Raw genomic sequence first — 144,179 nt, forward strand, 5'->3', positions numbered from 1 at the left:
TGAGACTCCGCTCTCTCTCTGCCTTTTTGTCTGTCACCGAGTTGTATCTCATAAACAGTGATAGTTTTACAGCTAACGTTTTTACAGATTATTCATTTCTGTTGCCACTACAATAAACATGCTTCTGTTAACAAATACTAAGTAATAGAATTAAATTAATATTTAAGTGGGCTCCCATACAACAAACGTGTTTTTTAGCCGCTTAAATATAACATAGAATCTTTGGTGCGCGAGGCAAACTCGCACTTGGCCAGTTTTTATTTAAATTCACACATTCACAGTTATAAGTAAAATATACCTAAAAATAAAATATAATTAAAAACGTCAATCACAGTTATACCTAGGCGTAAAGAAGACTGCAATTTTTAGGCAATTTAAAAATCTCTGTAGCCTTTTATCTATTATAACTTTTAAACTCTCGCGTTGCATGTTTAATGTATAATTAAATACGGGAATTAACGCGAACACGCATTTTACCTTAAAATGCCTAACGTTTCGGCGCAGGTTGCACTCGCCGTGGTCCCAGGCAGACTAATATAATTTTATCTATTGCTACCACTACCCACCTACAAGAAAACTTTTGACTTTTTTCATGAATCAATATTTTTAATAAATTTCTTCTTACTACTACTAATCGCACATAATATTCGGTTATTTATACGCAAAAAGAAGTGTTTTTTTTTGCTTTTATTTTTATCATTCTTCAAGCTCAACATTCGTTTACCTTTTTACAAAAATTGCCAAACTGCATAACAGTTTAAAACACAATTAAAAGAAAGATATTTTTATTTCTCTGTTTTATAAATCGGCCTTCGAAAAACAAGGTATAGGGCTTTTTGTAGTAAGCGCCATCTGTTAGATATTACCTAAAGCGCTTCGCCTTGTTTCACTGTAACTAAATATTCGGACTCCGTAGCGAGCTCTACGAGCCACATTTCTCTCGATCGTAGCATGGCATCTGATCTATCTACGGTACGGTAGCGTCCTCTACGTATTACAAATAAAACGAGTAAGCACCCGCGTTTCTTAAAATCGAGTAGGAGCCTGCTCGTTTTTGTAGACGTTAGATGGCAGTTACGTTCAGATGGCATGTCATGGAATAGAGGGCACCTTTATTGCACTTGTGTATTGAGTATATTACTAGATGGAGCAGCAAAAAACGCAATAAAATGGATTTCTAATTGCTAGTGATATGTCGTGAAAGAAAATAATTTTTATTTTACACAGAATCATTTTTGCATTTTTTAAATTATCTCTTCATATCCTCGAAATCGAATAGTATTTAGAGAAACTATGTAAAAAAGCTCTGAAGTGTTATTTTTACTTGCTAAAACAAATAAAGAAATTACTTCCAAGATTCATGTAATAATTCTATACAAGCTCTGCAAGTTTCACAATGTGCACGAATTTCTGTGCGTCATGATGTAAAGTAAATATTAATGTACCTGTACCATATTTGTTTATTTTACCAGTATTTAAATATATTATTATGTTAAAAATACCCGGTATGTACCCTGTATTTAAATGTTTCGAAGAAAAATAAAGTGTTCCTGCTTTGTATCATGGTTCTACTGTAGAGTACTTTTTGACCACACTGGGTTCATCGGCATTATTTTGGAACATTTCTGATATATGTAGATAATTTTGAATCAGTCTCATGCCCATGTTTTAATTTGTAACACAAGTTTTAGTTCGTTAAGACTACTACACGAATAAAAATAGCTTACTAATGTAATAACATCATCATCTACTCATATCCTTTGAGAAAGAGTCGAGATATTATGTATGTAAAAATATACTTCGATAGTAATGGAATCTCTGCAAAAAAAAGAAACATCCGTATTACAACTCCAGTTCCTAGGAAGTTATTGTAATAATTGAATTATTCAAATGTGTAAGTAATGCGGAGAAATGAGATGGTAATAAAATAAAGAAGCTCAGTGGACGAGTCGATAAGGTCCTAACAAGTAGAGTTCAAGATAAAGGAAAGTATTAAAATTCTCGATGCATTCGACCAAATGAACCAAGTTTTTACAGATGTTTGAGAACAGGCGAACTCAAAACTGTAGAGTCGAGGTTAAAAAACAATATAGATCATATCGGAACTATTAAAATTAAGACAGAAGGTCCTTTAAGTAGGGACTAAATTGATTAATCGACTTGGTATTATACAGATCTCACAACTTTTTACGGCAGAGATACTGAGTAGTGAGACTTGGGATTTTTACAGGATGTTTTTGATGGCATAGATCATATCGGACCAATTAAAATCTTTGTTATATGGAGTCATTGAAGATAGTTTTCGTAGATCTTAAAAATGAAAAGATACGATGATATCAAAAGTGTCTTAGCTATTGGTAAATTAAAAATAAATATCTATACATCTCAATAAATGCGTTCTTAAAATGTAAGGTGACCTATGTTTTTTTTAATTTTAGCTATACATTTTTATTTCAGAATAGTTTGATATTCAATGAGTTGTGGCATTGGAGATATCTTACTACAACAAAAACATATATATAATAGCAACTCCATTCATTCACTGTTAAATCTCACAGTTGAAAACAAGAGCACCTATTGAACTTACTTGTGATTAGATTTCTGTTTTATTATTATTAAACGGCTTCTTAGCAAAAAGGCGATAAAGATTAACTATAATTTTGATTAACATTTTGACACTTGTGGTACCTTAATAAGTATAACATAGTAAAAGAAAAATAGGATTCAAATCCGTCGCTTTGCGCTGTCAACGTGAACTTACGAGTACATCTAATATGAAAGAATGAGTTTATTAGAAAGGATTACCAGCGGGCTTATCACGTATCTCAGTTGACAGCTAGTGTACGTCAAATTTATGGTCACTATTCAGTACATTGCTGCTTTGACGTAACGTGTTAATCACAATATTCTAAGAGAGAAAACAATGTACAGCATAATGGCTTTCAAATGTTTGACAACTCAGATACGTGATAGCCCCCCGTAACTCGATTCTCACTACTATCGACTACCGACAACCGGCCCGTCATCGAGAAATTTTATATGAAAATCTGATCAGCGCCTCTGACGGGTTTCGTAGGTACTATTTTGGCAGTACATTCTAAGTGTCAAAATTTTAATACTCAACAGTACCGATTCTACAGAATCGCGCTACAGAAGTACCAAAATTATCCATGGCTAATTTGATGGCGGCTTCTTATCATCGTCGATTTTTTAGATCGGAGTACCGTCAGCACACTTTTTAAAGTAATTCTCGAGCTTCTAAGTGCCGAAAGCAGGAAATCGCGGTCCAAAAACAAAATATACCAAAAAAAATGGTTACCTCAAAAAAATCTGACACAGCTTCAAATTAATTAGGTTAATAATATTTCGTTTAGTGGAATTCTTTTTGTTGAGAGGGTTGAGGCGTGCCGTAGTGCTGCATAGTCGTTGTAATGTTCAACTTAATAACGTGGCTATAGCACGATGTCGCTGCAATTATTGCTACATCCTAAACGTCTTTAGTGTTGTGCGTATTCTAAATATCGATTGTTTTTTTAAGGTCTTTTTACAAACAAAATGATTTTGTCGACCTACAGGGCAAATGCACTAACAAGTTTGTCGTTAAATGAATTAAAATTCTGTATGTGAATGCTATACCGATGATTAACAAAAATATTTAATTTTTAAGACTTTCAAGCTTCTCACAGCTGTTAACGACCGTCAAAGATCTTTGAAAAGGACAGTCGAGTCCCATTATTTGCCGTACCTTCCAAAACACGGACGTTTTTGTTCTTGAAAATAGTAAGCAATCTAAACATCATCAAACTCATAACTAATTGAGTTTTCAATTATATCACTTTATGCATAAATATAACATAAGACTATAATAATGATGACTGCATGTACATATATACTACGGAAAACATTTCCATACATCTTTGATATTGCAGGCAGATTTAATATTTTTCTCCTCGTAGCATTCACTCACATACAAAGTCGAACTACTTTCTCAATTCAGATTGAAGTAAAATGTACCACAGCTAAGATATCGATAGCACCCCGAGGCGATGTCCCAACACTGCCCGCCTCTGACTTATGTTCTTCTAGTGTTAATTTCACGACGTCGTCTGACAAATTCGCTGGAGGCGGCGTTCGCACTCTCACACCTTTTTAATGGCCCTCCAAACCCACCCCTGTGCCCGCCAAAGGCTTTCTTTCACGAGAATTAGTTCATAATAGCTGCAGCTGGTAGTTAAGTTTGCTTCGCAGTTGTTAAGACCCTCTATTATCTCGTTATTGTAATCTGCTTTTTATTTTAGTTTTCCTAGCTAGAGTATCGAGTAGAGAGTAGTACCTTTGTACATAATTTTCACGATATTGTCTTACCAAGTTGTTTATAGATTCTGTTAGCTCTAAAACTAAAATTCAGCGTTTTACTAAATAAAAGAGCTCTTACAATATTTAAATACTTTTAATTAGGATACGATGCTTTTGTAAATTGATTTTAAGGAATTCGTATAGCAGAAAATTCAGCGCAGCTCAGTGAGTCATTTGGCTCGCACATATTACAGACAGGCCAAAACATCCTATGAAATGCATTCACAGTTCGTTGTCTTTAAACATATGTATGTAGGTACATACGAATAACTAAAGAACATTTCTAAACACAAGAGGGGTTTAAAACATAATGGCTCAATCTAGGTCTCTAGTACAAACACTATCATTAACATATCCTCCCAGGTCTATAATTTTAACTCAACTCACTGAATCTAAATCAGAGGCTTTATTTTTTAAAATATTTACTGTAACACGGTCGCATGTTTAAAGATGTTCTGCAACGTGAGACAGTTAGTCTGAAACTTTGAGTCTTAAATATTTCTAACTTTGAACAATAGATGTCTTAAATTATATAGTCATAAGGTCGAATATCGTACGGCTTGTTGTTGAAGTTAGAACAAGATTTTTTAAAGTGAAGTTGCGTGTTCCCTGGGCGTAGTAACCGTAGCACTGAATAAGTAAACGCCTGGAATAAATCAAGTTAATTGCGCCGGAGCACCTCCTCGTATGAGCCACCAGCCCTCAAGTGCAGTTTTCGATAGATAGTTATATTGCTTGCATCCGGAACTTCTCTATTTTAGAGGGCTTACTATAAATTTATGGTCCGTTAGAAATAAATGAAGAAAATTTTTAAGGTTACCGATATAGAACATTTTTAAGTGAACATTTACAGAAGACTAGATTTACTACCTTGTGATTGCGAATGACACTATGAATGATCATATTATAATTTATAGAGTATAAGAAACATAGTTAAGAAGGACAAGATACATAATTAAAATTAAATGATAACCTAACTATGATATTTACACATAGACTTATATGTATACACTCTTGCCCACTTTTCAAGAGTTTTCTAAATTGTGATTTCTTAGCCAATTACGTGTAGATTTGTTTTTATACAAGTTGTACATAGGCTTTACTTGGTGATAATAATTTTAACCAAATATTAGCTTAAATTAATTTGACATAAAAGTTGTTTGTAACAGTTAATTCTCATTCTCAAATAAATAACGCTTAAGTTTTTGACATTGATAAGGATTATTAAATAATATTTAGACTTAAATTTAATTATCATCTAGGTCGGTATGGGTAACTGAATAGAATAAAATAAGCTCTAAATGAATTATGAGTAGCAACTACTTAATTATTTTTCCATTTTATGTATTATGCGATTAGTAGAACTTGCGCGATCTTCTACAGTCGTGCATCAAAGTGAACTGCAAATATAGTTGCTACGGCTCCCGCTAGAGGCACTGTTCAGATTTTCGTGCAAAATTTCTTGATAGCCATCCATAGACGATAACGGTAGATAATGGTGCTACTGAAAAATGCGTATATTACACTATTACAGCATGCACTTTACAATGATATTCTTTCTTCTAACTACACTCATACTAAAAATATTCCTTTGAAGGTATTATTTAATTCAGTATAAACTTTTTGACACGAATAGGCATTAGACTTATCTTTATTGGAAGATTACAGTGATCGAACAAACATCGGAAACGAGTTGAAATTAATTAAATAAGTACTTAACGTAGCCATTGAACAAGAAAGGATTGCTTACTTCAGAGCCGTGATTAAAAGTTTAGATTAGCCTCAACCTCAAGTTCAAATAAAAACTCGAACCTTAGGCCTGAAATACACTTTTCACTTTCTATTATACGCTTTTTTCGCTCGGCTTAATACGAAAGTAAAAGAAAGGCAATATTATTACTTTTTTAGTCGTTGCCACGTGTATGTACCATCATATAGAAGGGTAATAGAAACCCTACTGCTATTTTATAATTGATATTAGTTAATTTTAAGTTACTTATAGTTTTTTTTACTTCTATTTAACAAACATGTTCGTTCATGAATCATGTTCAATATCATTATTGTTCTTACTATTCTTTATACACATGAAAAGATATGATTACATACTTGTAATAACAACATTGATAAATCCATATACATTTCATCAGCGGAAACGTTGTAATAAATGTACGAGTACATGCCGGGTATGAATGCCTTAATTTAACCCCAGTATTCCACAGCATGTGTATTACAAACCTTATCGTACTATACATTTAATTTGAGGGAGCTAAACTCAGCCGAAAATGTTAAACTTGTGAAGTTGAAAACTAATAATGCAAGTTGCGTAACAACTAAAGAGTGGAAGGAGGTTTGAACAAAAACTAAAGCTTGCTTCAACTGCTCAACTGCTCGAACTACGCCAGGCATTCTTTTGTGCAAATATTAAATACATTGTTTGGACGTTACGGCTATTGGAATATCGGAAGTTGATTAAAAGGGTTACTTCCACGCTCTTTAAATAATAGACAGCTGGCTTTTATATTAAAGAGTAAACCATGTCTTAACGGATAATATCAGAGTGGAGCAGTCTTTTGAGCAAAAGTTTTAGTGGTTTATTTAATGGTCTATTTCGTGGACTCCATAAATTTTGAATAGAGATATAATAACGAATACGGTGATTTTTCCTCTATAAACTAGACATTTGCTGTCTGACTTACGTCTTTTTATTTCTCTCACACCTAGTTGCTGTCAGCGACTTTTTTGGTGTACAACTAGAAAGTTGTGGAGATTACTTATGCACCCGCCGGTGCATCCAGTTACAGCATTTGAGCTATTCGATTTTTTGTATTGTACACGGCAAATTAATTTGATATTTTTACACTAAACTTTAACTGTACAGGCATAAAAGAAGTAAGGATAACAGTCTAGTATTTTCAAGTCTGTATAATATCTAAACAAAAGCAAAATATTATGTTTAGCAAATAAGAATTCCAACCAAGCGCATTTTGCTACCAGCAAATAAAATTATGAGACGAATGAGAGCAAAACGCAAGTTGATTTTAATATATGTACGTATTCGCGAGGATCGCAATTCTGCCGTTTAAAAATGCTGGCATGCTCCCCCAAGCTTGAAATTACATTCAAAAGGAAAGCAATACATTTTTTATTCTATTAAATGGGTTTTATTTGCACTATGGGGGAGTAGGTACTGATGAAAATGTATGATGAACTACTTTTTTCAGATGAATGGTCTCAAAATTAGATGGGTAAAGGACTTTTCACTTAATTAAGCTTGCATTCATTCGTTATTAACGTAATATATTTCTTTTCGATTTCAAATGACGTCATGACAAAACCTTAGAAGTCAAAATAAAAATATATTTATTAATAGATTTTTTATCGATGAACATTGTTCCGGTTTCCCGTTTATGCTTTCTTTTAGCTATGAATTTAAGGCACTATACTTAGTCTTCTATTCTGTTGTTATCATTAGTGGTTACAACAGGGTTGACATATCCATGACACAGTAGAAACCCCCAAATAGTAATTAAATTAAAAAATCTTATTATAAGTAAATTTTTATCAATGTACCATAGTCAATTATGTAGTTTTTTATGGCACACATTCTGACAGATTCGTATTCAGTACTCTCAATAACAAGTCATGTAATACACCCCGTGAAAAATCGACGCCGAACGTTATTAAAAGGCAAACATGGCCACAAAATGTTGAAACCTGGCAACAAATTCGTATGATTTATGACAACAATGTGATGACAAAGTGTGATCTATTAGACCGATTCATTTAAAATTCTCGCAACTTTTCAATTTTATACCTTGGTAACACGATAGATGTATCGAAACGAGATTTTAATTACTGTTTTTAAATATTTTACTAATTGACAAAGTTTGTACAAAAAAACAAACTGTTTAGAGTTTAGACCTTGAAAAAACTTACTGAAGGTTATTAAAAAAATGTAAGTGCATTTCAAGAAATAATATCGAGCTTGTTTGTATAAGTAAAAAATAACGAAAAATAATAATTAGTCTAGATCAAATAATTTGACAGTTCACCGGTTTATTTACGATCTATACGATATTTTTCTCCAGCATGCGATAAGTGTAAAAATAACTTAAAACATCAAAATAATTACTTCCGTGTTAAAAACAAACTGCAGGTAAACTTAATAATGAAAATAATAAATAAAAAATTACATGTAACATTTCTATAAGTCAACAGAACTGCGCATACGCCAACCAATTGTATGATTAAATTAACCATTGTAAAACGGTGGCCAAATGAATTAATAATTTAATGCGTGAAAGATAATTAGCTCAAATCAAACACACCAACATCAATTATCGCAAAATGGCAAACAATCGTTTAATTACCCACTGGCATGGAAACCGCTAAATTAAGCGACAACCGAACCCCGTGTCGTAAATATGGTGCAGACAATAATTAACTTTACATGCACACGGCTGCAACCAAGTAATAATATTGCAAATATGTTGTGTGTAAAAGGCTTTTGTTGAGCACTTCGTTTTCGTTTCCACATGATGAATTTATTACTACTGCGAAACTTGCGTTAAATGACTACTATTACATTTTTTCCAAAGATAGCTGTCGAATTTTTAAGTAAACCGCGGTTTATAATGATTTAAGATTGCATTAATTCCTGCGTAAATTAGCTAATGAAGATATATTTCCGTTCACCGTTTGTTACAAGTATCTCATTCTCCAAATTAATGATAGAATAGGTACCTACGAATTCAGATCTGTACTAATCTATCTATACTAATATTATAAAGCTGAAGAGTTTGTTTGTTTGTTTGTTTGTTTGTTTGTTTGAACGCGCTAATCTCAGGAACTACTGGTCCGATTTGAAAAATTCTTTCAGTGTTAGATAGCCCATTTATCGAGGAAGGCTATAAGCTATATAACATCACGCTACGGTCATTAGGAGCGGAGTAGCAACGAAAATGTTACAAAGACGGGGAAAATTTTGACCCATTCTCTTAGGTGACGCAAGCGAAGTTGCGCGGGTCAGCTAGTGTTAGATAAGACAGTTAAATGGAAAAAAACACTTGAGTAAAACTACGCATAACTAACAAGTTTGGTATCAGTAATTTGAATTGAAGTTACAGTAAAACTTTTGACTTTCCAAAGTACACCGAGCAACTAATTTGGATACTTTCCCCAAAGTCTTTCTTGTTCCGTACTATTTGTTCACAATTGACGCAATGACGTCATAATAGGAGCAAGTAAAGCCTACTGAAGCGGCGAGATAGAGGGGTAACTGGTGATAATAGGAACATGTAACACGTATTATTATTTTAATTTCTTCCCAAAACGGGAGAGGTCGGACGCATAGATAACAACAATACTGAACTGAGACCGCATATTCCTCGAACAATAAGATCTGTAGACGTTAAAGCGACCCTACCCGCTATTGTTTAAGAAACTCGCTTAAACACGATGGCGCGACAATGGAGGGACATTTAAAATTCATACAGTTCGAAATTTTTTAAATTACATTTGTAGATTAATACAGGGTAAAGTTTTTTGGAACTATTGTTGTGTTAGCAGATAAGTAAAACAATATAAAGGTTTTGATGGTTACGGAGATAATAATAGAACTTTGTAAATAATACCTATGGTATTCATTTGGTAAGTCATGAATATGTGCTCATATCGAATCCCAAAATTGTTTCAGTAAATGGCCCAAGGCTCTATTACTAGGTTTCAATTCTCGAACTATAAACCTCAATTACACTCAACCCAAAACACATGTAAGGATCACATCGTAACAGTTCAAACCAACCCTCTATCTTTACGGCAACGAGCTGACCCAATTTTACCCATTCTTTGCCATCTAAATTCCAAATCGACGTCGAAACTTTAAGTAACTAATTCAAAGAGTAGTCTCTCTAAAAACCATTTTGTTTATCTTTCAACGAGACAATCTTAAGACCGCAAAGTTGGGGCAAACGAATCATTTTCACAGTTCGCACCGAACAAGCCAATTCAACGTATGTTCCCGACCGAGCATTGCTAAACCACATGAACCTCTAACTCAGAACTCAGTTCGGTACAACTTCTATACTAAAACTTTTCCTCTATAATAAATTATTAAACCAAATGGTAAATTAATTAAAGCGTGCGTTAAAACAAACTGTGAAAATTACAGTGACATGAAAACCAATTATCCCGCTCCCCTTGGGAATCATCGGGCAAACAAAAAATATGACCTGTTTAAATTTCACTTCGAACATTTTGACAAATAAAATCATTCGTAAACCAAAGAATTTACTGTCGTAAGAGAACAGGTGAAGTTTTCTTTTTACCTAAATGTAAATAAAGAAAATTTGCCTAATATAAAACAACTTTCCGTTCAAATGGAAGGCTCCTTCCCCTTTATCGTATTTTCCTGTTTCTCTCTATAATAAAGTTTATTTATGTTCATTTCATTATCTAGATATTCCGTAATAAAATCTTCACTCGCTAGTCAATTTATAAAAAGTGGAAGTTTGAAAGAAAATGAGCTAGAAAAGTGAAAATACAGAGGAAGTTCTAAGTAGGTTCAAAGTAGTTGAAAAAATGAGCTAGTCGAACGTTTCTATTAGCATAATAGTGTAGGTGTAATGTAGCGCATGGATGGATTTACTTTAACTACTTCCTTTAGTATTTGAAGATATTATCTTTGAGTTAATTTATTCTACTTGTATCGCTTTTAATGAAATACGTAACACAGTATAAAATGGATTTAACGTCAACACTAGATAATATCAATCAATGGTTCAAAGAACTGAAACCAAGGAATGGAGAAAAAAAGGAATAACTCCAATAAAATCGCGGCGTCAACTCAAAACTGCATAAAAATCAATAAACAAGTTTGACGTATATATCGTGTAGTTGAATTATCGAGACAGTAGTGAGTCTCGATTCCGAATCCCACCAGAGTTGACTTAATCATAAGACCGAGCCGAGAAATCGCTTCGAATCAAACGAGCCCCCGGGGAGGAGCCGAGTATCGGCCTCCTTTTGCTTCCTTTACCCGAGACGATCTAGCAAACTTGCCAGGATTACATCGGACTTACCCCCTCTTACGGCTGTATGAAAAACTTGAGCCGTTAAAGTGTTGTTGCGTTTTTTGTCGAGCTTTAAACGTTAGCTCGATTTTAAAACTAGTTCAGTTTATAAAACTACGCTTTCAGGTTGGATTTTGTTTCTTTTATGATTCATCCGCTTCATAAATAGTTGAGTACCTGTTTGGCTTGTTTATTTTTATTGATGCTGTGGATTGAAGAACTGGGGATCGGTAAATAAATGTTAAATTTACTTCTCAGAAACAGTATATTAAACGAAAAAGATAATATTTTATATTATTATTTTTCAGTACCTAATTAATAACGTCTTCAAGTATCAAATGAAACAAGTTTTGCTTTATTAACGTCAAAACTACTACAATAATGTGTAGTTTGTTTTCATTGTACCATGATTCTACGTATTTTCGTAGCTACCGTCTACGGTGCTACGACATCGTAACATGGCGTTTAAATACTAGTAGCAGAAATCAAAAAAAGACAATTCAGAAAATAAGACAAAGGAGATTTTTTTAACTTTTTACTATTGTATTATAACCCAACAACTTAGTACAGAGCCTTGTAAGCGGGATTAGCAGGTCTTGGAGGTATCCAGGATTAAAAAAATAAGAATTTCAGTGATCCGTAGGCTTATGCAGCTGACAGTAGTCCGCTTGATATAGCTACTTTATTTTGGAAATATATGGAATTGTTAATTATTATATAAACTAACCCAGCATGCCAAGGCTACTAACCTGTCGGGTTATACGGGTTTTAATTTATCCATTATTGGTAATGCAGTGAAAATTTGCTTTATTTTATTCATTACGCTTTACTGAACGTGATTTTTTGTCGTACTGTGACCAAATGATAATAAAATTGCCTCATATTCTGTAAAATAAATTCTATCGGTTTCTATTTTTCACATTTGATTGGTTCAACTATATCACGTAATAACTATTGAATGATGTCGGATTTTCACAGCTGGACACCTTTATGTGTCATGATTATTTTTTGTTTAAAATATTATTTTTTATTGAAACTGCTCACGCCTGAATAATATAAGCAGATGTAACGTTGAAAAAAACTCTTGATACAAAATTTTGTTTCTTCAATATAATAATGCAGACTTATGTTTTTAGAATTAAATCTATCTTTTTGTTTTAAATACGGAATCAAATATTCATTGCCAAAGAACCCCGTATTTATTTTCACAATTTAAATAATCAATGTATATTTTTGCTACATTTGTTAATCTTCCTCTTCTTTGATTAATTCTTCATTTTCAAAAACATTGACCATTTATAGATTAAGAAATTGTAACATATTTTTTTGGAAAATTTAAACCTCTTTTAAAACCGAGTGTTCACTTCGTAAAAATAGCAGTAACAATTTCTTCGCCTACAAACTTTCTTCAAGTGACTTACTGCCAAGACAGGTGCTATCATATAACGTAATTTAATTTATAGATGTCAGTCGTCATTAGTATCTCGTTACATACGACACTAAACAAATAGGTGTACACTTAATAATGATTGAAGCTGCACATAAGAGCTTATGTACATTACCACACATCACGGAATTTTCAACTTTAATTTGTAAAGGAAAGAGTTGAAATTCCTGTGTGGTGAGTCTTTCAAATTTGATACGGTAAATAGAAGCTTGAGGACGCGCGGTATTAGAGCTGGCTTATGGTTCTGTATTAATTTTGAACCGTAGTAAGTTAGGTGGCGACAGAACTAAGACACCAACACATAATTCACTTTGTAACGCAAATGAAACTAGCGCTTAATTTACTGTTATAATTTAGTGAATTCCTTTACAGTCCAAAACGCGGCCGCAGTTACTCGTGACTCTTGTAATGTGTTGCAATTAATACACTGGTATTACTGTTTATTATAATAATCTTACATTTCAAATAGTAATATTTGTATCTCTTTACAGTATTTTTTTTTGTTCTTATTGAAATATATGGATCGAACAGTGTGATAGATAATACATTAGGTGTAATGCCCTGCTTAAAATGAATTAACAATAAAGTTGCCGCATCAAAGTGCCTATTGAAAAATAGATCTTTAACAGACTGATTTTTATTTACAAAACATTACAGTTTTAAAAAGTACATACTAAATAATATAATGAAGTCACTTAAAATGAATTAAAGTCATGTCTCTAATAAAGCTGCAAAATTGAAAAGTTGTTGAGAAAGTCTGCTTCGTATTGAAAAAAAAATTTGAAGTAATTTAAAAGACAAATTAATCAAAAATGTTATATGGAATAACAGTTTGTATTTTAAATACACTCTTTCTCATTATAAGGAAATAGTAGAAAGCTTAAGGAAAATTCAATAAAAATAATTCTGTACTAAATATTTGTTCATATTTTTTATAGGTCAATACTAATATTATTTTGGTTTTTATGTATGATAACAGTACTATTAAGATTTTTTATGATGTTTTCACAGATATCATCTATTAGGTAAAAAGTGGTCACTATTTGCCCCATAAATATATCTGACGGTGGGTATGAATAAATTTAATACTGTTATTATATTTAAGCTCGGTAAGTATATGAATAACATAATAGCTTATCTAACAGTATCCTGAAGCTGGAACGAGTACCCATCTATGCACTGACCGTTCAGAGATATACTTGACGGGAGTCATCATTTTATAACCAGTATGTGCTATTGATTATTACTGCTATTTCTATGTGCATTTTGTAAAAAAAAAAAGATAATCAAAAAAGTCTTCTAAAAAGTTTTAAACAGGGTGAAGTGTACTTTCATACTACTCAATATAAAACAAGGTTCAAGAAAAGACTTTATGGAGTTCACCGAGAGTAAGGCTCATCAAAGCACTTGTTCTTTATCTTAAAAAAGTTGCGCAATTTTTATTATTATTCCCTTACATATGAACAAGCAACAGCACGTGAAATTGGCAACAAAAAAGAAAAGGGAAAATCTCACAGAGCGTAGCATCACGGGCCGACTCGGTTCGCGAACTACATTACAGTTTACATAAAAACATCGTGTTCAACGACAACGGGGCATCAACTTTCCCAGCGAAGACATAAGCGAAATTGAATTACACATATTGAAAAAGAAATGTGTAGCTCCTTGGTAGGCGTGGTTTTGTGCGAAGACTCCTCCTACCCAGTGATCCGCGCATGAATCGCAACGGCATCGCTCTCAAGTCGGCCGGTCGCTCCGTGTGTCGCACCGAACTAAGTCAGTGCGAACCGGGCCGCGCGCTAGGACTGTGTCGCGCCACCGCACAACTTGCCACTCCACTCGACGAGCTTACTTCTCGTTTGTGTTTTGTTCCGACAAACGCGAATAACCACTAAACTTTTGTGTTTAACTTCACCCAAATTTAATATAACTTTACCGAATCAACAGAAGTGAGACGGAGGAAAGTAATGACCGTAAACAAATATTTTGTTAATTAAACCGACGAGCTTTTGAGTGGTATTCATGTTCAGTGACTGTGGCGAGGATGACGAGCGCACACCTGTTTGTTACAGATATGATCCAAGACCTATGACCTGTCTCACTAGTTTTGTTTTGACATTTTAAATTTATTTAGGTGAGTGTTTGTCTACTTAAATATTCAAAATAATTTTTTTATTAAATTTTAGCATAACTTAGCTTAGAGATATTTTATTTTATACTTTTCCTTGAAAGTAGATTATATTACGACAGCGTATAGTTGAAACATATTGTTTATTTTCCTCGAATTAACTATTAACAGTTGAGGAATTCCTAGACAAAGTTGTATAAGAGTTACAAGTAATACCAAAGTGTTTTATGTTATTAAAGCCCAAGTCTTATGTAGACATAACCCACGCCACTTTCAACTTATTCGCAGAATAACCTCACTAAAATATTAAATGAGGTAATAACAGAGTGAAACGGTATAATTACAAAGAAAAGATAAAATTACATAGCGATAAGTAAAACCAACATTAGGTCTAAAAGATGTAAAACGAAGCCGGTGGCGAGCGAAATTGTTGTATCCTGTCGGTGACGTACCCACCCACTTAGGGATTTTTCCAAATTTGACCCTTTAAGCGAGGTAAAAGGGATAAAGTATGTTTTCACGGGCAGAGCCGCAGGCGTCCGTCTAGTAATAAATAAAGTTGCCAATTGCTCTCCCCAATGAAACTCGAATTTCACAACCAAAAATGGCCGAATTAAAGGTTTCATTTTGAACGAATAAATGTATGGAACATTTCACTACGATAATTTCTGCGAAGTTGTTTTTGGTGAGTCCCGAGCTCAGCCAATAAGAACAATTAATTATTCACCATAAAATATATTATATGTTGCGATACATTACAATTTTAATGCCGCGTCAAGGTGAAAATTATTGTACCGGTATTACAGAGTTCGCAATAAACTCCGTAATACTCGACTTCCAATTATTTTATTGTTCATTTTTGTCATTGAACAATTCCTGGTAAAACGTATTGACCTTATTTTATTTAAAAAATATATAAAAAAGGACATTTTAAAGTATAAAAGAGCAGTATAATGTGGTTATTAAATAATAATTAGCTCCACCAAAAGGCACACAATGACTAGTTACCCGCTTTTAATAACATTGGTTTTACTTCGTTAATTATAATAGAGTCTATATTATTTTAGGTTCAAAAGCCTTATTTAGATAAGCCTCTTTGAAATACTCATTAAATCAATTTTAATAACATTTTATAGTATTAGGTAAAAGTGTGTCAATGTAGTAATAATAGCTACACTTTTATAAATAAACCTTACCATAATTTGTTTGAAACACCAGTATAAAGAGTCAATAGATTTTTTTAATAAGTTGTTCATTAACTTAAAAGCTTCTTGAAAGCTTAACAAGAAGCTTCGTCAGTTTTACAAAATGCGGACCAACATAATTTAATATTCTATTCATTTTCTGTATGAATTCCTGTGTACGGAATTTTTAGGAGCTTTGATAAAAAGCTGTATTTTTATATAAATTTACATTCTGTTGGGAAATTATTTTCATTACTCATTACAGGAAATTGTTGTACTGAAACGATCACGAATATACCCTTTTGTGTTTTTCATTCACTCTTATATTTTGGGTGGCACTTGACAATATAGATGATGTTAAATCATACGTGACTTCTTATAAGTAAAATAACATCACTTTACTTGCTCTATTCATAAATGAAGTCGAATCATCAAAAATCAAATTATTTTTTTTATAAAGGTTCGCAGGATATAATTAAAATCAATTACACGTGAGGGGTGATTTTTATTAGTGCGGCTTATCTAAATAGTGTGAGAAGTGCCCTTAAGTGGATTTGTAGTCACGACTGAGGCTTGCTTCCTGAACAGTGAGTAATTTAAAGACGGCCACGGCTGATATCTGCGGGCGCATCCATTACCCACCAACAACGGGGTAGAAGTGTGCCATAAATTATAAGGAGGAATACTTATTCGCTGATTTATATTGAGCTGTAAATTTTCTATGCTATATAGTATTTAGACACGTTTACTGCCAGTGGTCTTTATAATGGCTCAGGCATATGGCTAGCCTGAATAGTGGCTCGTTTGGTCTACATGAAACTGGGGTAACGCTTTCAAAGCCGTTAAATAAGAATTTATTATAATGAACTGACGGTATAAAGATAAAGTTTGTTTTAAAATTATTATCTTCGTTATCAGGTGGCCAGTAATATTGTTGAAAGTTACTTTATTATATTTATATTCTTCAAAGTGCCTTGGGCAAAGCGAAGGAAGAGAAATAATATAATACACAACATAGCGCCTCCAATTACTTGGGTGTTTTACAAGGAATTACACCCACACTTCGTTTGTTATTTTAGGTCCCATGCAGGGTGAACGAATTGCCTTTTACTGGGAATGGTAGCCAAGTTTAGGATCTTACTAAAAGTATCCAATTATCAAAACTACATTAATTGTAATTTTCTAAGGAACTAAGAATATTTTAAATGTGATGTGAAGATATATAATGTGCAAGATTTAAGATATTTTAACTAATATTAATTATTACATAATAAAATATAACTTGACTTAAAAAATATTTGAAAACTTTGATGTCACAGTTACATCACTACCACAAGCTATTTGAGTGCATATTATAAAGTTCATAGGTACTTGTCATCAATCTGACTATAACTTCAAAAGTGCAAAGGCATTAAGATCAACTATAAGTAAGCATAATTTCTCCTAACGATGGGCCTGAATCGTATTTGACATTTAATGACAGGAGTTCGATACTATCGCATCGAAATTTCTATCGCACTACTGCCACAGATTATTAACATTGATTTATTTATTTCAACAATTCTCCAGAAATATAGTTTTCTGAATAATTCAAAAAGCCAGACAGCAACTTGCCAGGGTCATTGAAATGGAAGGTGACATCAAGCCTGGAGGGCATTTGTATTTATCTCCAGACTACCGTTCCAAAAATATTTTTTTCAGTACAAAAATATTTAACGGAACAAAGTGAGCACGCTTTTTTGACTAAGAGCATACAGTTTTAGGTTGAACGAAGTGAATGGAGTGGAGTTTTAACAACCAATTAGGTTTTCACATCCTGTTTTAGCAGTTGGCTGTAAAAAACGGCGTTTTTTGCTTGTCTGCACGTTAGTAGTCCTTGATATCCTATATTTAGAAGGAAAATGCTGTACTGCAAATCAATACTAACATCTAAAACTACATGAAAACCATGTGAATATTGTTGACTCGCGGGGATAGTTTGAAACAAGATTAATTCTGAATCTAAATTTAAGAAAAAACCTTACGCCAGTCAAGCGTAGCAATTGGGCAGTGTCAGAAGGGTAATTAATAAACTATAAATTATAAAATGAAACTAATATGGAAGTTAAACTCCAATCATACACTTTAACATAAGTGACGTAACTGCTGTCTTAAAGTTTCACTCCACTTCATACCTTTTACCTTATCAAAACTATAACAACTAAAGAAAGCAAATGAAAAACGGACAATTTCCCACTTCTCTTAAAAAATGAACAATTAATATAAAAAAGTAAAATGAATCGCTACAAAGACTTGCGTGAAGTTGGTACGACGCCAACTCGGGTCGAGATTTCTTTCTCAATATTTTCACTGTAATAAATATTCATGGGTAATGATTTAAACATTGTCTAATCTGAGAGATAATTTCCCCTAAGTTGTAACAGATTAAGAATACCGTTGAATTGATAGCTCTTGTTTGTATAACATTGCGTTGTTTTTGTTTGAAAGAATGTTAAAAGAGGATACAAAAAATTATTAAAGACCATTTTTAATATAAGCGCGGTAAAGCGGTAAAACGAGGTTGACTGACGTGGACATCACATTTCTTTACAAAGCAATGAGAAAGGTGGATGCTAAATATTTTTTTTGTCATAAATATAGACAAAACAAATTTTTGTACCTTTCCTGGAGCAGGACAGTCTACTACCACTATCGACTACCTGGGAAAAATCAAGAAAAATTCTAGAAATTTAAAAGTAAAATCTGTTTTAAGGGCTTTTTCACAGTCTACCCGTGGTAAAGGGTACAGAAAAACGCGCTTTTGATCTTCCCTAATTGTCAAGAGGCATTTCGTCACTCATTTCACCACATACTATGGTCACCTAATCTATTTTAATACTTAATTTTCTTAACTTTATCTTCAACTAGAGGCCGCGACTACGACCGCGTGGAAACTCCTCCCGTATAAATCCTGATTCCTCGGAAACTTCGGGATAAAAAGTAGCCTATGTGTTATTCTGGGTCTTCAGCCACCTGCATATCAAATTTCATCTTAATCGGATTAGTGGTATTTGCGTGAAAGAGTAACAAACATCCATACATACACACAAATTTTCGCATTTATAAGATTAGTAGGATTGCAATACCTTATAATATACCGATCGAAATAAACCGGAATAAGCATCTGAATTCCTAAATCCGTTGACAGGTCGTTTCAATGCGATTCCTCAAACCACCGCAGAAATGGAAGATATTTACATCCGTGGAGCCGTTCATATCAATAAGCTATTGCTCCGTAATGCAATCTCTGAAATCAATACCGTTGTCTAGTGGCTTAAGCGAACCTGATACACCTCGTCGAGACACCACTTAACTTAGTACTCTCCATCCAAAATTGGGAACTGTTACTGTATTAATAATAACAGGTACTACCGTAATGTACAGACAAAATCAAAAAGACATGTACGTTATCATCATTCCGTCCATTATAATGCAAAAAATCACTACTTTTTATTGACTTAAAGATATTTTACAATCATATTGCATGAACAGATTAGTAATATCAGTAACTGTATTAATATTTTTTTTCGTAAAAGTACGTTAGAACATGAGACAATGAGTACATATTTTTGTTGTTCACTGTACGTTTAATATTAGCACTACTAATAACAGGTACAAACTAATATTAGTTACCAGTGTAATATAATTTTCAGATCATTGTTTTAAACAGCACAATAACAAAATTATAATACAGGAGCTACCTGAATATGGCGCGATACAAAGGTCAGCTTATTTGAAATAATCGGACCTGTGTTTAGATAAAGGAAAGCAAACAAAAACGTACGATTCGTGAAACTAAGGCTTTTTTAACTGAGGATAGAATTTAGAAAGTCAAGGACTAACCAAATCGTTTATAGGATTTCATCCAAGAATAAAAAATCTGAATACTATTTAATAAATAGGTCGCAACGACACAAAAAATACTTGTCAGAAAATTAATTTTAATAACCACTTCCTTACTGAGCAAACACTTATCGCCGTATTTTTAACAGATATTTAGCGCAATATATTTTAATTAAAACGAACCAATATTGTTTTAAAGTAAATCCTATAATAGTCAGCCAGACTTATTATTTCAAAAACTTCCGTTGTTTGACTGCGGATCCGCATAAAATATTCAGTAACCTATTCACATACAAAACTTACTTCACAATAATAGTTGTATCGTATACAGAACAATTGGAACATTTTTCACGGCCATTTAATACGCGATCCTGGGTTAATAAAAATTAAAGGCCCCACCGAGACATTTAGTGGCACTACTGTTTTTACCCTTCGTTGTAAAAGGCCAGTATTTGCTTTAACGGTGCGGCTACCTGAGACTTGCGGCTTTACAACTAACTTCCTGAAGTGAATAATGGTGAACGGGTTGCTTGTCATTACTTAGAAATTACATTTGGAAGTAATTATCTAGATTGGTTTAAGTCTAGTAATACATAACTTTAACTATGTCCCTGAAATGCACATATAATAAAGCTAACTTAAAGATAAAATAACCTTAGATTGGAATATTTTTTCCTACCTAATGAATTATTGCCATAAGCTGTTATACTTTGATGCAGTCAAAAATCCAAAATTCGAAACTTAACACACACAACACGTACTAATTGAAAATCAACAGCTTGCAATAAATGATACAGGTATTCACAGCTCATTTTTCTCATAAAATAATATTCAACAATGTCTTTTAAAATATTAATGTTTCACGGTACTGCGTTTTTTGAACGACGCATAATGTTGTTTCTGCTCAGATAAATTTGCAGTGTTCGTTCGCTGTCCGTCGAAAATCAATAACCGGCCAATATGTGCCTATCATTTTGACATCTAGAATTTCATACGCAGCTTACGGCTACAGTCAAGTCACGTCCTTAGTGAGAGCGTGCAGCGATAATCGTAAGATCGGGAGATTAAAATTGATTCTTCAGAAAAACTTGGGGAAGTTACTTTCAATAACACGATGTTTATGTGAGCTACCGGCTCTAACTTTTTGTTTTAGGGTTTTTAGGCTTGCTGTTTTTAGCGTGTCAAAGGTGTTGTTTTAAAGCCAATCTCTACCTTACACCCATTCGGTTATGTTATGTTTTATTTTAAATTTATTAATTATTAATCAGAACACAATACATAACAATTGATTTGACCTAAAAACTGTTCCCTCTTTATTTGCGTATAGCAATTATAGCTACATGAAATAATAATAAATATCATAATTTTAGCTGCACAAACCAGACAAAATAATGACTCGCTACACTACGCATTATATAACGCAGCAAAACCTCCTCAATTACCTCAAATCCATCGCTAATCTCCTGAATTTATTACCGAAATGTTTTTTCATCTCGCTCATTTTGGGGGCCGTGTTTAGATAGGGGTGTCCACAAACCGCGTATCGCCGGCTTGCACGGCTTGCCTTATCGGCCGATATTCGCCGCGTGTAGTATGACGGGCGAGTTTTTGTACGACACGTTACACCCGCTATTCATTAGGCCGCCGCTGTCCATGTCCTCGTTAATTACAGGACAGCCCTGACGAATGACACGCAAATACTCCACGGATAAGGCAATAACACTGTTGGGTATACTCGCACGCGTGAGTAGATGTTGCCAAATTGTTCGCTCATGGAATAAACTTTTGTTGATTGTCAGTAAAAAATCAAAATTTATAGTATTTTAGAACTATTACAATATTTACGTATAATTCAAATACCAAATTGTTTGTTTTACTAAACCATAGATTGTTTTATTCCTATGAAAATAATAGTATTCATCTATAACATATAATGTATGTCATCAGAAGAAAAATGAATAAATTGGTTGCCGTGCGCAAATATCAAATATTGAAAGACTATACTAATACAACTTGTTCAATAAAGTATCTTATCATTGTGCATCTTTATTATCTTGCATAAATTAGAATTATGAAACGCCAATATAAAGAACTAACTACATTCGCAGACGATACTCAGAATCAATAACAATCTCAGTTCACTTCAATCGTTATTCGCGTAAAATATATCAGGGATCATTAACCAGTGTTCCGGGTGGCGGAACTTTTTACCTGATTTTAAATCTGTGAGGAACTTTTCATGATTTATTTTGAAGTATATTTAAGTTTATATTGCACGTTGCTTAAGGTTATACTTGGAAACTTTTATTAAATTATAATGTTACACATATATACATATAACACAATATCACGACTGTTGTACCCCAAGGTGTAGGCAGCGGTGTATGTCCTACATGCACGTTTTGTCATTAACAATGAACATCAGCCCTACATAATAGTAGGCAAGTCTATTGCTATTTACCGGGCTTGTTAACCAACTCTTTCTATGTCAAAAAATAGAATAGACCCGTACCTAGTACCCGTACTTTGCCTGACCGAAAATTGAACCCGAGAACATCATGATGAGCAGTCAGATACACAACCGACTGCGCCTGCGTTTGTTAAAATTGATTTTCACGTAAAAAAGTATCGGGATACAAAATAATATTCAAAAGTTTCTATTCTAAAACTCAGTCATACATATTTCATGTGCATAAAATGTTATGAAGCTGTACACAATAGTGAATTTATTGCATGTACATTTTTGCCACCCCTGGCGACACCCAACTATCCCTGTATCTAGTTGAGGAGCATCTCCATATTGTCATAGTTCAACATTGTTTATAGGAAACCCATGACTGTGCTAATATTATAAATATCAATGTAGAATTTGTGGGTGAATGTTTATCATTTAAACGATGGGTTATGGTTGAATGGATCATACAAAGGCAATGTAATAACTGTAATAAGTGTGCATAATTACAAAATTTTAGAAAATAGCAGTTTTGTTTGACATAAGAAAAAATGTGATTGAAATAATGAAATGCATTTCTTTTCGTCGCGTCAATATAAATAATTTTTCATATTCTTATCATACAAACGTTGAACGACAAAGTCAAAAGACGACATAGTCCTTGCAATAGACCAAAAAATGTTATAATAAAATTTACCAAAATAAAAACCGCAAATCAAAAACGATCACAATTAGTCATTACGAATAGAATTGACCCATGAAATCAAACATGGACAACTAGTGCCGAGTCAGAGATTGCGGTAACGCTCGACCATGCACTGATTACGCCACTTTATAATTGGTGCTCTTACAAACGAACAGGCAACTCGTCGAAAGCAAAATGTGTTTTCAGCTCGTTCATTAATTTGAGTATATTGTGTCATTCTCATACACAAGCATGAATTATACGAAACTGCAATCGTTTCGATTTTCGTTGTTAACGTAACTAAGTGGAACGTTGATTAATTTTTGATAAGTTTACTGTTTCATGTTAATGAGAGTATCTTGTAAATACACGAGTATTCCAATTTTATTGCGAGTGTGAATAACTTATTATCTTTCACATCTTAATTATAATTCCTGTTTCTGTATATGGATATGTTTACGTTATTACGCGAGCTGTTTTGTAGCATAGATTTTCATATAAGATGATTTATTTTTTTTCAGTAGAGTTTCATATTTGCCTCCGAACATAAAGTTCGGAGGTTTCTCAGGATCTCCTTCTCAAATAGAAATAGCATCGGTATCAAGACGATTTGTAAGCAGGACTACTAACAAAATACACTTTAGGAATAAGTTATGTACCAGAGCTTCGATTTGTTACATACATTATTGATATAACATATACGAAAAAAATCGTATCTTTCATTTGACTGGAATTAGGTTGTACGATACACGCGTATCATGCGTTTAGGAAAACGCACGTACGAACTGCGAAATGTTCAACGTTGATAACTTGTTCAAGAAATCCTCTATAAACAATTAACATTATTTTCTTTATACAAAAACTAATCAAGTGAAACAATCTGGAAAGTTTGCTACTTACAAACAATTTGAGTCGGTTGCGAGAGGAAATAATTCAGCGCGGCCCGGAAAGTAACTTTAAAGCCTTTAAAGCTTAACCCACGAATGTAGTGGCGGATAATGGGTGTACTAAACACACTCATTTTATACCATCCACAGACAGAAACAATGTACTTGATTGTCATGTAACTAAATCAAAGGCTAGAGAATTCTTGTCCATTTCCTGAACAAGAAAAGGTTCCTTGCGCATAGTTTTGTGAATAAGAAACTCATTTTCGTAACACTAGACATAATAAAAATGATGTCTTTTACCCAACTGCGGCAAAGAAACAAGAATAATATTTTGTGTCCTCCAAAATATTTGAGTATAAAAATCTCGATATCGTCACATAGCACAATGGCTTGTTAAAAAGATTTACTTTTTTAAGTACTTGTTACGCATGCGATTCTTATTACTACAAAGCTGAAATTGGTTAAACGTTTGTTATAAATTCGAATAAACATTTATTGTTAAAGAAAAGTCAGCATTATCTCGTACTATTAAAAAGAATAACTACATTCTATCTCAGATCCTTAACACAAAGATACTACAATAATTATGACTGTAAACATCAATTGTCGTATAAAGGGTGGAAAGGAAACGCATAGCGCGAGCATTAATTACAAGTTGCGCGTCGATCGCGCGTTATCGCGACTCAAACGTACCATGTTGCGTTACCGCGATTTGTCATTGCCAACCTGCTTTATCGCCGCGATTATAGCTTGCTGTACCCTAGCTTGTACTTTGACTGAACCTAATTTCACTGTTTTGGTCGCATTTTTTGTGACTGTAGCAAAATTTTAGGAAGCTTTTTTGTATTATAGACTGGTATATCGGTAATAATGCAAATGCTACACATACAGGTTGGAATACTGGATCGGGTCAAAATAATAATTATTACTGAGATTTTCTTTCTTAAAATTCATATTATTTGCCCGCTCTATAGAAACAAAGGTCACAGTCTTGCCTTTAAAATGAAGTTATGTATCGGTCCAAGTTTATGAGTAACTGATTACCAAAAATATCTCGCAAATAGACGTCCTAGAAAAAATAAATGTAGATTTATTTTTCAATATACTGACCTCCTAGCATTTTAAAATGTCATCTATATATTTTCTTCCGCTGATACTAAGTGCAAGCAACAAACTAGCTGACATTTTCCAGTTGACGACCATCAGTGGTTCTGAGAAAACTGTGAAGGCGAGCGGAAACCAAGTTGCACTTCAACTTATTCCATTTTGTACCTTTAGACATTTAATATTATAAGTAGATGCATTTCCTACAACTTTTTTAAAGCTTAAGAAGATTCTAGTAGAATGAAGCACAAGCTTTCTAACACTTACATATTTTTATACTCAGCACTACACTATATTTAATTAACGTATTTTCCGCACTTGACTTACAAGACGAGAGATATTAAACAAAACACAAAGCACAACCAGACCAATAAATTTACAAAAAAATAAAGTTCTGATAAACATTCAAAAATCGTTTTTCATTCAAGCAATATTTCGTAGCACATTACCTTACTAGGTAACTAAACCAAGCTAAACGAATTGAGGACGTGCCAAAATCATAAATATGCAGCTACAAGGAAAATAAGCGTCCAAAACGGCTTATAAAAATATTCCATTAGCCAAATGTATGAAGTAATGCACATTCTATTTCATAACAGAATCAGAGGCCAAAAGACACCACCGTATCCATTTTGTGATTATGTTATGTGGAGTGTGACTACCTATATTATAGAGTAGCCTGGAAGAGGCCATCGAATCAACAATATTCGTAGAAATATTTTTGAGCGCGTTTATTTTATTAGCTCAATTTTAATGACAATTTTCTAGAAGCAGATAAACTTATAGGTCTTTGACGTGGAAAATAAAATAAATACAGAAAATATTATGAAATAATGTGTAGGTACATTTATATTGAAGTTCATCAAGACACATGCGCTCAGTCGTAATTGTATCGAAGTAAAATATCTTAACCTGGAATTGCAATATATTAATTTAGGTATAAATTCAGGAAAGCTTATTTTTTTTTTATTTTATTAATGAAACATAACACAGAAATAGCAGCACATATCGAAGTCGGGTTAAATCGATTAACGTGAGCCAGCTCGCATGCTGTCAGTTTAGACTGTGTGACATTTTAACACGAACAACGCTCACTGGGATTAGGGTAACACACATACAGGTGGCAGGGGACCCTTGAACTGGTCAGAGCACAAACTACATATGCTGGCTTAACAATAACTGTATAGCCGAAGACAGTAGACAGAATTTTAAGTAATTTGCTGTTATTTAAAATTTTCTCAATCCCGGCACATAAGACTCGGCTCTTCCATAAGTGAGGTTTAATTTTGCGTTGTGGCCAAACACGAGGTCCGTGTTTATGCTGCCTCGAGCGAATCTTTGATATCAAATTCTTTTAGAACCTACCGCACGTACTGCCCCCACATTCACTCATATTTTAGATAACGTTCGACTGTTTCTCTGGTGCTCCGGCGAATGTGAATAAAAATACGAATATTTTACCATTCCGTACTCCGTGCATAGATACTGAAATTTATTGTTAGGTTAGGCGGCATTTTTATTTTGTTTTGATGGAAACAATAGTGCAATAGGATAGAAATGTTCACAGATCGATGGAAGCCAATGAGCAAACAGTCCCAAAACACGTTTCAAACTATGTCCATTGTCCATATGTATACAAAATGCAGGGTTTAAATAAAAAATCTAAAACATTTGGACAGCTTGTAGAGAGAGTTTTAAATCACGTATGTACATACATTACTTCTGTTAGTATTTTAAATTGTATTGTTAGATTTTTGTATCTCGTGTGAATCAGACCATTGTAAATGGTGTTGTATTTTGTTCACAATATATTAATTTTAACATAACATATTTATTTTGTGGTTCAGTAGATACAGATGTTCTTTAACGGATATACAACAGACAAAAGGCCAGTTTCACAAATTTGTTGATTAAGTAACGGATAACTTAACCGATAATAAATGTATAAGAAAGTATAAAGTATTTGTAAAGCTTTTCGATACCTATTCAGCGGTGATAAAACTGAAAATAAACTGACTTAACTATACATAGGACATCAATAATAATAGTTGAACAGAGACTTAAAACTCCCAGTACATAGTTCATAGTTATAGACTTCATAGTTGAATATATTCTCATGTAAATTTATGGAATAGGTAACCCAGACTGCTCCAACAAAGCTATAGGTCTTTGTAACGTGTCTAATCTCAATGTAAACCTAGCCTTTGTTATAAATCCTTTGGATTTACTAAGCTTGGGTTCAACTAGTGTTTAACAATTATATTATAGTGCTTAAGCTACTTTATCAAGATACTCTAAAGTTAGACTATAATTAAGTATGTATTGTTAAGCCTGAAAGCAGGCTACATTCAATATGTATCGTATTTGTAGAACTACTCGCTTTTGCCTGCCGTTCCGCTTGTACGTAATTAAAAAAGTGCTTTATATTCCTCTTCAGGATATAATTGCACTTGCATGAGAAATTTCTGCTAACCAATTATGTTAAACTATACATAAATACATAATAAAATGAAGCCTTTTTCCGATAGAGATAGTCAAAGACCAAAGAATGCAACGATCCCTAGAAACTTCTCTCGCTTAATTCACACCGATACATCTTGTCATCCTGTTAGACTGTAGGAGATGTGAAAGCATTTTTAGCAGTCACATAGAGTTACCTTTGCTTTGATTATACATTGGTATATATCGTTAATGAACACTTTTTTAGTCCGGGTCTATTCAGAATACTAATATACATCGCTTGATCAAATAAAACTTATAAACACCTCTCCGTAAAAAATGTGTTTCATACATGACACTAGTAAACAAATGTGCCGTAACTGCACAGAATCGACAAAACATTTGTTAATCACTTATTACCGATGAAAATAAAATAAATGCTCCGTGTGTTTTCAAAATGAAATTGAAGATTATCCTGTTACTAATAAATTAAAAAATATTATTATACCTATGGCAATAGTTTTAAGTCGAGTTCGATGTATTTTGAGTTTTAACACTATTGTATTATTAGCGTGACATAGTATTCTTTCAACTTTAATAAAACAGAAACAAAGTTAAATATAAATCTGTAGTACCTACAACATGTAAAGTCGAAATCAGTTCAACTCCAAACATTGTGATTACAATATCAGTTACAATTGTTTCGATACGTTGCATTGTCTTTTATGTGCAACATGCAGTGATAAAAGAATTTGTTTACGATTTATTGAAAGCACTGACACTATACAATGTTTATTTTTAACATAGTCGACACTAGACAACAGTAGCTACACTTGTCTGACTTTCTGTGGCTGCCTTATAAATATAAGGTCTGTAAAAAGATCGACAATTTATTTTAATTACACGTAGGTTGAAAATCATAATCAGGTTCATCAATCTGGTTCTCTTAGAGGATTAGCATCTTCAATCATTATTTGGCCCTTGATGTGCTAGTTATTAACGGTGCATAACTTACTTATATCCATATATTTCTATCTGTTTTCAACGACGAGAGATGAATGTTTAAATATTCTTCATTCCGTAAATTTTTAGATTGGGGAAGATAATTAACTTTATGACTATGTATGTACTATCGAACAAACTGAATCATGACCCACCATGTGCTCATTTTCTAAAACACGTCTATATACGCGTAGGTCGAAATTGGCTTGCACCTACGTTTCCTTGGTGATGAATTTGTTATCTGTCATTATTGCGACAAATCTTTGTGCGCCAATACAATAATGCTTTCCTACCGTTTTTAACAGGCTCCGTGGCGTAGTGGGTTGATGTTACGACTGCGACGCGTCAGGAGTGGGTTCGATACCCACTCGGGACATGGTTTATTCGGCCCTTATAGGAAATAATGTTACTATAAAAATTAAAATAATATAGGGTAACCAGCATAGTTATTACCCGGTTAAGGCACTTGTCCCACCGCCGACGAGAAAACGACAAACTATCGGCTATTTTCTCGTTCAAGAAACGTATAGTAGATATGTATTCCATGTAAACAAAAGAGACACATATACAAATAGTTGATCGCTGACTGTTCACGCTGACGGCGATCACTCGCCTCACTAGTCTGCTGCTAAGCGACCAGAACCATGAAAGATAACAATCGCTCAGCGATACCCGCGCGATTAGAACACACGTCGAGAGAGCAACCAGCTGTCATTTCTCTACGATGATGACAGTGATGCGAGTAATCGCTCGCCTCACTCGCACACTCGTTTGTAGCAGAGCTACACAACTACCGCAACTACGCACTCGCTCCCCGCGGCTCGCCAACTCGTTTCCAATTCCAGCTCTACTCGTTACTCGTTCATCGTTGGCGGTGGGACAAGTGCCTAAGGAATTGATACACAATTTTGTTCAATAGTATCTTTATTTAGTAAAACATTGACTTAAACTCTATTTTATTATATCGCACTTAAATATTCTTTCTAAAAGAACATCAGTCGTTTATTTCAATAACTTTATACTAATTCAATATAAAACATTTAAAAACAAGCAATACTAGCGAATACTGTTAATTCAAATGTGTTATAACAACAATTGCAACAAACTTACCTACTTTTTCTTTTCGAACTACACACCTGTCGCACAAACGTCGGACATGAGTTCTATAAATTAAAATGTTACCAATATTCTGAAAGTGACATATATCGCAATTAACTTAAACTGGTAACTTTAGAAATTAAAATAAACGTATTATTCCTTAACATTGGCAATCACTGTATGATGGGCAATGACTATAGTGGTTACCCTAATCGTTTCACAGATTTCTAAATGACGTGCTATTTGATATTTGACACAAATAGGTTTTTTTCACAGTGAAAAGAGTTTAGACTATTTACATTCTAGATTCAAATTAAGAGTGATTTATCGAAAACGTATCTACGTACTGTAATAACAAAGGTCAAAGTTGTCTGTAGTCGTAATACATCATAACACAGTCGTATGCATGTTTAAAATGTCCTAAGTGCAACTTTGACGATAGAGACGAAATTCTTACTGTTTTGACGGTGTCAAGCGAATTATCGGCAAAATGGGTCATGATTCAGTTGGTTCGATAGTACCTACTTATCTTCAAAAAACACAAATTTATATTTATAAAAATTAGGTGTAGACATAGCATTTTAAAGTGCATTGCAGTCTGATATTGATTCTTGGACTTTATGCATACAAAAAATACAGAGAGCGATTTAGTTTATTGCAATTTATCAGACAAATTGGCCACTTTGTTGAAGTGTTGCCAATTGACTGCACTAGAATGAATTGTTTAACTACTTAACTTCCGTTTAAACTCCTAACCCGTCTTAACTTCATCAAGACGTGCAGTGTAACGTACATGACTTCTGATAGCAAAATTAGTATTGTTAAACAGATAGCACAGTGAATTGTGGGTGTGTTCATTTATTTCATTATTGAAATCTTTCTATAACAAATATTTTAATACTTTCACATTTTACATTTATTATATTGATTAGATACTAATAAAGTACCTTGGTCTGCCTGACGTTATATTAAAGCCTAGTTTGGAGTAACTACCGTTGCACATAAATCCAGAATCTGATCCTAATTAAGATGTTCTCAGGAGCATGTCTTGTCATTATTGACCTATTAGAGCTCAGTTTACTACATTTACCTTAACAGAAAAAGTAAATACATATTATTTGTCCACAGGTGGAACTGAGGTCCACGGCTAAATGTGTTGATAAGTGTACAAAATGCGAAGACTAAAGTGTGCGTGGGAGAGCAGCGGCGGTGGTCGTGCGCACCGGACTGTGACGCGCTGAGGGAAGATGGCGGCGCACGCGCACGGAGGCGGACCCCTCGCGCGCCTGCTCGTGCTCGCTGTGCTACATGTCAATTTTATTGGTAAGAAAAGCTTATATCTTCAATTTACACACTTTTGAACAAGTATCTATACAAGGAAGGAATGAGATGGGTTTAGCAATTGCCGTATCAAATGCATATAGATGTACTTAATGATCAAATTATCGAATGCACCAGTTCAGTGCAGCTTTCTGAATTCGGTCTCATTTTGTCGTAATATTTTGTTATTTTTCAGATATAAAAACATCTCTTGACCTTGGTACATTAAACGCTATAAAAATTGACCCTTTCTACATCCAAAAGGTATCAATATATTTGACCTTTTACTTCATTTTCAGACTTTATATAAACAAATTATATAGGCCTGCTCGTTAGAAAAAATGCAGATAATTTAAAGGCATCGAAAAATATGTACCTATCTGGCCGGTCTAGTCCACTTCGCTAAAAAAAAGTCAAAGTAAAATGTCGAATAACATTGTAGAGTACTTGTACAATGCTGTAATCGTGCGCTCAACGTCACCGCAAAAGGTTATTTCCCCCACTTGACTCTTGAAACTACCGTGAGACTATAAACAGCCGGTTTGCCTTTACTTCTGGTCTCGAAATAGCGTGGACAGTTGTAAAAAATTCACACTAATGTATTACTAGGTCTTAAAATAAAGACTGATGTGTTAGAGATGTTGAAGTTGAAAGCTTGTGATCGTATTTAAACCGAATCGGCATTTTCAAATAGGAGAAGAATGTTTGATGCTGTTTTGTTATATCGGTAAATTCCTACAAGGATTTGTCCTGATTCCAATGCTCTTTCTGCTTTCTTCACTTTGCAAAACAAATAGATATTAACTTATTATTATTCAATTTTAATTAAGTAAAAAAAAAATATTTAATTCGTTGTTTTTAACCAAAAAGCTATCCAGCTTATACATTAGTAACCATTTCAATGAATAGCACTGAATAATAATTAACATTTTAAGCCAAAAACATTAATTTCGGAATATTATTTGAGCAAAAAAGTATTGTAAACTTTTTATAGTAATTAAATGCACACATACCTCACAACTTGTTACAAAGCCACACGTAAAAACTTTTTATTTTTTACGTTCGGTCGACCGATAAATTAATTTAACGGCTTTTGATGTGACCAGTGATTTAGAACAAATAATAAAGGGTTTTATGACTATGAAAATTTTACGAATAAATGCACTTTTTGTAATTTAAGGTTACACTGAAAATTTAAATTGTTGAACTGTATGAATATTTCAGAATACTATTCAGCTTTTAGAGATAATTTAAGTACCTAATCTGATTTCAAACCGACGAGGTACGGTCAGCGTCAAAATATGTATGCACTGTCATATTTCCAATAGCATTTTTTACTAAATATAGGGTTTTTTTAACACTGTGTATTGTTTCTTTGCCCTACAGAAATAATTACATTGATATTTTCGTACAAAAAATATGATTTAAAATGTGTCAGTTTATACATAATATATTTCTGATCCTTGTGCGACTCTAAATTCGAATATCTTTGCTTTAGAGTCGCACTTTCTTATCGTAATTTTTCCCCTCTATATCCTATATTTAGTATACCAAAAGATAAAAAAACAAATTAAGTTAAAAACTTAACACATACAAGCATGTATGTTATTGCAACGTGTATGTTATTGTTCTAAACGTAAGAATTCCCTTCACATTTTTACTGTCGCGTTATCTCATAATATTAAGTAAATCGAGGTAAAGGCATCTGTTTGTCTAGGACATTGTGTGGCTCGCATCAAAGCCTAAACTCGGCATAACCGGCGCGACATTTACAACATTTGGGCCGGGCCCTGCTTTGTTTAGCGCTCGCTCTCATTTCACAAAGTGCAAGCTTTCGCTACGTTTGCGTGGAACATTTCATAACACTAAACTATTGTACTTTAAAGCGGGAACGCAATCGTAATCTGAAACGTATTCAGTTATGAATCAAGTGGTTTCTGCTGTTTTAAGTGGAGTGTTTCGTTAATGTTAATGTTTTAATACAATTTTGTAATGCTGTTAGAAGATTAATTCTCTAATGTGTGGCATTCTCATTCGGAGTATTCATTTTGTTTATTATAATCTGATGAAGATTGAAATATACAATTAAGCACAGCATATAACGTCACAGTCAATGTAGTACGATAAAATGAGGTGCCTACTCCTAAGAAAGTATTTGTTGCTAACATAATTTTATTCTCATCAAATCATTCAAGCAAATAGTAATTATACAAAACTAAAATTATAAATTCCCGCACAAACTTCAAAGCCTTCAAGTTAAAACACTTATATTTTTCTTTCATCTCCCGGGTATTAAATACGAACCACTATATTTTAGAATACTTTCTAACATCCCAAAATTATGTGGGTTTCTCGTAAAACCCCCGAACTAGAGAAATATTCAAAGAATTTCTCGACGCAAAAGGCAATATTAATTAGCTACATCATCAAGCGGTCCCTTTATACCTTTAAAGTGCTTACATAAAAAGAGTATTTAATGTTTGCGTAAAATGAATCCATCGAGACATTTTGCAAATGGGTTTTTTGTAGTCACATTCGAAGCAATTCATTCGACGTTGATAAAAATATAAAAGCACCGTAGAGTAACGTGGATAACCCTTTCAGGACTCAAAGCGACGCTTGTAATCCTCATTGAAAAACAGTTGAGAGATCAAAATATAGCGACAACACGTGTACTGTCACAGTATGTTGTGTCAAACATCATTCTTTTTTATGTTTCATTTTATTTCAATCCAAGTCACATTGAATAATATTTATTCTAGCACGGTCACATTTTGCAATAGGGTATATTTTCTTTTTCTTTGTGTTTTAATAGGAGGTCTTTATTATATATATTCCGCAGGAAATCACTTAGTGCAGCCATGGATTACGTTTGTTGTTAATTAACTCTATTACACTCAAAACCTTATTACATTGAAAATAATTGGCTTAAACTAAATACATTTAGATCGAGATACTCGTCTCGACAATCCGCATCTAGAATCCACAACGTCGGAATTGAATTAATCTCGTTCTAAAATTTTCACTTGCCACCTTATCTCCTGTCGTATTGTCGTTTTATTGTGCCTACCCTGGAACCATTAGCGAAAATGTCACAGCGAGGGCATTGTAATCGTGCGCCCGCGGCCTGCCCGCACAATGATGCGGCCGTTCGACCCCGCCCGCCGTCTACACGCGCCTTTTACCTTTACGCTATCATACAAATTTGAGTTTCTATAATAAATGAGCATGACCCCACCACTGGCATTATTTACGGAATAGACGCCGCTTACCTTTCCACAATCACGAACCGAATTCCAGAGATAGCCGCCGATCGCGTCGACCGAAAGCTTAGCTCCGAAACGGATGAATGAGTAAACACTTTTACGAATTGTGTCGTCTACATTTCACCTCTCGGATTCCTCGCATAGAGTTAGCAAATCTCGTGTGGTGATTCACGTCACGTTGCGAGCGAGTGGCCGACAAAGGAAAGAGGGCTTGCATACCTTATTACCACCTTTTTGCCAAATCCCTACTTATGTGAAACACGACGCACTCGCGTAGGCAACCCAGAATGACAACTACGTGCTAACGTGAATGTACTCGCTAGGTGTAATAATATTTTTATTTCGTCTAGAAAGCTCTTTTAACACTATTCAAAATTCCCACCTGACAGTACTCCTAGGGATGTACTTTATTCAAAACGTGTTATCCATTACTGAATACAGTCTACATTACGCAGAAATATATTTTTCATGTTGATGTAATAACGAAAATGTTATTTTCTTTTTATACATCGGTAAGAATTAAGTGGATTTATGTAGTCACAGTGTGCGACAAAGGAAGCTTTCACTACACTACAGCCATTTGTGTTTCTTATATTATGGCGGTACATAATGCCAACATGCCATGAAAACAATTAAACAAACTCCGTGATTTATCGCTAAGGAGCACGTGAGATGTAAAACGTTTCCATCATTCGTCCGAGCAGGTTCTAAGCGAAAACAAAAGCGATGATGAACGTTTCCAAGTCATTAAATTATTAGGTCGTATTTATTTGTTTGCATATTTTCCTACATCGGAATGTCACCGCGACTCTCTTTGCAATTAATCAGAAAGTCAATGAGCCGTTTTGTTTGGACATCGCCGATGAGTAATCCTTCCCTTGTGATTTAGTGACGGACCCAAAATATCCCTGAAACAACGTTTATTGTGTCACCTCAAAATTTTCCTATAACAAAGAGCCTCCGAGATTGACACGCGCTTAATTTTTCTTGAGTATCTTTTAGTAAAAAACGTAAGACGAGACTACTTTCAGTGTTCATGGTTTTTATTCTTGAACAAGACATTAAGATATAAAAAAGAAAGTGGTAAAACAAACAAAAAGTGTTGTAAATAATACATTACATTTATGTATTGTAGAGGTAATAAATAAAATAAATATTAGTCAGTCTAATGTATCTAATTGTGCTGACTATGTATCCGCTTTGTAATTCTATTCCCGTATAAATAAGTTATTCGCTCCAAATATAAACCGCGTTATTTTTATAAATTTACCTCAGATTTATACCTTCTTTGTAGCCTTTTGTAACGACTAGTGCGTGACCTAACAGACTTAAACTTTATTGTTTTTCGAGCTAATCAATTTAGCCGACCTAAGGCGCTTAACGAGATAAAACATGAAATTGATTACTTAGAAATTTTAACACAGATACGAGTAAATTCGTTTTTGAGAACGCTGAATTATAAGGAAAACTTATCAAAATACAAGATCCTAGAAATATTAATTTGGATTAAGAAGATTGATATCGTAATTTAAAAGAGACATGCAAAATGACTCAGACAAACGCAAACGCGTAAATGCAAAGAGCAAGGCCCATATTTATTGCTGTTATCTTATTTGCATTCAATTCAGTATATTGCTGTCCCCACCATACACCATAAGCTGTACTAGCTCCCGACTTGTTTATAGAATATACTCTCATAAACATGCAGATTGCGGATGAGACGCGTTTTTATGTAAAATTGGGGAAAGGGGAGCTGTTTTATTTATTGCCCTCTTGACATCGCGGCGTGTCACAAGTGACAGTACTCCCTGCTGAGAAATTGCTTGTAGCTCATATCGAGATTGAGCACATACCCAACATGAACTTGTCGTAAATCTTATTGCGTTGCATCAAGTTGTTATGTGCATCTGTAATTCTTATATAATGTATGTATGCATATATTTTGTTCTTGTATTTAAAACTAAAAAATAATACAAGAAAGATATTCTATTCACTCAAAGAAAGACTCAAAAAGATTCAGATAAGCTTCATTGATAAACCTTTCCAGTTGCCGCAAATGACTGTTCATAACGCAAAGGACTCGTTGGCTAACCTGCACTTTTTATAGAAAAAATGCGTTTAAAGAACCACAAAGTACAGTCTCGGTCAACTGTCGTATATTCAAGCTACTATTTTGACCATAAATATACAATTTTTTTTAAATACTTGAAAGTATACGCGTCATTTAAGTTGCTAGATATTTTGGCACACATTACCTTCGCAGGCTTAAGTAGTTAATAAAAGTCTTTAAATCCGTCTTTATTCTAGAAGAACGTACATTTCCAGGTTCTATAACATTATAACAATATACAACGTGGGCACAGTTTCAAGTCCAAAGCTCATTTGGTCCAACGATTATCGGTTCTGCAACAGATGAGGCCCGTTGTGTCGACACCACGTTATGTTATTATGTTTTGCTATTGCCCAGCTTGCTGGCTAAGCTGCATCGGATTTTACAATAAGTTACTGTTTAGTATTTTCTATAGGTAGAGTTGTTTTAAAGATTTGTATAAAATCCTTTCTTGCGATTAAGAAAATCGCAGGAAAGGAAGGAGAAATATTGGAGATTTTTGACAGCAAAATAATGTTATACATATTTGTGACTCACGAATAAACGCTTCTGTGGGGTAAACAAAACCTACAACATTATCGAAAAATATAAAGTTCTATTTTTCGTTTTTTTTTTTATGAAACTATAAGAAATTATAGCAAAGAAATTAAATCTATATCAATCACTGAAACCTCTATTATTTGGAAATATTTGCCACAAATCTGAGATACAATTAGGTGAGATATGGAAACCTAAACAAAACTATTCTTTGAACTAAATCATTCACAAACATTCCAATAACATAAAATCTTATTTAAAACGAATATAGGTTAACGCAAGGTATAAAAGAGCACTCTTCATTTTCATAAATACAGATAAACATAAAATAAACCTCGTACGAGTATAATAATTTGAACGAAAGTGCTAACCTGCGTTTTAAACGACAAACATGACATTTTTTATTCGCACGCGTGCCTCGGGTGCAAAACGTGAACTTATACATTCGTATGAGCTTGCATCTTTGTTATTATTTGTGTTGACGACGCGAACTGATTTAGAGATAATACTTATTATCTTTATGAGGTCTTTCAGTTCAATGAACTTTATTGCGCACAATCCTGTTATGAAATCAAATTTTAATGGAATAAGATATTTTGTATATTTTTACAGTCTTGACACTTTGCTATTGTATCTTCTTCCTATGACACTAAAGTGGTGGTAACCTTTGTAGATAGTTGGGTAATGCTTGCTCACCGTTTCCGGAATATCAAAAAGTTAAGAGAAAATTCTTATTATTTTCCTCGCTTTGATTCCTGACTCCTGGCAATTCACTTCCGTGATCCTGTTGTTATTGTTATGTACTATATATATTTTATCCACAAACATTATGACTTCTTCGAAAACCTAATTCAGTTCCCGGAATCAGATAAACCGAAACATTATTAGAATCGTTTATATAAAAAATAAGAGGGAAAACAAATAGTTTTTCTATTCCGCAGATCGTGATATCTGTCCAAAACGAAGGATACACGTAAGCGGCAAACACCTACACAAAAGAACACAATACGACGAACTATAAAAATAGAATGTACTTTACTATTTTTACTAGAAAAGTGTTCTAGGAAATAGGCTTTATTTTCTCACATAAATTGAAAGTGAATAATGTGACTATACGTTTAAATTGATAACAATAAATTGGGAGTTATAGAAACGTAAATACTAGTCTTGTATTGAATACTACGCTACGCATAATTACACTACTGTAGCTTATAATAATTAAGGCAGTAATTATAAAATTAATTTTAATAAATAATTATGTTACTTTTATAAAGGTCGTCAAACCAAAGTTTAAAGTGTTGGAAATTCTAGGAAAAAATTCAAAATTAATAGACTTCATAATTTTCAAACGTTCTAACTCCTTTTTAACAAGTCTAGCGAAAACAAATCGCAGAAGTTAGCTAGGTTTCATAATTTTGCGACAAAACTGTTGAAACGTACTCTGGAAGTAGGTTTCCAGTTACTCGTACTTTATAATAAATTACTAAGTTACTTTTAAAACGGAAAAATCTGTAAATTTTACGGGATCATGCTAAAGAGCTGACGATAACCAAACGAAAAAATGCTTATGTAGTTAGTTGTTAAAGATTTTTAGTAATGTTGGCATGGATCGTAAAAATTCGTTTCATTCACAGAATTTTTGAAATTATTTCAATACCAATTGGGAAAATCACACAACATCAATAACAAAATCAGTTGTAGGACCGACAAACCAACCAGAATTTTACCAACAATAAACAACACTGGCCAAATAAATAAATTAATCAATCAAGCTAGTTTTTTCTCCAAACGAGCACCGCCTTCAAAACAAACAATCGGAAGCGATACCAACGTTGAACATGCTACAGGTTGTTTCACACACAACTTGAACAATTATCGCAGAAAACATTCGGACAGACGCTGTTGTTAAATAATACATCGGAACTCAAACCCCTGGATATAAAAATATCTGTTCACTGCTAATTTAGTAAGCTACATACATAGGTATACACTATCGCGCCTTGGTTGCAAGATTTTCCGCACGACATGGTCGCCTCTTGCCTTAATCTTTACAAGCTTCATTCGTTTTATTGCCATTCAAACTTGCGGTAGGGTCACCGCAGACTAGCTACTTCTATCGTTAGCGATTGGCGATTTAACATCGATACTTTATACACCCTCTTAAAACTGCGTATTAGCTGATTATCACAAGAAAGCGATTAATAAATATAATTTTGGTTATCTAATAACTGGAACGGGTTTTTGCATGATTGCCTTTCTATCATCTGGACAAGCTTTGACTATAATTACATTTTAAGAATACGATTAAACATTGGCCCTCTTATTCATAAAAATATATGAAGTTATGAAAGGCTTATAAAGAGTCTTGTTTCTTTCACTCCTTAGCGAAATGAAAAAGAGAAAACATATTTTAGTAGCTTTTTAACTAAATTAGGTTTTTAGTGTGTTTATGAATAAGAGGGCAGGTATACATGTACAAATTAAGAAGAATATAAATCATCTCCAATAACCATCAACGTAAGACAAATCTCTCAATGGAACTCATAAAAGGAAAAGTATAAAACTGTAAGTATACATTCGCGCCAAAGTCCATGAGTTGGTGACACGTTACGGATGCGAGTGGGGTGATTAAAAACGTGACCGTCGTCACTTGTCCACCGCCTATAAGGGTTTTATCTACTCCGAACCACCCTCGATGCCTTGTTTATTTATTATGGGAAACTTTACTGTTTACCCGCACGTAATCAGTATGTGATTATAGGTAAAATTAGCTTTGATTTAATGAGTTTAATGATGGAACTTGACTTTATGTATGTTTTAAAATGATTGTTTTATTGTTTTTACTTCATTTGCAGTTGGCTTTCGAAATTAAAGGTAAACTTTACGCAACGTAGTTCTCCGATTTTGTTTTAACCGTACATGTTTTTTTACTCTGAAATGGTCGATCTGAAAGACTGCACATTGAAATAAATCGTGAAATTATTTTTAGGTAAATATCAACATTTTAAGAAAAACTCTCAAACTAAGTACACATAGAAAGAGTGGAAATGGTTGTAAAGTGATATAGTATGGCATCTGCAGCAAAATGTTGTTAGAATCGATATCCCGAATTACTCCTCGTTACAGTTTAGGTATAACTAGTAAACAGTTTCTTGCTACCTTCCAGACAATTTTTTCACAGAAACTAATATTAGAACTCAACTTGAAGTATCTACGCGAAAGTACCTATTTTATTTTCGAATACAGGAATTCAATTCACATTTCCCTGTATGCTCGGACAGACTAATATGGTTGATTCATAAATAAATGTCACATGGTGAGATCATTACTATCACTAATTGCTTGTAAAAGAGATTTTCAACGAATGTAGTAAAACTAAAAATGTTAAACCAAACCACTAAAAAGCAAAGCTATTTAATAGTTATATAGCATAATAACAGTGTATAACTTAACACAGTGATCAAATATCAACCTCATAAAAATTACCTTCACTGCGCCTTAGTGGGTCACCAGCAGCCATAACGTAAATCATTTTCGGGAACACTTAGTACATTTTTGATGTATGGGAAGACAAATTGAGCTATAAAACTATATCTAAACGCTGCCAAGAATGAAATCGGCTATATCTTGTAAAATTCAAAGGGGAGCAACTAAAAAGCATGTAGGCAAGGTGACTGAGAGGTTCGCGGGTCTATTCCCGAATAAGGTAAAGTATTTTTTTTTGTAAGAAATTATCAGTAGCAACCAGTCTAACTGGCGGTTTAGATTATAGCAATCGCTTAGATTATGTGGGACTATAAATACAACAGACAATATGTGGGTGTTTTTATTTATCTCCCCTTCTCCTTTGAGACTACTTGTAGCAAAAAAACTATAACATATGTAACTCAAAATTTTATTTATTTATAGTATCTTCACTAATTAAGTGTAGAACTAAATTGAAAACAAAATGACTTGAAACTCAAAGATTTATATACTTATAGAAAATATCTATTTAAAAAACATAAGTCTGTATTAAAATTACAGATACCGTATGAGTAATTAAGGAGCTTCTGATGAAAGGAAAAAAGGATGCCTAAGCATGGAGAAGTCGGTAACCAATACTAATATGAGTAAAAAGCATCAACATTTTTCCTAAACACAGAAGCAAGCAAAACTGAGAGCTACAGCATAATATTTTACTGCATTCTCCTTTTATAATGTTACTTAACTGGGAAATATGAGTTGGAAATTTATGCGATGTAAAAATGTTATGTGGAAGGGCGATTGGGTCACGCACGGAGGGGCTATCCGACCGTCTACAATTTTTATTAACTGTTTGTATATGTCGTGTCCTCGTAAAACTAAGGCCCTTAAACCTATTGAACAAATTGACAATTTCATCGAACACATCTTTTTCTTTCAATTTTTATCGGTCTTGATTTTTTCTCGTTGACATTTTATCGTAGAATATCAATGTCGAACTGCTTGTTACGATCGCTGATCTTAAAGGGTCCGCTTTGATTTTCAAGTCGGGGATATTATTGGGTTTGCTTTTTAGGAATTCTTGACACTTTATAACTCGAAAATTTTGAGTACTGCGTTTATCTTGTGCGAGATTTGTATTGTAATTCACTTGCTTAACGTACTTCTACATAATTTTTGGCAAGAAAAAAGAGTGATAAATAAACAACAGTCATATTTCCAGCCATAAATCATACATGGATAATATTTTACATTCATACAACGGGACAACGCTTCACGCTTCGAATTTAAAGGAAAATGCGAAATATTCATGGATACCATTTATAAAATACATCGATATCTATGGATAGTGACGATGTTCGTATAAATTATTCGAAATATTTTACTTTAAATAATCGTGAGCTTACATATAATATTAAACAAACTTGCACAGTAATTTGTGAAATAGCTGTAGATAACAGAAAAAAAATTGTTACGCAAAAAAGAATGAAAAACTCAGACTAGGTACCAAAAATTCTCTAACATTTCGTTTCGTAGAAGAAGAGTTCTAAAGGCAAAATGAAATTTTAACAACATAAAGAAAGTTCAAACACCTTGACCATAACGATAACGAAATGTTGGCTTATAAACAAGACTAAACACCTACGTAGTACCTAACTACCTACACCCATTATCCAACCTCCTACTTATAATTAAGTAGATTATGTACGCTTTTTCAGAGCTTTGTCTAAGTTGGCGCAGCTATTTCACGCATCAAACTTTCTGTACGGCAAAATTTATTCATGACGTGATCCCTCGTAAATACATTTGGGAGTTTATTGTCGTAATGAATTTGATATGGCTTATGAAAACAGACTTATCTTGTACTCTATTTTGTTAGTTTATTTTTAAATGTTTGCCTTTTATTACTTTCGGGCTATAAAGTTTCATATTTCTTTCGGGATTTCAGACATTTTTGTCTCGACGTAAGTGTTAATAAATAAAAATTATGTTTACGAATTAATTCAAATTCCTAAAATGCTTTCATATAAAACATCTTAATTTAAAAGCTACTAAAAAAATACGTAATTTACGTAATTTTAATATGCAGTGAATGCAAAAAGATCGTTCAAGACACTCTAAACATATTGAAATGTAATAAATTCACTACAGATTCAATATTAAATCCTTTTATATTGTCTACCGCAGCATTGTAAGGTGAGAAGCTCTCTAGAACATATATCTTTGCGCTTATTTCACCTACTGGCTTTATACAAAATTGATACAATAAATCGGGAACTAACCCAGTCGGCAGGCGTGCGTTCTCTACATGCAGATCTCAGCCTTTCTTCTTTCCGTGTGGCCGCATTCCTTGATCAAATTGAAAATTCCGACGAGATATCTAACAGTACTTTGTGTGATTCTGCAAGATAAACCGAATGAATTGAGCGTGGAACACCTACACATTTAAATACATTTTAATAAATAAGGTTTAATTTTGGGTGTGTTATTATGCTTTCTGAAGATTCTTGCTATAGAACAGTCCCTTTTTTTTCATAAGTGTGCTGATACTATTCCAACGTCAGTGGTAGGGGAGAGGTGCCATGAAAGGGACATTTATGTTGTGGAGCCTCTAATAAGTATATAAAATATTATTTTTATTAGGTTGGAGTTGAATGGGAAGCCTTCATTAATTAACTATTGAAATAAAATACAGTTATTATTAATTCTAGCTGTTGAGTCATTTATTTTTGCATTTTTCAAAAATGTGTGTTTTGTCCCTTTCATAAATGGCCTGTTTTGAAAGGGACATGATCATTTATGAAAGGGACAGTACAAAATATCTAAAATAATCAGATCAAATTAAGTAAAAAACAAACATAATAAAGGAACCACCACTACAATAGATAATTTTAAGAAAGTTTACGATCAGATTTTAAAGTAAAGGAATCTGGGGGCACGGAAGTGCCCCCGCAAGTCGAACAAAAAAAAAGCGGCACGGCCGTAACATCCTTTTCTCGAAGCAATTCGGGCTATTTTTGACACCCCTATAATTTCGTTGTGGATAAAACAAGAAGCCTGAATTTTCAGCAACTAATCAGTCATTGTATATACACGGTATATTTAAAATTTCAGTCAATTTGAACCAGTAGTTTAAGAATGACAACTTGTTAAAATTTTGAATTTTGTCACTCACTGATTCACTGACTCACTGACTCACTGACTCACCGATCATCAAAAGTCTAAGGTACTTCTAGCAGACTTAGGAGCTTAAAATTTAGAATACAAATAGGGTTTAGTGTCTTAATCATGGGAAAAATTTAATATTTTCTAATTTCGGTCCAGTTTTCTAAATACACCAACTGCAACAATAACTTTGTAATCCCATATAAATGTATAAGATTACAAGGTTACATTTGCAGTTAATGTATTATTATTACTGTAGAAAATAAAATAAATAGGTGTAAATAGGTACCTACTATATGAGGCATAACGGGAGGGGGTAAAGGGTGGGTAAGGGTGTTTAGCCCATGAAACTGAACAACATTCCCATAAGAAAATATGTTGAATTATGAAAAAAAAGTCTTTCCATACAAATTGGACTTATGTTCGCTCTACAAAAAGAAGTGAGATGCCATCAAAAACATTCTGTAAAAACCTCAAGTCTCGCCGTAAAAAGTTGTGAGATCTATATAATACCAAGTCGATTAATCTATTTAGTCTCTACTTAAAGGACCTTCTGTCTTAAGTTATTACGTATGTTATTATCATGCCAATTTTATAAAAATACCTTTAAAACAAATAGATCGACTTGGTCATCGCAAGAAAACACAAATTCGCCATTATTAACATTTCAGGAGCATTAACTTCTTGTCGTGCTGTGTAGTGTGATACATACTAATAATCAAATCATGCGATGGCCAGGTCGGTCTATTTGTTTTAAAGGTATTTCTTTAAAATTGGCATGATAATAACATACGTAATAACTTAAGACAGAAGGTCCTTTAAGTAGAGACTAAATAGATTAATCGACTTGGTATTATATAGATCTCACAACTTTTTACGGCGAGACTTGAGGTTTTTACAGAATGTTTTTGATGGCATTGTTATGTCTAGTCTTACTATTTTTATTATTAGAACATAACAAGTTATTATATAACATGTAATTGAAATAGAGATCAATACCTAGGTACATTACATGGTTTCATAAACATCTTAAACACTAATTAACTGTCTTCTTTAACTTTGGTTAGGTATTATCTGAAAAATATTTTTAGTGACAAATTGAAAATGCCTTTAATGCCACAGGTTTCGTGTGCCCATTTGGTGCATATCATTCACTGCCTCTTCAATCTATTTGGCATCAACACCCGGGTTCTCTTTTTTGGTGACATTTTATCTGCAATGATAAATAATAATTGATCACAGTGATATAAGCAGTCATGAAAGGGACGTCCCGTTCATAACCGTTTGTTGTGTCCCTTTCATAAATATCATAGTCAAAATGAAAACATAGCCACAAAATCTACAATTGTAAATAAAAGTGTACTTACCTTTTGTTTTAATATTCGTGTAAGACAAGGAGATACTAATCTTATGAAAAATAATTAATAATCAATTCACTTCACTTGAAAAAACGTTTTACAAAAATAGCTAAAAAAATACTTTTCTACCGTAATACGAACACTCACACGCGGTGGCCACCTTTGAAGTGACAGTAGCATGAAGTTAGGTGCGATCGAATGTCCGTTGGTGCTGCCATACAACAACAATAATGTTGATCTGAATCGGTTTTTATTTTAGCTGTGATTTGAAATGTTCCTTTCAATACGTGTCCCTTTCATGGCACTTCTCCCCTAAATGCTGGCAAAACTTCTTTTAAAGTTCTCGTTGGAAGGCAAAGTAATTTCAGTTTTATAGTGCTTTCAATAAAGTGTTATTTAAAGTGCAGCTTGCCTTTCAATTTATAACATTCAATCTACTCCAATTTACAATATGTGTACCAAATTATTTCTGAACGGCCAGCATTTTTAATTGAAAAACATTGTTGTTGTAAACAAAAATGAATTTTCCCGCCGCTAAGTATTCCTTCAGCGGCCACAAATTGATAATAAATAAAACCGCTTAAAAACTTTTAATATGTGGAAAGAAATTTATTCACGGAGAACATGTCCTATCAAAATATCTCGGGCCACACGTTATGTCGGCACATTCTTCTCCTAAATTGAAATTCTCGAACGCTCTCCCTTCGCAAGTGGGACGGGGTCAGAGCCAAAAGACAAATACTTTGAATGTTCGATTAATGTGATCAAATATCATCTTTTCTTTAACGGTTCATTTTATTATGTATTTTTTTTGCGGTCCGTTTTGTAACATATGAAGGGTTAATAAAAATTCTGGAAAATACCAAACATTTGTAATTCATTGGCCTGTCTTGTAGTATTATCTACAACATGATTACGATTATTTATAGTAGTTCAAAATATTTAGATGCTCTTTTGTAACATATCTAGTGAATGAGTATTTTCAAGGGTTTAATGCCTAAAAACATAGTTTGAAATATTTTTTTAGAATGAAAAATTAAGCTTATTATAAAAGCAAATACTTTATTTGCTTTAATATACTTAAAATTCTGCTAGTAAAATCTCTTTGTGCCACGTCATGACTGCAGCGTAGCAGTGCATAAATTCTTGGATTTACTACGACCTATTTTAATGTAATGACATCACTAGTACGAGACCCATTCCTCTCAATTCCAGATAAACATGAGACACAGCAAAGCTAGACAACATACTGAACATACTGAACATACCATAGTATTTGAACTAAAGTTCCACATCCACACGGAAGCGAACTAGTAAAGTAAAAATCTATTCACTGTTAAAATCGATACCGCTATCAAAATGCAGGCTTGCTTCAAAGGCTCGTCCGCGCGACCGCCTCAAAGGATGTTCTGCGAAACAAGCCGTACGTTCCCACTCAGATCAATGTACAAGGGTATAAGAGCTCCTCTTTCGTACCATCATGAGCACTTGGTGCAAAACACATCCTTTCTTATCCCTCTGTGTGGACGTTTATCGAGTGTTTTTCTAAGGGGTTGTGTGGTGCCAATGTTTTTGTTTTCCCTTTCCGTCGCATTTGTGACGTCAACTGTGATTGCGATTGTCGCTTTTGGTTTTTTTTTTTATTGAATTGAATATATTACTTTTTCATTTCATGTCTTTTGAGGTTTTTAATTTACTGGGGTATCTTTTGTTTAATGCATTCGAAACACAAACAAGTGTCCACGTAGTTTAATACAATCATCACATTCATCATCATATACAAAGAGATTGAGCTGTAAACAATAAACGTTGAATTGAAATGCAAATATAAATGCCAAAGCGAATCGCAGTAATTCTTGTGAGAGCCTTACAACTAGTCAAATCGTATAAAGTCACCCTCAATCACAACTTCCTCCCTACGCAGCGGGGTGATACGGCCCAACATTTCTCATCTTTTCTCTCTATTTTGAATAAAAATTACCAAACACAAGCTAACGGAAAGCAATAAATAATGACATAGTTTCCGCATACATTCGAAACTACCGCTAGACTTAAAAATGTGATTCAAGAATTTGCGTCGAATAAATTTACATACATTGTACATTTTACATGCAGTTGGACTGTGAAATTCGTGAAAGATACGAGTCGTTATGAAGGAAATTCGCGAATAGGAAGATGAAGCAATTATTCAGCTTAGTCATGCATTGTATTTCCGCTCATTAAGTGTATATTTATTTAATTTACAACGGCTGGGGGCCGGCGATAAGCTGTGAAGCGTGCGCGTCTCTGCCTTCGTCAACTGAATAACAATGCAAACGGACGTCTAAAATGCTGCTTTTCTATTATGCAAAGGACCGAGAAAATTGTGTTATCTGACAGTATTGCTGCATTCTAACGGCTCGTGGCTGATCGTTCAACTCGAATTGAACACTAATTGATTTTCTCGTATCGTTGAGAACTGTTTAAATTTATTTTAAGTATGTTTTAAAATGTCTATAAAGTCGTCTTTCAACTGAAAAGTCTTGCGAATTTGTAAATAAAATAAATCTATGCAAACTTTGAAGTTGAACATTTGAAGAAACCTTTCTCAAGCAAACAAACTTCTAAAAATAAGTAAGTTTTGTAGCCCCTGGGGTCCAAAACAGCTCTTAAAGAAACGCACTCATGCCGAAGACAGACAATGGAATAAATATGATAGCCGTAATTCTACCTGAATAATAAGGTCGTAATCATGTGCCGTGGCAAATACAATTAACTCAAATTAAAAGCGCTTTGTTAATAAACAGAAGTGTTGTAACAACGTTAATCTCAGAAACAATGAGATTATGAGAATATTTTTCAAACAATCCAGAGTTATAACTTTTTAGGTGCCGCGCCGACTGCGCATACCAAAATATAGCGTTGTAAAGTACTTTTGTGAAAAAATGGAATGTTCATTTGTTAAATGCTTAATAGTAACATTTTTAATTATAAAGGTGACGGTATGGCTTTACTTTTGTGTTGCTAATCAAAGCAAAAATATTTGCCTAGGGCTAGACACCTTACGGGTCATTCACCTGATCTTCTCAGTTCAAGTCAGAAGTACAGTTTTTCTCTTTTTGGTATGATGAAATATTTGTTTGTGTATTTTACAGTGATTGTTGTAAAATTAATTCTTTTAAAATTACCTTAAGTGTTTTTAGAAATGTTCCGTTAAGCAATAATATGATTTTTCGGTATTTTGCACAGAAACTCGCTACACCAATTACATTAAAGCTTGAAATAAACCTGACCTTTACGCAAATAGAAAGAAAGAATCTATCAAAACAACATCTAAAAATAAACCAAAAGAATATCTCTAAACCCTGTAGAAATTCTTAAATAACAACAAAGTCTGTAGTTACAGGTCAAACACCATCCAAATATAGCTTCAAACTTCCTTACTACAATAGTATTAGAAACTAGAGGCCGCCCACGACTACGTCCGCGTGGAAACCCTTCCGTGTAAATCCCGATCCCTCGAGAACTCCGGGATAAAAAGTAGCCTATGCGTTTTTCTGGATCTTCAGCCTATATACCAGACTTAATCGTAATCAGTTCAGTAGTATTTGCATGAAAGAGTCACAAACATCCATACAAACATTCTCACAAACTTTCGCATTCATAATATTAGTAGAAATAGTAAATTCGATTCGAATTGTGTAAACCCGTGTACGGCGTGTCGGAGTTGACCCACGTCAGGGGAAGCGCAAAGTGTTCCGATAACCGGCGAAACCGCGGCCTATCGCTTTTTGATAGCATCACTTTGCCCAACTTGCCATCTGGCGGCCATTAGGTTCGGGATATTGAAAAAGTGAGCCAGACCGATCGCCATACGGTTATGTATTTGTGACGTCATATATTTCACCACTTATATCGCGATAAGATGTTGCGTTTCCATGTTGATCTATTTTAGATAGGTCGATTTTTTTTTACTATGTTTTATTTATTGAATATTTTATTAAAGGTATTTGTAGTAATAATTGTCACTTGTTTTAAGGAAAACATCGTGATGCAACTTTGTATGCCTGAGAGTTCTTTAACGCGGTTCTTGAATGAATGCAAAGTCCTCAACCCGCACTTGACTAGCATGGTGGACTCAAAGCCCTTTCTCGTAACGAGAGCAGACCTTTGGCCCAGCAGGGGGACAGTAATGTGTTAAATTTATTATTTTTATTGGTATTTTTTAGTTTTTATTGATAATGTTCGTGTTCTTTGAAATGCTGTTTCATTGCTCGACATTACTAATTTAGTCGATTATTTCTGCATTAATATCGTAATTACTGTGTTTCGAAGCTTCTGTATTATTTCTAAATAGTGTATTTATAGATAATTCATTGGTGTTCATAATACAAATATTGTCCACAATAAAATGTTTTTTTAGTAAGCAAGTGTTAACAAAAGCAATTTTAGTAAGTTTCACCTTTAAAATAATTTTACTTTACCAAACATACTTATGGATGGTACTGTAAAAACGGCTCTCTGAAGAACAGTTTCAAACCTTGAAACGTATTTCGGTTCATAGGTACTTTAAATAGAAAGTATTTCGCTTCTTTTTGTTTAAACAACGATAATTGTCCCTAAAAATAGCCATAACAAGACTTTTCAAAGATACTCAATTGATTTCTAATTTATTGAAATAAGTAAAACGGACTCAATAATAGCGGACTTTTTTTTTGTTTGTACGGCCACTGCCTTCTTTGCGTTTTGTTAATGGATCAAGCATACTATGCTGAGCACACTGTATTTTAAAATTGTCCTCTACTATCAAACATGATCAAACCAGTTATCCCCGTATTCATCGTTCTCTTAATGATAATTTACTTAAATATTCTTGCTGAAAAGACCCTTCCATTCACATTCAAAACATAATTGTTCAAACATTAATATACATGTGTAATTTTCACCGTGTGTTCACTAATACGTGTGAGCTGGGCTCATTAAGCCACGGAGCCGGTGCCTCGTTGGCCAATAATTGGATCGTACATTGGCCAAGTGCTAAGTTGTCTCTGCGGACTTTTACAGCGACCTAAACTCTTTACGAATACGTAGCTGTATGCCCAAGAGTGTGAAGTTATCTACAGGTGCTTTGTTCGGCTTTGAATTGGATTCACTATGGTTAGGGACTGTCAGTAAGGATATATTTCTATGGCAGGGTTTAGTTACAACTGTACTTATTTTTTGCAGACCAAAGGTCATTCTTGATTGATCATATGATATGGACATATCATCGATATGGTGCAAAGCATCATATCTATAATCTAAATGTTTTAATAAACTTTCTAAATTATTGTTACCCCAAAGTTAAAATAATGGTAAAAAAACACACAATGTAACTGTGTTCATACGCTCGTGCGAATTAAAATCTAATATTTCAATTATTGTAGAAGTATACCCTGAATCAACAGTAGAACTTTGGTTTACTTTTGAGAATCTTTCAAAGACTAAGAAATTTTACACAAAATCTTTTTAAGACACAGTCATGTCAAAATATTTATTATGCCTTGAGTCTTAATTATTCTGCGTAATTTAGCTAGCTCCATCTCATACTAGATTAATTACATAATTCTAACTAAACACTGAATCTAATTAACACGTAGTAATTGCTATCTGGCTTACCACCCACCGTCTTAGTTGATTCCCTGCAGCTTCAAACTTTCTGTTTGATTGTAAGGACTGACCAAGGTGTCGGAGTCACCGTGAAAACGTTAATGTCAGTTTGTCCCTGAGGTCCTGCGATCTGAGTGACCTTTAAAGCAATGCCATTAGATCCATGTTGTTGATGCCATGATCGTTTTATATAAGCGAAACTCTGTCTGCTTGTTTGCTACGCTATCACTTCTAAACCGTCGAACCGATTTTGAAAACAATGGTGAAGAATGAGAAGTGTTATTTATTCAAAAATGGTGACGTACAGTAATTCTAAATCTCGTAAAAATAAAACCTGTTTGCAGTAATTCAGTGGAACTACACTAAATATTAATATTTGATTCTAAACCACTTTTCATAAAACTAACAAATAAAGCCAATCTAACGCAAACAAATAATTAAACCTAAAAAACAATGCACGCTATTTACGAAACAATAGTTTTTTACAGCATTTTCCCACAACAAATAACAATACGATATGTGTACAAAATGGTCGTAACATTTTGGCAGGCGTGCGCTAGCCGCTAACACAATAATAGAGAGCAAATTGGTTTGTTATCGATAAATATGAAGCGAACACGAATCACGTAGAAGCCGGTCTCACATCATTTTCTTTGTAGGCCAATTTACTAATAATCGGCGAAGATTTATTGTCTTAGATTAGCGGATTATATTCGTATGACTACGTTCTTATAGCCTTCTTAAATATTCACGGCTAGCGCGCCCCGTCTCGCACGTTGGTGCAATATTTTTGTAACCTAGGTCATACTTTGTGACCTGCATGGTAAAAACTTTTTCTTCCGCTTCCCAGTTTCCTTCTTTGTCGGGTGAATTCGGGTTTTTAGCGCGTAGTTTCTTATACTAATGTGATTTCTAGAAAGAAGACTAATGCAGTTTAATGTGAACTGAACATGAACTGATTAAAAAACTACTAAACTACAATACTTGGATAACGTGTACCGATGCTCAAGTATACATAATATTTTTATTTTTCATATTTTTTGTGACTCGTATGATCCTATAGCGTTTAAAAAATATTACAATGTTCATTATCCTCAAAGACGTATTCTAGAGTACCTATATACATTATCTTAATCGCGCGTAATAATCGAGAAACAAAATAGAGCAAAAAAATCTTATCAACAACAAGAGGAGTTAAAATCCAAAATAGTGAGTAGATTTTCCCAACGTTTTGAGTTACTTGGTGTGATTCTTCGCTCGGGGGAAGTCTGCCGCTGTTTTCTCAACTTACTACGTCCATCTCCTTGGGGAGCGGCCTTCGTTTAGTGCGATGGCGAGTCGGTATATTGTAAAATGCTTGCAAATGTATGGTTCGAAAATATAGAGATTATTTGTATATTTAAATTTGGTGTATAGTTTGATTGTAAGGTTAAGTTACGTTAAAATATTTTGTCTATGAAATATGTCAATATAGTCTGGTTTATATAGGTCCTCAGTAAGTAGGTACTTACCAGCATTTATTCTCGTCACTCGGCTGATCATTAGTTAATTTTGTAAAAAGCTCACAAAATATTGTTTGCGTTTACAAAATTTACTTTTACTGACAAAAAGAAACCGTCCCAAAATAGACAATTTCAGCAGAAATTCAAAGTAAGTACATTAAAGATTATGGCTAACAAGAACGTTCATATTGTTTATATTATTTTCCCTACAAACTCGCCCTAAGCAAAGATTTTTGGAAACCCGACCCGGAAGTATAGACGCTATAATGTGTTTCCACGTACAGCATCACCGTTGTTTGTATTTATACAAGTTTTTCCTTCGGTTTCCCTTCACCTCGCAATATCGCATTTGTTCGTGTTCGCCCCAATTTCTTACCACTTTGCTGAATCATTGAAATCCTCAGTATTACGTGAACGTAGAAAAAATATCAATCGCACGAATAGAGGCTTTTACTATTTGAATATGAAAATAAAAGAAACGTTAAAAGGGGACCAATGCTGTAAATAATAAATGACGTCTAATGTAAACAAAGTCGGACTTTACAGTAACTATTTTACATACACTTTTTCTTTTAATTTCCGTTCATTGTACGACCCAGGTTATGTACAATTGGTCACTCTTTTTTTAATACAAGGAAAAAATTGCTTAAATCGTAAAAGGCTTTAAGACTTGCTGGTCCTTCTTCTTTGATAACAATTAAATTAGTTTTACGTTTACTACCAAAAAATATTTCAGCTTTAGATTTAGCATAGAAAATAAAAAATATTTCAATCCCGTTCTCAATTTTGTTACACTTAATTATTATACCAATATTCTATCTATCACATAATATGTAAACAAGTATAACAAATAGAAACATAACTGTCTATAACAATAAAGATTCACATCAACAACAGTCATCAGAAAAAGACATACAAAAATGTGTACAATTCTCACAGATACAGCATCCTTTGTTTATACAGAGCAGGTAATTCGTTTACTCGTGAGAATAGTCTCACCACGTGGTCTAGACGAATTGACTGTAATGGACTTTGTGCCCGCACTACCCATCCGTGTTTACACAAAGAGGGTTATATTTATTGAGAGAGGTTAACGTTGGTATAGGTTTACTTTTTTATTTCATAGTGTTTGGACTGCGTAGGTTTAATTAGTGATTATTGTTCTAGTTTTTCTTTTGGGCGTATGTTTTTGTGTATTGAATATAAAATAAACGCAATGTTTGACTTATTTAACGGAAATATGAGAATAGTACAGATAGTACTAGACAATGATGACTGACACAGCACTGGGTGGATCTAAAATAAATTTGAAAGACCATAAACGTACCAAGTGCGTCTTATATCGAACCATCATTAAATAGGAATTAGAAACAAGTGTAAAATGAACCTGTTCATTATTGTAAACAACCACTTTCCTATCTTTAAAAAGTCACATTAAGTCAGTAACAAAGTTTACGACAAGAACCGTAAACCAGTTATTATTAATAGATTTATAAATGCACGACAAAGAATAAGAGAAATCTGTTCACATCAAAACTTGGTAGACGACCGACCTCAGCAATTAAGTCACTCGAAATATTTAATGAACAGTGCTAGTTCGCGGCGGAAATGACACTTAATCGGCTTAACTTCGCCTCAAAACTTACCCAGAGCGATCTGCTCCCCCCGCACCTCATCTCAGGCCCGCCCCTCGCCCCTCCAACGAAAGATACCTACACTGCATCAAAGAAGTTGGAGAATGTGCAATTATGAGATTGTTTTAATTTAGAAACAATGTTGTTGAAGAATTTCCTTACTCCGAATGAGCTCTCTGAAACCCCAAACCAGAATTCTTGGTTTCGTTCTACATTGTTTCTCCGTTATTGCTTGCTGTCGATCTTTAATTTATTTTTCTCTAGTCAACAATTTCCTTGGGCGATGTCTGTTCACTTTATTGCTTGTAGCGGTCGTTGTTTCGTGGAGGTAGTTCTTAAGAATCTAGGTTAACTTCTGTCTTTAAACCTATCTTGTTTACTTTTAAAACAATTGAGAAGTAATTCAAACCCTTTCATTCGAATTCGGTTCTCTCAAGTAATCGCAAACTATCGCTTGTGGCATTCCAAACGTTTAATTTATTCAATTGCTGGAATCAGATTTTTATTATTGCGTTCACAACTTGCATTTACTTTAGTGTAGGCCCTTCTCCGGCTCAGAATACATTATTCTTATACGCTCAGAACAACGTTGAATTGATATAAACAGTTGAGATTAAAAATTCTTAGTAACAAATCCTTTCGTCGGATTTGCAAATAAAACAACAAACGGCACTTAAAGTTTATTCACAAGTCAGTTATAAGGCTATTTGCGTGTTAGTTGTGCTTCAAACGGGAACTATATACTTGATATACTCGTAGATGAATATTGAATAAGCCAGACGAATGTTTGTTTCGTACTCCGCTACGTCTGAACCTCTCTAAATATACTTGAACAACAATAATAACAAGGGTACAACATCTCAGAGACTTCGACGTCCGAAATAAAGTTTGGTCCAACATTTAACTAGTTGGAGCAAACAAATCCGTAGCGTGAGTCTAGTGGCGCGAACTGCACTCGGGTCGTGGACCGTCCCGCCTAACTTCTTCGTAACGACTTCAAAAACGTCTAGCAAAATATTTGTTTTGCAAACCGAGGTACGAGTATACAAGATCTGATGCCACGTCTGTTTTCAGATGTATTGTTTGTTTGCTGTCCGACAAGCCGCGAAACTTTTATTAGGGTTGATTTTCTTCTGTATTTGAATGTTGTTCGTAATAAGGGTTGATGTCGAATGGCAGACGTCTTTACGATTAATATTACAGTCTAATGATATTTTAAGGAAACACCTACGCAACAGCCTTTGTGTAATTATGTTTTTAATATTAATTAACAGTGTAAATGTTTGTAGAGATTATTTTGTTAACAAACAGAGACATCAAGAGTACTTATTGAAATTGTTTATACTATTGCTTGTTGTTTTTTTGTTTTTTTACAAAACGTCAAAGCTCTAAGAATTCTTGTCGCTACGCTTTTTTTTTCTACCGATACGTGTTCATATCTAATGTTTATTTTCTGTACAGAATAAGAAGATTCTGACATATAACAAAAAAATGTGTAGTAATCATTTTTGAACCTATATTTTATTTATTCATTAACTTAATTAATCATATATGAATGTGAACAACAAATAGACTTGACAAACACAAACAAACTCTTGAAATGGGCAAATTGTGAATAGTTAAATATTCAACCAAAATTGTAAAGTACTTTACAAAACAACGAAGTAAATAAAATAAACCTTTTTTACAGTAACTTCAAAATAAATTTTCTAAATCCCGTAACCGTCGTCGTCTCAAAATTTCCTCACATCAAAGCGATCAAAAATAACCAAAAAAGAAACGGTGTCAAACATAAAACGCTAACAAATTCCGTAAACAGAATATCGGTTTTGCCGTCAGTACTTATCAAGTTGTTAGATAACCCTTGATTGAGGTGCGACGACAGGCGTAAGTGGCGGGAATCGGATTCACCCCACAACAATAGGCGATTTACCCGCTGATCCACTCTCTGATATCATAAGTCGATTTGTCTATACGCTCTCGTATTTTGTAACTTATTGTTCAACGTTTGTTGAGCTTTCATTTGGTTGAAGATGTGTGATTTATTTTCAGTTTATTTTTATAAACGTGTAAAGACTGTGTCCGTGGCACAGTGGTTAAGGTCACTAACATTGCGTCGGAAGGTCGTGGGTTCGAACAATAATTGTTTCGGGTCTGGTTGTATTTTGTGTCCGTTGTTTGTATGTTTGTAAAAGTCCCCGCAACACAAGAGTTATGTAAGAGAGTGCAGTCAAATACATTGCAATATTATTAATGCAGATCCCTATTCCTCAGTTTGCCCTTCATTCTCTTCAAAACGACTGAACTGAATTGGAAACAATTTAACAGAGTGAAAGGATAATTATAGTAATTTGAATAAAGATATGAATATTTTGTATTAAGATCAACATGTGGTCGTAAGCATAATCTAGTATGAAATAAGAGGGAACAAATAATTGTATAAACGACTAAAACTCACACGGTATCTATTCAAACAAGTGTTCTAAATAGACGGTTAAATACTACTCCAGTTAATCACACCCTATGATTGCGACTGCTTTTAAAGCCGTAATGTTCCACCAGCCTCAACTTTTTAATGGCCAGTATGTTCAACAAATATACGGCGACATGACATTGGTCGCTCGGGACCGGTGAACCAAGTTGACTGTACTTGCAAACGGCTGAAACATAGCATCGTAACTCGTTGCAATGTTCCGGGACGTTTCTACATAATTAAAACTGTGACGTCACGCGTTTTATCTCTTCTATCTATAGTATAATTTTTAACGCAATTTGTGGTCGAGAATAAGTGGTTTCGGTCCGTAGGAAAAGCGTATTAAACATAGTACAGCACTCCGGCTCAGCTTTGATATTTTGTCTTCAAGTATAAGTAATACAACGTAAGACCAATATTATACGATCTTAAACTCGACATAAATATTTTATCAGACATCACATAATGTTAAAATGAATACAGCAAGCATATAATATGGCGCGTATGTACGTATTAAACAGCCTCTCATATTGAAATAACCATAAATACCTTGCATTCACTCCGATGGAAAACATTTTTACATCCAACCCAAATTTAATATACCGAATAATGAATACACCGTCGTTCAAAAAGCAATTTCTGTAAAAGGACGTCGAATATTTCCCAACAAGGCACAGTAATGCATCCTTTAGCATTGGAACAACAATAGGCATAATTCACAGGCAGGCCGCTCGCTCAGTACAGAGCTCCAACGAAATCACTGAACCAAATTGCAAATGAAGCGCCAGCCTAACTCTAGTAATGCCGTATATCAGATCTTATACTCGTAGCTGTGTTGCGTTTGCTCACAAAAGTGATTAATATCCAACTTGTATGTGAACGTGAGGGATTGTCTTTGTTACAAATTGCGTTTTGTACAAACCAATGCTTTGTCAAAACGTGTACGTAACGAAACTTGTTTACAATAGATGAAAAATGTTAACCCCCGATCGACCGGTCTAATAGTTTATTTCTCAGAGGCACAATTCGACTTTGTAATGAACGGGCTTTTGAAAGCTACTAAACTAGATAGGTAGAATAGAAAAACTACTCAATCCCTTTTATTTATTTATTCGAACTGAAAACACGATGTAAATGAGTCTTGCAATACCATACTCAAATACTGAACACACACTTACACACGTAGTAACTCACAGAAACAGACTACGTTACAAAGTAAAGTTAAACTACCTGTTTACGCTAACTTTGAGTCGCAGTAAATCAAATCTACATGTAGAAAATCGCCCAATTAAGCCGTAGGACTTTCGGCCAAGAGTTGTTAGGTGTACCAACTCCGAATCTCTACGAAAGTACGAAACCGTGTTAGCAAATTGTTCGCAGTCGCACATACATGTTCGAATATCTACTCTGCCAAAATACATACAGGATTAATTTAACAAATTACAACTATACGTGCGATATTATCCAACTGGTGACGATACCGATGCGTAGATAACACACACGGGCCCTTTGTACCCGAGCCCGGACAACACAACGCCCGAACAACCGCCTATTGTTTTTAGAATTTATTTCCACCATTTTGCATGGAAAGTAGCATTAGGCTCAGAGTCAGATTACCATGGAATTTACAAATATCAGTGGTCGAACCGGTGCTTAGGATTTCGGCTGGTATCGATACCGGTGTGGGTCGGTTATTGGCAGGGCGATCTCTCGACCTATACAAATCCGACTCTATTTACTTTCCGAACGTCTGTACGATTCGGACATTTGATATTCACTGCGGAATCGTACAATCGTTTCCGTTGAGAAATTCTAAGAACTAGGTTCGCATTTCAAAAATATACGAATGCGCCAGACAAATAAACGTTACGAGCAGACATTCTTGTTTAATTGCAGTTTTCAATTTGACTTTGAGTGGTCTAAATTATTTTTCGGCTGACCGTATTAAATTATATTTTAGTGGGAGCTTACTGCCTCCAATTGTACATTATGGCGGACGCAATTCGGTGTTAATTATGTTTTAATTGGCGATGAATATTTGAGACTTCAAAGAGGTATGTTAACATGGGTCTAGCCCCGACATTTTGTTCCCGATATAGAACGAGAAAGGCTTGTGTATACCGTTGACATTTAGCCTGGCGACATTTGCTGTGGTGCTTCAATTGACCCATTCCGTTCCACACATGGACGTAAACAAATAAGGGCTGAAATGAATTCGACTCTGTTATGTATTGAAATTTATTGAATGCGATATTGCTACGAACTGTTAATGAAAGGAAAGCATAAATAAGTACCGATAAGCAGTGCTGTGGAAATTACTGATGAAACTGTATGTGGGTTACAAAAGGATGTTGGAATAACGGTTTATGTAGTGAGATAATAGAACTGTCTCAGTGGCCCAAACGGTAGTACATAATGCGACTGCAGATCACGAATTGTCGGGTCGAATGAAATTCTTAGCAGCAACCCGGAGTCTGAAAACATACCTGGCAATAGCTCTACCATGAAATAAATAAAACCTGCTACTTAATCAAAGTGAACTAAATGAAATAACATTTGCTTAACCACCTAAAATCACGAGTTTGTGTTGATAAAATCAATGCCATGAATTTTTTGCGTTAAAAAGAGTTTAGTGTCTTAAAACCGATGTTGAACATACGTTATTTATGCGTTTCTCATCAAAAAGGCGATTTTGAATGATTTACGACCATTATCGAATGTTATTTACTTATGTCTTTATAATGCTAAGTTGGTTTACAAGTACAAATAACGCTAAATACAAGGTCATGATTATTACACAATTTATTATGTTAAACATCTTTTATCGCTTACAACTTTCCAAATACAGACCTATGTATATTCCCTTGCAGAAATCAAACTGAGATCAATAGAAGTATTAGACTCTTAGCCACAGCACAAATAGTATTGCAAAGCTATAATCTGGGGGCACGGAAGTGCCCCCGCAAGTCGAGCAAAAAAAAGCGGCACGGCCGTACCATCTTTTCTCGAAGGAATTCGGGCTATTTTCGACCCCCCTATAATGTCGTTGTGGATAAAACAAGAAGCCTGAATTTTCAGCAACTAATCAGTCATTGTATAAACACGGTATATTTAAAATTTCAGTCAATTTGATCCAGTAGTTTAAGAATGACAACTTGTTAAAATTTTGAATTTTGTCACTCACTGATTCACTGACTCACTGACTCACCGATCATCAAAAGTCTAAGGTACTTCTAGCAGACTTAGAAGCTTAAAATTTAGAATACAAATAGGGTTTAGTGTCTTAATCTTGGGAAAAATTTAATATTTTCTAATTTCGGTCCAGTTTTCTAAATACACCAACTGCAACAATAACTTTGTAATCCCATATAAATGTATAAGATTACATTTGCAGTTAATGAATCATTATTAATTCATTATTACTGTAGAAAATAATAAATAAATAATAGGTGTAGATAGGTACATACTATATGAGGCATAACGGGAGGGGATATAGGGTGGGTAAGGGTGTTTAGCCCATGAAACTAAACAACATTCCCATAGGGAAATATGTTGAATTGTAAGAAAAAACGTCTTTCCATACAAATTGGACTTATGTTCGTTCTACAAAAAGAAGTGAGATGCCACCAAAAACATTCTGTATAAACCTCAAGTCTCGCAGCTCAGGCTTTCTGGCGTAAAAAGTAGTGAGATCTATATAATACCAAGTCGATTAATCTATTTCGTCTCTACTTAAAGGACCTTCTGTCTTAAGTTATTACATAAGTTATTATCATGCCAATATTCAAAATATTTAACGTTTAAAACAAATAGATCGACTTGGTCATCGCATAAAAACACAAATTCGCCATTAAAATTTCAGGAGCATTAACTACTCGTCGTGCTGTGTAGTGTAATACATACAAATCATGCGATGGCCAGGTCGGTCTATTTGTTTTAAACGTAAAATATTTTGAATATTGGCATGATAATAACTTATGTAATAACTTAAGACAGAAGGTCCTTTAAGTAGAGACGAAATAGATTAATCGACTTGGTATTATATAGATCTCACTACTTTTTACGCCAGAAAGCCTGAGCTGCGAGACTTGAGGTTTATACAGAATGTTTTTGGTGGCATAATACTATTTCAGCAACCATTAACACAATATAGTTGATGTTCAATGAACACGAACAAGTTATAAATAGTTATAACGATCCTCAACAACCAATTAGAGTTTCATTATCTCGTAATAGATATAAAATCAAGCAGTTATAGTTATTTATTAAATTTATTAGACACTTGATAACCAATAACGGTTTAATGTGCTCATTTATTTTTAGATGGTTACGTTGGCTTATAATTAAAACCACTGTGAATTGACTACCTTTCTTGCGCGGTCGGTAATGTATCCGACTGCTGATCATGAGGTCTCGGGTTTGATACCCGGGTTGAGCAAAGCGCTATTAGTCTTTTTTTTATTTTTAGATTATTTCTCAATAGTAGCCCGCAGTTTTGTAATGTACCCAGTAAATGGTAATAGCCTCGCGTCCTATTTCATGGGATTCAACCCCGGTTTCTGAGTACATTTAGCGGTAGTTTACCGTTTTTTTTGTACGAGCTTTGACGCTATTGAATAGATAAATTACCGCTAAATGTACCTCAGAAACCGGGGGTAAGATAGTTAATGACGAAAAGTGGGTGTGTTTCATAAACCTCTGTTTACACCTTCGGGTATAACAGACGTGATATTATGTATGTATCTGTGAACCGAAGCTCTGTATATTCAAAGGGCAATGTTAGCGGTTTTCAGATTGGAACTGCACGTGTGTATTTGAAAAGTAATCGCCTTAGCTTGTACTAGTACGGTATAGCAGGTATCGAGTACGGATATTAGTACTTTGAGTAACTACAAACTGTTTTAAGTCTGTTTGATGTCTTTGTCCGAGATTGTTCACATGTTTTTGAATTTTTCCACTACATAGAGTCTTACGAGAAAGAAAAAATTATGAAATTTAGTAACTTTTCTCCCGCAATTCTCGTTATAAAAGTCGGTCAACATATGGAACAATAATAAAAGGCATGCATGGAATAGGAAAAGATCATTAACATCAATGTTTGACGAAATTTTGTTTTCACGAATTTTAGACCCTTAGCTATGGTTTCCACTTGTTTTCATTTTAAAACTGTTGGTAGGCCTAAAAGTAAGCTTACCAACACCTTTATTACATAAAACATTTCCAATAACAATACCTCAATATTAATAACTTATTACGAAACTCAACTTTCAATTAACCTTTCAAGGCGATACATACAAATTATATCAAATGTTTATATTACTTAATTACAAGCTTAATTTTGTTTCAACTCAATCATAATGCATGTTTGTTAGTTTGTCTGTCGTCATTTCACGTCAAAAAAGCTAGAACAATTTGGACAACATTCTTAATCGGTGGTAAGGTAATATTATATTTTGCTCTCACTATGTACTTCCCTTCGAAAATGGACTCAGGCTACTATTTTCAGTTTTTTTTCCTATACCAGAATCTGCTTTAAAATCCCATCGGTACAGCTACAAATTAACGTCACGATAAACGCCAAAAAAATCGTAATGAATTATCGCAGAGCACCGAATCGAAAACATAAACGGATCGAATGCACCATGTAATCCGGTTCCTGTCCATGTACATACGAATAATTCACCAGTGCGATCGCCATTCTATGGGCAAACAGATAGTCCTCACTTCCGACACATGTTTCCGTGGACGACACAAGTAACTGGTCACGTAGAATATTGACGCCTCCAGCTATCCATTCGCCGGGACAATACCTACGGTGCTAAGGGAGGACATTTTTATACGGAACTTTCGTATATCATTGTAAACATTTGGTCGAGTATAAGGAGTATTTTCCGCGTTTTAAATTCAGTGAAGGACTGTTGTGATTCGGTGTTCGGAAGTTTGTTTATTGAGTGGCTGGACATTGACAGATGTTTGCATGTCTACACCGTTGAGATTTGTTCACTTACTTTTGTGCGATAGACGTTGGTTGTTTTATACTAAATACGATAGAAAATTTTATTCGTAAAGGTATGAATTCACCGTTGTTATAAATATTTAAGTAGATATGTTTATCTCTATTTATTTTTGTTTAGTTAGATAGATATTTTACAGTTATCGGAATTTTCAATTACATACACAGTTAACTTAACAACTTACTAAGTTTTTGTTTATGAAATAAAAATGTTTATTGACACAATTAACTCGCCTGTTTTATGAATGTTGCGAAAATAACTTCAAAACTTAAGAGCTTTGAAAACACTCCAGCTATTTCATATTATACAAAAATTCTAAGAATACTAACATTTTGCAGTAAAACTAGATATACAAAACGTTTCGTTTCTAGCGACTCTCGTAATACAATTACACTAAGATGTAATTTTATCTCGACAGTACTGTACCACTTTGAATAATGTTGATCAGTATTTATTAGTGTCTTACTTCTATTTTATTTAATGTCACTTTCAATAATAAAATATACCTCTGAACAAATGAAGTGGCTAATAAAATTATGTTTAAGAAAATAATTTTGAAATTCTCTCCGACTGAATAGAAACGAAATAAAAATACTATTAATTTACACTTATTCATAAAACTTCAAAGTTTCAGGACTAGTTAATATTATGATTATAAATTAAGCAATCTATTCATTTTGAACACAGATTGTCAAAAAAATGTTTCGCTGAAAATTTTAAATAAAATGATAGTCATTATACCTAATAAACAATATTGCAGATTGAAGTACAAAAGCAGAATCGAGAACTTAATAAACTATAGTATCTCTAGAATGCCTCCGTGGCGCAGTGGTTTAGGTCGCCACGCCAATACTACTGCGTCGGGAGGTCGTGGCCTCGATTCCCACACGGAGCAATTATTTGTGCGATCCACAAATAATTGTTTCGGGTCTGGTTGTACTTTGTGTCTGTTGTTTGTATGTTTGTAAAAGTCCCCGCGACTTAAGAGCAATCCTTAGTGCTGGAGTTGTCTTTTAAAAAAGAAAAATAAAAACAAATCTGTTATCTGAATGTTTAACAAAATAATATAAAGAATATATCTCTATCTATCATCGGTTTATTTTATTCTATTCCTATCCAATAACTTCACCATTCAACATTTCCAAGATCAATATACTTCAAACATAAAAACAAACCATTAACCACCACAATAGCTCGCAACCGCTTACTCATTGCAAAGCAGGTCATGTTCGAACGTTTAGTCTAAGGTACAACATTAGCTTAAGTGTGAGACTCTCATGCAAATTACTACTGAACCCACTGAACACCAAACCGAGATCTCGTTCATTGTGGATGCTCTTTTTACAAGCATTTTGTTTGTATTCTTACTAACAAACGTCGTTCAAGCTCTATTTAGATATAGATTCTAGATTCTAGACGAAGAAAAAAGACAAAGCATTATAGATATACAGTAGTAAAGCAGTAAGACTTATTTTTTATTGAAGGTAAAATTATAATATCATGATACATTTAAATCATAAAACATTTATACGTTATGTTTACTTTCAGCAACCTATAATTACGCTTCTAAGAATTCAAGTAAAAATACGTAATTCAATACGAATCAAGGAAATCACTACTTTATTATGTCTTACATAAAAGTTACAGTCTTAGAAATAATGTAGGAACCGTAGCGCTAGAAAATCAGCGTTGTAAATCTGAGGTTAGCTTAATCTCCAGAGAAACGGTCGGCTGGGAAAGCTTATAACTACTTCGCTATAAAAACGGTATGGTTATTTGCTTCGAACTCGCGAATTTCGTTGGCTTCAATCGTTTTTAATATCTTGAGTTGTACTAAGTCGTTTTAATTTGTTCCTGTTGTTTGCTATTCTGTTGTTTCTCTTGAATTATGATGAAGGGTTTATTTTTATATTAATTTGTTCTCTCATTCAGGTCTTGTTGTACTGTTACTGTTTTTCAATATTACCTTATAACTTCATGGTGTTTATCTATACCTCAGCACGACTAAGTTTTTAGAAAAGTTTTTAATTCTAATTGAAGGAGGTATAACTATCTTCAGCCATTTTGGTCGTATTTATCATCAACGTGTTTGTATTAAAACAATTGAAAAACGCTAATTTTTGGCTTGAATAAATATTGTGATTATATTACTGGAACTCTAAACTTGAAAAATAATATCAATTAATGCCTAATTGTAAATCTTGTAATTCATAAAGGCACAAGTTTTATCGTGTTAATTATAAGTTACATATATTTTATATATTAAGCTTAATCATATTATAGAAGCCACAAAAATGTATATGAAAAGCGATATTGAAATTATTTACGCTCTCTATTAATATTATCAAATAGCTCTCTGAAAACCTAATTTAATTTTATTCAGACCAAATTGTCACACAAAGTCACTCGTACTATTTAAAAATTCTTCGTAATTTCATTTTCTAGATGATGTTGGTACTGTAATAATACATCATAACAACCAAATTAAATATGAATATAATAACTAATACCCAGTGGTTCTAAACAACATTGCAAAATAACAAAATTGGTCCTAAGTTTACTGTGACTACTATAATAGATATCTTTTCTTATTGAACCGAGTAACAAAGGTTTAGTTAAAGTAACTATCACTTTTTGACTTTGATCTTATATATGACAAGATGCGTGGATAGCTCGACTCTCTGCCGCTATCAACTATCGACAACCGGCTAGCTATCAAGAATTTTTTCATGAAACTATTTTGGCAGTAGGTACATTTTAAATGTCAAACTTTCGATACTTGATTGTACCGACTGTAGAGAATCGCTCTACTGGTTTTGGCTTATCCCTACGGAAAAAATACGTAATTTTGTATACGTTTGTATTGTTTTCGTGTCCTAATTTTGTGTTTTTGTTGCAGCGTTAGGTCTGGAGCCGGACTTCTTATACCCTTTGGAGAACGTGACCATCGCACAAGGTCGAGACGCGATGTTCACGTGTGTGGTCAATAACCTGGGTGGTTACAGGGTGAGTGGCGACTCCGCCACGGCCAGGGTGTGTATCAAATTGACTCATTACAGCTAGCCTAGAGGAGCACCGTCAAAGCACTTTTACTATGAGATCTATAATTTATTTTAAAAAAACCTCTTTGATACTTATATTATATTTGTTTTTGTCTTTTTTTATATTCTAAATGTCAATTCAAATTAGAACTCTTTATTAATTGTCAGCATGTAAACTTTTAAAATATATTTTTTATTAATTTAAATTTAATTGTGCAACACAACATTACATAGACTGTTGTTTTATATTTTTTGATGTTTTTAATTCTCAAGATAATAATTAGAATTTAAATTTATTAGTTTGACTAAATAAAAAAACAAAGTAAAATTAATTTTAGCGATAAGACAGACAAAAAAATTATAGATCTCAACAAATAGACTTGCACTACTTCCACACTTCTTAGCACACTACCTTCAATGCACTTTCTTCAGCACTCTTCGAACACCGGCACTACTCTATAGATCCTATCTCTATCCTAGCATAGAGTAACACCACTATTGCACAAATGAACTGTAAGTTTGTCCACGATAGTCGTAGCGTTGGCACACTGTGCACCCACTGCATTAGACACTTACACTTGCACATAGCACTAAGATCCAAGAATGCGATAAAAACATTTACTTAATGAATAAAACCTTACACGTTCTTGGGTTTTAAACACCAATGCACATTACGTTTATTTTAAAACAGAAATTTTGGAGCATGCTTCTTAAATGCACCTTTCTGTGACGTTTTAGTTTCGTTCGAAAATTAATTTAGCGATGCACGTCCATCAGTTAGTCAATCATTGTCGGGACAAAAACCGCGTACGTTGAGACTACTTTAGTCTAAGGAATTTACGTTGCAAAATAGTCACTTTAGGAAATTAAAATAAAGCCGGGACGTACCCCTCGGTCCCCGTTCAATCATTTCGAGAGGCGGTGCTCTCAAACTGTCCCGGGAGTTAATCTAGTACACTATCATTATGATATACGGCAATGTGTCGTATACGATATACGATTGCTTCGATTCTGAAAAAAAAGTGTTGATTGTGTATTTTTTACAAAAATATTGTATGTACGAACTAACTATAACTTATAATCAAGCTTAAATTCGCTACGACCTAAAACCGAAATACATTTTTATATAACTTTTAATGTTCATCTACAGCCTTATACCTAACTAGATCATATAATAATCACCCCAAGTTTGCTAAGCAAACGAATCGGCAATCACATCAAACACATGCTACGAATAACACAAAAGAGATCGAGCAATAAACCCGCAGATAAATACTTATTCGCGAATCTTTCCCTTACGAGAAACAAGATTCGAAAATAGTCTCTCTGGGGCCATTCGCACAGGTCACTAGATTTCCTCGCGATATCGATTTCCTTGTATTCGATACATATTTGCTTTCGTATATCGACCAGCTAAGTAATTACAGAAGACTAATAACATCTTCACAAGTGCGTCTAGTATAATTCCCTCGCGAGTATCGAGATGTGAATCCTATCAACGATATGTTATTTATATACGTGTTGCCGAATCATCCCGAATTGGATTGTGCTTTCAATAACTAGCGTGGTACCTTATCAACCCTCAGGGGGTATTGCATCAACGCGTTTTTCAAAAATACTTTAAACAAAACCTTCTATATTTTCTTACCCGAGAATCATTTAAAATAAGTTAAAATAAATATCGATACATCATTGGTTTCTTCTTCGAAAATCATTTTCCATTGACAATTCATACGTTCTGCCTAGCCGAGAATATATAAACAAATTCACTGTTAAAAATCTTTAAATAAAAAGCAACTTTTGTTAATGTAACTTTTTATGACGCTCTACAAAATAATAACACTAAATCATTCAAGTGAAAATAGTCATATTACACAATAACAGTCATTACATAGCACACAAATAATCATAATGTTTTAAACACAATTTCGATATGCACCGCTGGTATGGATGAGTTTCAAGTTTGGTAAATATATCTTATGTTTATACCTTACCCATTTATTTTATTATGTGTAATAAGCGGCGCAATTTCTCAAACCTTTTGAATCTGAAATTGCATCGCTCAACAGCTTTGCAATGCTTCCTTCGCTCATTTGAATAATGCAGATATAGCATAAGTAATAAGAAGCAGAATACAAGAATTGTGAGGCTGTTCACCGAAACTTTAAAGTGTAAAGCACTACAATATTTTAGTCACAACATAACTGTAGTTTATAGGCACCTAATTAGCGACTTAATAGATGCACAAGCACTATGAATAACGTAGACAACTATTTTCTAAGCCGCACCTCTATTAGTGCACTTCTTCTCGCACTTTCTATACCACTCACTATTACTATTATCTTAATTAATATTTAACAATATGAAATCGATAACTAAAGCCCCGTGATATTCAATAGTGAGAATTGATTAATATCTTATTTCATAGAAATAATCCATAAAACTTTACTCAAAGCATTAAAAGTCCAATTAATGCACTAAGTACAAATTTCCACGTAATCTGGTGGAGAGATGAGAGAAATACGACGAAGAATTATTTTCAATAATAAAGTTATAATACCGAGGCCGAGCGTATCGTATACAAGTATAAACGCCGTATTTCTGTTGGTGTTTTTTTGTTACGCGCTATGCAGGAAATTAGCTTCTATTGCGATGTCGACGCTTTTGGTAAAGCGGGTGAAACGAGGGCGTTTTCAGTGCGCCCGCAGCCCGCCTCATAGCGGCGACCAGACGAAAATGTAATTAAAAATTCCGAGAGCATTTTGCGCGGCGCTCGCAACAAGATAGTGTTGCCGGCTCGAGGATCGTTGTCGTGACTGCCTCTTGGGAAGCATTCGCTTGTAATTAGACTTGTTTGCTGAAAGCTCCATCGTTTTTAACAAAATGTCATACGTGGACGATAATCGCAGCAGGAATACGGCGTTTGTAGTCGATGCATGTTTTACATTTTACTTACAATGTATTTTTCTCCATGCACACTTTGGACGTACTGTTTTCGCTGACGTCGTGGTATGTGGCCGGTGCGGGGATAGGTTGCTTGGATCAAAGCGGACACGAAGGCGATCCTGGCCATACACGAGCACGTGATAACGAACAATCAGCGACTGACCGTCACACACAACGACTACAATACGTGGACGCTGAACATTAGAGGCGTAAAACGAGAGGATAGAGGACAATATATGTGCCAAGTTAACACTGACCCAATGAAAATGCAGGTAATGTGCTAGCAATTTGAACCATTAATGTTCCCGCGTTGGTTCCACAAGATTTATTTTAAAGCGTGGATTTTGTTCGTATATGAGTCAGTCTAACGGGAAATGTGATGGTTTTTCGGAATAGCTGTGTACTAATGCAGGCCTTATCGACTCGCCCGTATAATGGTGTCATTTCTCAGAACGGACTGACGGTATAACTAACGTAACGAGAATAGGGACGCATGCAACGTGAAAACGATTCTTAAAACAAACATATGTGGGAGTAATACCTGATAATTATTATAGCAAGTCGTTTTGAAGATAACATTGTAACAACTGCAAATTTAAAAGTGTAGAGACCCCGATTACTTTTCGTTTGCGTTGTTATTTGAAAAATAAAAAACATTCTTATTAGTACGGAACTTTAACAGTCGATTTTGCCAACTCTGTAGAAATTGAAAAACCAGTAACAAGCCGCTGTTCTTTATTTATTACATTATCATCATCACGCACAAAAATTCATACATAAATTTCTTCCCACATATTGATTTCCTTGATTCTGACAGTAATTTTAATTCACAGACAGCATTTTTGGAAGTAGTAATACCTCCAGACATTATCTATGAGGAGACGTCGGGTGATATGATGGTGCCAGAAGGCGGTTCTGCCAAGCTGGTGTGCAAAGCAAGGGGATACCCTCCGCCGAAGATTGTGTGGCGCAGAGAGGACGGAGGAGACTTAATTTCGAGAGGAGGACCACAGGGAAAGACGAAAGGTGAGATTAACTTTTGTTCTTTATTGTGATAACATCTGTATTACTTCATTGGGACACTTTTTTTGTTATAGCGTGTTTTTCAACGATTCCGTTTTAGATATTAGTTGACTTATTATATGTTGCCATCCAAATCACTCCAAGGATAACTCAAATCAATAGCATCCGTTCAAAGCTTTAATATTTTTTGTTTAACGTTTAAACATTTTAACATTTTGTCACCTATTTATTATACCAGGTATGTTTCTCACCATTCCAACAATATGATTATTGTAAACAGCAGAAAAACAATATTAAATAAACAACAGCGGTAAAAATACATACAATTTGTTAAGTGCAGCATAGTTCAACATAGCTTAAATAAACCGAACTCAACCATTTCAATAATGTTAATAAATCTCATTTTTATTGACGCCCGTTCACTAATTAATGCAATAACCATCAACTGCAACTGTATCAATTAATATTCGTTAACCAGAATCCCTAATTACAAATAAATTAAACTGTCACCTCGTTTGAACGTTTCAGTAGATTATAAAGCTATGATTATTCTATTACTATTCATTACAAACAAACGGTTTATACAAACATTCATTAGTAGAATGATGCAAATTTCGCGTGGTTGTAAGGGTTATCGAGCATTACGCGGCTGTAATGCGGCGGGTGACGGGCTGTGTTTAAGCGATCGGATAAATTGCATGCGATGATTCTGATTGTAAAAACGACGTTACAATAGTTGACCAGGTAAATCAGTAACAGAAAAAAAATATTTAAGGAAATAAATTATACTACAATTAATATAGATCCCAACAAAAACATTTTGAGTAAAATGTTGCCAAGACGACCACATAAGGTTTGCCCTGTGAAAAAGATTTCAGATCTCATGTAGATCCAAGCTTTTGAATCTACCCGGCCTAACTCTACCGACTACTGGTGTGTAAAATAAATATTTTATGTTTCTACGCCGTACACGTAGCTGAATACTGGGCTGGCAGTATATAGCAAGACAGAAAGTGTCACACACTATTCTAAGTTTTAATAATATACTATAATTTGTTTGCCATCGACACGCTAAGAAGAACTCTACCGACCATATAACTTCACAAATTCGAATGTCGTCTTGGCTGGGGCACTACTGTGCCCTCAGATATTACCTGCAAAGGTTACTCTTAAAAAGTTCCAATTATGCATTATTATTTTTGATTAGTTTGACGTTTCGATTGATTTTCGCGCGACGTGTTAACCAGTTAACTTACTAAAGGGTGGAATTATTTATAAATGTAGGTTTTCATGTGAGCAACAGCGGTTGTTACCAGTCTGATAAAAAAATATAAAAAATATGCTATACATATTTTATTTAAAAAGCGCTTCAGTAGCGCTGTAATATGAATCCTATATAATAACTTATCTTACCGAGCCAGTAGTACCAATAGCATCGATATCACCCGCACAGCGCGCGTAGTCCCTAAGGTCAAAGGCGTTTGCGTGCTATGACCAAATCATTTACAGCTATGAGCCACAACTTAAGGCCCCTTAACACGATAACTCCCGACTAATCTATCCTGAAACTAACACTTTAACAATACTGATGTATTTATGTGGAAATTGGCTTTTACGTTGTTTAATTTTAAATAAATAGTGGAAAAGGTTTTGTGGGCGAAGCATAAGGCAGTTACTGACGTTGATTTAAATTACTTTAAATTTATTGAAAAAGGTTATTTTGTCTATAGTGCTGTTTGAACTCAGTAGAGGATTATTCGACATTTTTATAATTTATTTTTAAATTGTCAGTTGATTTATTCCAAAACAATATTTTGTCATTTTGACGCACAATGTCAAGGCGCCATATATTTAAATAAAAAAATGATACGATAAGTCAGAGATTAGATACATAAAAAAAATCCCTTACCACAGTTGTGAAAAGGTCTCCTCCCGAAATAAGGGTGGGTTTAGGCCTTGAGTAGTGAAGATATACTAACACATACTGAAGTACAATGTATTTAAATGTATTCAAAAATACTAAAAAATATCAACAAATGCAATATAAAACTTACAAACAGCAGTATCAAACGAAATGAGTAGCGAACAAAATGAAGTTTAAACATAACCGGCCACACGTAAAAACGAACTATCAAAAAGCGCTCCATACTCCAACACGGAGCACAAAAGCCGGGGCTATTTATATTACGATTAAAACTATAATAATGCATGAAAATGCACGGCCAGTACAAAGGTTCATATAAGTTGTACGAGCCAACCCTCCTCAAACTGTGGAGGGGATAAAACTAGAGCTTAACCTAACCCAGTTTGTGTATTATCCACTACTAAACTATTCCAGCTTAAAATTCTGTGTTGAGGCGTTACTTACAAATATTATGATAAGTTATTATTTGGCTAGCGTCTGGATGTGTACAGCAATTAAGACCATTAAAGATTAATTTTTAATAAAAGACTGCAAAATTAAACAGTGTAACAAATGTCAAAAATATAGTATTTTACCGAATGTAACCAAATTAACGCCTTTAGTGCGAAGCAATAAAGTAACACGACAATTTGTTTAATCTTTGGTGTCCCGAAACATAATTAAAGAAAAAACGTAAGTCGTTAAGTCAAACAGACTTCGAACTTAATCAGAAAGTAATTAAAATTTATTCATTTGGTTACCCAATTTGATCAGTGTCTACTTCAATGTCAAAGAAAACTAAAATCTATTAAAGATTTAGTTAAACACTAAAAGACTTGAACAACTTTAAGAAACGACTAACAAATAAATCAGAGCTTAAAATATTCACTATTGAATCTTAGCAGTAAATCACACCGCAGCACCTCAGGAACTCCTATTACCATTCACACCGCCCTTTCTAATCCCGCCGGATTACAATCTCGAGACGGTCCGGGAATAATTACTTACCTACTCATCTCTGCACTCGGTCAAATAAAACTTGGATAAAGGGTTATCACAGAACTCCCAAATTAACCAATGTTTTAATAATGATTCATTTTGCACGCACCGACGCCTCCCGCTTTTTACACTTTTATTTTTGATATGGCAATAAAATTAATCGACCGTTAGCCAAATTGGAACATCGGTTCCATTTATAAAATTAAAATTGTAACAGATTATTTTTTTCGACTCGTACATTTGAATAAATAGATTGGGTTATGGATAAAGTGAGTACAAAAATTATGGCAGCACAAGGGGAATTCGTGACGAGTGGCAATTGGAAACTGTACTGACAGGGTGATTAATCAGCAGGTCCCACTTAACCCTACCACTGTTCAGACCTCCTCTTGCCATCAGTCAATTCATTAAGCTAACAAAGTACTACCGGTAATGACTTTCACAACGAACCGAGCACTTCAATACTACAGCTTAGATTAGAGAACACTTAGACCTTTTCAATTCTATACATTTCAAATTAGGATCAATTTACTCCCGAATACAGTATTAAATACGAACTGCTGAAATATTAAAATGTGCCGAAGTACAAATCTACTAACTGTAGAAATATGAAAATCAGATCACGTATATACTCTTACATTAACATTTAAATATGCAAGGTAATAGAAAAAAATACATCCATTTTATTTTGTCGTGCAGGATAAAGGCAACAATTTTTAACAACTTTAATTAGCGATAAACTATACTAATAACAACGAGTAATAAATTGGAATACTGACTGTTCAAAATGAGTTCGTCTAATTTACGCATAAGTTTAGTGAAGCCTAACAAACTAATAGCTCTCAAAAACATCAACTTTCCAAATTATCGGTAATTGAAAGTAGCAAGGTGAAACCCGCCTGAACCAATTTTAAATTAACTAACATCAATAACAATCATCAATTTGAGTGAAGAAGTCTAATTAAAGAAGCCGTTACAAGTTACCTCCATAAATCTGAACAGGAAACAATACAGGCTATCCATTACGTAGGCCCGTGTTCACCAATATTCCAATGAGGAAAGTTAGGGGCCGTCCGTCTCTACAAATATAGTTTTTTAATGACTGCACGGGCCACTTACTAATTTGTTATCTCCAACTTAGGGCCAACTTCACTCTTATAAATCAAGTTTAAGTGCAAGAATTTAATATTGCCGTGATATATGATATTGCTGCATCGATGTAGGTAACTAATTGGATCGCCGTGCCCAGGGAAACCCTAATTTATATAATTTAGTTCTCAAACAACTGGGGCGGAAAAATTGTATTACGATTTTATTCGTTTGTTATTCTAATATCCTTTGGATTTTATTTCATTACCTTTCCTCGAATCTCTCTTTGAATTACTCGAGGACTACGATTTTTATTTTTTATGAATCTCATAATCGTTAAACACGTTAGCGATCCGCTTTGTTTTGAAATTAAATCGAATCTCGAGAGGTCTATAATTTACCAAATCCTGGGGGACCGAATACGTATAACGGTATGTAATAATAATTATAGCGGCGACAGAAAACAGCGTCGACGACAATGGGGTATTATTCAAAATTGTCCTTTATTGTTTCGCATAAAACATGTTCGCGGTGACAACGGCGTGTCGCGTGCCTATTTGTTTCATGTTCTACACCAAATTATGCAGATAAGCGAATGAATGGTGGAAACTTAGTCGTAGACTGATGCAAATTAACTCTACCATCCTTCTATTCGACGCTTTTCATCAGCTCCACAAAGTTTGAAACAGATACGACTACGTACTGCGTTATCCGGAATTGTTAATCCCAATTATCGAGTAAGTTGTTGAACGTTGGTATTTGATTTCTAAGCAATTATTGGCGCGGTTCAGACGAAACTTGTACGCGACCACAGCGGTTAATAGAAAGTCCATTAAGTACTACATTTCTGGTTATTAGATTGGGTACTTTCCTTGAAAGGGTGGTACGGAGGTCTTAATAGAAAATAAATAATTACACACAGAACGATCGAATTCATAATTAAAATTATAACTTCAGAACAAGGAGTGATGAGAAAATGTTGACTTTCCATTTTACTTGAGGACACTTTACCGCAGCGCTGGACTTTTGCCGTCCTCCTGTAGAAAATTATTGGTAGCTCGATTAGAGCCAATATTATTAGAAAACTTTCTAGAGTTTGAAATGGATTTGACAATATGACATTTATCGCAATGTAACTTTGAAATCTTAGGAATGCAATAAACTCTATGACTTTCCAATCACTTTTACAATAATTTCTTTATTTTTGTGCGATAATAATGCTGCATTCAAAGTGTAAGAGTAACATACAAGTGTTAATGAACATTAAGTTAGGTAACACGTCATAACTTTTTGACTGAGTCTCTAGAGTAGTTTGAACTAATTACATCTTAAAATGTTTCCTGCAAAAGTTTAAGTTAAACATTAAAACTGAGTTTTACCTTCACATTGACTAAATAAGCGGGATTATTTAACAGTGTTCACTGTTCACGCTTACTTACATTTATTGATTTTAAAGAAGTAAATGTGAAGCATACATAATTTGAATACGACTTTGAACATAAGATGATCTTTTTAAATCTATGCCTTAAAAAGTATAAAATCCATAAGCCTTGCTTTGATACTAAACGATAACAATTGGACTCTTATTTATACAGTTTAAATTAGGGAAAGCGAAATTTCTTTGGACATAAGATATTAAGTTGTAATAACTTTTTTTGAGTAAAACAAGAAAACTTATCATACAATCATTATAAACTCGACCTATAATTTATTTTAAAATTAAATCATAACTATTCGTCGAAAAATGTCCGCCAAGGATATTTCACGAAAGTTATTTAAAATTTCTTAGTAGTGTAGTGGCACGAGGGTCTCGAGCGTCACTTGACTTATGACACATCGACAGGCCAAGTTTATTCAACGGACCGCTTCGAAGACACCGCACAAAATACAAGAGTAGACTACATACTACATTTTTTGTGATTTATTTTTAACAAAATAGTTCTGCTTTTTGTGAACTAAGTTTGATTTGAAGCATTAAATATTGTCGCATTCAAAATTAATTAACTCTACAGATAAACCTAGCATTTATAACTGATTACCGGAGTACCGGAGGATTTACCGGACTGATCAAAAATATAAATATCTTATAAGCTTAACTCTTAACTAACATAAAGTTTTTAGACCCAAAACACATTGACAAGGCGAATAGGACTTCAAACCGATTTTAAAACATGGTACGCTGTCAATAAAACAGGCAAAATAATAAAAATTAAAATAAGAAGTGTATCTAAGAAAAAAAATATCAGTCTTAAATTCGGCTACTCGACTCTTGTCTATGTTCCCGCATTGTTTGCTAACGAAGCGTCGCCGTCGCCGAGAGCCCTACACTTTAAACCATCAACGGTGTACAGCTCCTTCGGAAAATATTGCCCTAGCTTTTTATCCTCTTGTTTGAATAATGGCTGTAAACGTACTTGCCCGCCATTTGAGCAAGGTGTCAGGAAAACAGCCCGAGTTCGAACCACTAACAGTACTCGGTACTTGTTTACACAACCCGTCAACTTTTGGCGGTTCACAAGTGTTTTCCAACAGTTACTGGCGAAATGTAATGTAAGCACTCCGATAGATAGTGCTCAAAATGGTTTGCGTTCGTTGGTTTTGCCAATTTTGAGCGGGTGTAGGCGTTATTGAATAGTGCGATAGAAAACAGCTTACAACTATTATTTTTAACTGTACGGCATAGCAAGGAAAACACATTTGAAGTTCACATACGCTAAAAAACAAAACAACTGGGAAGATGTGGTAAACGTTAAAGGACATCGATGATAATGTTGATGAACCTTTCAAATTAATATATTATAAAAACGAATTAATTAACTAGAAAAAAGTGACTTCAAGTTTTTCTTTTGAAAAGTTTTTGGAACGGTTTAATATATTTTATATTATATCTTATTTACTCATTTTTTGTCCTCAGTGACGTCACTGGAAGGTGACATCGTGAACCTGACGAAGGTGACGAGGTCGGAGATGGGTGCGTACCTCTGCATCGCGGCCAACGGTGTGCCGCCATCCGTCAGCAAAAGAATAATGCTCCATGTACATTGTAAGTAACTATTTATAATATTTAAGTCGTATCTGCTTTCGTAATAAAGACTTCGAACAAAAACTAAAGGTATTATAACCATGCAATATATTTTATTTTAATTTTCGTAGCACAAATTGACAAGACACCTCACTTAACTAACCTACACATTTATTTGATGGTATTCGGGTTTTCCGTACTTCAACTATTTTAACACAAGAATATCAAAAATTATAAAGGATAATATAAATAGTAAAAAATATTTATTTGTGTCCTTAATTGCGTGATTTAAAATGACTCTTTCAACAAAAAAAATCGGTAATTCTGATAATATAGAAAAAGTAAATGCTTAATATCACAATATTTTTCGTCTATTTCTCATTGAAATGTCCTTATTATACTTCAAATATTAATAATTAAAATCAAAAACAATTAAATACTTGTAAAACTCTATTTACTACTATAAAAATAAAGTAAAGCCATCAGATTTTTTATAGAGCGTAAGATCGAAGTAGCGGTAGACAAGAGCTTACTTGTTAAGTGTTAAGTTTCCTGTTTCAAGTATACCATACTTTACCTGTGTTTGTTTTAAACCGAAGCTATATACCTGGTTTAGTAGGTAGTGCAGTTCATTTTACTATTATTGTGGATTATTTTTATTTTATCGGACGCTTAGTGGTCAAACTAGTATTGAAGTTGTTCAAGTTTAACACAATGATCTTAATATGACAGCAGGGAACTGACTTTTAACATGCCCTTATAATGCATTTAATTTAATATTGAACATTGAACAAACCTTTAATTTTCCGTTTGAAAATATTAGAAGCCCTGTAAATAATATCGCTTCACATGTCAAAAATTAGAGTCAGATTCTGCGATAGACTGAGAACAGTTACTAGGCGCACCGAACTATTTATACATATCTACCTAGATATACATAAAAAAATAATGCCGTAAAAAATAACCCACAGCACATTCTCGTCAACCGCAAACAAGAAACCACATCCAAATCACTTAAGTAGTTGTCGAGATTACCGCGACACGCAGACGCAGGGCCTTTTGTACTACACCACCTATGTCTCGTCGCTCCCACACAGTTACGGCTAGACGTTCTAAGAGCACTGGATAATGCGCCTACTAAGTACACCTATTGACAATACACACTAACGTTTGTGGAGTGACATAGTGATCGCATCGTGTGCTGGAGAGAATCGCGTATTAACATAACCTAGTGAATGACAGACATATTCTATGGTATTATAGGTAGATAGAAAAGTCTTTTACTTTCTACCTTTAAATTATTAGTACTATTTCAGAGGTGTTAAAAAAGATCGTTAAAATTGAATTATAAAGACGAAGATTCAATAAATCGAGTTATCATTAATGAAAGTACCTTCAAATATTTCTTATTCAGCCGAATCACCAATATCACAAAAAAGTTTTTAACAAATTTCTCAGCGAACGCAAAAGCCGAATCGGCTCGATTACGAATTCACGACATGTATCAATTCAATCATCGATAAAGTCTACTCACCTGCGTAAAGCACGAGCAAAAAGCGTTACGTTACGAACTCACTTATCAGCCGATCGCGCCTAATTTATAACCGGAGTTATTCAATGCTCGGTTAGTGGGTGAAGTCGAACACGGCGGCCCCCGGCTCGAACACGTAAGCAATTGGGAGATTTTCCTGTTATCACGTATCATCTTTGGTGCGTGTCTTGCATCCGAATTACAACGCCGCGCCGCCGTACAAAGTTACTGCCCCGTTGACTATTGGATTTTAGTTTTAGTGCCGTTTTCAATTATAGATGAAATCGTCTGATAAATTTGAGTTACAATATTTTGCGACGCGTGTACTATTATTACGTTGTAGACTGTGTATAATGTTCATTATTGTTGTATTAGTCGGTGTTGTTGTGAAGTTTAAAGCGCTTTTGTATAAAACAATGAGGAAAATAATTTAGAAGTATCGTAGCAACTGATGCTTCGTAGCTTCTACGGCGTAGCAGACATACTGCGCGACGTTCGCTGGAATTCTACAAATGCTTTATTCATCGCAAAGAACATTTTGTAATCGTAGAGGAACTGACTCTACGGATCTGCATTTCAGTAACAAAATGAATGCCGTAATTTCTGATTTTATATTTCTGTTTTTAAAGAAGATAGCTTACAAATTGAAATCGACTGAGTTTCGAAAATAAAACATTGTAAAGAATATTACGTAGGTATACAAAGCCTCTCACGCGTGCTAACATCAACATTAGACTCCAACAATACAATACAGAAAAAATCTTTATGGCTGCTCGATGCAGCACTCAGACAAATTAATCTCCTATCTGTCGGATCAACCGGTCGCATTCGCACGCAGATCGTGAAATCAGTGCTGAAATTATAGTATATATATAGCTCGCATACGAGCATATCCATTTGCATGGATAGTGTTATGCACAATATGCACCCGGGAATTGCCCCTGATCAGTTCATGAATCTGAAAACCCGATGACAGTGTAACTATTTTGTATGACATACTACGTATGATTTCTTCTATTGACATTTTATTTAGAAAACTTAGAATATTATTTTGTATGTTCTTATTTTCTTCAATGTCTAATGTATGCAATGTTTGATGATTAAATTACTTGTGTTTTATTGTTAACTGCCAATTTGTATCGAACTGTATTATTTAATGCTATCTGATTTCAAAAAAATACTTTTTTTCGAGTGTTTATGAAAATCTAGTATTCATATGAATCAGCAACTATTTGTCTTTAAAGATCCCTCAAGTGAATTAAAAATCTATAGCAAAATGAGCCTTAAAATAAAAAAAATATTCGTGCGCTCGTTGATTGACATATGTATTTGTTTAATTATATTGTTATATTATGAAACCCTTTTGTAAAATGAACGTTGATGGATCGTTGTAGATACGTCAGTTATCTTTGTTCCACGAAAATGGGATGTGTTAAATATTTTATTCGTTTTGGTTTTATTTATTTAATGGAACGCGTAGGTGGGTTGTATTTTTGTGATAGCAAAGTAAGTACTCGGAATACTTTTTATTTGTTGTTAAAATTGAACAGAGTAATCAATTTGGCCAAATACCTAGAGTATTTTCTGGAGATATTATATAGAGTAATTTCTGGAGAAATTAAGCAACAAATTGCTGAAAATAATATTATATTATTAATTTCAGCAATTTGTTGCTTAATTTTATGTTGTATTCTAAACAACACCAGTTGAAAACAGCAAAGAGCGACATCGAACAAATAAGGTATTCTAACCTTTAATTTTCAATCGCGTTTAAGACCCGTTACATTATAATATTATGTTTACAAGTCGCGAGAGTTTAAAATCGTTAAAGAGTGACATGTTCTTTCCATTAAAAAGTGTGCAGACACACGTACACTAGTAAAGTAACTTAGATAGTATTAAATGAAATCTTAAATCTGTCATTATCTTGTCGTGAAACTCATCATGCTCGCACTGAGTACAAAAATGCATGCGAATATAAAATAATAATGGTGCACAGTCTGGCTCCGTCCTGTTTTACTTCAGTGTCGCCAATAAAAGTTTTTCGTCCGGTTAGCGGAGCGTCGGACGCTCGAACGCGTTGTCCACTAGGTATTTGCATTTTGTTATTGGCAGTTCCGATGTAAACACTCCACTGATTGGATACTATATTTATACAAGGCACGCACAAACTAAATAACTTCACGGTTCGTACAAATCATAAAAGAATTTCCAGCTGATATTTCGTATCTTCATTCCGCGCCAGCAATGAAAGCCTCGTATACGGCAGATAAAATATTAAGTAATCCTAAAACAGGGTTCACATATCACCTTATAAATATGCGTTCCAGATACTTGACATTTCATATCTCACATCTATAAAACAAATAAGAGCTAACGTCGCGCTTCACGACAACCGAGGGAAATTCACTTCATAGGAAACGCAATTTGAAGCGAACAAACAAACTACTGCCGTCTGAAACCCTTCCACTCAGTTTAATTACTTCACAAAGAATGCGTCGCGTTCGCTCGATGAGGAGACAAAATTAACGCTCTCAAATATTTAATTTAAATTTCCTCCCCCCGAAAACGAATGATAACAGTGGGTCGGGCGGACTTGCGGCCGCCGCGGTATGTACATAAAAACACTTTTTTAGAGCACCAGAAGTGAAGCAATTCATTCGTAACAGTAAGTGCTACGTAACGCGATGAGTTTCTTTTAGTTGATTCACTGGAGCTGGAAGACGGCAAATTGAGTTTAGAGAAAAAGAAACACGCCAAACGAAGTGAACAAATCGCGATCAATTTGCAAGGAGAATCCAACAGTTAAGGATAATTAATTTTAGGATATATATTTTCTGTAGTGTTCGCTGTGAGAGCTCGCCGAGATTTATGACTCGTCGCTGCGCTAAGATAGTGTAGCAAACGTCGTTTGTTTAAAAGGATTGTTAGGTTAAAACTGCACCTTACGAAATTCCAAAGTCAACTAAAACAGGTAATAGCTACAAAACGCCAAGAAATCCGAAAACGGCGAAAGCGTGTGCGCCGCTCGGTTAATCAAACTGTCACTTCAAGAATTCCGCGCGGAATCCTTCCCGAGAAAACTCCCCTAACTTTTGATTGCTGCGAAAATTCCTATCTACTTATACAGTTAGAGATTGCTTAATCACGTTCTTTAAGTTATATACTGCGCTCTAAGCGAGAACACACGTAATAATTTAACGTCATAAAATATTCCACCCCTTAAGCCTTAACTCTTATAAAATACAAGTGAATAAAACGCAATTGCAATTAGATTAACATCTCGACGGTTCATTATTCCGCTTTATTTAATAAGCAAAAGGCTACCCTCGTTGCCCCTCGGAGTTATTAATTAGAACAAAAATTCTGATCGTTCAGATTTTGTTCGCTAAATTGGCCACTCAAACTCGTAAAAGCCGTCCAAAGGAACTTAACGACGGTCAAAGAGAATAACCGCAAATAAGCTCCGATCTAAGGTCGTGGAAGAAAATTCCGTTTTCCTTAATTCACCCTAAATAGACTTTTGGGGATGCTGGTGCGATTGTTTACATTTGTGAAATAATCCGTTCGCTTTAAGAACAACTTGACGGTTCGTTTCGATGTTTTAGTGTTTCCGTGTCTTAGTGAATCACGACCTTTGTTAATTGTGAAATACCGCCGCATTCTGTAGACGCCTTTTCTTGTACTTACAGCAATCTCTGTTTCGGAACGTTAAAATCTTGAATCAGGTTTTATTAAAACCTTTTATTACAGCAACTGAATAAGATCTGTTGTTTATCCACTTACTAATTATACTACTACGAATGTAAAAATCATATGAACAACACACAATTATGCACAGTGCACATGGAACATAACAAATTACCTTTAAAACAATAAAGCTGTACGCTTAGTTTATTTAATCTCTTGTCGTCGAGCAACACAAATGAAAACAGGATCATATATTTCCACCGCACTTCTTTTCGTAGGCGCAGCTTAGTAGCAAAGCTAAGAATGCTGGCATACCGAAAGTTCCATAACACACGAATGCACCGCACCAAAAACTCACGTTTGCCTTTTCATACATTGTGCAATGTACGAACTCAACCGTCTGCAACACGAGTTTAATTGCGTACAAACATCTAGTCCGTTAAATAGTTAATACAAACAGGAGCATGCAGCGAACTGGGATGATATTCAAGTGTAAACACCTGACAGACGCAGCGGAGTTTTACTAGAGTGAACCAAAGTGGTGGAGCGACGGTGAGCAAATATGTGTGATGCGCGGGAGACTAGCTGTGACGACGCTCGCGTTTCGTTGCGCACTGTCAACACAGCACTGAGCTAATCATTTGGAACACGGTTGTGATAAACTTGCTGGAACTACGCTTTTTAAAGTATCGGTTTTCGGTCTAGTTCGTTTTAAGAATCTGTGACGTCGATACGCTTAGGTCGCTCCGTAGCTCGTAATTATTTTGTACAACTTATTTGGCTACCTGCTGCTATGTATCTTGATTAAAATACGAACTTTTTATATATGTCTTTAAATTAGTTTCCAAAGCTTTGCTTTTAGAATTGCAAAGCAGTTTTTAAAAGAGCATAAAAATAATCTCACATAATTTATTCAAAAACTACCGGCCCTTTACGTTTCTCCATAACTTTGTGCGAACAACAAACAACGATCCATAGTTACAACAATTTACGTTTATGATTGTAGTAGGATGTATCATTGAATCCATGCCAACATTAAACAAATTTAAATGGAAACACAACACATTATGAATGTGAACAATCCAGGGCTCGTTGATCGAACGTAATCAGTAACACTCCAAATACACATTAACAAAATTCATAATTCATGCGAAACAGATTAGCGGGCATCATGTGTTGCACATCCATACTTTCATACCAGTTTATACTATTTATACTAAACTAATGATAATACTTATTTTAAATGTGATGGTCTGTCTGATACGTTTTCAGTGCTAAACAACGTAACCCATTTTCCTGAAACTTAAAATGGACGTAGTTGGAGATCTGAAGAACCACATAATGTTTTTTAATTTTTCAATACTAATTATTAAACCCGCACTTGGCCAGCGCGGTGGCCTCCTCCCACAATATGGGAGGAGACCATTGCCCAGTAGTAAGACAGTGGTGGGTTATTTTTTTTATTATTATTATATTTAGACCAAATTACACGCGAAGCCGTGCAGACTCGTTATACCATACTTTTTGTACTAATATTATGAAAGCGAGACATTTTTTCTCCTAGCCTGTTACGCTGCATAGCCCTTAAACCGATTACCATGTGGGAGTGTGGTTATAGGTTACTTAGCATTCAAAAGTCAATTCAATTTTGGCCTAAATAATATCGGGGCGAAGCCACATGGACCATCATGCTATGACCAATAGGAGCAGAGTACCAGTAAAAAATGTTATAACGGGGAACATTTTGACCCATTCTCTCTTATATGACGCAAGCGAAGTTGCGTGGGTCAGCTAGTTTTAATAAAAGTGCTGCTAACTAATATTGCACAAGTTATCGTGCAATAAATTAGCAGTTGTATTACTAGCGCAGCGGTCACACCGCAAATAATAATGTGACGCTCCGACGCTCTGATGCAGGTGACTAAACGTACGGTGTGTTTTAGGCTTGAACGGTTACTGTTGGTTATTGTTTGGTTATTTGTAATTGTGGGTTTAGGCACCAGTTAACACAATTAGGTTTACTCTTTATTGCAAAACTATTTTAACGTATTCAATGCTGAAACATTTTAATGCATGTCCAATGACAGACTTGCCATATTGCGATACTGCTTTCTTAAACGTTCGTTTTCAATCTGTAATCTGTAATCTGTAATCTGTAATCTGTAATAAAATTATAAAGCTGAAGAGTTTGTTTGTTTGTTTGTTTGTTTGAACGCGCTAATCTCAAGAACTACTGGTCCGATTTGAAAAATTATTTCATTGTTAGATAGTCCATTTATCGAGGAAGGCTTTAGACTATATATCATCACGCTACGACTAATAGGAGCAGAGTACCAGTAAATAATGTTACAAAAACGGGGGAAATTATGACCCATTCTCTCTGATGTGACGCTAGCGAAGTTGCGCGGGTCAGCTAGTCTGTAATAAAATGTTTACTTACAGACGTGGTAAAGCGGATATTACAATTCATAAGTGTGGAATATAGAATGGAATATACACTTTCCAGTAAAAAATCCTTAAAAAGTGCGAATCAGATGATGTCATTATCAACATTGAAAATGTCGTCATTTGCTTCTTTGATTCCACCTATCTGGTACTTTTTTATGTTTTATTTAAGAATAACTCCTGCACTAAGAATCGCAGGGACTTTTACAAATATACAAACAACAGACACATACAACCAGAACCGTAACAACAATTTGTGGATCGCACAAATAATTGTTCCGTGTAGAAATCGAACTGAATCGAAATTAATGGATAATATCTGTTGGCCAAGTACTACTTGGCAAACGTCATGACCTGATAATTATAATGAGGTACTTCAGTGTCGATTTGAACGAGGTTATCACGGCTATATGATAGCATTATTGTCCATCTGTTCATCATACAGCCAAGGCTGCCAGTTTGCCATAGGAACTAATTGTTCAGCACATTTTTAATGACAAATTCTCGATACTTGTTAGTACCGTCTGTAGAGAATCGCGCTACCGTGGTTACTACCTACCTACTAGTGAGTTTAACATTTAAAATTACTTGAAGAAAATATAGTTCTTGTAATTTCCGCTAGGGGGCACTGACCAGTTTTTCTTACAAAGAAGGCAGAGCCCAAAGAACTACCCAAAGAACTGTAGACAACCGACCTGTCATCGAGAAATTTTATATGAAAATCTGATCAGCGCCTCTGACGGGTGTCGTAGAAAATATTTAGGCAGTACATTCTAAACGTCAAAATTTCGATACTCGGACGTACCGACTGTACAGAATCGCCTTACAGTACAGTACAGTTAGTTTTTTCATTCATTACATACAATAGCAGTTAAATATCAGCTCTTGGAACCCGAAACCTCAGCGCAGTAGTCACACTAACTACCAATGCACCACAACAGCTGTCACATGCCAGTATTATACAAAATGTGAATACGAGAAATGTGTTACGTTGCAAGCGATATTGTAACAATTTGTCACAATTAATACGCGATTGTAATTTATGAGCTGACACGCTAATGCTGGAGCTACGTTACAACTGAAACTGTTATGTAGGTTTATTAGTCTGATGACATAAGAGCCGGTGTACATGAGCTCTTTAGCGATTATCATATGGAGCTTGATTTTTGAATAACGGTTACAAACTTTCGATTTTATTCTTCCGACTCCGTACTCCTTTTTTTACGGTCCGACATTCGACTGACATAGTCTGAGTTTGATTCGTGGTCATTCTTAATTAATTATTTGGTAAACAAACCAAGCAGCTTAGTTCGTAACCCTTAATGTTGCTAAGAATTTCCTTTTAATAATCAAAATGCATATTACTTACATTACAACACAAAATACATTCTAACCAGAATAAACGGTTAGACTGCACCGCGTATATGCATTCCACGCCAAATGCAAAGGCTTGTGTGCCTATTTATAAACGCAAAGCGAAAATAGAATGCAATATTAACAAAAATGTTACAAACCGGCCGCTAGGGGGCGTACATGGCACAGGCATTTTAATCTGTACCAAATGAAATACTGCAGTAAGTTATGAAAGTACAAATTAATCAAATAAAACGGTAGTTGGGATTACACACATTAGTTGTTAAAAGTCTCTATGTCTTTCAATAGGACTGATGTATGTATATCTGCGATAAAAAGTGCAGTTGATGAGACATTTATTAGTGGAAGAATATGGATAAAGAAATAGCTGTATTATTTCAGTATTTACTATACATTTATTGTGCAATCTTTATTCTTCTATTATTAAATTCTTATGAAAAAAATTGCGCTAGAAATTGTGCCGTAAGTAATTTATTTTTAAATTTATTTATTTAGTTTTGTGACGAGGGGGTTAAGATTTGTATATTATTTATGACTAGCTGACCCGTGCGGCTCCGCTCGCGTGAATTTCGTACTGTTGCTTATTCGTTTGAGCACGTGAATTGCGAAGCACTCGATACACCTACACATAAAAATGCTAACAACTCTTTTGTCATCTAATGGTTATTTACGAAAGGGACCCGAAGGGCACACAATGTGACACAGGCTCAGGCAGGCCTGATTTCCTGTGGTTACCTTCTTTTCCGCTCTCGTCCGTATCCGTAGCAGTTTACAGTGTAAAATATAATACCTTATTATAGACTGACCATTGCTTACCCGTCTGGATTCAGAATATTATTACAGGTACAGACAGACCTATCTGCGCCGGAGCTCTTCACACGCGTAATAATGTATATTTGCGATGATACGTCCGAAACCGCGTAACCCGTAATTATTTTTTATATATCATCCGTTGTTTATTTTTTAAAACTTACCACATAGTCTGTTTCATAGCTATCCAATTTATTTCCTTAATGCTACCAATTAATTTGGTTACGTGTTACGAACTACAACGTCATCTGTTAGTTGCGGCGAACAACGACAACAAACGAAATTACTCGGTTTGCCATCTAGGATATATATATCCCGACCACACCGGACCCACGTTAACCAACATTTTTGTGTAATATATAATACAACATTTATGTTTGATAATCTTATAAATGTATAGCATGTTTCAAAAGTATTTTTTTTTACAATAAAGCCATCAAAATAAATTAATTAGAAAAAACATGCTTTGTTCCGGACTATAACGCCATCTATTGGTTGGTGCGAACAACAGGTATCGATACGGCAGGCGCCGCGTTAACTATGCGAATGTTGTAAAATGAATTGCAACGCCATCTATGGTCTCTATAGGGAAACGCAGGTTCAAACGATTTCTACGTATTTTTTTCAATTATCTAAAAATCTTTGAAATTTTATGCTATAAAAAGTATCCTAGAAGTTGCTCCACTACTTATTCTATGCATATACCAAATTTCAGTGCATTATATCTAGTAGTTTTTACGTGATAGCGACACATACAGACGGAGGACAGACAGACAGACAGACAGACAGAAAAGAAAATTATAAATTGCAGATTCGGTATCAGTATCCGTTACTAAACATCCCCCATTGGTTTTTTTTTAAATATATTCAATGTACAGAATTGACCTCTCTACAGATTTATTATAAGTATAGATAAGATTGGTATTGTAGGTTCACTAACCAATGCGTTGAAGTATACACAACAATGTTACATCATTCAAACAAGAGTGGCATTAAAACAGTTCGGTGTGACGACCTCTAAGTGCAATGCTACGCTCAAATACTACAAATCTAAAAGCACCTTTACACTTTATATTTACTTTTATTCTCGCTTTGAAACCTTTGCAAACTTGCAAAATTGAATTAGTTTAAAACTTACAAAAATGTAAATTCTACTAACTCAACTTAAAATCATAAAGCAAACCGTTTGTCTAGACTGTGAGAAAAGTTATCATTTTTATTAATGCTCACTATTTACACTGACTTAATATTTTCAAAAGACAATTTTGTTACGATAAATAATAACGTGATAAGACCTTTTACAAATGAGTCTATAATAAATTTCGTGTTTATTTGCTTATTCATATTTTTCTATTTTTACTTGTAAAGTTTGGACTCGTTTGTTTGAATTTATTTTAGTAGATTAACTGACGCCTGAATTGTTTGACTTTTTATAAAAATACACTGTTTATTACACCCAAATGGTGGCAAAATAGATTATGTTTATTGAAATAGAAGCTATTCTCTAGGGTTTTATGTTTAGGTAAAAACAATAAGTTACAACGGGATAAACAAACAGCAAGATACAGGCATGCACTTCAAAAGAAAGTTACTTTTTTATAGAGATATGATGGGTTCGCAGTCTTCTTAGCATAATACCTATCTATAGAAATACTCATAAATACTCTAGTATTATTTTATCCTTTGTTCACAGTTCATCCGTTGGTACAAGTGCCAAACCAGCTGGTGGGCGCGCCGACGGGCACCGACGTCACGCTACAGTGCCACGTCGAGGCTTCGCCCAAAGCCATCAACTACTGGACAAGAGAAAACGGTGAGACCTCTTCATAAGATCTGCCACCCTAGTACTCCAAGCCAGCCGAAATACATGTTTCTTATTACTGGCGGACATGTCTACATTACTTATTGTATTGAACATGACACAATCTCTCGACTTAATCAGTGATTACAAAAAGTGCTCGTAATTGTCATTAATAATATATCTTTTTATTGTACACAAAGAACCGGTATAAAATACAGAGAGAACTTAAGACTAATTACAATTTTCACAATTGGCGGCCTGATCGCACAAGGCATTAAATGACTTTTACTCCAGTTTATTGTGCCTACTCATTCGCAATTTCAGAAAACGCGCAACAATTTCGAAATACTTATTGAAAATACTCTTATTGTTTCTTGGTTGAACTTTTAAAGCACAAAACCAACTTACAAGAGTAGTTGTTTAAATAAATCTGGTGCTACTTAGTTTTATGGTGTCCGAAGTTGGACGGTCACCAAGAGACTTAGCGCAAAGTACTCGCGACAAAGAAGAATCACTACATCTTAAACTAAGTTTTGTTCTAACGTATAAAGTCTAGGGCAGATAACAAAATGTGTGACGAAAACTGTTAACTTTGTTAATAGTTTGAAGGAATAATTGGGACGAATTTTCACAACTTTATATTTTGTAAATTATGTTTGTATCTTGGGTAGGCATGTAAAATCTTCATTTTTATCATTACTAACCATCAGATGAGATGAGAGAAAATGGCTTATCAATTATTAGATTTAGATTAAACCGTTTGACCAAGGTTGATTAAATTTTAACTGTGTACCTACTAACGTGTCAAATCTACTAACGTATTCAAACGTTTCAACCAAAATAACTAAAACAGTTATAAAAACTGAGTAACACGCTCGTTCATTTATCGGTGGCGGTATCAGTTAACAGCCAGTAATTAGTGTAATCTACGATTGTGTTCAAAAGATGTTTATTACCGAACTCATAAACTCTATTAAGTACTGAGCACGAACCTCAAGAACGGAATAAGCAACTAATTTCATTATTCATAAAGCACATTGAAAGCGTTAAAGCAGTCATTAAACAAGCCGTTATTCATGTTCCTACTATCCTCTTTGACAGGCCACAGGGGCTAGTGCTTGCTTACAAGTTATTGCCTTTTTATGGTCGTATTTAAAAGGAAAAAATATGCGCTTATTTCATGCCCGTTTTTCATTTCGCAAAGATTTATTTTTACTTTGATTATATGCCGCCTATGTTACGGCTTATTAACGACCGCATAATTATAGCGACGATGACAACATAAAATATTGCTGTGTCAGATATTAATAAATGAACACTGTTCATTAACTGCGATTAGTATTTTGTTTTTTCGTGTTTACGATGTTTTAATCCGAAACCGAAGAGGAAAGCTATAGACATTGTGGTCGGTTCCCTTTGATGTTTATTCGTAAATAAATGAAGTAGGAATAAGTATTTAATATTGTAGACCAGCATAGAAAATGCTTTAGCAAATGAGTTCCTTTTTCTATTTAAAGTTTTGAAAGAATTAATAAAAGCATGCGACATAACGTACGTTGCGAGTGAAACTACTATCGACTCTTCAATTCCAACCATTTACATTTACCGCAGATCTGAAATATTGGACACTAAATCTATAGAAAAATGTCTTGTAAAATTCGTCGTACTGAACTGAAATGTAACTTCACAGAATAGGAAAAATTAATAACGTAGAATCTCTAAACTAATGTTGTAGTCAAAACAAAGCGAAGCTATTTGTAAAAATAGCTGCTCCAAAAGCATTTAAGCAATATTAACTCCATTGGTCAACGCAAATAGGCGGCTGTCAAAAGGGAAACTAAATTGGACACTGTGAAATATAACCTGCGAAACACCTATATAAAAACACGTGCTAACTAATACAAATACGGCTCTTAGCCTAACAAAACATCAGAGAGGTCGGGAACTTCATTATTTCTCATTAAAATGACGCCCTCAGGATAAAAGTTGCTTATTTAGTGCTCGGGTGACAGATGGACAAAAGCACTCGTAGACCAACAGAGGGCGATGTGCCAGAGATAAGCTCAATATTTACTTTACGTTTGTTTTACGTATGTAGATGAAGGAAATAAAGATCAAATGCGGGAGATTACGCTGTGACTTTAACAAAACTGACCCAACGGTCGCGCACCGCCGTAAATCGAGCTATTCATAAAACTGACAATGCAGTGCCGGCATTTGTATAATTTCGCTATATCTATAAAACAGAATGCAGCCAATTGACGTTGGGGGCCCGGGAAAACAAATCGTATAATATTAAAAAACTGCAGAGTCTGCTTTCTGCGTAATTCTGAGTTTTTATGGCGTAAAGAGCAGGCGAAAGCAATTGCAATCGTACATACCGAAATACGTTTTAGTGGAAAGCGCCAATTTTCAAGTGGATAATGCGTTGCAACAAACGCCGGGCACGGTCAGCCGACAAGGCCGGCCACTAAAGTCGAGTTAGGAATGGATTTACGGGTTACGGGCCGTCCGGTGGCGAGCTGTGCCGTTGGTCGCCGTCCGGCGCCGTCCGCAGCACCGCCCGCCGCGACATGTGTGAGCAGTCCTCCACCGAATCCTGACAAAACGAACAAAACTTTTTCGCAATGCGGTCTTTAAACTTATATTTTTTTGTCGGTTTAATCGAACAGTTTATGCGCTCGAACGCAAGTGCAACCAGAGTTTGCTAAAGTTAGACGCATTTAAATTGAGATTTCGAAACGGTAATTAAGATATTTTGGCGTACAATGGGGATCTTACGAGTAGTTTGAACTTAGTTTATTGTCGGGACGAATTTAAACCGATTGAATACTATACTACAATTAACTTCGAAGTGCTACGAAATACGGACTAACATTTAGATAACAGGTGTCTCGCCGACGTCCATTAATGTTATCATTATTGACTATATTGCTTTAGATTTTGGTTTGAATATATGCATAAACTTAGCAATCAAAATCTAAAGTATTGTTGCCATGAAATCAGTTCCATGCTAAGATATAAAGAGTCAATATTCGTTGAGCGAGTGTTATACACTGTAATTAAAATAAGCCTACTTTTTGAATAAGATATCTTTTTTGTGTTATGTATTTTTTCTGATTAGACTTATCTCGTAGAGACGCTTTATCCGTAAATCCGTCATTGATATCAAATTCGTAGAAATGAATGCTTATATTCGGCTACTGAATAATTGGTTATACCCTAACCAGGCGGATGCATAGTGCAGGCAGATTTAGATGCAGTTACAAAGGCAACCGAGCTCGCTATTACGCGGTCGGAGCGACCGACCGCGCAAAAAGCGGACCAAATTCTATTACCGCCCGATATGCAACAAAGACCGCTGGCCCGCCCGCTTCAAATTGCTTTAGGCTACAGTCACAATATTTACTCTCACGTACGTACCACAATATTCGTACAAATCTAAATTCAATTCCAAATATTACTCTCCAAAACTAAACCGACTGTGCTTTACTGAACAACTGGATTTAGGCACGGCTTTTACTTTTCATTTTAACTTCAAAAGCGTAGATGCATCACATATTAAAATTCATATTTTGAAATATAGAAACTAATTTTTAACTATGCAAAACATTTTCCAAAAGACCGCTTTTCGGGGTTCTCTTTTGATCTCGTGTCGCACCGTCTCCCTTACGCATTTGCACATTTTAATATTCATTATCGCTTATTAATATTCATTATTTTGATAATATTCAATATTTTTTATGCACGACGATAAAGTGAATTTTATTAGATATTTAAAACGCAAATCGGGTGTTTGTTATACGGTGGCCATATTTTTGTTTGGCGAGGCCATTGTCGTTTCAACTTTGCCTTAAACGCAATAACTTTTTAAACAATTAACACTCAAATGGTAGAGTGACGTACGGCCCACATGTCTGGGCCGTTACTAACAAACAGAGGGGGTAGACGGCTCTTCTGCGGCCCATAAATTGCGGGGACTACAAATTAAATTAGGTAATACACGGGCGTGACGAGATGGGACAAGCGGCGTGCCGGCCGCGCCGGACATGGAATGGGAGTGTCCGCTCTCGCATCCAGGCCTTCCAACAACTTTTTGTTGTAATTTCAATCGGGTTTTATTTAAATAAAATTGCTTAATTTATTGTAACGATGCACAGGTTATTTTTCGATGGTGCTTTCAATGGGACGTATTCAGTTGTCTGTTACAATATGGTTTTATTTTTAACGTCGTAATTTACTTTGCCGCCTACACGATACGATAATATATTACTAGTCATTATTTCATTTATTGACCATTTCCTTGCACAGTCGGGTGTAGGATATAATAAAAACAACTCTTGCACAAACTTATATTGTTATGTTAACATTTTGTTTCACAGACAAATGTAAATAGGAACTATTTTCAATTCATAACTCATACACAAACAAAAAGAAACAATGCCATAAATAACACCACAAACAAAACTATCAATTAATCTTGACCTCGTTTTTTTCCCACCATTGATAAAGTCAATGCGTTCGATTTATCTCTAAATCGGTAATTAATTAATAAAGTTGTCAACAATAAACAAAAGGGGGCGTGGTTGTGGCAGGATTGCGGGGCCGCAAGCCCCTGAGGTGTCAGTTGCATCAAGCGGGCCGCAGATTTGTGGTCAACGGTCCAGCGCCATGCCTGCGTCTCGCGTCACCTCTCGATGTCTTTGGCTTGACCGCATTATTAATGGAGCTTTATTGTGACCGTTGAATTTACAACCAAATCTATTATTGGCGCTTCTTTATCAAGGCATTGATTAATTGAATTTAAACTTATATATCTTTGCAACTGAAAGCAGCGGCCAAATGATAATACAGGTGTTAACCGAAAAAGTTCTTGTACCGATCACAATGAGAAGATTATTTAATTTTGTGTGACTACAAAACAGGCTTAATTTTTAATTAAAATAATTTTTCACAAGAACTTACTCCACAACGGAATAGTCAAATGAGCAGTTGAAATTAAACTTAAGACTGTAGTAATATTAGTTCGGTAATATAGGACATATACTCGCCAGACAGAGATGTTTTGCTCCCATTTAACGGGGGTAGACTTGCTAGGGTGTACTCGTAACTTGTGAACTCAGAGGTACTATAACACTGACTAGATAGCTCTAACGTATTGTCTGCTAGTACGTTCCTTAATACGATATATTTCTTGTCAGTTCGTAAATGCTCACCCGTGATAGCAAACCTCCTTCGTTCTAGAAACTATGATTATTGCTGTAGCTGGCTGTTATGAATTTAGTTCTTTGTTTAAAATTAAAAAACTAAACATTCGGAATTTCAGTTCAAACCTTGTGGGTCCTTGTATGTCGTTCTTGTTAGCACGAGTTCAATTTTAGAAAAAATCACCACGTCTTAAAAGGCATTCCTTGTCCAAATTTAATTTTTGTCGCCTCTATTGTTGCAATGATTATCAGTAAGTCAATCGACTAATGCTGACTAACTAGTCAGGACTACTCAGGACAAGTAAATTAATATCTATACTAATATAATAAAGCTGAAGAGTTTGTTTGTTTGTTTGTTTGATTGTTTGTTTGTTTGTTTGTTTGAACGCGCTAATCTCAGGAACTACTGGTCCGATTTGAAAAATTCTTTCAGTGTTAGATAGCCCATTTATTGAGGAAGGCTATAGGCTATATAACATCACGCTACGGTCATTAGGAGCGGAGTAAAAACGATAAATGTTACAAAAACGGGGAAAACTTTGACCCGTTCTCTTAGGTGACGCAAGCGAAGTTGCGCGGGTCAGCTAGTGTATAGATATAATGCTAAAACGTTTCGCAATTTCAAAATGTGTACTTATATACTGAATAGTCGCATAGTCTTGAAAAACTATAATTTCTAGCTTATAATTATTTTTCTTGACGCCTGTCATTTGCATAAAAAAGGTACAACAAACAGAATATTTCTAAAGATATGCAATCAAAACTCAAACAAGGAAATGAGGCGAGTCTATCAATGTGAGATCAAGCGAAGTCGAGCGAGTGTATTAGTGCGGCGACGACGCCTTATGCCGTGATTAACGATCGCATCAAGACCGACTCACAATATTATATTACCGCCGGCGAACTTCAATTTTGAATGAACTTCGAGACGAATGGGACTTAGGAAACGTTCATATCTGACGGAAGATGCGTCGGGCGTAACTTAATTTGTATGGGTTTCGCACCGACGCATCATCGGTTGAGTGTGAACGGTCGAGTGTTTTTCTATACATTTGTCTGTTCTGGCGTTGCGCGACCGATAATACGCGAGGTATGTTCCGTCAGATATGAACGTTCCCATATAGTTGAGATATTGTTTATATTTTTAGGAAAAGCGCAAAGAATATTATTATAGTTTGTAATTAATAGTGACTTCCTATAGCGCGGTCGGTAGTGTATCCGACTGCTTAACAGGGGGTCCCGGGTTCGGTTTCTAGGACTGTCTAAGTGCTAGAAAGTATTTTTTTTTAAAGTTAGCTTGTTTGAACCAGTGTCTTTAACTATGTTCATGTTTAGTTTCGTCCAAGTTGATTCAGCTGTTAAATGTTAGTTTCGACAATTGTATACATGAACTAAAGAACTAGTTAGTAAATAAAATGATTATTGAACAAACATAAAATTAAAATGATGAAACTACACACTGCCAACTGTAGTCAACGGAGGCAATACTAAACTAAATATTATTATGACAACAAACAAACCAATTACATGCCTAAATTATTTAAAAAGCACATCAATCTGCTATCAAAATGCGATTAAAGTAAATATAAATAGATTATTAAGCTTTAATGTTTATTCACTCGTTAAATAAATAAGCTAAATTAGCAGCATTAAGCTAATGTTATCGAATTTATAAAGGCAATGTTTACACTATTACAGATTTTCCCGTGATGTATGAACACGGATTACGGCCGATTTTGAATTTTATTTAGATAAATTTAGCTGTTTGTTGTTACATAATGTAAGTAGGTATTCAAACGAAATCAAATATTAAATTAGTTTGTTTATTCATCCAACAAACATTCAACAGTTATATTTTAAATCCATAATAATCTTCTCTCTATATAAGCCATTATAAAATATCTCTATAAGCCATTTAAAACGCATAATAATCTTGAACGGATGTCAAATGACCATAATTTACGGTCATAAACAGATTCTACCTCTACCCGTGATTAAAATGCCTATTTCAAATTTAAAATTGCCAGTTAATACGGGTAAGCCATGGCTGGCAATAAAAAATAAAAATCCACCGCAAAATAAAGCGCCACAAGAAGAATGCAAGCAATTTTTAATGTAGAACAAGCATGCCGGCCCCGCCGCAGTAATAATGTAACTGACAACAAATATTCACGAATCGAGTTACGCACACATTGTATACGCAATTGATATCAATTTTATTATATTGAAAATAACTAGTACGACATTCTTGCCCTCACATTTATTTATAGATTACATTTTTCGAGTGACTTATTTTAATAACGAAATAGATCAAGTACATTAGTTCAAAAATGTAGGATTGATATAGTATACCTCCGTTCCGTTTTGTTTCAAAGGAGACTAATTTACGTTTTTATCTTATCACGTTTAAATTACTTCCAATAATAGATATAGAACAAATATTCATGATTTGTGAATACAAAATACTATCGTTCATCCAATTTATAATTCAAAACGTTAGATTGGTTGAGTTTAGTTCGACAAACTGATTGTTTTACTGAATTCATTCAATCTCCAACATGGTATATTTGCACGGATTTAAAAGGTTTTCATTGTTTTGTAGACAAATAGCTAATATTCATAACAATGCGGTACATTTTGATTCACAAACAACCTCGCCCAAACATGATACAGCTACGCACCACTATTAATGGATTAACAATCGCAAAGCGGCAGTTTATCGTTGTAATTACTATTGTTTTGTGAAGCACATTAAGCTTTCCGACTGACAAATTGAACAGGAACGAATAATGTTAACACTTGGCCCCAAAATCAACATTTGCTTGTTGACATTGCAACATGGGATGAAATTGAATATTATTTTAACCGAATGCTGTTCTGTTAGCACATACACACAGGGTAAAGTAGATATACATTATGTGAACATATAGTGTATTGTTCCGCACACGACATGCCGAAACAATATTTCAATTCGATATCGGACGGTCAATGGTCGGAAGTGGGCGAATATAAATGGACGGAAAGGCTTGTGCCTATCGAATAAAGGGCGATGAAACAAATGACTGTATCAACAGAAACGACGACTAGCGTTTTGGAAATAAAATTAATATTTGATGATGCAGACGGTGTACTTAATGGGTGATGAATGGCTTTATCGTTTCCATATATTGATTGTTTTATATTTGCATTATGTTCTACAAAATATTTACTTCTGTACGACTGTGAAAAATGTTGGTAACTTTTCAGGCGAAGATAGTTCAGTAATTACAAGATGTTTTTGAGTGGATTATATTATTGTTTCATTACGATCATATCTATTTCAAGTGTAGAGGAATTAAGATAACAGATCAATTGGAGTGCCAATTTTTTAATGTATCATTTCCAGTAAATAGGTGTAGCTCAGCATAGACTTAAAATTATGAAGCAGGCATTAATATTTATATGACCATATTTTATATTTTGAAACACAATTCATTATCAATTGTTTTGTTTTTTATAATAGGCCTTCACTGAAGAAGACAAAAGAATCTTATGAAGTAGATAGTCATAATCTATGTTTAGCTTTTCGTCGTAGCGTCAAACGCAGGTTTAGCTAGTCATTCAAACATAGCCTTGACACATAAACATCTCAGACAAAATTCAGTTAGTACTTCGCGGGTAACAGAAGCAATAACAATGTCCCATAATACTTAATTCTAAATACTCACAAGCGGTTTCCTTCCAGGCGAGATGATCATAACCAACGACAAATACCAAATGACAGAGATCAACAGTTCGGCGTACAGCGTTCAGATGCGTCTCGTTATACGCAACATTCAGCGCAGTGACCTCGGGGGGTACAAGTGCATATCTAAGAACTCTATAGGCGACGCCGAAGGCAACATTCGGTTATACGGTAAGTGACAAAGGGAGAGTGTGTTCGTGTATTAATTGCGGTCTCGGTGTCTGAAGTTGAATTTGTTTTGAACTGTCGTTGTTGATTTTCTTTGAGAGGAATATATTTTATGATGGAATTAATTGAAACGTCAGATCTAACACAAAAATATTGTATACCTTAACATTTCAGAAAATCTTTTCATGATGGTTTAAGTAATCAAGATTTCATGCATAAATGAACTTTTCACTTATTACGATAAAATAACCATATTTTATTCCAGGATATTCTAGTTTCAAAAAAATATTCTGGAACATCTAAAAAAATTACAAAAGCAATTTTAGAAAAGGCCATAACAATTCATTTCCGCACACAGAAATGGAGTTACCAAACCGCAAGCGCGACGACGAAGATCGGGACTACGCCATCGAGGAGACGAACGACGTGCGCTCCAGTCTTCAAGGTCCTCTCCGGGAAGGAGGGCCTCGTGACGAGGACGCAGGCTTCCTCGGCGGCGGCGGCCCTCCCACTGCCGCCTCTCCCTGCGTCCAACCACACGCAACGTTTTTAATAACAGCCTTAGTACTCGCCGTATGCTAAACTTTCTCCTCCAAGCCATGTGCAAAGTTAAGCCTCAAAGGAGTACCGTGAAAAGGAAATGCCATCAAAAACATTCTGTAAAAACCTCAAGTCTCGCCGTAAAAAGTTGTGAGATCTATATAATACCAAGTCGATTAATCTATTTAGTCTCTACTTAAAGGACCTTCTGTCTTAATTTATTACGTATGTTATTATCATGCCAATTAAAAAAAAAACGTTTAAAACTAATAAATCGACCTGGCCATCGCATGATTTGCGAGACGAGAAGTTAATGCTCCTGAAATGTTAATAGTGAATTTGTGTTTTCTTGCGATGACCAAGTCGATCTATTAGTTTTAAACGTTTTTTTTTTAATTGGCATGATAATAACATACGTAATAAATTAAGACAGAAGGTCCTTTAAGTAGAGACTAAATAGATTAATCGACTTGGTATTATATAGATCTCACAACTTTTTACGGCGAGACTTGAGGTTTTTACAGAATGTTTTTGATGGCATCTCACTTCTTTTTGTAGAGCGAACATAAGTCCAATTTGTATGGAAAGACGTTTTTTTTTCATAATTCAACATATTTTCCTATGGGAATGTTGTTCAGTTTCATGGGCTAAACACCCTTAAGTTATGCCTCATATAGTAGGTACTTATCTACACCTATTTATTTTATTTTCTACAGTAATAATGATTAATTAACTGCAAATGTAACCTTGTAATCCCATACATTTATATAGGATTACAAAGTTATTGTTGCAGTTGATGTATTTAGAAAACTGGACCGAAATTAGAAAATATTGAATTTTTCCCATGATTAAAACACTAAATTCTATTTGTATTCTAAATTTGAAGCTTCTATGTCTGCTAGAAGTACCTTAGACTTTTGATGATCGGTGAGTCAGTGAGTCAGTGAATCAGTGAGTGACAAAATTCAAAACTTTAACAAGTTGTCATTCTTAAACTACTGGTTCAAATTGACTGAAATTTTAAATATACCGTGTTTATACAATGACTGATAAGTTGCTAAAAATTCAGGCTTCTTGTTTTATCCACAACGAAATTATAGGGGGTCGAAAATAGCCTGAATTGCTTCGAGAAAAGGATAGTACGGCCGTGCCGCTTTTTTTTTGCTCGACTTGCGGGGGCACTGCCGTGCCCCCAGATTGGAGTAAAATATACGATGGGAATGAGTTGTGTATCATTAGGAAGGAATTATTTGAAGACATTGTTACGATATCAATTGCTTTAAAATGTTGTTCATAAGACTACAACACAAAATCATTTCAACTCAAGTCATCAGTCTATACCTGCCTATATCAAATTTAAAGCGATCACTCATTCCTCACTATATTTTAACCTAAATTCCCAACAAGTTTCACTAACACTCCTATAAAAATCCGAGTTCCAATCTTTCATTTCGCAATTCTACCGTTTATTAATCTCGAATTCGTCACGTATATACCAGCCGTTACATAATTGAACTAATTCTTTCGTCGTGCTTGTCTTAAATTTGTGCATGGCTTAGCATTGTACGGCAATTAGTGTCTGTGTCTCAGTAATTGGACGTTAGACACTAAACAGTGTTTAGTAAGACTATGGTACATTTTTATAGTTAAAGGTGAACGGACTCGTAAGTGATTGTAACAGTACGTAATAGTTTAGTATTTCATCAGATGTCAGCTTGTATTACCAGTGTAAATGCTTAATATTGTATGAAGTTAACATGTTATTGATTTGTATGTGGAATTGAAGAGTACTTCAGAGCGTTGAGTTTTAAGTTGAGATGCTGACTTTGGCTGGACATCCCTAAAAAAAAACATTAATGTAGTTGCCAAGTCATGGGACAGGCAATTCTTGTGGCGTAATCATGAAACTGCTAAATCTGCATGATTTAATTCCTAAATTAGTAGAGTACAGTAATAGAATAGTAATGAGTCGCTTGAGGAGACGTCAAAGTTGTGGCTGTCTTTCATAGATCTAACCAGAGCGTCGCATTACAATTTCTACTTATAGTTCTTATGAAGAGTACCTACTATATAGGAAAACGTTCTCTCAGATGGCAGCATTATTCAAGCTATTGTCGACATCTCGACTTCTCTACATCCAATTAAACCTTTCTCACTTTGATCCATTTGTAAGGATGTTTACGTTTCTCTAAGATCCATTCTAAAATGCTGTTGTACAATACTTTCTACTAATATTGGAGTTGTATTTGTTTGTGTGGCGTCGCGTACGCGTGTAACTACTCTGTGTCATTATATTGTATATCTAAATATAAACTGTTAATGTATATGTACATAAATATAACGTAGCTACGCGGTTATAAACGTTTAGAATTTATTTTGCTCATTTACATATATTTTATGTTGTTTTAAATTAAATTTTATAGCTATATTAAAAATGTATGTAAATCTGAAATGCTATAAAATAGGAGAAAATTTTGTAAATTGTTAACGTTTTTAATATTGTTGAATTTATGAGAAATAATTTGTAAACTGTATCTAAAATACTATGTGAAAGTTTCGTAGTCATATTTTACGCGAATGTGTTTGTGTATTACATATTATTTCACAAACTGGTAAACGATTGTATCTATCATATAGCCAGTATTTCTTTACTTATCGGCCTTATATGAATGTATAATATTGCCTGCGAAACAAATATAAACGAAGTAAAATATTTAAAACTTGTTTTCTTAGTACTGTATTCGATTCAAACATTTTTCTTCATTCACTATCAATCCTCATTAGGTTCTCACGAAAACGGCTGAATCGACCAAACAAGTAAGTAATAAGCCGTCCAAAGCCTACACCCAAAGATTATCTCAAACATGTTTTCAAAGTGAAACATTTAGAAACATCTTACCGTAAGATAGGTAACAAACTCCACACTAGGCAAGTAATAGCAAATTAAACTATCCTGTGAAATGGTTACACGCTCCCAATTTCTTAGACCATTCGTACACTCAAGCTATCCTACGACGATACCACCTTAATATTAACACTTAGTCAAAATATACCGGTGAAGGTCTACAATATCCCGTATGTCGACCCGCTTAATAGGTACCTTCGGGCGGAGCCTCTGTAAGTGCGATGTAGATAGGGTGTAACCACTTGCATTAGCGAAATTACCCGAGGCTTTGTTATTTTCATTGCGACAACCCTAGCGTATATGTTGAGGCAAAATGGGAACTCACCTAGTAGGAACCCAATGGTCTCGTAGTCACGTAATACATGGCTCTACAAACAATGAAATGTACTGAGTTTTCATTGAATAAATGTCGTATAGAACACTGCCCTGACGCTTGTGGCGATACTGAATATAAATTTTTGGTTATTTTAATATCCAACCCTTGTAAAATTTGTATGATATACACAGAATAAATCGTGTTGTACGTTTCCATGTAGGAATACAAGTTATATACGCTCCCCTAATTTTGATGACAAGGATGGGATAACTTTCCGTCCAAACTATTTCTCTATGTTAAAAAAATAGTTGAGCATAAAGCAAACTGTAAATTTTGCTATAAGTAATAGTATTTCAATCGCCATTTCTTACGATATACGAATATCACAAATAGTGTCTAATATAACTACACTGGTCCATAATAAGATGTTAATGCAAACAGTTTATTGCACTCTTAAAATGTTTTTTAAATAAAATTTCCTCACACGCCTTTCAACTAAATTTTAAAGCACGCACTCGGAAAACTATTTTGAAGCTAGCCTGGTCATTCATCGTCAACATCAATAGTTGTGAAAAGAATGAAAGAGGATACACAACCGTACGGAAGTCACCAAAGCGTTTTATTAATGGTACACCCTCACTGAGGTTTCCCTTTGAAGTCTTTGTCCAGATAGTCAAAGGCGAGGTTTAGGCGTACAGCTGATATTCAGCCATCTTTGTTCGAATAGTACTCACTAACACAATATCGGCTCCGTACATTTCCAAATTCCCTCGAGTATAACGATTTCGATGTCACTGTTTGCATCTTAAGTGGCGAATGTATACATACGGTGTATAGTATAACAGATGAGAATAGGTTTTTTTTATGACGTTTCTGCGTTTCCCTTTGGGGCTGAGGTAGTTTTAGTTGCGTAAATAATGCGTGAGTTACGAAGGGTGCGCGTTATTGTTAGGTTTGCCAGTTTATTTTTTTCGTTGAAAGATTATTTCCCTGCTTTAAATCTGGCCAAGTCCTTTACAGAAAGCATAACTTATGTAGCGTTTTCAGTACTGCAACGCTATGTATAAATCACTTTTAATTATTTAAAACACGATAATACGTATTTTACCAATTTAATTTTGCACGTGTTGTAAAATATTGATGACCCTTAATTTGACTTAATTATAGGAATTAACACGTGTAAATCGTAACTATTCATTGAAATATACTTCAAAATGTATATTTACAATCGCAGTCAATTATTCTTCATTTACAGATTACATGCCAAAACTCCGAAACTACAAGCAACTTTCAGAGTTGATACTAAACAGTTCTAATTACACTCACTTGAACATGTGTGATTGCCAACACTAATGATAAGTCGAAATATGCTGTTTCCAAAAGGTCACAACTCACATTGCAACGATATAAGATATGTGTCCTTTTGGAATTTGTACGTTCAAGTGAACTTACACTTCGCTGCAAGTAAGTTTACGCGATGTCACTCAACATTGCCGTCCAGCAAAAGTTAGTTGAAGTATTTATTTCAAACCTTACCTTTGGAATTTACAATTTATTAAATGAAAAGAATTGAAACGAGAGAGTTAATTTAACAACTATTTATATGTACTACCACTTTTTATATAAACCGCAACTGGATAGCAAATGAAATGGTGATAGAGTTCTCATCTGGAATATCTAGTCAAATATGAATATAATATTGAAAAATATTATTATTTACTAATTGATAGAGTATTTAATTAAGTCAATAAAATTACATGCCCAATGAGACCCAAATAAACGGTAATTTAGGGCTTTACAAACGAATTCTAAAGTACAAGCAAATGCGTTGCGCCGATCGGTACGATATCATTTTTTCAAGTTTCACACAGATTCGAAAGATAAAAAATATTTACCTTGATTCCATAAAACGTAGATTTAATATCGAATCAAATGAAACGGTGAGCACATTCTCACTTCACTACTAACGACACTGATTCTCAATAGAGTTCTAGAAACTAAACCACCTCGAACACCCAACATCTATCACAATTTGCAATTCCGAGAACAATTAGTAACGAACAGATATTATCGATGTATATTTGTTTGCAAACATCTCATATTGGAGGGTATGGTCGGCTACGTCCGGCCACAATCTGCATGACAATGGTGTTCATAGTTACGCGCTCTCTAGATGGATGCTAATGCCCTCCCATTCATAATTCATGTCTTAATGAAGTGGACGAACGAGCTCCAGCTATAAGATGTCACGACCCTTTGTCTGGGGAGCGCTTAATATAATATACCATAATAGAATTGTCCGTACTGGATATACAGTTTTCAATGGATATGATACAAGCTTTCGTGAGATATGGCGGAGAACTGTGACATGCTTCATGGACAACAATAATATTGACTGTATTGGATCAATGATGATATACTTGTAATAATGCGAGACGTAACGATCTTTTGAACTAAAATGAACTGACACAGGCAGGGTTAGATTCTTGTTTACCTTAGATTCATGATCTATTAGAAGTTATGTATGAAAATATGAAAGCAATATTTTTATATTGTACTTATGATACAAATATTGTCAATAAAATAACTTTTTGCCAATCACGCACTTCAACAACAATGATAAAGAGAAATTAGTTTGCTCAAACTAAATAACAGAAACTGTGCAAGCTAAAAAAACTACCGTGTCGTTCGTCAAAAACCGACAGCGACCTGAATGAACGTTGCATGTCCTGAAATATGATTTGTTCGTAGCCATTCACGTAAATTTGTGCTGTGACAAATAATTTTCAACGAAAAAAGTACACGGAAAGTTTTTCAGGTCACCACGTGACTTACGCAGTTGGGAAGCGTTTCAGTTCTTTCAATCAATTCAAATTTTTACCAAGTAGGTAATTCTTGAGTTCATAAAAAAACGCTAATAGTAAAGCAAGCTCTATGAAATAACTCATAGTATTATGTTCTTAAAATGGTATGATAATGAATGATTTGATATTGATCAAAATTGATAAACAGATCATTTAGTAGTGGTAATGTAAGCCATTATTAAAACGATTTCAGATGTGTATCGTAAGCATTCGAAGAAAACAAAAATACTGTAATATATGATACAAAATTTAGTCATGACGCTGAACCGCTTCTGATGTATTTCCAATAGGTGGTAAAGTGCCCGATTGCCTTTTGTTTTCCGCTCCAACTCTCTATCGGCGGAGTAACGTCGATTTCTCCCAAGTTTTCGCCAAGTAGTAAAACTGAAGAGCACTGAGCTAGAAATCATTGCAGGCCGTGAGTGTGAGTTACTTTCTCCGAAAAAATACGATACAAAACAACGAAAGCCTTTTCAATTCTTTCTTTTTTCTAATAAAATGTTGAATGAATCGATAAGAAAGCTACTAATCTGATAACCATTCTTCAGTCCGCATTGTACCTGCTTCGAAATACTGGAGATGTAATATCCAATTCCCGATAATATCGACCGAAATAGGTAGCCTAGCGTAGATTCTCAAGTATAACAGTCTAGAACATAATGCCTGACGAAAATTGTCCTCCGATAGGTATAGCCTCGCTTTAGTGCTGCTTTCTTGAAAAATACGCAAAAAATTGCCCGACATTTTTTGTTTTCTTTTTCTTCACCTATCCGACCCACGATAGCATTACACAATTCAGACCTTTTCTAGTAAAAAGTGGTTTATTGTGTTCTTAAATAAAGTTATTCAGTTTACTTCGCGGGCGTATTGTGTAGGCCCATTGTTACGGCCCCAGGTGCGGCCGCCCTTATACATTCACTTACAATAACGTTATGAATGTCAAAAACACGTTATTTTTATTTACCTTAAACGACGAAATTGTATTGTTATGGCCGATAAAGTGGTGTAGTACCAAATGATGCATTCTAAAAATATGCTTGTGTCGTTTTTAGGAAAAATATAAGTATAACTCTAATTGCGTTTTTTATCTATGTAGAATAGAATTCCAACGATTTTTTTTTTAAGTTTCCGTATATTGTTTTATTGATACATTTCAACGATACATCACTTTAAATAAATTCAAATGAAATAATAATATTTAGATGTGAACAGGAACAAAAGAACTTTAGGTTGTTTATTAATAAATGACAATATTACTGAGTCAAAACACACACAGAACTTTAAAAAAAATTAAAAATATTCACTGAAATTTATGCAGAGAAAATACGTAATGCCGAGTATTGCAAATTGCATGTTGATGATTTAGCATCAGGTATTATTGTGCATTTTGAGATAAGCCTACATTCACTCGTGACCAGCAAGCTCATTTGATTGATTGATTCGAAGTAGATTCTATTCAAATAGCTTATTAGAGATGATCTGATGAAATGGAATGATCACGTGCTTTCCGAATTATTGCTTTATTAGATTGTGCATGCAACGTTGTCCTAGAGAAAATGATTAATTAGTGTGAAGAAAAAGTATGTACTTAATTAATCAGTCGAAGTTATAAGTTATGTGCTTATATTATAAATGCGTAAGTATAATAAACTTTCGCATTTTTAAAGCATCAGCATGATATTGCGAGAAGTGAGAGATTATTAATACAATTTGACTGGATTGGTCACGGTACTACACAGTCGTAAAACAATTTATAAGCAATTAAAACAAATATTTCAATTAAGTCCATTACGATTCCTAGATTTTGTAATAAACCACAAACCCTACCAACTTTTGTACAATTAATTATAGAAATTAATTTATTTTTTGTAACAAAACGTTCGAGGTGGGAGCTTAAAACATTGATAATGACTTTTTTTAGCAATGTCACGAATTCCTAAGAACAAATTAAACTTGGCTGTTTTCCCTCATCTAATTAACTTCTTGGACCACACTTTAAATAAACAACCTGTTGGGTCGCCTTCTAATTTATACGGTAGGCTTAAAACTGAACAGGTTCATGTTTTCTTGCGATGATGGAATATTTAATCCATTTTATGGTAAGAAAACATGAATCTAATTGTTGATAACCTCGGAAAAAATATTCCTCATATGCATTAAAGAAAATATAATGTTTTCTTGACCGATACAAAGGTTTATTGACAGGAAAGTCGAAATTTATGACATGAAACGCAAGTCAATGGTCTTATTATATGAATAGAAGAAATAGAGTATCGCGAATAATTAAGTTTCAACGCACATATAAAAACTTATAAAGTCTACAAACAAAATTTTTGCTACACACATTTATAAATTAAGCTGCTCAGTGTTTAGAAACGTTAAAATGGAGGTTTTTAAAAAGATTTTATTCAATAGGTAATGTTCTTAATGATGCAATACGCAATGATATAGCAAAAAATATTTATCTATAAGTTACTCTGGAGAACCAACAAAATCTGCATTGCAGACAATAATTGTGCTAATTGCAGCATTTATACAGATCTGCGTACAATTCAAACATGCAAGTTCCTCATTGTCCTCTCAGAAAAACATTCTAATAAGTATAACAGAAATAAATTAACGCTAATCATTATTAGCACGTCAATATCACAGGTGTGGTTGATTTTCTTATGTTTTTTGTGTGTTATGCTGTTTTAAACATCTATTACTTTTGTTTGTTTAATTCGAAACCAAACCCTATTGTTCCTATCAAATAATAGACGAAATTTTAACCATCCTTGCAATTTTGCTCAATCAGTTTAACTCCATAGCGAAAAAGTTTGAAAATGAATTGCAATTTTGAAAGATAATTGACAATTTATAAACAAAGATGAACGCGATTTCCAATATTTTCACAATAAAAAGCTCCCAATTTTATATCGACCACGTCATTAGATGCATCGGTTATTTGCCGGTGTGGCTATCCTGATAAAAGCGGAGCACTTTAATGACCTGCCAATTAGGTTGCGATACAAACTTTAAAAGCATTATTATCCGATGTCAAGGCCCGCAGACCGCAACGCATTTATGTAATTAACCGAATATAGCATCATTTTAATAACCCATGAAACATGATTTCGTGAGTGAGTTGTCAATTTATTACGCGGATCAATGCGAGATAAATTCAACGGAATATGCTAGTGTTATTGGATTTCTATGTGTGTTTATTAAGCAAGTGCCGTTTTTTATGATCAAAATTCATCGGCAACATTTTGTTAATGTCCATAATCTCGGATTTAAAAGCCTTGGTTTAAATTTTTCACTGACTGGTGACTGCAACTTGATTGAAAGTGACCAAACCCAGTTTAGCTATCGTACCTCTTGACCTATTCATTAATAAAGTAAGACAGTAAAAGTTTAAGTATCATAAAGTGTTTAATTGGTACAACGAAAATAATAATGCAGACAAAGTCACACACAAGTGCTTGTTTCATTAAAATCCTAGTCACGTAATTGTAAGTAATGTGGGATTGCAATACACCGCGGTACCCAGGGTTCTTTTGTAGACGGTGGGTGCGCGGTGCACAGCAGTGCGTCGTAGTCATAGGTACGGCGCGACGACGCGCGTTGCACGATATACGTACTGCACACTCATGGCTTCACTTGAAAAAATCCATGCACTTAGCGCTGAAAATAAGCGCGGCTTTCGACCGCATTCACTTTTAGCGATGTAGTTTTTCTCCTTTTACACCCTCCACACCCATTCTCCCATCTAGCATCCCCCATCTCACTCCAACTTCGCATCTCTTCAACTATACTCGCTTCGCTTTAGCGTTCGTGACACAAAGCAATATGTGAGTTAACTTCAGTGTAACGGTTCTTGTTTGAGTTGCGATTTAATGCCTCCTTAAACTGAGATGGTTTACGGGTTAACCGGGTTGAAAAGGATAAAAGTATCCGCAGTTGTTTACTTTTTGGATCTGCCTCGTTTCAATAAAAACTTTGAATCCGTTAAAGGCAATCGAGCGCTTTGGACATGTACGCTTTATTATATCGAGATTTAGTACAACTTTTCTTTCAGATGAAAATGGAAATTTGATCCGTTATATCGCTTTTTCATTAGAGTTGCTGAAAGATAAAATTTTATATTAAATACTGATATGAGCGAGCGGACGAATGCCCTCACAAAGTTCCAGGGTGAGATCAACGTCAACTTTACGAATATTTTTAAGGGAAAGCTCCACCACAGCATTAAATTAATTAAATTATAATGGAGTAACGTGCGATGTTCACGTCCTCGCATCTACGTAAGTATTACGAAAGCTACTTGACCCGAACGAGGCCGTCCCGCACTGAACCGGACCTTCGTTCATCTGGAAACAATTTTATGCGAGAATTGGTCAGATTAAGAGCTAATCTATATTTACCAATGAAACAAGCATCAGTGTCGGCCGCAACTTGTCCAATTTACATGACGAAGGTGGCGATATCGCAAAAGAAAGTTTCAGACAACTTTTATCAGATCCCAGCCCACTGCGGCTGATGAGTTGGCACAGAACTTTATTTACTGATACGACGATTCAATTTAATGGAGATGGAAACGTGAATCAATTAATCACATGTGATTTTAAATTTATTTTACGTTTGAGAGTTTATAAACCCTACATTAACTTGCTTAAGAATGAACTACAAATATTTTTATTCGAGTAAAAACGCGGCGCGACTTATTATACAAAAAGAAAACATTCCGAAAGTTGTGGGCCGCGTACGTTTGAATAAGATTTAAAATTCTAATTAGTCAGCTTCAAAAATATGCACAGCCCATTTAAAAGCTTGCTTAGTTGAATGTAAACGTAAATAAAGAGTCTCTCTCCACGTTTGCGAGCCGGAGCTGTGACTGGGACGCTGGCTCCGAGGGACTGGGATTAGGCACTGCCTACAGCCGAGTACGTATTAGACGAAGAGATTTAAACTGAATTAACCGTTCGATCGTAAAATTGGAATGCCACACAGATAATTACCTGACACTCACAGAAAAGGAAGTCGCTTAGAAAGGGGATTCAAATAAGCGTGTACGAAGGACCAAGTGAGGCGACCGCCGAGATTTGGGCCGAGATCCGATCACGAGAAAAATAACTGATACCGTGCTATCAGAAAGCGATCGAGTGGAACCCGATACTTATAGATTCAATTGGCCCGAAGTGTATATGAATGCCAGCCAAATGTTATTTTTTCTTTTTGTTAACGATAAAACTTGAACACCTGTATTCGTATTCAAAAAGCGTAGGTTTAAGTTGAGTCACTTAATTCAGATTGCAAGTGTAACTTAGAAATATATTCTCGGTTTTTAAAAGTATTTCGTGCTTAGAATATTACAAAGTATACAACATTTCTGCTGCATGGCACAATCAAAGGAAAGGCTATTTAAATAATGAAAAAATGTAGTGTTGAGAAACCGAAGCAATACAAAGTCCTTAAAGACGACTTTAATAATAATAATAATAAATAATAAATTTATTTATTGGCTCCAAACTTATTATAATGTTACATAGTATAATGCTACATTTGAGTTTTATACAGTATATAAGAGAGTTAGTAAGAAAGACTATTTTAATTGTTAGTGAACGGAATAATTATACTTATAACATGCGCTAGAGATACAATATTATTAATTCTAAATATAATTAATTGTGACCGACCTGAGCTAGGTTTTAAAAAAACCTGTGTTACAGGACTTCACTTGACGCGACTTTGAAAGAAATTTTATTCGACATTATTTTAAGATTATACATTGTATAATTATCAACTAAAAGTATTCTGAACGTAGCTGTAATTTGCATCCCTAATTAATAAGTTTGTTTTACTACTGATGCAAAAAGTTATCCTAGCGCAATAGCCATCTTTAAAAAAGAGTGTATATAATCTCATTAACTTGGTTTGAAAGCCATTAGAAGTTAATTAAGCTCCTCGTTACATTTTCTGGAATCAATCGAGACTGTATCGGAACTTATAAATACAGGAATATGAAGCGAACATATTTTCATTAACTATGTTAAAGAAACTTGAGTTAATAAACTTAAGCATTGCATTATAGGACACTGGTATTTAGTTCAAATTAGAACATAAATTTAATTCAAACCTTATTGAAATAAAAATCGGATTTGATAGGCATTGAAATGGTCAAAATAGTGAGTTACGTCGCAAACAAAAAGTTTCGCAATTAGAGATAGCACAATAAATGAGTGTGTCGTTCTTCCGTACTGTAATATCAATGAAATAAGTTAAGACATAACTCCTTAAAAATAATTAACCATTTTCGGTTATCAGAAATCACCTGTTTACGATATTAATATTCATAGACGAGATAGATGTTCAGGTGTCCTTACGAGTTGAGATATCAATGGGTCATATTAGTGACGTCATTGCACAGTGGGCCGCTCTCGCAGACCTGTGACCGACACTCCGACAGCGCTTGACATATGACGATAATTCACAACAAGCAATACATTTAAAACCAGTGGTGCGCACTGCTCGATGAATCGAGACTTTGTCGATTACAGACACAAATTGAATGAAGTTAATAGGCGTGAAATATTCGCATTGTGTTTTGATTTCGCTTTGTAATGTACTGTTTGTAATCATCAGTTTAGATTGAAATTTGACGGCGATGACACAGATTACTATGTTTGTACCACGATAAGTGAAAAGTTGTGGGAAGTTTAGTTTTTATTTAGAACATTTTTACTTTATTATAAAGGTTAAAATACAATAGTTGGTTATTACCCTTCCCCGTCTATTATTTTAATGTTATGCATATAATTTTTACCGTTTACGTCTTAAACTTGATACTGAAGATATTTATGAAAGGAAACGATAAGCATTTTTATATTTATTAGGAAAAGAGTATGGATCACTAAAATGCTACACTAAGGTACACCACTAAGCGAACGAGTTAGTCAAAATGGCTGGAAGCCAATGGATGCAGGCGACAATCCATCGATCTTTATGAAAATCTATACTAGTATGTCTATCACGTCTAGATATGTTTACCAGTGAACTTGCTACATTCCTAGAATATTTTCTCAACTTTGAAATCATCTGAAGCGCGGTTCTTTACAGTCAGTACTATTGCGTATCGAGACTTTAAAAATGTACCTATAAGAATAGTTCCTGCAGCGTCCGCTAGGGGAGTTGATCAGATTTTAATACAAAGTTTGTCAACAGTTAGCCGGTTGTCGATAGTCGATAGAGAATAGTAGATAATAGTAAGGAATCTCCCTATTGATATTTATTCATTGATATTGATATTACCCTAACATAATCCCTATTTCTAAATCAAGTAGCTAACCCATATAACACGACACCGTCCCTAAATTGTACAAGTACCTACAAAAATGCGACACACTATCAAAAGTTATTTATAATTGATATTTATTCATTGATATTGATATAATCTTCACATAATCCCTATTTCCATCAAATAACTATACCCCATGCTACACGACACCGTCCCTTGTACAAGTACCTACAAAAATGCGGCACACCATCCAAAGTTTGAACAAGTAACATATAGACGTTAATACGTTAACAACGAAGCATATTAAGTTATGGACTACCTGCAACAATTACGCTAGTTAGTCTCAAGTACTTTGATTAGACGGATGTCCGTCGTCCTCGCTTGCGGCGACTTCCTGATATTGTTTCAAACAAATGAACCATACAGGGGTTGAACAAACTTGTAACTATTAACTCATAGGTTTGTGATAATGATCGTTTCGTGGGAAAAAAGTGTTATGCATGTTGACTTAATTATTACTAAGTTAGGTCGTAACCTAAAAACTTAATGCATATTAACTGTCTCATATTTTGCGGAAAACAATGCAATGCATTAAGCTTAGGTGAGTTGACGTTTCAGCGTGGTCGCGTTTTTATTTTAAACTAATTACTGTCCCACTGCTGGGCAAGAGTCTCTTCCTAAACGAGGGAGAGGGCTTATTTCTTGAGTCCACTGCGCTAGCCAATTACTTATTTTTTAGTAAAACCTGGTTTGATGTACTTAGTAGGTAATCTTATCATTTCATATAGCCGTGGGTCCATAGTAATTTTCTTTTCATTTATTTACCAAATTACTTAAAACCGATACCACAACTAACCTATTTACCATATAAGTACAAGTTTTCAGTTTCCTTTTCAAATTAGATTCTTGTACTAAGTCGGCCAATTGCGGTTTGGCAAACCTCACACACATTCAACAACTTTAAGTACAACTCTCAGGTAACCTCAAGATTGTCTTTAGTAGAGATTACTCTTTAAAAACTTTAAGGTTTATTAACTTATTAGTTATGTTTACTATGTGAAATTAAAATATTGGGAATAAAACTTATGATGTGTGTTTTCGTACGAAATATTAAAATGTCGTTCTTTGTCCTAAATACATGTCGCGACGGCGGAAGCGATTTGGATAAAGTTTGGGATATTGACAAATTAATCATCATTGGACAACTCATTGGACAACTCACACACGGTCATTTGATTCCAAACTAAGCAGAGCTTGTACTATGGTAACCAAATAACTGATAAACATACATAAATATTTCTAAATACATACTTATATAGATAAATTGACATCCAGGCTCAGAACAAATACTTGTGCTCATCACACAAAGATTTGTCCCGGGTGGGATTCGAACCCACCACACGCGGCTCCACGGTTGTTGCGGCGAGGTGACCGCTTAACCCACTGCGCCAAACGTGCAGTTAACTCATCATATTTAAGGGAATAACAATAAACGGCTTTTTTACGCAAGTGGAGCCGCGAGTATAAGCTAGTTGCTTCTAACATCTCGCTTCAGCAGCTATAACAATAACCTATCGTTATTTAAAAATAATACTGAAACGCACCTCACTTGAAAATTTAATCTAGGGTACCTAATATTCATAAAGTTGGCTAGACTAATCTAACCGACAATCTGACCACTGGGCAACATCCAATTATTCTATGCAATGATTGTAGACAGACGCCACAGTCGGAATCTAGTCATAATTTTGTTTTCTATTTTCATCACATTTATTTATAGAACTATCTTACTTGTTATTGCTCGTGTATGTATTTATCGGCAATACTAGTTTCAACCTCACTTCACCAAGCAGTTTCAACATCAATGAACGTATTATTTTTAATGTAATTTAAAAGGCCGTTCGGTACAACAACCATAAAAACCTTGGCCATCTTAACAAGAAATATACAAGAAAAAAAGTTGTAATTAGAATTGGTATGCAAATAAAGATTACATTACATACTGTAATCTAAAAACGACACATAAAATCACCCCACAGTTAAACATGAAAGAAACAAACATTAAACATGCCATCAGAGTAACAAGTAACAAAGGCGAGCTCCTTCAATAAAACGGTATAATAACATAAGTGCAGGCTGTGGAAACGCAATAAACAGCTTATACGAGAGCTTAACGGCTTTAGAGTTAAATTTTATTTGATTGCGAGCCTCCACGCGACAGGCTGATTGATGTATGGCCGACCGGCCTCCGTGCTCAAAGATTACTTTATTGATGCATCGGCCGCGCAGATATTCATATTAGGTATGCTACGTTGATTAAAAACATAGCATATTGTCTACGCGCATCGAATATAAATTCATGCCTAGCCTGTATCAGTTATAAATAAATGTCTCATTTAGTAGTAAAGGCAACATAATATTAAAGTTATATTTGTGTAGAATTAAATTTGCTACGAGTTGCGCTACGAAGTCTGCTACGACATCCGCTACGAGCCGCGCAATAGCACGCGCTACGAAGCAAGGCTACGACACATCCTACGGTGCTTACAACAAATAATTATTTCATTAAACAATATGTTTAATGAAAATCCGAATTGTAATACGAGCATTATACAATGAATTGGTGTAAGTATTTTGGCATTAAAGTAGTGCATTAAATAAAATGCTGTGTTTAATTTCAAAGATTTATAAACAAGTACTTATCATGCAAACAATATTATTCGGAAGCTACACGAAATCAGTTGAAATATGATTAACCAAAGCATTGAATAAACAGCACGATTACGCGTATATTCAGCGGAGTTCACCAATAAAATCATTACAACGTAAACCTCGAGCCTTCATAATCTATTAACCTACACCAATAAATCAAAACACACCACTAATCATTACACACGGGTACACGAATCCGCGATTGAGATAGCGAATAGCGCCCCTTTCATACGACATTAGGTACGTTAGACACGCCACATTTCGTAACAATCTGCACCGTGGCTCAGTCGCGTGTGAATCCTCAGATACAGACGCTCATTTCCTCTCAGCCACGGGTTAAACGCGAACGGGCGAAACATTCGGGAAATTATTATGTTAAGCTATTAATAAAGTTACGGTATGTTCTTCGGTTTGTTGCTTGACGAATGTGTTATTGTTTTGGTACTTGGGATAAAAGGAAACTGGTATATGTATTGTATATGTAACTCTACAGACGTCATCTATGTAAGAACATGTAGAATGGTAGAACTCAAAATATAATGGTATGCTTTGACACCAAAAGGATCAAGGTTTTGAAATATGTTCGGTATGCTGTCAATGAAGAACTAAAGGAATTTTTTGGTCCAATGGGCTTATCACTTGACGATTGCCCTGTCGGCTTCAAGAAGCCCAGACACAGCTACAGATTTTATGGGTCTTATTAAAAAAACGTTTTCAATAAGACCCATAAAATATGTATTTTTAAAACAGACATCTTGTATTCTACAGTTGTTTATCCTGACATCCAATGTAGTAACAAACATTTTCCTTATAGGCACTCACGTGTTGTACAGTATGGACAGGCAGTTTGGTGTCACCAAATTGCTGTAAAGATATTTCTTCCGCTCAAGATTTAAGCACGTATCACTCTCCTTACTTCCGCCATTTACACGGTGAAAACGTGTAAAATATGGTTTTACGGATATTCACATTCGCGAAACGATCGTATATTCCATATTTTGTTTCCATGTACACTGTCGCATTTGGTGTCAAAGAAGTCATTTTGTAAAGCATCTCCGACGCCCGATACGATAGTTATAGCGGGAACGTTTGCATGACTGTAACGTGTGTGAATTCCGTGAAATTTTTAAAAGAAAGCAATAAAATTTCATAGCTTTACTCGGTGGGAGTGACAATAAAACTGCATCTCGATTCTGATCACACTCGTTTCAATATGTAGATGCGGCCCAACACCTGAGACGTCGCGCCCGCTTGAAAAATGCTTATTATATTGCTTTCTCGTAAATAAGTGTACACACTCGCTTGTATAGAGGAAGCGAAACGACCCAATTATCATTAATTGCGTAGTTTCGCAATACGGGCACGTTGCAAATGTTTTGGGTGAATAGTTTTATGTGTAGAATATTGTTTGTTCAAATACTAGGCGTTTTATAAGAAAATACTTTCGTTATATTACATTACATTGGCAAAGGAGAAACTTGTTTAGTTTGAGAGCAAATTGATCTGAAAGTTCTACCTATCTGTTCTGTAGCTAACAATAGTTATCCGTTTGCTATTTATAACATATAAAGTCGTTTAATAAAGAGCTCATCTACACACGAAAAAAAAACAATATTTATGAAAATAAAATAAATTCAGAAACCACTCATTTATACCTCAATAAATAAAAATAAAAGCCAGAACTACAATACAAAGGGCAGAGTAACTTACAGTTCCAAAATATAGCAACATTGAAGAGTCAAGATATTATGCATATTGCGCTTGAAGGCTTATGTCATGCAAAATCGACGAAGAGAGATGTGGCTCGATACAGGAGGCATGCACTTACATTAATGGTTCCCGAAGTGGGAGGCTATTTCTGTACTCTGTTTTTTGACGGTCGACGGATTAAATATTCATACGATCACTGTCGGAAACGACTCTTACGTTACCGAACACAATATTGATGTTGTTCTTGAATCGCACAGTCACTTTCCATCTCGGTGACAGATGAGAAATTGAGCCGAGTTACAAAGCATTCTAGGAAGTGCGACATTTTGTACCTGTATTTCCCATTGCCGTAGAAAATTTTACATAACAGCTATTCCAACATAGTGCTGAGTGGTTAAATCTTTGGGCAGATACAATAATTTACTAATTCTAGTAGGTATGCAAAGAAAAAGTTAAAACAATCTTTCCGAAACTGAACGTCAGCGAGATGCAAAGCCAGCCTCAAAATTGTGCATATAAAGCTCGCCACTCATTCGCTTAAACAGGTCATCCCCTTATTTTCATTCCAATAATTACAACTGAACTGATGAACTGCTTAATGGTGCAATCCTGTCTGTCAGAATCCACAACACTTGTCCAACGCAGCGTATTCCTGATGCTTAAATGTCGAAGCGATACAATTTCATATTCATTTAATTTCGAGGAATTCTTACCCGTAATTGTTTCAGATAACAGTATTTGATTGATGCTTCGTTTCTAGGAAGGTATGGTGTAGATACATGGTATGTTTGTATGGTGGTCTCAATCAACTGGGTGTTCGTCAAGTGTTAAGGCGCTGGTATTGACAAGGTTTTGTAGTTTTTAATCTCCTGCTTTATTATGCATTCCGTACACGCCTATTCCTTGTTGGGCCCGGGTGCGTTCCACTTGACTCGCTTCGCGTAAGCTGAAAGCAAAGCTCAACTTCTCCGGCTAACCTAAGTTTTTGGATTTTTATTGCTTTTAAACAACGTGATACGAAATAATATTTAAAATTATAGTAGAACTCGTTGGAAGGTTTCGCTATTCGTACTAATAAGGAAAACGGAATTATTGCTCTGCTTTTCTTGTCATGAAGAAGCAAAGAATGGTAATTTTATAAGAGGTTTTATTGATCAATCAAAAGCGTCTTGATCATTATGTCAAATGCAATGGTAGAGATGAAGTAAACAAATAGCGAAATAGACCAATTATATTGCACGTGACATCAAATTACTTCCCATTAACCGCAAAATAGACAACCAAACACATTCTAATGGCATCCCTCGTTCGTATTTTCGTTAAACAGCATTAAAAAAAATCTCGTAAACATAGGTCGGTGTCGATCCACGTCGCGAGATCATTCGTCTCCGCAATCCGTCTGTTCGGGACGTGCGTCTTCGTACTTTCGCTAAAAATGCAAATTGTACGTCGAACTGACACCACGCCCCGAGCACGGGGGCCGAAGCCGAGCTGACTTAGGGACCTGAAGGGGCAAAGGGGGGCACAATTTTTCACGAAACCAAAATGAGCAAGACACACCCCCAGGACTCGTTGACTCGTTGAGTACGCACAGTCCTTTCGGTATTTCATTATGCGCCGTGATTCTGCTACGCTTTGTTTATATTTTAGGCAACAAAGTTTCCATTTGCGCAGAAAGGGTAGACATCGACATGATTGAAGATTTGAATATCTTTAAATAAATGGAACAGGACTAAGTTCAAAGTTTCTCAGTGAATTGGTGTAAACATGCGAGTGGAAAAAGCGGTTACTTTAAACCTGCGTCATCGTCGGCTGGTGAACAAATATTAGCAAAAATCTATGTTATGAATCATGATTATGATGAAAGTCCGCAAGAAACTTAACAGCTATGGCCATATAACTGAGACGCTTAACAACCTCTTGTAAAACGGAGTATATATTCTTTTGATTGCACCTTAGTCATTGCAGAAAGCGTTTGATGCACGATGTTAAAAAACTCGTTATATTAAAATCTTACTACAAGGCAATATAAAGGTTATATCATTGTTGGATGCTTTACTTTTGATGCTTTTCAGAACTAGCATACACTATAATAATTAAAGAGAGATAGAAATAATAAGTTTAATCGATGCAATCATTCTCACTGAAATAAACAAACCAAAAAAATTTTTTGTGTATCACATTGTTGAACAACCGTTACTAATCCGAAATGAACTGGCTTCTTACACAAGCATTCGATCGTTAGTAAAATCTTTATAGGTATTTAGAACCTACAAGTTGATAAAAAACTAAAAGCGAACACGAGTTTGCCTTCAGTTTTGTAAAATTATGAGCAAATATCTGAAGTTATTTTACAACATAGTTTTCAGAATATTACAATAACTATTCAATGAAATACTTATACGAGCTTAATGAAGGAAATTTACTTGGAAATAGTAACTGGTATAAGCTTCTCATTATACTACTTGAGAATAAAATACCGTCTGATATATATTTATATATCACCACAGCGGCTTTCCACGTAATAAAAGATAAGTTTATACGTCATTAAGTATATAACACTGCCCAATAACACTGTTTCATCTATTGATCAAACCCTGGTCATCGTGATAAAAATCTTAATGACTATTGTACCCTGAGCTACCTAGGGTAGTAGGAGTAACTTAAAATTTCATAATTACTTATTATAAATTGTTTTTACAATTAGCGTTATCGTATTCTAGTTACTGGCTCACAACATCGAAACATCACGGAAAATTCCAATTGCAAATTGGGAAAAATTATACGATTCAATTAATAACAAATTATTAAACAACGTTTAACAATCGCATTTTCGAATAGAATTTAAATGTTAATTTTCTAAGCTATTAACACATTAGGAGTGCACAACGGACGCTATCGTAAATCAGAAGTGCAAACACTGTATTAATTACAAATGCAAACAGCGAGTGTGGTCCGCCGCAGCCGTCTCTATCCTACTAATGATTTGCAGTGTAGCTGCGGCTCCAACACACACAGACATGCCAAAAGCCAAACACGTACACACACACCCCAGTAAAAACTCACATTCCATTAAATTTTTCAATTCCGACCCCTTAAAATCAACAAAACTCCAATTGGTACTCGCTTTTTGATGTTTGACTTGAATAGGGAATTTTGTAGTGGATGTCATATAAGCGCTTTCTAACTGGCCAATGATCTAAAAACTGTGGGTCTTTTAAAGTCTGATGAACGATCAATTTCTGGTAACAAACCTTTTTTCATTGGTATTTAGAATTTTCTATAGTGAAGTACTCTTTTTCCCTGTATCAATACTTTGGTTTGATTCATATCTACCTCTTCCTTAAACTCAGTTTAAATTATAATGTAAGAGACAATTATAATGTTTGTTTACATAGAAAAACATTATTTCCTAATCGTTCTGAGGCAATTATCCTTCCCATTCACATTCCTTTGTTAAAATAGTACGCAATATGAGCCCGTGTAGGCTTCAAAGTATTAAACGTAATCCCAACAACACTTAGTAACATTACCCATAGTTATCGTTACACTCGCTACATCGTATTGTGTAATGAAGTCTCAATAGCTTGGGCTTACCGACTAATCTATCGAACACGAGAAAATATCCCCTTAGTTTGGCCCCAACGTTGAACGCATGCTCCAATACTCGTCTAATGTGGATCTAGAAACAGAATTGGCCCAATGCTGGGTCAAGCGCTACTAGCCCGCGCGCCGTCTATTTCCAAGAATTTGTACTAACGGTGCTGATTTGGCCATATTCGGACAAACGTTGGTTCAGGCGTTGGCTCCAACATGTAGAGCCAGGATAACATTAAGTTAGTGCTCCTTTAATCTGCTTATATTGGGTCGTGTGTATACAGATTTGTAGATGTTGTAATCGCATTGATAATGTATTTGTTAAGTGCATGTTTCTCCATTTGGCTATACTTTGTGCTAGTACATTTATAATTTTGAGATGGTTATAGCTAGTGACGTCCAAATGACTGTAAGTGATTAATGAGGTAAATAGCCTTGTCTAGCCTAAGAGGTAGATGGCCGCCAGTTTTACATTTATTTCTGCCGATCGTATCCGTATGTCATAGGGTACGTTAAAGATTGGTGCTCGTTGTTGTCAGCTAGCTTACAGGGTTAACAGTCGTTCGGCCGAAGCCTTTAGCGACTTTCACTATGATGAATTTGAGGTAAAATAAGTAATACTCCAACAAGCACATTTGCGTCATGGTAACTGATATTGTGATCCTTTACAATACACCTTCACGAAGATAGATGACAACAGATGACACTTGGAAATAACCACTAATACAGTAGATCCATTTCCGAGATGAAAAATTGTCGTAAAATAATATACGTTCATAAAACTAGCTACCGCTACCGTCACAACGACCTGTACAAAACGTTGGACTAAAAGCTCCGTTTTAATTTCATCACCATAACTCAGCCGTGTAAAGATACGGTTTTGCATGAAAACTCGAATAAAAAGGTGCAGGTAGACGTCGAAACAATAATGTACGATTGTAGTTGCTTTTACAATGGTAGTCGGAGACATGCGGGTACACAGCCGACGTAAAGTGAAATCGGTCCTTTCAAAACATTTTACTGTGCGAGCTTGAAAAATAAAACGTTGAAGCACTATTCAACTACACACAGTGGTCGCGAGTAAAGTGTCCGCGATAAAGGGCCTTACAAAAAAACTCGCCTGTGTAAACTGGGCCGACGGCCACGGTAATCAACTTTATTCTAGCTTGTGTTTGGATGGAAAAATTGAATGGTTTTGTCGTGACATGCCAGTCGAAGTCACCCTATAAGCCCGAGCCCTGCGTTATTTATATCGTGACCTTCACACAACTCTGCAAAGAAAATCATACACAAACTTCAGATATTATACGCTACAAGAACTATAGATTGCCTAAGTTTGTCATACAAAGTAATATTAGAGTACTTTCGACAGACGCTGATATTTGTAGAAACAAATATTGTAAAGCTTTCAAGCAAAGTATACAGATTAAGTACAAGCTAGCACTAATACGATTTCCCAAGCCGCAGTCGAGCGATATATCTAGCAAAGTATATCGGAGCACTCGGTTTAAAAATACGTTCTACTCGGCTCAACTAACCCGTATAATATCCACGAATCGCCGAATTCCGAAATCGAGTTGGAAGTATCGCAAAGGAACCGGGGTCGCATTCGCAGTCTCGCGAATATTCGATTCAATCGTCGCTACCTCACCTCGCCTTAAGTGTGAGAGAACTATTTTCGTAACGGCGTGATAGCGACACACTGGATGTAGACTATTGTTATTTAATATAAGCATTTCGTAAGCATTGCTTCGAGTTAAGCACGAGAATAACGTACACTCACACCTACTAGATTGTTACACACCGTAATCTGAGTTCGGTTTTAAATGATGATGGTAATTTCTCTGGAAGATGAGGCCCGCCTGTAAGTAAATACTGGATCATATTATACGATAATATTAAACACAGTCGACTTTACATAGGTACTTTAATTTTGTGGGTATATGTAAACATAAGATGATAAAGATTATGAAAGATAATATTTAATTAAAGTTGTGTGGATATACCTTCTTGTTAACAAAAGACTGCCACTGAAACTCAATTAAATAAAATATAAACAGTATTATTTTTGTATGTTTTGTTAATCTGGTTAAATCTTTAAGTTTTATTTACTACTTGTACATCCAAATCCATTCATAAAAACAGTAGTAATAACACTTTGAATCTCAAAACTTTTCCAATGGAGCATCGCTGTACAAAAAATAACTTAGTGCGCGCTTCTCCCATTCATTAACAAACGGAATATTAAAATACATATTTAAATAGCGTTGCGATGTTTTACGGAAATTTTATCTTAATTTAAATTAGATTATGCCGCAGCTGGGCACTGTGCTATTTGACTTTACGGGAGACCGGGACAACCCTTGAAAAACTCCAGTCTTTTTCACTTAAAATAGAAAAATAATGTAAGTTTAGAAATAGAAAATATAACTTACATGCTCGTAAAAACTCTCCTTTTTTCTACAATCGCTTTTCCTCTTTCTTCACAAAGCTATCAAGTAAGACGTCATTGTGCTAGAGACAGTTTATTCGGTTAACATCCTTATTAATTTTGTGCACGGCCAAATAAATTAAGGGAACATAGAATAAACAAACACTAATAAAACTATGGACCTCGTACATCTTTTTTTCCGTCACATTAGAAAGACTCTTTTTCATATTCCCAGTGTCATTCCATGATTTAGATTTTTGGTTGAACGAAAGAAATAAAAAAATATAACTTTCATATCTTGTTAGAAAATACGTATTTTTTACGAAAATGTCCGAGTGTACCGCGAACACATAATGTAACTTGGCTACCAAAGTGGCTTCCCGGTTTGCGAACTGCATTTGATCTATTTTTATCTCGCGCATGCCACTGTGTTTATCTTTTAAAACGATCTGCCGCACACGAGCGAAAAATTGCAAAAATAAATCTATTCCGTTTTTTCCTGACCACTCGAGTATCTTGTTCAGTACGTGTGACAAATAAAATATATCGACAGAACTACTGGGTTACAAGGAAACTTGTTAAAATACCAGGATCTATTGCAGTTCCTTTTTGATTCTGTGATGTCTAAATTCCAAACTAAACAAGTAGTCGCGTAACAGGTAAAGTGGAATTTTGTTTGTTCCATTATAGACGCCTGTAATACATTTTGTATACTGAGTCGTGAACGTATTTCCATATAATCGATCATTCGTATCCCCCGCGGGTAAACAATATTGTTTCGTCCAATAACATTCAAAAACATATTCGGGTAAGTGCTCGATATGAAATTGCATTTAAGCCAATAGGTGCAAGTATTCATCGTCCGTCATATTATTTGTCACGAGCCGTCATCGGCAGGCGACGCCGAGCGTCGAGTGCGAGCGACGCATAGCGTATATCCAATTACCCATTCGCAATATTTTCTATGCGATGACGCATGTGGAAAACGCAATCAATCTACAATACCAATATTGTCTAAAGTATTATAGAAATCTGTACGGATGGTATTTGTCAGTGGTTGCGTTGAACTTTACTTATCGATTGCCTTGCTACTAAATATTTTATAATATATTTAACGTCGAAGATTGTTACCTATGTTGTTGCATTATTCTAAGGTCATACATAGGGGACGTGTAACATTGTTGACGAGATGCCTCGACGTTGGGTTAAGCGGGGAAGAAGCACGAAGCACCACGTGTTGCCGAACAAATACATTTAGACCACTACAGTTTAATTAAGTATTAGTTAAATACACTCAAGAAACAATGATACCACTAGATCTAAAGTCGATACTAAAGTATATTATTATTACAACTTACATAATTGTTTTGTTTAACTTAGCTAACAGTAAATAGAATTACAATACTAAAACAAACATGTACACTGAACTCCGAAATTCATTATCGATCCCAAAAGCAAGCAACTAAGAAAGTAAATCAACTGTTAATATCTTAAAAACTTTTCGCTAAATGTAAATCGTACATAATGATTCATAGGAAGGAAAACACGGCACATTAAATTAAACACGCAATAACAAAACAGTGCCTGTTGCCAAGAATAAAGAAAACTTACTTTTCTTCCTTGGATTGGTTCCAGACTTGGTGAAAAAGTGATCAGTGGATTTCATACTTCATCAACAAAACACTATGCGTATTATATCTCTTTTTTTTAAATGAAAATTTGGTTTTGTACATATCCTACCTTCAAAGATCACGTCGAGCACAAAGAATGGAGATTAAATTGTTAATATTATCATGACATCTTTGACATGTTTTTTTTATGTGGTAGTTGTAACAAGTACCTAGTTCATTGATGTCGAAACTTCGTCAGTATGCCGTAGAAACTATGATCGATAATCCAATCGAAATTATATTCAGTGACTCTATACGGCTTATTGGACAGCAGACAATCAAGACTATAATTCTCTTATTTTAGTAAGTACTTATATAAAAAATTTAGTAGTTCCTATCAATGTCAGAACTAACTAAAAATACTTTTGATCTTTTGATCTACGTTTTGTATTGAAATGTAACACCCACCTCAAGTCTCATCTAATGCCATATGTGTCAGAATATTCTAGGTATTACTCAAATTATATCAAAGCCTCACAAGTCTACCCTGTTTTTACCTAGTCTAGCGTTAATTTCAGTCCTATTGATACGTCGTCCTACTCGTACAACCTTTGGCTTTACGCAAAGCCTACATACAGTAACGTCTACATTTAGTCAAATTGAAGTGTTTGCAGGATACACAGTTTCAGCTAAATGTAATCTAACATTTACACGATATAATAATGATGAACATAATACGTGAACGTTTTACAATTACTAATCGAAATAAGTCCCTTTCGGAACAATATTAAATCCAAATGTCGGTTCAATATTAGGAAAGCAAAACACCACTAGTATTCTCTTAACAAGACCAAATTGGCGCATATCTCGTTTGCGACCAATCTCTTTCAACCAAATCGCCGTGCTCCAAAATAGGGACTACATTATCGAGAGTCCAGTGTAACAAGCGGCCACGAATTCGCATAATCGGTGCAATCAGTAAGCGTATGTATTGTTTCTGTTCCGTCGGGCCACGCAACTAATGAAATCGTAAATCAACGTTCATACATCGACAGATTTTCAGCGTGCAAATATTTTGCTTTTCAACATAACTCTCGACTCCACTGACGCCTTGTTAATTAATAGAATTAAAACCAGACTTGATGAACAGCTCAACAGCGTGCCAATTAAGCGCGCGATATTTTTTTCTGTCTCTTTAATCTAAGTTAAAAATGAACACGGCTCAAAACAGTCAATTCTTTGTTTGAAATATTAGAAATAATATAATTAAACCACTTGAAATGTGTCAAAGTAATTATAGTTTTGAAGCTTTAAATGTTATTATGACTTTAATTATCAAGGCATAGCTCAATCAAACTTGTTTAAATATTATTTTGTATAATCTAATTTGTATTTCGCTTATGATGTTATCACTTGAATAAAGATTTAATAATGATATTGTAAATTGTATCGCAGACTTGCTGAATTAGCCAACTTGTTTAACCATCAACGTTTCTAAAATGAAATACCATTTGTAACGTCTTTCTAACAGAAGATCTACAAGTGAAATTGTATATTTATTACATTGAAATTCTCAGTATAACTCGTGGAAATCCAACTAAAATATAGGTTAGTAGAATGCTCGAACGGTGCGACCCGCGGTACACGACCACAACTCAGACAAGCAATTTCGTTCAGGTTTAAATCAACTACTCGGTGTACGATTAACGTTGTGGATTATTTATATCGGATAGCTCTCGACACACACACAGGCCTGTCTGTCGGCACTCGGCCACTACATCAAAAACGGTGCACTCCAACTAATTGCATTTGCTATTGATGCGAGCCTATAGCCACGCAGTGAATACCCTAGCCCGGGCCGCGCGGAAAGCCCGGCCGCCTGGGTGCCGACCATCGCATGTCGACTATTAGCAATATAATTTCAGGGCACCGTGTTTATATTCGGAACGGCAAAGTAGATGAAGGCATTCATTCGCTTTGATTCGATTTGATGCATTAATAAATTGACGTGCCATATGTCGTGCATAGGCAAACGAATTGATGCTGCGAGCAATAGGGCTGTCATCGTATCGATAAAATAAAAACCTACCATATTATAAGACTTTGTTGGACGTCCAATGGACTATAGCCAGCTTACTTACTTTAGAAACAATTGTAAATATTCTCGCACCAGCACATGCACAAATTTTATTTTTTACGCTATCGCTGCAGCTTACCCTTCTACAAACGACAAATTTTACAAAATTCGAGTGTGAACAGCTATAATACCAAATTGCAAACAACACGTTAAGACCAAATGGATTGAATAAAAATAAAGGAAGCAGGTTGCAGCACTAGTTCGGAATAATAAATGAATGAGATAAAGCTTCGAACAGTTCTGATTCAGCTACTCTAGTAACCGCTGCCGCTTTATACTCGAGCTTTGTTACACCCCCCTGGGAAAAGAACCTAACGATAAGTAACTTGAACAACCAAATAAGGGTAATTAACGCAATTTCTAACATTATCTTCACACATATTTTGATAAACGAGACCCCAACTGAAACATTACATTACGGCTGCAAAGCACCGCACCGCTAAATCTATATATAAGTCGTTGTAATCGGACTGAGCCACACTAATATCGTGTTCATATAGAAACATAAAAGGTCCGCTAAACGGGCCGCAATTCGTACCTACCTGCCCCTCAAATTACTTAGTTAATGCTTATTCAACAACCTATAAAAACAAAGAGGCGGCCGCGACACAAGGAGGGTCAGAAACTCTATTGTATATTAATGTAAGCGCCGCCATTCTCCCGCTAGTTTTGGCAAAGATGCAATTTCATTTGAATATTGTGCAAGTCGACTGTTATACTGCGTTATACTCGTAACTGGAGTACTTTAAATACAAAGTGCTCATAAAAGTAGTGTCTAACAACATTAGGTTTGGATAGCGTTAATTGATATTGGAATGGTGCAGAAATAGGAGGTAAAGAGGTAGGTATTACGTGGGCGGCGGGTGTCGTACGTTCAGTGAGACAATTAAAAGGAAATTTTAGCGCCGTGTGAGGCATACATCGCGTAGATGTCTCTCATTCCGCGTGTAAGTGCGCCTCCGCTCGTCACGGTGTCTCCACGATTTATACCCGCCGTATTACACGCCATTCGACACGTTGCCACCTCTACATACAACTACGAAGCTGGAAATTAAAGTGCGCACATGAACTAGACTATTTATTCTTTATTTACTTTAAAATATACCTACTTTTAAGAATGGATTAACGGCTTTAATTAAAAGGATGGAACTTTTCTACTATTCAATTGCGATGCATTATTGAAATCTAAAAACTCCGCCGTATTAGAATTTTGAAAGAAGATACGCAACTGCCGTACAGGAAAATTAGAGGAGTTTTAAATTACACAAATATCCTTAACTTACTACACACACTGTGTTGTTTTGAGTAACGCTTTACCCGCAGGTATGTCCAAACAACGCGATCATCCAAGACAGTCGATACGGGTAACAGTACCCTCGTCTATTCTGACAACCTTAGAATATGGTTACCCTTTAGCTTGCACGTGTTAGATGGCAATCGCTCCATGAAAAATTCAGTGTTACCTGTGATAATTATATTCGGTAGCATTTAACTCAGAGTTTAACGGTTCCCAGACAGATATAATGGAGCCAAATGGCAATTTATACATGTAGGAACTATTATTACATTAGAAAAGCTTCTGTGCAGGGCTAGAACATTTATAATTCTCTACGTGATGCTTGGTTGCGAGCTTATATGAAACAAACTCACATTGTCCTTAACATTTCCCGGTCGGGAAAAACAATACCTATAATCAAACAAAAAAAATTACATAAGATATAAATACATCCAAAGGATTTTCCTTCAAAACTGTTTGTTAAATGCCGCATCCACGTAAGAAGAGCTCCTTAGTCCTCGTCCCCCGTAGGACGATTGTGCCGCTTGTCTAATTGTTTCTTGCAACGCTGGTATATTAAGCAGTGAGATGCCGCCGACTTTATGACTTCTTGAATGAGTCATTAACTTGTCGAATCAATTCGTCTTCGGCCTCGTATTATTTCTGAAACTCGAGAGGGGTGAAATAATACCGCGGTAATTTTACAACTATCGTCGCTGTGAATTTCTACGCGTGCCGTTGTCGTAAGATAAATCGTTGTTCTCTGTATATTAAAATTCGATCTTTCAGTCTAACTCGATTATAATTCTGCTCACTTTAAGAAATGCTTTTAATACCATTCAATAATCAATAGATCAAGAAACATACCGGAACGCTACATTTTTACTATCTTACTAGTATGTCAACTGAATATTGATATAATCATCATCAATAACATCCTAAAAATAACTTATATTATTAATGATGAGATGTGAGTGTATTTCGTACACCTCTGTCTACACCTTTAGTATAACAGGCATGATGATATTACGTACGTTTTAAAAATAGTAATTCTATTAATAAAGATAAATTATGAAGAATACAATTGTACTGTTTTAATGCTACAGAATGTTTGGCAAAAATACATACATATATTTCCCCAAATATATTGGGATTTTTATAAAAATGTTCTTCTTAATTAGGCACATAATATTTTTTTCTAAAAACGCACCGAACGGTACTTCTATTAGGATTATTTTTAAAATGTTGGTCTCAATCAAACACACATTTTGTACAAGTAGCTTACAAATTAGAAAGATACTTATCTATGCTGAGAAATAGTTATCGAGATTATATACTTATTATACTGTAGATTAAAACCCAATTATTAATATTAGATCTTTAGATATGGACAGAGATGGAAGGATTGTTCAGTTTCTAGCTATTATCTTATCTCTAGATATTATTCTTCTTCGAAGAAGGTATTAGGTACGAGTATATCTAGACAACCTTTTGATCAATCTATTAGATTCATCTAGATCTGCCTATCCTACAATATTTCAGTGCGCCTGTCTTTAATTATTGTCATTAATCGTAATTATAATAATTAATGAGCAAAGAAAACTGTTACACAGGACTACAATATAGCACGTTTTTACTTCATCAAATACATTTACAAGCCTAGTTATATTAATCTTAATACAACATTAAATAAAGTTAATGCAGATATTCAATGTTTGCGCGCAAAACCGCATGAAACGAGTTGTTCAGCTTAATATTATTGGCTTCAACGCGAAATGCATCCCAAGAAAAACAAAGCTAAAGAAGTTGTTAATATTCAAAGTTGAGTCCGAAGAAATTTTAATTAAAATAGAACATTTGCTATATAAATAAGAAGTACAAGTTACACTCAAGTAGTTGTGCAGTTCTGCCACTAAGTTATTTGCTTAAAAACTCCAGCTGTAGATTATAAGTGTGTATTATAGTAGCCACCGTCGGCGTTTTCATTTAACGAAATAATAAAGCTCTATATTTTGTTCTCTTCAAAGATCAAAAGATGAACGAAGGCATTGCAATAGTTATGATGTGTTTCTAACAGTGATTTATTCGGAGTCGGAATAATTTCAAATGTCGGTGATATGCGGTTATTGATAAATGCGACGTTACAAAGAAAAGTGCAATTATGTTGTTGAAACAAAATTGTTGAAAAAGTGATTTTTATATTATAGGGGAGACTAACGAACGCCACTTGCTAAAATCCCTGTAATCTACCTACTACATGCCTGATTTTTTTGGTGCACGACACTAATCTCTACAATTAAAGTTTAAAAAAGCCAGTAAGTTGAAAAAATACGAGTATGTTTTAGATACACAAAACTTGAACATTTTGAAATACCGTTAAGGTACGCTCCTAATATATAGTAAACAGTAATACACCTATACCAAAAATAGAACAAATAAAATATAGCTTATTTTTCACAAATACTGCACGTTTGAAAGTATTACAATAAGCTGGCTTCGATGAATTTCGTAGAAATATACTTACAGCAGACTTAACTCGTTCAGTAGAGAGTTAATTGAGGAAAAATCTTCGCTTATTGGAAGATTAAGAAATATGATCAGGCTTATTGCTGGTGATTAAATGAAATAAAATTTGTATACTGTATATTTTTATATTCATTATAAATATTAGGTCGGGGAAAAAGTCTTTGCGCATTATAGTATGTATGAACTTGTAATAAAATCTTTTCTCTACACAAAAAAGCTCGATATTTGGGTACCTCACGAGCTCACTGAAAGTAACTTAATGAACCGTGTACTAATTTGTGATTCTTGAAGCCAAAGAGATTTTATTACAAGTTTATACATACTATAATGCAGAAAGACTTTTTCCCCGACCTAATATTACATCTTTTGCAGATCGTAGAAGATTAATTTCGAATGAGTTGAAACCAAGATGTAACGCAAATAAATATATTTTCTTCTCACATATCATAATTGTCAGTATCAGTGTGCAGAACATTGCGACAACTTTCATAATTTTTTTGCGAGACTCAATAAAAGATCGAACAATTTTTAATACATAAAATGCGTTTTTACAACAATAAAAGTGTATTTGAAATAACAGTATTATTGGTTTCTATCAACAAACATTAAATCGTCGATGGGAACACCGCAAAACATCTAGTACATCACAAATTAAATTTAGCTCCATAACCCTCATTCATGTAATAACAATTTGGTAGCGGTTTTTATTCAATGGGCCTTTCAGTCGTTAAGCCTGCCGTGTATACAGATTCAAATTTATTCACTTACAAAACACATAATTATAATTGGCGTAACGATGCAGTAACATTGTGGACATGTGAGCAAAATGTTTAGATTTTGTATTGATAAAATAATTATTTAATTAAAAGGAATATTTTACGCATATCATAAAATAGATTTTCACTTACCTAAAGGCTAGCTATTTATTGATTTTGACAATCATACAATACTCAATTATTTTTGGGAAAAGTTAGTAGTTTGAGTGACAATTTGTTTCGCTGATTTGTGAATTGTTATGTGCTGTGAATAATACTTATTGTTTTTCAAGAAATATAGACAACGATTACGGGTCCTTTTATGAGTCAGTTCTGAAAAAATCTTGATATATTTAATTGATTTTTACTGCCAAAGATTTTGTTATTTTTCTTGATTTTTTATTTCGGCTTAAATAGTAAACAAACAATATAAAACACATTAAATTTTGAAACCATTTTCGTTTTTATTTAGTAGCAGAGAGTAGGAATTAATAAAAACAGGGTGGGAGTTCATAAAGAAAAATGTCACTGCATTGCAAAATAATGCTCTCTCGTCCCCGCGACGACTGGACTCACAAATTTCTTAAGCCTTATTCTTAAATAATCTGAAATGAATCAGAAGTTTATCCTATTAGATTATCTTTTTCTACTGCTAGTCTAGTATTGGCAAAGTGTGGTAAATATACTCGTAGTACTCTACAAAAATATGTTTTTTTGAGTAAAAAGAAAAGTAGAGTAAAAGATGGTTTTTGTTTTGTTTTTTTTAAAAAGACAACTCCCGCACTAAGAATTTCTCTTGTGTCGCGGGGACTTTGACAAACATACGAGCAACGGATACAAAGCACAACAAGACCCGAAACAATGATTTGTGGATCGCACAAATAATTGTCCCGTGTGGGAATCGAACCCACGATCTCCCGACGCAATTGTTGCTGCGTGGTGACCTAAACCACTGCGCCACGGAGGCAGTCTAAGATGATGAATTGATTGGTAAACTAACAATGGATACGAACCGCCGTAGATGGTTCAGTACTTTTACCCAGCAGTGAGACGAAATAAAGACTAGTATAATGGTAATGAAAACAAAAAAAAATCTATGCAAATAATAATGTGTAAAAAATACATCGACCTCAACTTCTTTAAAAAAAGATTCATCTTAGCAGTTTTAAGGTAGGCCTTATTCTGTAAACTTACTTAAATAAAGAGAAAACTATACCAATCTTATAACAAAACCTCTCTCTCTTCCATGCTATGGATCCCATATGGTAGTGGGGTCAGCCTTCTTGGTCTTTCTCCTCCATTTCGCTCTGTCCTGGACATCGTCTTCGGAAACCTCACACTCACTCATGTCTTTCTGCACTACAGTTTCCCATCCAGTTTTGCAAAACCTAAAAGGACTAAATAACACATTTCTAATCACACACAATCTAAAATGAAGCCGCAACTCATTACAGAAACAAAGGAAATATCCGTCGTAAATAGCGTCTCAACTGAATGTCAGTGTATTGTTAATATATGAATACATTATAACAACTTCGGGGAAACTGTTTTCCGTTAAATTAAAATCTCTCACGGGCGAATTAAAAGCGGCGAAGTTTTTAAGCTTACTAGGCACAGCGCTTAATAATATTAAACTGTTGATTTATAAACAAGAAGACTTTGAGTTACGAGTACCGTTTGCTAGTTACACTATTGTACGAAATGGGCATGAAATAGTGGAATTGTTTTGGTAATTTTAAAAGTATTGGGCGGATGGATGTAGTATTTTTAATGCTGCAATGGATGAGACAAGCGCAGGAACGTATCATACCGAGAGATACGCCTATATTTAACTAATAAAATTAGGCTAAATGGATAAATAGAAAATATGTTTCCGCGAGTTTAATGAAATGTTTTTTCAGTCGGAATGTGTTGAATGAGTAGCGAAGTTTTTAACAAAAAAGTACTGCCATACTTTTTTCAGACACTAAGCAAAGTTACGCGTGTAAGGAACAACAGATGATAACTACACGTAACATAAACTTCATCTAAAACTAATATCGAAAACAACAAAATTTTGCGTAAAAGCAATTTAAATAAAACCCAAAAGGTATTGATTTCAAGGGGATAGTCGATTTAGAGCGCGGTAACCGGTTTTAAACCGAAACCGCTTTATAGACCAAATCTATGTATTCGTTGCAACGTTTTGCGATGGACTAGCAATAGGCATGCGGTTTAGTGATACCGATGTACGATAAATTGACAGTATATTGAATAGATACCTCGCATACTGACTGCAACACCGGGCCTGATATAGCACGATACCTTTTTTGGTTAGTGGTGAGTTAAATAGTTTATACATATACAATCACCCGAAACAACGTGTACTTATGCAAAAATAGCTCTGGCTAGAATATGGGCTTACGTGTATTCTGAATGACCCGCGCAACTTCGCTTGCGTCACAGAAGAGAGAATGGGTCAAGATTTTCCCCGTTTTTGTAACATTTTTTATTGCTACTCTGCTCCTATTGGTCGTAGCGTGATGTTATATAGCCTATAGCTTTCCCCGATAGATGGACTATCTAACACTGAAAGAATTTTTCAAATGGGACCTTGGGCGGACAAACAAACAAACTCTTCAGCTTTAAAATTTAGTATAGATTGCACGCCTTACTTAACCTCTTGTTCCTATATAATCATTTAAAAGCATTCAAGATTTAAGTGTCCAAGTACTCGAGACAAGCTTCTCTAAACAAAAAATCTATAAAACGTTTATTGGAAACTATGTAATATCAAGTCTTCAGCATCAACAATCACATCACCGAAACTCCATCGAAACAGAGCTCATAAATTCAGTTTTTCAAAGCGTCTGCTTAGTGGTGTGTATACGTTAGTTTATAAGACCTCCGGGGTTCGGGCGGCGCGGCCGCACCGTGCCGTATCTATCATCTCTCCGGCGTCGCACAAACACGCCGTTACCTCACCTCATTTTATTAGGGGCCCGTGCCGGCAAGCTGAAACCACTAACGCGATGCGCTAATAAAATTGAATCAGCCTTCTTTCCACTTCGGAAGCCAGAATAGTAATGGAATAAAAGATTCTTGCTGTTCACAAGTACAAATAACTTTGCTTCTCTTTAGAAATATTTTTGTAAAAGAACTGTAACTTGTATAAAAACAATTATCATAATTTCAACGACCAAGGTTACAATAGCTAGAATAATAAGGAACGTAGTAATGCTAATTATGCTGACTGTTTTGCTTTCAGGTTCAGTTTGTGACCATGAGACCAACTTGACTGAAGCCGTTAGATGGACAGAAACATCGAGCAATTGTTGTCAATGTAATATTTAGGTTTGTATCAGTAACAAATCCTTAGTACATTATTGAGAATCCGAAACACTATATTTTTTTCTTTTCTTCTATGACATTAATCCAAAAACCTACAAATTAATGTTATTATATTCTGAGCTTTTATCATAAAGTACTGTTTCACTCTTGTGCCTGTGTCAGCAAATCCTTCGCCAGGAGTGTCGAAGGTAGTAAATAGGGATCATGAGTATCCATTATAATCATTGAGGGGGAGCTGATACTCGGCGCAAATTAACCAGTTGTTGATGGTGATGAGGGACAACTTATACGTAATTGAGTCTCATCTCATTCAGATCCTTATCACTCCTGCCCTTCCTGCCTACACCTTGCAGTCGGCTAGACGACGGCGCTTGCAAACTTTTCTTTTGCGGGAGATGTAACTCTGTTGCTTACAGCTTACAGACACCGCTTGTTTTGCAATACCGTGATCTCAGTAATTTAATAATTATGTGCAGTTCATTTCCTTTTCTGATATTTGAACACCGTAAGAACTTAGACAGAGATGTAGTTTTGTGCAATCCGAAAGAAAAGTCTCTTTCATATCTGTATAAAATTCATGTTACTACTACTACTACGCTACTAGAATAATCTTTAAATATTTCAGTTTGAATAACAGCTAATTGAATCACAGTAACGAGAATCGTACGTAACGTGTCTTCATCCTGCGCAGACCTGAGCGTAAACTGTAGCATTTCAAAGGCCAATACATGAATAGACTTAGTGCTCTTCAAATTACAGATAGATGTTATTGGGCTGTAAAGTAATCGTGTACTATAGCAGTAATCTAGATAGAATAAGCTAGAGGTTGACGTCAACCATTCAATCTGAGAGTTCAATGGTAAATTGATATAGGCCTCTCTCCACTATACTCTCTATATTCTATCAGTACTCAAGCACTGCTGGGATTATTAAATTAACCAACACACAGTATTCTACAGTTTTGGATTTTTGACTTGTAGCAAAGTTTGAAAAAAGTTACCTACACTGCTTTTAGGGACAAACAAGCTGGTTTAATTTCCCATTACTCATTAATAATCCAATACCAATATATATAGCTCCTGCAAAAACAGGAAGAAAACGTATTATATTGAATCAACTTTACAGACTTTACATTAGGTATATGTGCATTTTCTTCAATCCTCATAATTTGTATTTAACCAAAATTACATCTAGTTTGGTTTTAGGTTAACAGATGAAAAGTCTATGACAGTCTTATCTTAAATATAAGAAATGGTTGTACTTTGTTGTTTAAAAACACTAATAGAACAAGTGATACAGGGTACAATATTTTCATTTATTACAAACTACAATAAAGGGGCAAATCTTAGAAATACTAGATTTCTCAGATTTGCGTCCCTATTTACCATTTTAGTTTCCATCGGCATGAAACCAGCAAATGTTCCTTTGTATACGACATACACTGCAACAAAGATATAAAGCTATGTGTTGGAATAACATTGAGCAGCAAGAGACGTTGCAGTAGATCGTGCACGAGTGAGCATCATCGACACCCTTGCCTCAGTGCGTCGCGTCTACTGCTTGGGTCACATAATTTTTTGACGTATCGTCCCCTCGAGTGTACACCTTTTTCTTTGTTTTCTACTCCTCGCAAATAGGGTTGGTTATTTCCTTTACTGATCTTATCAATTTTCTCCCCCTTTTTACTGGAAAGTCACTTTATTTTTATTTCTCCCAAAAGGAAGACATTATTAGTTGTAGTTCTTCATAAGGTTCTTTTAAGAACTTCCATTTAGTAAAATAATACATTAAAATTTTAAAATACTTTCAATTCCTGTTTAACCAACTCCAATTCCTCGGCCTAAATTTGGGGTATGTAGGAGGCGAACTAACAATAAATCGATATGTTTGTATTGGCTACGCGAGGTATCTGCTGATCAGCAATTATCCGATGGTTAAGTGTACACAGCTCAACCCTGCAGCGGCGATTGCGATCAAGAGCGGCTCCGTGGAAATGAGAACGGGCGGCCGGGGACCGAGCACAGATAAAAACTTTCATTTTTCCGACAACTCTCCGCGGCGACATTCGGCGACAATAACGCCGGCTGCGGTCGCCCTTATTACGTTATTGTTTGCGTAATTGTGATAAACAAGTTTCGTCATAAATGTGGAGCCGCCTTGTATATGTCCCCGTTTTTAATACAGTGCCACCATCCTTAACCTTTGTGATAGGTGAGACTACGTATGAAACTTTATGTTAATACTTGGATTCATTTTTAAATCGAATTTTCAAGCACGCGAATTATAATATCTGCTACGAACAGCGTTCTTCCCGCGAGTCTTCTTAAGGTGATAAGTGGAGCTTTCGCACCGAGCGCGGGTAGTTTACCGCGGTGGCAGTTTTATTTACGATCGAGAGCAATATCTGAAGAAGGCAGCGGCGGGTATACTAATATCGGTCGTGTGGGCGCAACCGATAGCCGCTCGATAGAATAATATGACGGGCGCGCGACCGGCCCGCTGGCACGTAGGCAATAAGCTGCCGGCAGAGAGCCAGCGAGCCGCCCGGAAAAATAAGATTGCACCCGGACGCTTTTGACCCACCGCGCGTGCTTCCACATGCCCGACGCTGCCCCGCGCCGCCACGGTGCACCGAGCGAGCCCCACCTACGTGCCTACCTACTGCACACTGCACATTCCGCTTCTGCTACACTATTCCAAAACATTTCCGAGAGCCATGTTACATAACATAGAATGCGAAGCCTACATTTTCTGTACATTTATAACTATGGGTACCCACCAGTAATTTTATTAATATCATATTAAGATTTAATATTCCCTATCTAGATGTCAAAAGATCTTAACATATTATGATATTCCTTTGATCGAAATAGCTTCCTGTAGTACTTTGAAACAGGTTGGCAATATCAGAAATATAACGTATATTCAGTGCCAAAAGCGCAACTGTGAGACACGAGGAAATGAGCTAAGTCAAACTTTCACATTTTACATCCGTACGTGGGCAATGTGCCGACTAACGTGTAACATATTCAAAAAGAAAACGTCCCGCCGAGGCGCGCCTTGTTTCATTTTACGATCTTATCGAAATAATCCGATCTCGCTTGTTATTTACTGCCGCCTTCCCTCGATTCCGGCTCTCACGGCAAACGTGTCTACCGACCGCAAATAATTATCGACCTTATTCCCATAACATTCGGCGCTAAATGCATTAACCTAATCCGGCGTCGCTACTTCTTACACTCGCGACTTTATCCTGAAAACGATGCCCCGAGTGCGATTTAGAAAAGTACATATCGTCAGACTTACTTCTACATAAATATAATTCATTTTGCTGAGTCTTTTCGTGGCGTATGTGTTCTTTTGGACGGAGCAGGTTTTGTAGACATACCTCGAGAGATTGAGAGGAAAAATCTAGGTGTTTTATTTCACATGAGACTGCGGTTGTGAAGCCAGGCGCGCTATCACAATAAACACTCTGCGGTCGCGGCGGTCGTGTAAATTATTCATAGGCCAAAGGTTTGTGACAAGTCTTGGAATAGATACTGCCAATAACGATGCTTCCGTCTTAAGTGTACGTACGTTTCGAGTGTGATATAAAGATAGACCTTAACTGAATTCAGCTCGTTGTCGTTTGATGGAGTTACAAAATAGATCAACAAGTTAGTTTTGAATTTCGTTCTCGGCGTCGAATACAGTCTATAAAAAAAATATCGTGTTTTACATTTTAGCAATTGACACACAATACTATATTTTCAGGGCAACTTTTACAATCTATTTTGCGTCCTTCATGGGAAAAATATCCAAAATAATCAAACTCATATTAGGCGCAAACCAAAGACGGGCAAAAACAAAACCGTACTCAGGGAATAACCCTTTGAGACGCCACGGAAGTATGAAAATGCCATTATTTCAGTGTACGCGAGTGTCCCGACACTCCCAACGTATTGCAACTAACACCGGCTACGTGCGGCCGAAGTTGACTTTTTAAGCTGAAACAAGAACAAAGCACAGGTCTAATGTTGAGGCGAAAAATTCAATATGGCAGTTGGAAGAGTCGAGTCTCTCGCCACTACACGTTTGCAAGCACCTAATAAGCGTGGACGAGAATGAAGTAAAAATTCTCGCCATTGTCATTCTGGCGGCGTAGCACTGGTAATGAGCTAAGTTCGCCGTAACGCCTCGTAACTTACATACCAATCGGTCGGCTCCTTACCTCCCGCCCTCCATTGGTAATCATGCCACAAACATGGAAAACAGGAAACTTCTGGTCATGTTTCGTACTGGATTTGAAGGCTATTAGTTTGTGAGAAAAGTTTTTGTAACTTTAAATTAAAAGTGGAACTGTTTTTTCTCTGTATTTTAGTTAAAATTTGGAAATACCTTCTACGTTTTGATATCGCTTATTAAATTGAAACCATGTCCTGTTCTGTCTCAGATATTCGAAGTAAATTTCTGTTCTGCCACAGTACCAAAATCTTTGAGGAGCGACCTCCATATAGTGGTAATGAAATTAGCCTACATTTCAGGAAAGCCTTTATAGTATTAACCGCTGACTGACATTACGTACTCGTATATACCGTACATAGTTAATATCCGTCTACTTACGAAATATTTGATCACGGTTATGACGATACGTTTGTTTATAAGAGAAAAATTATATTTTTTTATTATTTTGTTAGAACTTTTCTAGGTCGACCTACAAAGTTTTTTTTTCTGCTTAAATTATACTCATGAGTAAATCTCTCCAAGAATTGTTAATTATGCCGTTTAATAACTCCACTCATAGAACTGTAGAAAGACTACTATGAATATCATTCCGAAATAAAAGCTACCATTTCCCTAAAACAGAAGTAAAAGAGGAAACCGGAGAAAGTTTTTCAATACGATACACATTACTGTCCACTTTAAAGCCTAAAGCGTTGTAAAATTCGTTCACAGCGAGTTACAATGGCTACACCATCTAGGTAACTAGTCGGCGGAAGGCAGACAGCTACCAGTTTCTTTTGACGCCTGGCCGCCGAGTTCGTAAATGGAATTTGCAAGTAATTTCGCCACCACCCGTCCTCCCCGCGCCCCGCCGCCCTAGTCTTGCTCTCTTGTCTCCGCGTGTCGCTTCCATTACAAATTGTGTTGGAATAAAAATATGGCACGATTTATATAGAGCTGTTCGCACTGTGATTTGTAGGTAGTCGTGAGTTTTGTCAGTTTGACGTTTAATAGTCGGTTCGATAGTTGCCCGTAAGATTCAAGTATCTTTCGTTTGTTATGTTGCGTCTTAAGTAATGATACATTTATAGTAAGTATTAAGAAAGAAAAAGGTTTTTTTCTGGAAATTGGAAACCCTACGCAGTAGTTGCTTATATCATGCTGCTGTTTTTTAATCTTTTCTTCAATAATATAACCCAGTCCATCTGTATATTTAAGTATTCCAGGTTTTTAAAGCAAAGCCTCTCGAAAAATACCAAAAAAAGGCACTTACAACACTGCTTTCAACTTTTCTGCCTAAACTGTTACACAGTTAACGAGTCCCATGAGCGACAAATTAAATTCGGTGCTTGCAACGTAGAATTATCATAAAATAAAAAGAGAATAATAATTGTTCATATGGCATCTTAAAGATATTGGTTTCACAAAGGGTTAATCTAACAAATAAAAAATAGCACTACGCTAGTACAACTCTATAAATATCCATTTGGTTCACGGAAAGAAGTGGGCGTGTAATAGGAAATGTTCCGCATATTGACTCCGGCGACGCAGCCGAGATCTCTAAACAATGACACACGGACCTTACACCGCTCAACTCATCGATTTTTTATCCTTACTCACTTTTTATTTTATTGCACACTTGATGCTGGACTAGGGATTTTGATGTTTAAGTGTCTTTGGCCTATTGTAAAGATGTAGAAGTATGAGCTTAATTGATAATGCGATTTGTTTTGCTCATGAAGATATTGAAGATGAACTATTTCGGTATAAATTATAGCGCTTTTCTTTATTCAACAACTCTATTAGAATATGTTTATTTATTTACTAATTACTTATTATTTATTTACACACTTAATTCCCAAAATACAGGTCTACTAGTTTGTTTGGAAGGATTTAGCATTAATGCCATTTCGTGAGCGGGTTCTTGACTATTTCAAGGTCCATCAGATGCCCATTACAGTAAACTTGTTAAACTAGATGTGCCCTTAGAGAACATACTTCATTTGGAAATTAGAAGTAAAAAAATCTACCCGACAAATTTTCAATTAATGTTTCAATAATATTGAAACGGCATTATATTGTAGTGCCAAGTTAAACTGTAACAAAAATGTTGTAGAACAAGTTATAACATCAGCGATCGTCAACCGTTAGTTAGTAAATCAATACAATGTCAATAAACACGTGTGCAGCCAATTTACGAGACAAGCCTCAGGTACTAAACGTACACTGTAGTTACAAAGAAACGTATGTGTTACTTTTATAACTTTGAGAAAGCAATACCTTCTGATGCTTGTTTTAAAAGATTGACGGTTACAAACAGTTACAATCTAATTCAATTACATACGTTTACACATAACATTGCGTCTGTATATTCTAAGGTGTAGCTTGATATTGTATTGCTATCGACTACCGACAACCGGCTAGTCATCGAGAAACTTTGTATGAAAATCTGATCAGCGCCTCTTACGGGCGCCGTAGGAACTATTATCGCAGTATATTTTCAATATCAAACTTGCGATTATCAACAGAAACGAAAACGACTGTACAGAATCGTGCTACTGTAGTAAAAATGTATGAAATGCAATGAAATAAGGGTGAGCCTATTACCTTATATCGCACACGTTACCACATAAATGAATGCATATAAGATAACGAAAATTAGCAATTTTCCCGTCGAACTCTTAAACCAACCCATAAAAAAATTGGTTCTAAATGGATACCGAACACGACCACACGACGAGGGCGTAGATTCGATTTTCACACGGTACAAACATAGTTGTCAATGATTCACAAATAATTTTTTGTGATAATTGTTTTTGAGATCTGGTAGTTTGTGTATTCTTTTTTTTTTGTATGTTTGTAAAAGTCCCGTGATTTATAATTAAGAAATTATTGGTAAAACTGAAATTGGAATAAACTTTCTGAAAACCAATAAAGAAATAACAAATTCAGGTATAATGATTTCCTCCCTTATTAGTTTAATGCCATCAAAAACATTCTGTAAAAACCTCAAGTCTCGCCGTAAAAAGTTGTGAGATCTATATAATACCAAGTCGATTAATCTATTTAGTCTCTACTTAAAGGACCTTCTGTCTTAAGTTATTACGTATGTTATTATCATGCCAATTTAAATGATAATAACATAAACTTAAGACAGACGGTCCTTTAAGTAGAGACTAAATAGATTAATCGACTTGGTATTATATAGATCTCACAACTTTTTACGGCGAGACTTGAGGTTTTTACAGAATGTTTTTGATGGCATCTCACTTCTTTTTGTAGAGCGAACATAAGTCCAATTTGTATGGAAAGACGTTTTTTTTTCATAATTCAACATATTTTCCTACGGGAATGTTGTTCAGTTTCATGGGCTAAACACCCTTACCCACCCTATACCACCTCCCGTTATGCCTCATATAGTAGGTACCTATTTACACCTATTTATTTTGTTTTCTACAGTAATAATAATTCATTAACTGCAAATGTAACCTTGTAATCTTATACATTTATATGGGATTACAAAATTATTGTTGCAGTTAATGTATTTAGAAAACTGGACCGAAATTAGAAAATATTGAATTTTTCCCATGATTAAGACACTAAACCCTATTTGTATTCTAAATTTTAAGCTTCTAAGTCTGCTAGAAGTACCTTAGACTTTTGATGATCGGTGAGTCAGTGAGTCAGTGAGTCAGTGAATCAGTGAGTGACAAAATTCAAAATTTTAACAAGTTGTCATTCTTAAACTACTGGTTCAAATTGACTGAAATTTTAAATATACCGTGTTTATACAATGACTGATTAGTTGCTGAAAATCCAGGCTTCTTGTTTTATCCACAACGAAATTATAGGGGTGTCAAAAATAGCCCGAATTGCTTCGAGAAAAGGATGTTACGGCCGTGCCGCTTTTTTTTGCTCGACTTGCGGGGGCACTGCCGTGCCCCCAGATACGTGTTGAAAATTCCATGTTTATGGCCAATCCCTAGAACAATCCCTAATAAATAGCAGAGCGCCTACCCCGTGTCACATTGAGACCTAAAAAGGTATTGGAACTTTAGTTTAACTTGTAGATTAAATGTGTCTACTAACAGAATATTCCTTTGTAGACCCCATTGGAAAGAATTAAATTTAAGACTGTTGGATTTTAAGAAACCATGGATTCCATTTGTGTAGAATTATTTACATAGTATAATGTGTCTATAATATGAAATGCGTACAGAAAGTTTTTACACTTCCCTCTCAACAGCCCGTGACATCAAAAGAACTTGTCAAGGTCAACACTCATTGAGAAATCTCATGACTTCCCGTTCTGACTTCGCCGCAATCGGATAAAAACAGAATGTAATATCCGTATAAAAAAGTAAAAGTAGCAACCTCTGTAGACAGAAGCTTTGAAAGATAAACAGATTTTGATGAGCCCGCCAAAGCGGGAAGATAATTCGAAAATCGCTACCGCTGCTTGGTTAAAGCAAAGTTAAAATTGGAAAACCGTCTTGATGATCCGAGAAATACCTCGAGGCGAACTTTAACTTCAGACCCTTTGAAAACTCTAAAGCTGATCTACACGATAGACGTTATTGGAGAGTGTTTATGTTAACCCTTATCAATATATCTTTACAAACTACTTAACGGTCCACAACAAGCTTATTGATCAACGCCAACAACGGTACCGCGATTCTCTACCACTATCGACTACCGACAACCGGCTAGCTATCGAAATTTTGACATTTAGAATGTTCTGCCAAAATATTTCCAACGACACCCGTCAGAGGCGCTGATCAGATTTTCATACAAAATTTCTCGATGACAGTTCGGTTGTCGGTAGTCGATAGTAGAAGAGAATCGAGCTACGGAAGCCAAACTTTAACCCTCTATACACAGTCATTGTCATACATAAATACTCGTATCTTTATTTTATAGTTCTCGTAACGATCCGGAAATAATCCAAGTTTGTTTATCTAAAAAACCAATCCCCGGTTACCTTTTCCCATTCTCTAATACATATTCTATTCTACATTTAAAGTGCTTGTGAAAAGGATTTCCTAGGGTAAAAGTTTAAATAAGTTTAGGCGAGTTTCTCAGACCCCTTTTACGAGTGCAAAAGGGCAAAGACGGCAAATGTTTATTCAAAGATTTTATAGATTTCGTGTAGTGAAAGGGAGACGAGACTAAAGTTCATAGATCAGTAGCTCGATTCTCTTCTACTATCGACTACCGACAACCGAACTGTCATCGAGAAATTTTGTATGAAAATCTGATCAGCGCCTCTGACGGGTGTCGTTGGAAATATTTTGGCAGAACATTCTAAATGTCAAAATTTCGATAGCTAGCCGGTTGTCGGTAGTCGATAGTGGTAGAGAATCGCGGTACAGACGAGTGAGCAGTGCTTACCGATACACACGTAACTAAACATAATATCTAGATGTCATATACTGTACACATAAATATGGATTGTAAAACCTCTGGGAAATTGTGCTAAGCAAAGTTTTAGATATTGCTCTCATCTTTATGATCGCAGTAAAGTGAAATTGATAACGATACTCTATTTTTATTTTCCAATTTATTTTTAATGAAACTGAACTATATAAATAAAGGTATAAAAAAACTTGATGCCACAATCAACATCCCAACTTTCTTGACACAAATTACGACGGATATAATTTAATCTTCGCGAACTTCGTTAATTTTATTTTTCCTTTGAATTAATTTAAAAATTCCTGCTGAGATCCTGGCAGTTATCGAACTTGGGGACGTCGGAAACTTTCAGCACTAGTAATATTAGCGAAGTCGTTTCGAGAAATTCCAACGTTCGAATCCACGACTGCAGACGTTAATTATTTCACACATCCGAAGTTTTATTTGGTTTTAAACGGTTCGCTGGCTCTCTGAGTTGACACACAAGCACATGCACTCAACCTTAAAGATATAAAAAAGAAGGAAACGGCATCGCATAGAGTGATTGTACCATTCCTGTAAACACGATAAGCACTTACGTGTCAGTTATTCAATTCAACATTGTATTCCGCTAACGTTTTTACACTGACGCTTTACGCAGCAGTAATGCGAAACAATATCGTAAACGTAGTGTGTCGTTGAGAATCAAAGCTATAAACTGTAGGTCGGTAGCAAATCGGTGAACGTGTCGCGGAGCCGGGAGACAGTAAGAAGGCTTTAGGACAAGCGACGTGCGACAAAGTTTTTATTTCCCAGGGGACACACCGATCGTAGTGCCGCCCAGGTGCTCCCCGCACCGATGGAAACCTATATTATTTGTTTGAACGAAACTTTCTGGTCTCGCGTGAGATAAGTAAATTATGTTTGCGTCCCGAACGCAACGTTTTATTCAATGTCTCTCTACTGCTCTGATTTGCTTATTTAAACTATAAATATATTTGTTAGAATCAACTTTCGTCAAAACAAACTTCCACAACTTTTAATTAGCCAGCCGTTTAAAAACGTGGCCTCGACATTTACGTGCAATGTCAATAACAGAACTACCAGAGTCAAACAATCAGGAAACTAAAATAACTTTTTAAACAATACGAATTCTATATTCCAAAGTAGTACAAAGAAGTTAATATTTGTTGGGGACGCTATTTAAGCTGCTAGTTGATGCTAAATTAAACACTGGGAGAACAGTTAAAGCGTTTATTGCTAAAACACTGTTTGTTACTATGCTAAGATATGGATAAATGCTAATGAACGATAGATGCTTTGCTAATAATGACGAGTACAAATGCACGCGGTTTGGTGTCTGAATATGCACTGAAGTCGCCGCGTACATAATGTATCGTATTTAGTTGCTGGATCAGCAAAACGTGTTCGGTTGCAAATATTGCATCGAACATGCTCCCGAGAGGAGAAGATGAGATGATTAAATGAACGGATACAAACGTGTGCGGAAGTTACGATGTTATGAATTATGCTAATGTTTGTTAGGACAATGCTATACGATGATCAATGGTTTACACGATGAAAATTGATACAATATTTTTGTTTTACTAAC

General features: G+C 34.9%; 1 protein-coding gene across 2 annotated transcripts; it reads left to right on the forward strand.

The window, feature by feature from the left end:
• The first annotated feature begins 14,640 nt into the window (after positions 1-14,640).
• Positions 14,641-98,290, forward strand: LOC142973567 (lachesin-like). Of its 2 annotated transcripts, XM_076115404.1 has the most exons (10): positions 14,819-14,837; positions 14,946-15,007; positions 30,866-31,060; positions 65,109-65,242; positions 68,283-68,468; positions 69,030-69,222; positions 76,125-76,253; positions 87,776-87,895; positions 96,815-96,985; positions 97,341-98,290. In XM_076115404.1, exons 3-10 carry the CDS (start codon positions 30,985-30,987, stop codon positions 97,562-97,564), a joined length of 1,233 nt encoding a protein of 410 aa, XP_075971519.1. In that variant the 5' UTR covers positions 14,819-14,837; positions 14,946-15,007; positions 30,866-30,984; the 3' UTR covers positions 97,565-98,290. The 2 variants fall into 2 exon arrangements, with proteins under 2 accessions (XP_075971527.1, XP_075971519.1); XM_076115412.1 differs by having other exon boundaries at positions 14,641-15,007; positions 65,109-65,215.
• The last annotated feature ends 45,889 nt before the right edge of the window (positions 98,291-144,179 follow it).

This window comes from Anticarsia gemmatalis, chromosome 1, assembly GCF_050436995.1.
Source record: "Anticarsia gemmatalis isolate Benzon Research Colony breed Stoneville strain chromosome 1, ilAntGemm2 primary, whole genome shotgun sequence".
In the NCBI taxonomy this organism is placed as follows: domain Eukaryota; kingdom Metazoa; phylum Arthropoda; class Insecta; order Lepidoptera; family Erebidae; genus Anticarsia; species Anticarsia gemmatalis.

Coding starts and splice junctions, on each gene's coding strand:
- LOC142973567 (XM_076115404.1), top strand. CDS start 30,985: ATGGCGGCGCACGCGCACGGAGGCGGACCCCTCGCGCGCCTGCTCGTG. Junction 31,061..65,108: donor GCTACATGTCAATTTTATTG/GTAAGAAAAGCT, acceptor TTTTTGTTGCAG/CGTTAGGTCTGGAGCCGGAC. Junction 69,223..76,124: donor ACCACAGGGAAAGACGAAAG/GTGAGATTAACT, acceptor TTTTGTCCTCAG/TGACGTCACTGGAAGGTGAC.